This window comes from Corvus moneduloides, chromosome 1 (assembly GCF_009650955.1).
Source record: "Corvus moneduloides isolate bCorMon1 chromosome 1, bCorMon1.pri, whole genome shotgun sequence".
In the NCBI taxonomy this organism is placed as follows: Eukaryota; Metazoa; Chordata; class Aves; order Passeriformes; family Corvidae; genus Corvus; species Corvus moneduloides.
In genome coordinates, this window is record NC_045476.1 from 107,369,136 (window position 1) to 107,503,600 (window position 134,465).

A 134,465-nucleotide genomic window follows, 5' to 3' on the forward strand; every position below is an offset into this window, starting at 1 on the left:
TGGGAAGAAGAATGAAAGATGGAACACCAAAACAAGAGCAAATTTATTTGTCTAGGCAGTCTTGGTGACATGTAACTTCTGTGTAGTAACAAAAATCAGGGTTGTAATTTTTGACCAATTAAACATTTAATTCTAACAGCCTTTGAAAATTTAAATGAGTTGAATTCATACAATCTTTCATCATGAGAATTAGGGGTTTTGTTTTATGTAATCTCTTTTTCTCTAATCTTTTAAACTTCAGTGTTAAAGCCAAAATCATTAGAAATGTGATCCCAGGACCTTTCTTAGAAACATTTTTCTGATTGTGATGACAACATTATTCATGACCATCTCATATCCCTACAGTCATGCATAAGCATTGTCTTCTAAAGCAGATCACTCTTGTCCTTATATTTTCACACTTAAAAAGAAAGTAATCTTCCTTCCACCTTTTACTATCTCTTCTAACATGATTTCATAGGGATTTTTTTCATTTTTACAGTCCTCCTTACGATCTTTTATGGTATCTAATTCAGGTAAATTTCATCATTATCAGCTGAGTAATATTGTATACAATATTTTGAGTAAGATCCTGACAATATGTTACAAAATGGGAGCAATATTTTCCTATCTGTAATGGGAGTTCCTTGTTTGATGCACTCCAGGATATTATTATTATTTTCACAGCCATGTCACAGTCATCTTATTATTTACCAATGTACTCAAATTTTCCTTTCCTTTCTTTCATACAATGAATGTAGTTTACATTTATAGGCTCCAATTCTCATTAATCATAAATTATTTATCTTTTAAATTTTTATTATTTTATTTTATTTCATTTCCATTGCTTTAGCTCCCAAGTTCATCCAACTCTTCCACTTACTGATCAGGTCTGGATAATAATGTCCACTTTCTAACACTTCCACATTTCAGGGTGCCCACTTGCTTCCTGCATAAAATTCTCTAAAGAAAATATTAAACATATTTACCCCAAGAAAAATGACTGAAGGAAATCGTTATCTAATTTCTTCCCAGTCTGATCTGTTCAAGGCAACTTTTGCCACATTCCTGTTGCCTATCTACTCCTAAGTTCTAATGAATATAAGTCCACTCCTCTATAGGGAACTGTATGAAGTGTTTTGTAACTCTAAATAGATTGGAATGACTTGACTACATTGATCTAATAGATCAGCTGTCACAAAATATGCATATATGTTTATTTCCAAAAAATATATATGGAGTGAATCTACTGTGCTAGATAATAATTTTATAACTTACTCAAAGGTCCACAGAGCTGCATGGATGTGGTAATTTTTTTCTCCAAAATATGTTCTAGGCCATTATACATCACTGAGGCCTGTTACATGCATATATCTGATGTACATACAGTGCTGTGTTTTCTTCTCTTCATTCAGAGAGCTTTTCCATTATTCATTCATTCATTCATAGTACTGGACTTTCAATTTCAAATGATGATTCTTTTAAGGACTAGATTCTTCAAGACAGAGACTAAGGGATTATTCTGACTTTTTTATAATTTGAAATCTAAGTTTTGTTTACATTATAGATATTCTTACTTTTGTCATATACTTCTTTTTTTGTCATCGTTTTGTTGGTGTGGGGGTTTTTTATTACCATTGGTTACCATATTTTTTCTGTATAGTAGTTACATTGAAAAAAAGAAAATCTGAGGCAAAACTATTCCTTTGGCAACTGGAATAGATTAACCTTGATCTTTTCTCCTTTCTGAGCATGTATTAGTATCACTTTTCTTCTGTTTCCTATCCCTGCTGACCCTTTTCTATTTTTATCTTTGTCACTGACAGATGTAATTTTCTTTAAAAGACTCAGCTTAACTGTATTTTGACTATTTTCACTTTGTTTCTGTACTTCCTTGCAAATTTGTCATAGGAAAAATTATTGGAGAGTCTTTTTCTATACTTTGTCATTGTTTTCCTAATAATTGTTTGGACATATATTATATTGTTTTGTGTCAGTTTTCTTTTCATTCAGTAAGGCTTGCACTTCTTCCATATGAGTGCCCTCCTGCTCAAATTTGTCCTTTTTACAGAAAATAATTCTTTGCTCATTCCATTCCAATACTTGTGTTCATCATTCAAGCCAATCAACATTGTCAATTAGAAGTAAGAAACTAAAAAGTCAGAGGCTAATTTTTGTCTTACATTTCAATATCTCAGATTACTTTCTGTGGCTAACTCTTTTATAAATATGCTTTCTGATCTAAAAGAATTTATTTCCCTGCTTCATTTCAGTATTTGGTAGAGATATCTGCCCTCTCCATGTGCAAGAATATTTTGTCCCTAAAGTTATTATGATATCTATTTTAAAATATATGCCTAGAAAATTGTAGTGTTTCAGACTTATTTGAATTGTTACTTCCAGAATTTTACTGAGATTGTTACATAAGGAACTTCTGCAATTTCTTGTAAGTGAAAGGGGAAAAAAAAGTGAGGAAAAAGGAAGAATTTGGAACTTTTTCAAGAACTGGATTTAAAGTCTATCTAAACACATATATAATTTAATGATTACTTTTGACCTGATTTGAACATAACTGATAGAAGTTTTGAAAGTTGAGCACCGAAGGATATTAAATATCAGAAAGGTTTTATGACTGACCTTAACTTGAATTATCTTTCCTTAGTCAACAATATTCTTTTGTTTCCAATGCTGTAAGAAAAATGCTGAATTAACAGTCCATTAACATCTAAAGCGTTCTTGTTCTTTCTCTGTGATGGCTAATACAGCTGGTGTCACTTTAAAAAAAGGCCTGAAGGAAACATTTTGTATCCAGATGGACAGCAAAAGGGTATTTTACTCTGCGTGTTGTTTTAGTTCTTTTTGTCTTTATTGAGATTGCTGGAAAAGATGTTAAATTAATGGTCAGCAGTTATGTGAGGACTTACACTCTATGACCTAGTTTCAACTCACAACTCACTTCATATAGGTATGAGGTTTTTCTTCCTGGTTCACTATTAACTTCCTGAGGCATGAAGTACATTGTCTTACTCCATCCTTACTTTATACAGTGCCACAACTTCTTGAAAACTTTTCTTTTAGAATTCATAGAATACACATGCAGAAGAAAAAGACATAAGGCAGTCTATTGGTTTTATGTCTTTTGCCTGCCTTTTATAAAAAGAGGAAATATTCTGACCACATGTAAATAGCAGTAGAGAATTTTGTTGCAGATGGATCTAGAAGGCAGCACTACCAAAAGCACTGATTACAAAATCCATTCCTTCAATCTAGTTTTGCAACTCAAATAGTGAGAGTGCCTGGTATATCTTGACCTTTTAGAGATTGAGATGTTGCATAAAAAAACTGATTTATTAAAGGAGAAAAGAAGTGAAGAGGAATAAGGAGAGGAGAACTAAAAGAAAAAAGTGAAGGAGTAGGTTTTAACAGAAGTCTGTAAAATCATGTGAAAAGTCATTTATTTTTCAAGCTCCCAGTAAGGCTAACCTCCATAATACTGGTGTACTACCACTGCTAATTGACCTTTAAACTTTATGCTAATATTATATTTTATATACCTTTTAGAAATAGAAGGTTAATTTTCTTGCAGACTTAATTTATATATTTATTCTTCCATGTTCAATTACATTTTCTGAAGTGCTTTAAGTTTAATAATTCATACTTAACAGCTCTCTGATGAATACACTCAGTTGTAAACAAGATGTTCTTTTTCCAAGCTGGTTAAAGTTGCATCCTTTTAGTCTAACATCATGTCATCTTGTACACACTCACTCTTCTGCCTGTTAGGTGTAAATAACATGTCTCTGTGTCCTTGGACAATATGTATAACACCCGTTACATTTGCTGTCTGTCTTGTAATGCAGAAATCAGTAGGCTCTTACTTATAGAAAAAGCATTTAAAAAATAAAAAGAATAAGTTGTTTCCGGAGCTATTACAGCTTTATCCTAAGCCCAGGTAATTTGCTAGTCTTCTAAACACAAGATACTCTGATTTATACTGCAGCTCATATTGTCAAAAAATTAGATTTTATAAAAGACTAAATATTAAAAAGAAGAGCCTGATTGATGTATGGTTCTTCATCCAGCATGTGGAGTGCATTGGTTTATGCTGTCTGGATTCCAGGTGCCCACCAAAGCCTCTCTATTACTCACCTCCAAAACTGGACAGAGGAGAGAAAATATAGGAAAAGGTTCATGAGTTAAGGACTGGGATTCGCTCACTGGTTACAGTCGGGCAAAGCAGAATCAGCTTGGGGATATTAATGGAATTTATTACCAACAAAATCAGAGCAGGATAATGAGAAGTAAAACAAATCTTAAACACACCTTTCCCACACACCTCTCTCCTTCCCAGCTCTGCTTCCTCCCACCCAGGGGTGCAGGGAAACAGGGAATGGAGGTTGTGGTCAGTTTATCACATGTTGTTTCTGCCACTGCTTGGGAAGAGGAATTTTTCTCCATAAACTTCTCCAGTGTAAATCCTTCTCACAGGCTACAGTTCTTCATGAACTGATCAGGAGTGAGTCCCTTTCCACAGCCTGCAGGGCAAACTCCAGCACCTGGAGCACCTCCTCCCCCTCTTTCTCCAATGATCTCAGTGTCTACACAGTTGTTCCTCTCACATATTCTCAGCCTGTTCTCCTCTGGCCACAGTTACATCTGCACAATAACTTTTTTCCTTCTAAATATGTTATCACAGAGGCATCACCATTTCTGATTGGCCTTAGGCAGTGGCACATCCATCTTGGGGCCAGCTGGCATTGGCTCTGACGGACATGGAAGAAGCTTCTGGCAGCTTCCCATAGAAGTAACCTCTGTAGGCCCCCTGCTACTAAAACCTGGCCAGGCAAACCCAAAACATAGAGAAGAAAGGCATAGATAATCAGAAATTTTAAAAGACTTCCTTTTTAAATGCCAAAGATTCCCAAGAATAATTAAGGAGACTTTCTAAAGAATTAAGCTTACAGACTTTTAATGGGAATTGTGCAGATAAAGGTTCATACGATGCTTTGGTTATCTGTAGATAAAAGACTGGAAAGATCACTTTCAATACAATAAGAAAACATCGAAAGATGAAACTTATTTATGACTCTTTTTTCTCCTATAGCTAGATTTCCTAAGGTAGAGACTTTTGTCACATTCCACTGTCTGAAGGATGTTGTCCTCAGACATCTGGTCTCTGGGGAATTTGGAAGATGAGGGTACAGCTCTGATCATCACCCTTAAGAGGTCTTTAGCTGCCACACTGTCATTGGTCATGTGCCTAAATACCTCTAAAATCCTGAACTGGCCTCATTCTCAGGCTGAATATGCTAAAAACCGTGCTGTCCTCTGGGTCAGTTCACTGCTGCTCTGGTACAAAATATAGTACCAAATAATTGCCACTATATTGCACAAATTCTGAGCTACTGGAAGACAAATAAAACAACTACTGTAGTTACAAAAACTTTGAACTCATGTCTTATGCTTCTCTGTGTTTTGGTTTTCTTTTTCTCTTAAGCATGTTGAAAGCAAACAGTAGAACACATGTTCCACGAGATCTCATTTAGTTCAGAAAATAATTTTGCTGTCAGAGTATTGGCATCCTTTATAATTCACTCAGAAAAAATATAAGCAGTCCAGATTTATTGGCCTGAATCTTGATGAATTATTTCACACATTAGTTTTGGACAGCATGGTCACTTTTAAATCTAATAATGTTGAAATTTTTTTCTGTATCAATTGGTTTCTATAACTTCCATACACCAACAAATAACAGAGATAAAGTGATAGACAAAAACCGGTTTTTCTACTGAGGTTGATAAAAGCTTACCTGAACTGCCTCCACCTGGGTTTTCTAACAGAGCAGTGATTTTGGTTTTCTAACCTGATGATTCCTTAGACACATGGCAGATTAATCTTAGAGATATCATTTGGCAAGGTAGTCTGTTCAAGGCCATTAGCTTTTCTCACACATTGCTTTGCCAATAAAACTTGTTAGTGAGAGAGCTTTTAATTTCTTTAATTTCTAATTTCCAAAGAAAGGACAGACTTTCAAATTTACAAAGACATTGGGTTTTCTTATGATTGAATGGCAAGAAAGACAAATTGGTTATCCCTCCTCAGATGGAGCTTCGATGTCAATAAAGTTTTTATTTTTTAGTCTCATATTAGTTAAACCATAAGGTTTTAAAGATAGATGTTTTACTTTAGGATTGGGTATTAACAAGCTTCAGCTGTTGAAGTAAGTTAGCTGAGGAGAAAATACATTCTCAAAACCTTTCTGGTTACTTGCAAGTATGTCTTCTTTCACATTAAAACATCAATAAAGTATTTGTCTTTGTCTCCCTGTATATACTCAGTGGAAGGCTAGGAAGCTTCCTTTTACTTCATTACAAAGTATACTAGGCCTCCAAAATATTTGTATGCCACTGTTTCATTGCAGATTTGAGAGAATGCTTACTTCAAAGACAGAATGGCTAAGAAAATTAATTTAATGTCTTTTTCTTTGAAACTATATGAATCATAAAATGTATGAAATTAAAGTATTGGAAGCCATTTTGTGGGTTTTGGCTTTTTTTCCTACAGCATTCCATCACACTGGTATGACTATCACATTTCATTTGTATGCCTTCTTAATGCCAACTAATTTTCAGGACTGCTTGTTGTTTTCTGAAGCTTCCTTGCCTTCTTACATACAGCATTGAAATGACATTGTTGCTGTCATTAGCTAGGGAATAGTTTACTCCAGACTTACGGCAGGAATGAAATAAACTAACAAAAACAAATCAAACTGTTACATGAACATCGCCATATTATTTTCATTCTCCAAAGTATTGTTCCTGTTCCTCTTCAGGTCTTTTTATCAACAGATGACAAAAGTGGATCAATCAGTGCCACAGATCAGATCACTGACAAACCTGGGCAGATAACTTGATATTCTGATTCCAAGACCAACAATGTCTGGTTTTGACAGTGTCACTGTGTTAGTAGTAAGAGTAACATTAGTATTGCTGTTCTGTTTTTAAGGTTTAATCAACATCTGTGATAAGTGGTATGAGTCCAGAGAAAATTCACTAAGTTACAACTCTCCTCCAGGAAATTCCAGCTAGAGAAAGCGATGAGCGGTGGAAGGATGAAGAGTGAGGCAGCAAGACATTGTCATTCATTGTAGGGAAAAGACTGAGGGTTAAAAATAAAGAAAACAGGGAAGTTATAACAGTACAGAAATTATAGGGGGGAAAATGCTGTTCCTTGGATGGAATGTGGTCAACATGCCCGACTTCCCACACACAATATATGCTAAGGGGGGGATGAAGCTGAGTGGAGCAGAGTGGAGAAACAATGACCAAGCTCTGTTGAAATCCTTGCAGAGGAGGGAACTCAGTGATACTTTTTAGCTGATAAGCCACATATTAGCTGCCTACCAAGGGAGATAAAAAGAGCTGTCTTGCTGTTGAACCAGAAACCAGGGAGAAATCACTCTCCTCAGATATAATACTGATGCCCATCCCCATCCCAAGGTTACCTCAGATGTAATACTGATCAACACCTCCATCCCAAAGCTGCCTGCCTCCAAGGTATGGGCACCCTTCTCTGAGTATGCCTAGAGTCACTCAAGCTCTACTAGACACAAGGAAGTATTATTATACAAGTTAAGAATGGGGAGAAGTTAGGGAAGACTCCATGATAACTTCGGGGATCAGTTGACAAGCTTAACATATCTTCCCCCCCATGGGGACATCTATCAGGTAAGAATCATGCTCTATGCACACTGAATTATTATCTCTAGCTAACTTTTGCTAGGGATCAGAGCTTATCCATATATTGCTTTGAATAAGATTTTGCAGTCAGTTACTATCACCAGCAACCTTTGGACCTTAACCTGTCACAATTTTCTATTATACTAATAGTGTTATTCTGCAAATTCTTTGTGTGAGTCCTTCAAGGGCGCTGGCAGTCACCAGCAGTGGGTAACACACTCGACCACACACCTGGGAGGGGGTCTCTCTTACACTATTGCTGTGTGTGCTTGAACAGTTGAACTGCCCTCCATTCCAGTGGACTGCTCCGTGGAGAGTCCCCATAATGGGATACTGGCAAACTGATCAGGCACAAGTGTCTTGGCTTTCCTGAGGTCCTGACACACAAGTCAAGCACAAGGGTTTAAGGAAATCTTCCCTTTCTGACTGTGACATTCTGACTTTGACCAAGATACTGGTGAATAGAAGGAGAAAGTAAAATCCTTGATTTTTTTTCAGTAGTGGTTCAGCCATACCATCAGTCTTATCTATACTGTAGGTGAGGCCAGACTGCCAGACAGCCAGCTGGCCACAGCTTTGGTCTGTATTTGCTTTACCTCTTCATGAATGCAAAATTGACCAGAAGGCAACGTAAACCTTTTCAGTTTCTGCAGTTGTGTTTTGTGTAATACACCAAGCCCAAACTAAAGTAAGACAACTCTTAATAGAGATGACGATAATTGGCTAAATTAGACTGATTAGAAAGAATGCCACTGACATGCCTCCTGTGCTTCTATCCTGCTTTCAGTAGTAGTCAATTGGATTTTCATGCATATTCACTACAGGTGTTAAATTTGAAGAGCTTGCCCTTTTTGTCTTCTCTGAATATATCTATCCGTCCCCAGAAGGACAAGAATTATGGATTGTTGGTTACCTCTGCTTATTTCCAAGGAACAGTGGCTTTTGAATATTCAAATAACTCCACATTTTGTAGTAGCTATTTGAATTTAAATTCCTTCATGGGAGTGCTTTGTGCATGAGCCAAGTTGGCCTACATTAATCTCTGAGTCCCAATAAAGTATATTGACCTGTGCTAAGCTGCAGTAAAAAAAAATATGTCAAACATACTATATTAACCTATTTTTCATGATCAGCTGTTTTGAAGTATCAATTTTTCATATTATTTTATTATGTTATCATATACTAACTTACACTGAAAGATAAATCAAGTCACAAACTACTAGAAACTGAAGGGGAAAAAACATGAACAAATATCCAGACAGAATCAATAGCTGCATCAACAAGCTGTATGTCCTATGAGAGCTCCATTCATGTGTTCCTCACACATAAAACAGGAAAACTTAATGTTTTGACTAACTGAAAATTTCTTATAAAGCTTATCACTTACTTAGGTGTTTAATCTCTCCCCTTAATACCTCTTTCTTTATATTTGAATGAGATGAGGCCAGGCTAAATATTGCAGACTGTTGGAAGATATTGTTCCACAGGGTGGAAATATTATTAGCTCAGAGGAAATTGTATTCAGATAGCATCTGGTAAAACACTATTTTTCACATCATTAGATCATCTATGAAACACTAAAAACACCAGAAAAAGCTTGATACTTTTAACCTCTCTTTTTTTTGATACAGCCCTTTTCTATGTTAACAAAATCTCAAGAATCAACAAGACAACATATTTGAAAACAAGAAGACTATAGTTAATTTGGATTGTACCTACAGTCATAGGAGTCAGTAAAGCTACATATGGTCCCACAGTCTGAGGAAAGTATAAGATATTTAATTTTGATAGCCTGGAAATTCTGTGTGTTTTTTATTTTAAGGAGAAACCGTTGTTTGTGTTTTGCTTTGGTTTTGGCTTCTTCTCCAGGCAGTATTTTACCATTGGTACTTCATCAAATGTAAACATTTCCTAACAGTCTCTCTATTTAGCATGTGAACAGAAATTATCTTTATAAGCAAGGATAATATTCATTACAGCAAGATTATGTGTACTATGCTGATAGTAAGTAGCTTATGCCATTAAAAACATCCTATTAAGCTATTTACATTACCATTAAAAGAAAGAGATTGTGTCTTCCAAAATGGGAAAGTCAGTAGAAGAGATTGTGTAAAAAGAAAAGGTATCCAGCTCAAAGCAACAATCTCCCATCTTGATGATGTAAGTGATCATTTATCTGTCTCCCCTACCAATGTATAAATCTTGACACCTCTTGAAAGCCATAGGGAGATCTGCCAAGTACTTCAACATGAACAAGATTTTGCCTAGCATTTTTTAGGTGAATCAGTAAACACTTCTTTTTCCATAAAATTTCAACACTCTGATGACAATAATAATGAATGTTCTGATCATTAAGGAAATAGAAGGACATTAAAATTCAGACTGAATATTCTTGTTAGACTCAAAGGGTCTAATGTGGCTTGAATATCTGGCTCGAAATCACACTATCTTAATTTATCAGTAGCTAGCCTCAAAGAGAGGAAAAGCTATCAGCATATGAGGAATACTAAGGCAGAGCAGTAATTAAAATGCTGCACTAAATGTCAGTGCACATAGGGGCATTTTGTACTTGGGCTGTTTTACTTCGTAATTTTTCCTTCTTCTGTGCATCAAGATCGTGATATAAATAATAATGATGAAACCTTGACAATTTTAAAATGCGATTTCATAAAATGTATAAAAATTGCTGATAGTAGTACCAGAACATTATAAAGATTTAAAATTAAATCAATGTCTTGATTTGAATGGTGTTAATGGCATCTCAACTATGGAATTTGTGAGCTTGTGTTTCAAGAAAATGACAGATTAGTTTCACTGCAGTCTATTGATCCTATGTTTACCTTTTTCTTCATAGTTTCTTGACACCAAAGAGAGGGAACACCGCAGGACTTTCTATTGTGCTCTTAACAGTACAGAAAAAGGTGGGTTTGGAGTCAAAATAGAGAAAAAGTCAGGATATACATGGCCAGTATGGTTTTGACCAAAGAAAAGGAAACCCAAAAAATTCAATGAAAAAGGTCAGCTCATTCAAACATAAGCAATTCAGCAAGAATACCCATTTTAACATTAACAAAAACATAAACAACCAAACCTCACCCCCACAAAACCCCCAAACCACATCAACTTCACAGGTCTCAGGTAGAATGACCTAGGCAGTCAAGACATTATCAGACAAAAATACTTGAATAGAATGACAAGGTAAATGGTCTTTTAGCCTATGTGAAGAAGAGACAGGATTTAATTTCCTACTGTGTTCAGCTTAGACTCAGAATGATTTTACTTTGGTATACAGTGAAAAGAAATTCTGACTTTGACCAAGATACTGGTGAATAGAAGTAGAAAGTAAAATCCTTGATTTTTTTTCAGTAGTGGTTCAGCATTCAGCTTGCTGTTATGCTGCACAAAAGGTTTATGACCTCAGTTAATCATCCAAATATTAAACTCAACTTTACACCATTTCTAGGAATAGGAATTTCAATTTGATACCATCTCTTAAAAAAATTTATGGAAATCACAGTCCTTGCAACACTTCTAACAGCTTTTAAACTACTTTGGGTCAAAATATGAAACCAATTTGCTTTCATCATGGGGGCAATGTTGAAAGTTTTGCCTGAGCCTTAATTATATTTTTCTACCTCAGTCATTGATGGGGATAAACAAAGTTTTTGAGAGTAGGATTACTTTTTTCCAGATACCCTCTGATTAAAAAAAGGTATTTTAAAAGAAATTGTTTAGGAGTGGAATGTTTAAATGTACATATAATTGTAGAAAATACGTGTTCACATATGAGGACTGTATGCAACACACCACTGTGGCTTCAAAGGAGATTTTCTTCTGATTTCAGAAAATTTTTATGCTGATTTCTTCTTTCATTGTGTTTGATTAGATATATAAGGCTCCATATAAAGATTCCATTACAATCCTGTGTCATATAATGATGAGGTAAATCAAGTTTTTTCAACGAATATATTTCTGTATGCAATTGTGTGGTCTAATGTATGCAGATTTTATGTACCATAGGGAAAGATTTTTTCTTTCTTTTGTGAGAAGATGTAAATTATAGTAACAAAGTATAGCCTATTATATGTAGATCTTTTTTTTCATTACCTTCTAGAAAATAGATCATATTGTATGCTGAGATTCCCCTAGTTCAAAGAACAACAGTTAAGGAAGAAATTTATAAAAATCAGTGAACAATTAAATACATTTTTAGCTGCATTAAAAATGAACTGAGAAAGAATTCTTGGTGTAGAAGAAATCATTCTAGGGTGAAAATATATCTTAGGATGTATCTGGCAAACTTAAATGTAGATCTGGTAAACTTAGGGATGCCATAGTTAAGACAGAAATTTGTAGAGCTCTTGGTGTCTTGTAGACTTTCCCATTTCTGTCAAACAAATAAAGCGACATTTCTATCTTTAGCAATTCACTTTTACAGTCAGAGACCAATAAAAATATAGATGACCCCTTCTGTCACTAATGAGGTGAATACAATGATGTCTCAAAGCAGTATTACTCTACATAGATTCTAAAGTAGACAAAAATTCTATACATAAAAAATTAAAATCAGTTACATGACAGATTGCAATCAAGAATTTAATACTAGATTTGATATAGTTAATTGTGTTCACCTTTCAACTCTTTAAGGATCTTAAAAATCAATGTAATTGTATGCTTTATAGTGTATTTATTTCCTTTTCAGAATGACAAACTATGACTTTCCTTTATATCATACAAGAGTATTTGTCCATAAAAATAAGATGCTGCCATTTTATATTTCATAACGTGCTTTCATGCAGAATGTCTAAAAAGAAAAAAGGACAGGAAATATTTTTACTAATTATTGCTAGCACCTGAAGGGTAAACAGGAAAAATAATTGAGAAGAGACTTTAACTGGAAAGGAACATTGTGATGAATTCTACCACTCCCTTTCAAAACAACAAATAAAAGAAAGAGTAAAAACAAAGTTGGGGTTTTTTCTCTGTTAATTCTTAGAGAGTAGGAGAAGTTTGAGTTGGTAGCATCAAATTTCATGAGTCCTACAGTGATTATATTAAGCATCTATCAGAACTAGAAGGCTTAGTAAGGCCTGTGCTATGTCTTAGTGGGAATATAACCTAGAGTAAGTACACTAAGTTTATTCTTTTGAATAAGAAATGTAAGCCAGAATCTCCATTGTTTGATTCTGTTGAATTCAGTATATTTCATACTGGTCCAAAGAGAGTAAAAAGTCTTTACCTTAAGTGTTCTTCAAACAGCTTAATTTTATGTAGGGGTATTTTAGTAGCACTCTTGAAGCTGAGCATTTTTCAAGATTCTTGGAAATCTCAATTTAAAATAAAACTATTAAACTGGCATATAGTGAAAGGAAAGACGTTATTCCACTGCAAGATGGGAGTGATTGCAATGTTTGATACATTTTTTTATCTAGGATTTATGGCCTCTAGTTAGATACTGAAGCTTTTCAGAAAGTTAAATAAATAAATATGATTGGAAGTCTTTTTAAAGGGCTGTTTTAATTAATTTGCCCAAATAATTTCATTACCTTTCCAGGACAGAGAAAATATTTCTTACATTTAGTCAGTAGAATATACTTTATGCCATCCACCTATGCAACATAAATAAGACTGAGAGAAAGAATTTGAATTAGATTACAAACTGCAAAACTTATAGTCGAGGTAATTTTTGGTGAGCATTATATAGTAAGTGTATTATGCACACCCTTATGCTATAGTAACGTCTGCCATCGAACCTAAGGGAGTTCTACCTTTCCACCTTTCTTTCTTACTGCAAGCAGAAGGCAAGCAGGAGGCAAGCATGTAGAGTGTAACAGCAAACTTCACTAAATTAGAACTGTGCAACAGAAAACATACATATGCAAGAGTTTCTATGGTAGCAGAAAAAAGGATATTTTTTACCACAGAAAGCACACCAAAAAAGCCCCCACCGTAACATAGTTTCCAAATAGTGGAGCTTTTTGGGTTTTTTTACAGATACAGAAGGTGGAAAAGGAGTAATTTGGGCTGTTTACTCTAAACCACATTTAAATCTCCTGCAACTGTTACGTGCTAAAATCAGCATTTTTGACATCTTAATCCAGATGCATGAATTATCTTCCCACAAACAACAAGGAGATTAATGAAAAACTGTTCTCTCAGAACCTTGCTGATTTAATACCTGCTTAAATTCTGCAGCATATCTTGCTCTCATTAAACCGTATACACATGGCTCTTTTTTTTTTTGTATTTTTAAATTTTTTATTGAAAATCTTACATGTATGACTAAAAGTCATGGACGATATCTTTCAGTTCCATTACAAAATCTGTCATATATATATATATATGCCTATATATATATATTTAATACAACTAGAAGCAAATCTACTGAATTATGAAATAATGATTGTCTATTAAAATGTGACTCAAATTAAGTATGTTGTAGATGATTAAAATTATTTTTCTTCTCTGATGGAGCTGAAGGCCACTTTCACATAGTTAATTGATAATGCTGGGCTGCAAAAATTACAAAGCCTTAATGATAATTTCCCATCCCCCAGCCTCACATCAGTCATACACTAGGATTTCAGTACAAGGATCCTTCTCTCAGAACGAAGTACTTTAAGTGTGAGCACCATCCTCTGTGGAGTACCTTCTGTTAACAAACAGTTCTGCAAACAATTCTGTGTACCTCTCAGTAAATGCAGGTAGGTCAAGTCATCTCAAGTTAAATACAAGCAAAAATTTTGCAGGAACAGACTCTAATTTAGAAACTCATCTACATTTTATCTAAAACAAACAAAAAAAAGTCTGAAATAATACTTAAACCCACTATTTTACTTGAATATATGCCTTATTATCTAGTAACAAATCATGAAAGATGAAGTATAAATATTGTCAGAATCATAAAAAAGTTGTCTTATTCTAAGAAATCCTACTTCAAAACCATACAGTATATTAACCAACAATAGTTGTCCTTCTGTTTTGGCACTCCTGAACCAGCATAGAAATTATGTGCAGTGAGTTAACACCTTGGGGAAAAAATACTTATGTGCAGCAAGATCTAAAGACGACTTCTGAAGTTAATAGTACTACATTGCTTAACACAAGAAAGAAATTTAAAAATCTTTTGCTGTGATTCATCAGCAGCAAAAGAGAAGGGGAAGAAGAAAAGCAAGGTGTTTACAGTCTTTGAAGAATACAGCGTGTTTAAACTTGAAAACTAAATCTTGCCTTGAAGACACTCCTAGCTACCTCTGCAGTCTTCTTTCAAAAAATTCAATGTACAAATATTTTCTTTAAATGTCTCAGACTTTGTAATGGCTCAGAAGAACAACTGCACATCCTTGGAGCTGCTCTCCTTTCTGTGGGATGAATGGTGGGTGGCATTGTTTACTGTAATTTCTCCACTTCCATGCTTCATTTCCTACATTTATCTGAGAATGGAGAAAAATCAGCACGTTCTGACAAGTCTAAAACCATAAGGCAGTAAAATGGACCTGAATTTAGTGGAGATTGGAGCTCCAAAATAAATATAATACTTTATGTCAAACAATAATAAAAAAGGATAAATTCTCCTGTACAAATCAGAAGAGAGAATAAAAAAATAGCAAATAGATAGCAACACCTTTTCTATACCTACATGGGCATCACAAAACTTCCCAGGCATAAGACTACACCTCCATATTTCTCATTTTATGTGGATTTTAAGCTACTTCATAAGTTGATGACAAACACTGTGGAATTTCTCAGTACAAACAATAATTTCTCAAAAACTACTCAGAAAATTACAGGCTTCTAATTAAATAGCTCTGAGAACAAACAGAGAAACACAAAAAAAATACTTCCTGGGTTTCTGTTTGTTTTCATCAGTCCTTCTGCTTTTGTTCTAGTAAGCTGTATGCCCACTGTAAAGAAAATTTGCTAAAAAAATCCTTGCATGTGTAAATACCATGTATTGTAATATTGTGTTGAGTTATATACTTGGAAGTTTATTTCTTCTTAAACAAGAGACTCTGTACTCTCAATATAGCAATACTGTGAAGGCATCTACAGAGTATCACCAGCTCGCTGAAGTGACTGCATACTCTTGAAAGTGAGTTGCCTCTGCAGGTATTTGAGGGTTGCTATCTATTTGAACGTGGCTGAGCATTTCATTTTATCAAAAATGCCACCAAATGCTCATATTTTGTGTGGTCAGTGCAGTCCCTAGGACAAGTCTAATGAAGATATGTTCCACCAAGACAAAAAAAAAACAACCTAAAATTTTAAAAATGGAGAAATATTTACAACTTTCCTCAGTCTGTAAGGTTGAGTTTTCTGTTTTAATATTCTTCAGTGCATTTTCAGAGAAAGGTTCCAAGGCTAGGAGTATAAGCAGTCTGGTCCAGTCCCATACATATCTGCAAGCCTTTTAAAACGAGGGCCCCAGTCACTGAGGTAATCGTAGTTCTGGTCAGAGTTTGAGCTGATGGAATCTAAAGAACTGAGCGACTCTGCCACCGAGCCGTTCCCCTCAAACGCGTATGTCTGCAGGGAGTCGTAGGGTGGCGCGCAGGGGTCCACGTCAGCTTCCTTTAGTCTTTCCCAGATAAATTCCCTAAAAATGACATTATCTGGGATACTTTTAAAAGTTGGTCTGCTCAAGAACTGAATCTCAGGTGTCACATCCCTTCTGGTCTTGGTGTCTCGCATGATGTTGAGGTTCCTCAAGGCAGCCATATCAAAAGCCTCTGTGTCTTCTTCTCCACCACCCTCATCATCGTACCTGACAATGTTTTCTCTGATATCTCTCTCTTCATCAAAAATGAGGGGCTCTTTTTTCCGTCGCCTCATGGTGACAATCAGCAAGACAAGAACTGGAACAAAGAAAAGCTAGAGTTTTAGCTGTGCTGAAGTTTTCTCATATTCTTCCTAATATTGGAAGTACTCATTAATTTATATGGCAAATATATATGGAAATAGCAAGAAATTTATGCAGTTTGATGTGAAACCTAGCAGGTTCTGAAATAACTTTTAAACTGTAAGCTTTTTAGACCCTAAAGAATCTATTTCCCTAGTCATTCAGGATTAGCATCTTCATCTCTAATTCTATAACCCACACTGTCTGCTAAACATAAATTTCAATACTGTTTCAGTCTAATTATGACAATCTAACAGCCAAGAAATTATAATAATATTAAAAAAATAAAGACCTTTTCCTGAACTCTTAAATGCCCATGTGAAAAAAGCACATTCGTAAAATAACGGAATAGAATTTAAAAACTATGGTTTGGGAAGTGACTGAATTAAAATGTATGACCAATACCTGCTGAACAAAAATAAAGTTAAAAAATTATAGATTGGAGACAACAAATTGTTAAGCAATGTGTAAAATCAGACTGTTAGTTCATGGAATAAAACCACCCTTATATAAGATCTCTCTTTCCTGAAAAGTGCAAAGTACTACAGATTTATGACTTACATCTAATGAGAACTGCTAGGGCTGGAGTTTACTGGATGAACCAGTACTAGAAATGTAACTGGTTATTTAATTTTAGTCCTTAAAGTTTCTTTCCACTTGAAAGCTAATACTAAACTGCAGTGACAGTCAAAAGTACTGCAAGAAAGTAGCTCAAGGGTCCTCTTGCTCTAATACAGTTTGGTAGAGAAACATCATTGCTGACAGAAAAAATATGGAACCAATGCTATGGATATTGCATCCATCTGTGGGACATGATGGAGTGTGAATCATCCTCCTAGAAAATGTTTAATACTATATTGTAGCATCTGGATAACATTTGCTGAGTTAATGATACTCTTAGGAAATAACAGACATTCAATATGACTGTAAAAATAACAGTACTTTGAAAAGTGACATTCCACATTTAATTAATCTCTTCTGATTTTATGATTATTTTTAATGTTAAGAATATGTGAATATATGCATTCATAAGGTTTTCAATCTTTAATTACAATGCCAATTAAATGTTGTAGAAACATATGGAAAAGCAAAAGCTAAAAGGTGATATAGATAATATTAAGCTTGAGGTTCGCTAGGTAGTCTCAAAAGTGGCCTCCAAAAATTGCATGATGTAGGACTACTTTTCTTGAAAGCCTTTCCTTTCATGGAGGAATCTTACAATCAGTATCAATCTAGCCATTGTGAGGAATGGTTTAATATTAGGATTTCTTGGCTAGAATAAACCATTAATTTGTACATGCAACAAAGCTGTATGTGTCTACAGATATTATGGCACTATTTGGAACCAAATAAAGCAGGACATGCATTTCTGCACAATTGTTATTTCCCTTTGGAGCCACACATGCCTAAAAATAAAACTGCAACTAGGTTTTTTTTCCCCTAAACTTTTTGACAAATATATTAGGCAACAATTCGTTCCTCTTTTCTCAGTAGCTACCAAGCACACATCCAATAATCCATCTACTAATAGATGTCTCATGACTATATTACTTCGTAATCAGCATCACCCTTTCATGTTTTTTGCCCCTGGCATCTACCTGATTCATGCTTTATGTATTGAATTCAGAAGCCATTAGTTTGGGGCATTTTGCTTCGAACAATATTTACATAAGCAGTTTAATAATATGAAATATTGACCTTTAAAGTGACATTTGTGGAATTCCAAAACATTCTGATATTTGTATAATACAAATTAAGCTGTAAATTATACGGCAGAGAACATAAAATTGTCATCAGAGACAACTGCACTCCATTCTTAATGTTTTTCCTCATTGTAAAAGATATTTTAAAGTGAAAGGCAAATTAGCTTGCTGACAATACGAATATATATTTAAACCAAGATTTCTATTGACATAATTTTTTTAACTATTATTTTTAACATTTGCTGCCACATTTTTTTATTGCCATATAAGTAAGCAGATAATCATTTACTTTACTCAAGTGTAAATGCATTTTCACTGTACTGTCCTTTTTAACATACTTCATGTTGAAAGTTAAAGACCTGCTAATAAGTGTAAAATACGAAGCTTAGTAGGAAGGTCTGCCTAAAGGTACAATAAAAATCAAGATACAATGAATGTTTTATATAGTGTTCTTTCTACCTCATACTTGCTTGAAGCCAAGAAAAATATGGAGCCTTTCTAAAGGTTAAATATTTTAGCATTTAGATGACTTTATAAGATTATTAATTTCTAGCCTTTCCAACAGCCATGAACAATAAAGTTTAACCTCTAAATGAACAAAGCTTTAGCTACATTGCAGCTGCAGAGATGAATACAAGCCCTAAACAACTTTCACTGATATCTAAATCAAATGCAAATTATTTCAAAGTTTTTTCATTTCTCATTAAGTCATGGCGGGCTTTTATTTCCTACATTTATGACAAAAGCAGAGATTAAGTCAGTAATTAGGGACTGGCCAAACTTCTAAAAACCTAATTTCATGATTCTTAGAAAAGAAATAATACGGTGGAAAACCTTTAGGCACATATGTATTGCACATTGAGGGCACTAGATTGGCTCCATGCTGATACACCCAACTCATACTAAAGAGATGAAGTGACAATGCAGATTTCATATGTGATGTAACAAATAAAGAAATCAATCGATATTTTAAGCAACTAATTATAAAGACTTTAACAACCAGAATTAACAAAGACAGATTTAAACTAACCTTTTAATTCTTCTGATTCACCTGCATTGTTGGAAACATTGATTTCCTTTAATAGGTACAATAGCCGAGAAAAAAATTTTGTTTGTCTTTATATTAGCTGAGGTAATACACAGTTTAATCCTTGTGTCAGTATAGATTTAACACTAATGTTCATAGTTTCGGTATACCCAAATCAGTCTTTAAACAAACACCTTTGAATGCAAGAGCGGATTTTTGCTTTGCCATTTTGCAGTGCTCTTTCTAGAATTACCAGGAAATTTCCATTTTGGTATGATCTGGTAATAAGTCAGGTTTAGGTCACCTGAACATATTTCCCTGGTTTAGTACTAATTTTTCCTTTTGTACTCAAGGCGATTGCAACATAATTGTAAGGAAGTCATAAAAGTTATGAGACACCCTGAGAGAGAAGACAACATGCAGAGCTATACAGTGAGGCACAGAGCTATACAGTAGGTCACAGAGCTAAATCACAAGCATTACCATGCTTTGTATACACTACACCCCTAAGCCAGGAATTTACTATAGCAATAAGCCACATCAGCTGCAAGCAGATCAGCAGACTGGTTTATGCCTTAGGTGTGTCATGATTCATAAAGCTGATGATTGGAGAACCTCAGCCATCTAAACAGCACGCTAATAGCCTATTTAGTTATACCTTGCAGTTGCCAGTACAGGCAGATAAGTTTTGGGGATTATAGAGGCCAAGACTCAAGAAACTCGAATTTAATTCCCACTTATACGTTCACTTAAACCTGTTGTTTAATCAGTTTGGACTGATATTTGCAAAGTGATGGTGACCTTTAAATGTCCACACTGAGTGACCCTAATCAGGTCCCTAACTTTCAGAAAACAGCTGCTGCATTTCTTATTCAACTACTTTCTGGAAGTGTTGTTAATCCCAGTTAAATGTTTTCCCCCAGTTACACATTTATCACTTTTAAAACTGCAAGGCCAAACTCCACACATATTACATAGTCACATTCTGTACACGTTATACCTATTTAGAGAATTAGATTCTTATAACTTGAACTGTTTCTTCTTGTTTACAAATCACAGTTATGTGTTCTGATTTAATTTGCGTTTTGCAGGTATTGTGATAATGATAACAAATTTGCTGTCTTTCAACTGAAAAAATAATTATTTAAAGCTGTATTTTGAAGTTTTATCAATGTATTACTAATTTGTAAACTCTAGTGCCACACCAATAGGAAGCTTTCTTCAGTCTTTCTAAGAAAATAGGTGACACTAATAGATTACATTCAGAAGCATGAAAGAAAAAAATCATGAGAAAGTATTGTTCCAATCTAACTTTCCATTGAATCAATACAAAGAAAATACTTAAGCTCTCAAATGCAATTAGGTTATCTACAGGTGAATATTCTGTGTGTGTGATTTTATGTAAACATTTTATGCTAAACAGTTGTTACAAAAGCAATTACTGTGTCCGGAAGATGCTAACTGAAAAACAAATTACCTTGAATTAAATTACCATATAATTTTCAGAACAGTTAAAAAATTCCTGCTTACTTTCCTCAAAATTATGTGCAATCCCAAATTAATCCAATTACTACTACTTTTATATGCTTTTTATGATTTTTTTAGATTTTTTTTCTTTCTGTAAAACTTAGCCTTACTGCATAATTGGAAAGCCGTATTGAGTAATTAACAAAGTACTGGAACTTTCATTTGAAATAAAATTTACCATTTAATCTCCATCAGTCAGTATGAAGATAGAAAGAGATTTTGTTTTTAAATGTTTTTAACTTCTAAAATTATTTTAGTTTGAAAAAGAAGTGTATACCATGTTATATGCAATTATCACGAAATAATATGACTTAGTAATGTTCTTCCTTTGTAGGGTCTGTGAAAATATTGTGCTTATCTAAAATTGACTGGTTGCTTAAGTAAAAGTAATAAGAAATCCCACTGAGACAATCTGGGCCTTGGTAGAGACAAATTGTTATATATGAGACACAGGGAGGTATGGGGAAAGAACATAAAGCATATCATACTAACTTTAAGAAAAGGAGAGCTAGTTGAGAATTCAAGACACTGGTGCCAGAATGCATGTATTCATTCAATTTATGCAAATTTCATGCCTTTTCTGCTTTACAACTGGCACCCATATTAAAATGACATTGATCAATGTGACTGCATTTACACTGGGTGGTAATCTTGGGTCAGAAAAAGATATTGATCCACCTCTTTTCACTGATAAAAGTCTTACACAAAAATGTGCATCCCTTGTCCCAGTTCACTTGCCAACAGCTGAAGCCTTTTTTTATGCAGTACTAGTGGATCTTCAGCATTTTTCTCAGGAATTAATGCAAAGAGCAAAAGGGAAAAAGTAAATTCCTAGCAATACCACCATGCAGTTGGGCCCAGAAAATATGTTCGAAGAACAAATGAGAGAAGAAAGGCTCTGGGACCAGACAAGCTGTAACAGTTGGTTGGGGTTCACTGGGCATCAGTGATGCTTAGGTACTTCTTCCTTGTGGACACTGGCATGTGGCTGACAATAAAACAGAATACAGTACTAAAATGCAGCACTCAAAGCCAGGGCTATCATATAAATGCAGTCTAACCTGTTCCTGCAGCTCTGAAATGTACTCAAAAGGAACAGTTTAGACTGGAAGTGATGATGGCCAATACAAATGTCTTTTTGGATAAACAATGTTGATGCCTTCAAACAGATGACTTCGGAAACCCAAAGTCTTTGTCAAATAAAATCAATGGTAATGTGGTAATGTGCAAGATTTTTTTACCAAACCCTTGTTCAGAACACTTTAAAAATGACTGGAATAAAAGCTCAAGTTTCTTGATCTACTGGTTGCATTTGAACCCTGGTGTACTGAGTAGAATAATCAAGTTATTTGGTGCCAACATGCTGTCTCCACTCAATGGTTGACTTGAAATCATACAGCTTCTATTTAAGAAAAGTTTACGGCAAGACCAGGCTGTATGGTACCTACAGCAGTTTCCTGTGTAATCTTCAGAGGCTCCTTTCTCACGTACAACAGAAATGGTGACATTTCATTTTGGGATCAAATGAATTGCTATGGTTACAGAAATTTTGTTCCTAAGTATATTGGACTAAAGTTTAAAACAGGTGTTTTTTCACTGATACTAATGCCAGTTGATATAAGAGAATATTTTTATATCTTTTTGAACTCTAACATTTAGCTTCTTGTCCAGATAAAGTTCACTTGTGTACATTAATTGGCTAGAAATGCTACTAGAAAAATGGTATTTAAAAATGTTCATTAAAACTTTTGGCAATAATTCCCTTTCATTTCATAAACCTAGGCCTACCATGTGTTGAGTGAGAATAAAGGCTTATGGTGTTAGATTTTTTTTATGTCACGGAGATGGAAAACTTTAGAAATGCCACCTCCTATATATATATATAGCTACTGAGTAAGTTGGTTCAGTTCATTGCAGAGGTAATGATTTTTATTACTCTGTAAAAAAAGTATGCAACAGGTTTTTCATTTTGGAGTCCTTTAGAAATATTTTAGCAGAAGGAACATTTCCTTCTAATGGTTTCCAGTGACACGAATCAAGAGTGCTAATGAAGATGTATCTATACATGGTGGAAATATTGTCATGAACAGAAGTTTGGACACAAGTCTCTTGATTTGACCTATCTAAATTACTTTGGCAACAGTGACAGATAAAACATCACTGAGATTATACCAACATAAGAAGACTGTGGCCTTCTACCTTTCCTTAGACTGGTACGTACAGACAGGGAATAGAAAAATCTCTTAATTGATAACAACACTGATGAAAATTCTTGTGTGCTGAACCCCGGGTATCCTTGTTACCATATGAATTTTCAGACAATAGGCAAAACCTCACTTTTGCTCACCTGATCCTTTATCTTTATTTCTTGATTTGACCCTTTACTGTTTAATGACTAGGTATTACATGAGAAATGCTAGGCAAACTAGGATGTTGACACTATTCCACTCTTTTCCACTGCCTTTTATCTAGTTGCAGTTTCACTGCTCAACATAAAATCCAACTGTGTTATCAAAGTAACAAAAGATCACTCTGTAGATTATGTCAATCAATTATGATTCTCATCAGTAAATTACATCTGTTGCATTTTCTGAATATCTTTTGTTCTATGCAAATCAATAGAAGTTTAAAAACACTTATTCCTGTGGAAAAGGAACACGCTGATACTGGTTATATGGTGAGTATGCTAAACCAAATGCTTCCATAAACTGAACTGTCTGTCTTTTAAATATTGAATTTGAGGCAAGTAATATTTTTTTCTTTTACTGTTATTTCTTATATCTGTCTGGAGGCAGTTTAATATAGAAACAAAGTATGCAAATTGATAATCCCAATCTAAAGGTTTTCTTGTGTCATGATACAAAATGCTGCTCTTCCTTGAATACTATCTGTGCGTGTTTACAGAAATTAGGGTGAAGGGGAATGTTGAAGCTTGTATGCATATATCTTCTGCTACTATGTGTTGAATGGAAAATAAGGGTAACAGAAAAAAGACATACCTAGCAGTGTCAAGACACAAGCCAATATTGCTATCAGGGCTCCAGTGCTAAGTCCTGCCGGCAAGATATATGCTTCTGCATTGCACGTCTGAGCAATACCATCTGCATCACAATCACAGACCCTGATGGTGAGAGTATTAGTGCTACTAAGTGAAGGTGATCCACTGTCCACTATGAATATTGGCAAGTAGAAAACAGACTGTTCCTGTCTCCGAAACCCGTTTCTTTTGGTTAATACTGTCGCAGTATTATCTAGATAAAGGAATAAAAAGACAAATTATAAAATGTGACTTTTCTAAAACACAAGTCTATAAATACTATAGCCTTCTACTTAATGACTTCATAAAAGCATTCATATTACTTCAACAAATTTAACTTTCCCAGTCATATATTTTTGAAGTTGCAGAGGTAAGATCAACTGAGAAATCACACCCAACTAAACAAGAAGATTTCTATTTTTAACAAAAGATTATTTCAAAATTGCAGAGGTCCATTTCATTTTAGCTAAACTCACAGTTTCACACTCTTGATAGACAGTTGAAGATGAGATCATTATAAAAAAGAAAAAAAATTACCCGTCAGTGATCAGATTAAGTATCTATATTTCCAGTTAATTTGCAAGCATCTATTTCAATTATTTACAGATACAGGTATCCTATTAATGGAAGCAATGACCATATTAATAGGATAATAGGTTCTGAAGATCAATGAAATATTTTTTGAATGCAAAAATAATCCAGTCAGTGCACAAATGCAGGTAATTGTGCACGCTACAGAGACATGCAGTTGTTTTCAGATTCTTCTGAGATTCAAGATAGCTATTATAATCAGTCTAAGATGTATAGTTTGACAGTGCTCTGAGCTGTGTGACTAAAAAGCCCATGTGTTCAAGAAGATATGGGCAAAACTCACTGTGTTCAATACAGATTGAGAGCTTCTGAGAGGCAGGGAGCTACATCCCCCAGGATGTATAGATAGAAATGTTCATTCAGTTGGTCTGTCTATCTATTTATATGTACTTACCTATCTATTTATAGACAGGTAGTCAGTAAAGTTATCTTATCGTGTCATCTATTATGACCTATCTTATGATAGATTAACCTCTAGATAATAATAGATTAGATCAATAGATTATATCATATTATGATATATCTAGGTCATAATAGACCTATGAGGTTATATCAAGCAAACACCTTGATATAACCTCACATTAAATATGCATAAAATTAACTAATAATCTTGAATGAGGCAACTGCTGCTTCGTCTTGTAACTCCACTGATTTTACAGGCATTACAAAAGTCTGTTATTATTTTTATCACATTGAAAGTTCTTTGGAAGAGGGCCTCTGTTTTCATTATGTACTTTATAGTACTCATGATGTCAGATTTCTGAACAGTCATATTCTAATGCACTTTTATTATTTTGATCATTGCTGCTATTAGAGTCTTCTATATTCTATTAGTTTCAAATTGCAAGCTGTTCATATGAAGAAAATCAAGCTTTTCATTAATTACATGTAAAGTAAGGCAATGAAGACCTGTGTGAAAGACTTTTATTAGGTCACACATTACACTTACTGAATATTATTCAAAGTCTGCCTGTACAAACAGTGGCCTTCAGTGTCCATATGTCTGGTTTTTTGCTTTTCTAATAAGATGACTTTGTAGCTTTGGCTTAGTACAGATCCATAAAAGAGCAACACAGAGCAATACAGTGTCTATTTAGTTCTGTTTGTTTCAACTAATAAATAAACTGCCTGACTCGTGCCCAGCTGCTATACTGTGCAGTGCAACTAATGAGGGCAGTAATTAGAGTGTGTTCTCAGATACTTTAACTAAGAGAAATGTGATGTCAATGGGAGTCTTTGAGGAAAAAGTCATAAGAAGTCTGTACAAATATTATAGGCAGCTTTCATTGTCAAAAGCATTCTTCAAAAGGGGATATACTTAGTTACTGAAAAGATATGTCTTTCTAAAAGAAAAAAAAACAAATTCCTCACAAATCACAAAACATCTCTGTTAACCGTGCACTCATTTTAAATGCCCTGAGTTTATACTAATAAGACATGAATTCCTGGACATTATTCAGTCACTGCCTCAAGGTAAAATCTAATTTAGATAAAAACCTATAAATACAGGGAAAAAATGTGAAGAGTGACTGATGGGAAAAAAAAAAAAGGATTTAAAGATTTGATGCTGCTCTGTTTGGCTCAAGGCTTTAAATGACTCAAACAACAGCTTAATTCCTTTGACAAATAGTCTACAGATAAAAATATTTTGCAGGCTGATTGTAGTTTATGTTCTCACCAGAACAGAAGTTTATGTAGGTCATAATAAGCATGCTGCATTGAAAATGAAAGCTTCTAGTGGTGAATATTTACCAAATCGAAGTTTTCTTACCTTTGTTGTCCTGCAATGTAAAATTGTGGTTATTTGCTGCCTCTGCTGTTAAACTGAAATAGAACTGATGGCCGTTTGGTGGATCATCCTTATCAATTGCACTAATTTTTTGGATCACCTGTTTTGAGATACATCAGGGTTTAATTGAAGCATATGTGCATGTACATTACATAACCTCCCTGTTACCCATCAAAATATCAACACTCCCTTGAGTTCTAATCATCTTGCATTTTGATTTTCTAATCTCCTAAGCATGTAGAGACACTGTTAAAGTGTGACTCAATTCTTTACTTTACCTGTACCAAATTTATTGGCTAAAGCAATGCTTTTCAGTGCCTGGGAGAAAGTTAGGTCCTGTCATTCACAAGAGCTTGGAGTAATAAAGTACATCGCAGTGAAAGAAGTGTATCTTCTGGATGGCTCTTAGTGTAGTTATCAGTGGTTACAAGCAATGTTTTAAACCTTCACAAGGAAACTGTGATGCTTTTGAGCATTGGAATTCATGTTTGGTTTGGTTTGGTTTTTTGGTTTTTTTTTTAATATAATGAAAACCAGAAAGGCACAGCATAAGCATATTAATATTTTCTGGAATTTCATTACTATTTTTTTTAAGTTTCATTTGCTAAAATTCTATCAAAATCTACCTCTAAAGAAAGTGCTTAATATCCACAAAAATTGGAAACTGCAATTCTCTGGTCCTCTTCTGACCAGAGCACAGGGAAAACAGACAGGTGCAATAATAAGCGTATGCCTAGTCTGTGTTTCTCATGAACACAAGCTGATAATCATAGTGGTTTTGTTCAGAATTTAAATTATGAGGTGATTTTGAAATGTGCAGTAAACAAGATCTACCACAGGAATCACAATACACTGGGAGAAGTCACAAAAGTGCAAAGTGTTCCAGGGACTGTGTGGGATCTATGCAGGTGCAACATCTACTAGTTTTCTGGAAGTGGGAAGAGAGACTGATACAAAGTACATGTATTTTGTGAGGTCTTCCACAGAGAGTAAAAGGCCAAATATGATGGACACCAAGGACAAACAACAGGAGATGGATTTAGTTGAGTCTAGGACTACTTGGAAGATATCTGGGTAGTTGAAAATACAGGAATAAAAAATAGGGATATAATCCCCTTGTGAAACTGTGTCCTTAAGGTCCATGCTTCCTAGGGGGAACACTGCATGTTCTGCAGTGCTAGGCCTTTAGTCTCAGAATAACCTTTGTGTTACTCCTTCCCACTTCCCACCACAGTTAGGAGGAAGTATGTATTTTTAGTATTATCCAAAATTAGATGAGTTAAGCAAAATGTATCAGTTATACCAGTAAGAAAGACAGAGACTTTAACACTACTTTCAACTAGTAATTTTTATACCTGCATCTTTCTTACTGTTTGCTTGTACTGTTCACCAAAGCTTCATTTTTACTCTTATGTTTTTTCTTTATCTTAAATCTGGAAGGCTTTCATAAGGAATGATTGCCTATCTGGTAAAAATAAACATAAAACCTATCAAGACATACCTGACCAGGCTGAGCATTTTCACAGACAGTTGTCTCATACTCCACGGCAAACTCAGGGGCATTGTCATTGATGTCAAGGATAGTGATGGCTACATAGCCTCTCCCAATCTGTGCTGGATTCTCTACAGGAAAAAGTCCAACAAAACAATTAAGAGAAGATCCCTGAAAGTTATTCTAAAGGTCATTATCTTTTTCATTTGCATTCTTCTTTTGGATATGCATGTCATATCAATTATAATCCCTCCCTCAAATACATAGGAAGCTCTTGTCTTGATCTTCTGGACCTCCAGCTGCTTCAATTAAACTAAGATTTTACTCTCAGGATAAACTGGAAATCTAACTCACTAATCACAGCATTGAATCACATCACATGGAAGAGCAAGATGATGTAAAATCATCACCAAGCTATCCAGAACATCACTGTTCATACTGGGAATAGCATGGTTATTATGGGTGCAATGTTTGGGGTTTCTTTCTGAAATTCAGATGGGTCTGTCCATTAAAAAGTCAAAACCAGAATTTTATCAGCTGTATATAAGCGAAAAGAAGACTGCACTCTGAAGCAAATCCCAAAGTATTTGAAGTGCACACGCAACTATTTCAATACTGTCATTTGTGGTGGCCAGTGAACATACATTACAAGAGACAGAGAGTTTTCAGGAAGACAAGTCCCTAGTACTACAAGAACCTCCTGAAATTAGGGTGACCAGAAAGGCTTCTCCCAGGATGCCATGTTCTGTTACGGTACTCTATCCCAGTTTGGATTCCCCAGCTGGCTGTCCGCCTCTACCCCTTGTCACTCTCCCAGAGCTTCCCCACTGGTCCCTGTTCCCTAGTCCCGCCTTTTCCCCACCCCCAGATAAAACTATGAGCTTCAGGACCGTATTGGTATTTGTCTCTGCACGCTTTAACAGTGTAGCAGCAATAAATGCTCCTGCCAGAACGCACGCAAATGCCCTCCTCAGCTCTCTGCTACCGACTGTAACACTGAACCCACCCGTGCTTCTGTGGGTGCACACGGGACCTGAGCTGGGCAGGACAGTATTAGTCATTAACATGCTGAACACTTTAAGTATGAATCACATCCTTAAACTGATACTTATCTCTAGCTAAAATATGAGTATGTTCAGGGTCCAAGGGCATAATTTAACCTTAAACAGTAACTGTATTTTGGACTAAGCATAGTAATATCAGTGAGTGCAATACTTATTTTGTTTCTCTTTTGGAGCAGGGAAAAGAGATGTTATAATCCTTTTTTACCCCAAACAGTGATGTTAGTGTTATAGCAGGACAAAATGAAAAACTACAAAACTGCAAATATGTGTCTGTCTTTTTATAGTGTATTGCAACCAAGTTTTAATAAATATTTTAAGCCCCAAAATGTAAATCACAAAGTTTTTTTGGTTTCTTTTTTCATTCCACATGTGAAATACCAGAGAAGTAAGCAATTTTGACACCAAATTTTTCTTTTACCGCACTAAGCCTATTGAAAACCAAGCAGGTATGAACATAAATTAAAGCAGTATAAGGTTTTGCTTATGCTCCTAGACTCTCATTTGTGTCAGGTATGCCCTTTGTCTACCTCATCAGTTTTGTTACTACCCAGGAAAATTTTTGGTTTCCATTTTGGGTTTTTAGACCAATGACTTGTGATAACACAAGATAAATTCATAGAGACACTAAATGATAAATGTTAACATTCAGGTTAAATGTTATATTAAGCTCACAGAAATCAAGAAGTGTTGATTTTTACAACAGCAAGCCAGAGAACTGATAACTCTTTTACTCTCACAGCCCAAAAGAGAAGTATTAAGGATGAAATTTGAAGAAATAAATTCTTCAAATATAAAAGCAAAAATATATTGTTCTTCACAGAACGCATACAAAGCTGAACAAGTTTAGGTTTGAAATGGCATTAGAAGAATTCTTGTACCCTCTTGAAGCATTACATTTTTAAACACTTCATTTTACATTGGAATAAGATACCAAATACAAAATAACTTCTCCAGTGGTACCTTAAAGTCAGGAAAATGAAACCACATTAGCATTCACATCCTCTTTTCTTCATACCTTCTAAGAATGCTGTGGTTGACCAACAGCAATCAACTCTGAGTGCCCTCACTTGGATGGGGTAACCAGTCTCCCCATATCTTCCACATCACTTTTCCTCTATTGACACTTGGTAGGAGACTGCTGACTTAACATATTTCAACTCCCTTTGTACTTGTCTTTCAGAAGACAAAAGAATATGCAAGGTATGAAGCAAATGAAAGAGCAAACACCTAAACTGTTGTATTTTTAAATTTTTATTATATAGATTTTTTTTGCATTAAGTAATAAGTGATTTTTGTCTGCCACGGTTTGCAACTGCCACAATTTCTCTGAATGAAGCTGATCACAACCAAGCCTAAAGCTTTACGCACAAACTGTTGATAAAAATCTTGCTATGGATACTTACGACTTTCCATGGCCAAAACTGTGATATTATGAACAGCATTCGTTTCCCTGTCCAAAGACTTGGCAGTTGTAATGACTCCACTGTTGGCATCAATATTGAAATACCTCTCCAGGTCTGTGTTTCGATCTATCGAATACCTAGGTAAAGGATGAAAGAAAACTTCTCATTTATTACAGCTTGTAAAAATATTTCATTGATTTCTTATTAGAGGGAAAGTGTTTCCACTGTTTCCTTAGTTTGAGCATTGTTCAGTCCAGTTTCCCTGGGGCATTAAGAGACGCAAAGCCACATGCAAAGGTGAGAGAATTACACAGTGACTTGTGCTGACAGTGGTGGGCTCCACTTCCACAGTGTCCTCTTAAGTGAGGTTATAGGTATTCCGCTGTCTTTTCTTTCTTCCTCTCTGCTGTAAGTCAAACTCAGGAATTAATCAAATAGCATCCTCCAGAGAGCCAGCTAAGGAGAAGGTGAGTTGGAATTTGCTACAAGCCAGGCAGTGATCCCATGGGGGCTGGCAGCCTGAGCACAAAGCTTTCTATTACCAGCAGAAGAGCCCCTGAGTCACCCAGAGCTGAAGGGGAAGGGAGAACAAAGGAAGATGATGCAGACTAGGGCCAAGGGATTGCATGTCATCACTGTCAGCTCCTGATGCTTTACTGTCATTAGACAAACACAGGCTCATGCCCTTAACTCTTCGGCTTAACATATCTTTACCTCCCAATTTGTTTTAGGAAGGGGAAATGAGCTTCTTAGCAAACTGCAAATAGAGTAAGAGAAAAGGTCAAAATGCCTGTGGGTGATTTGCTTATATCCCTTTTGAGAGAAAGGGACAGTTGATTAGGCAAATTTAGATTTACAACTGGAATATTCTCAACATTAGATTTATTATTGGGTCAGATTCTTGCACTCTCATTCAGGTCAAGTATGTACTCCAGAGCACTTCCCCGTACTCAGGATGAATTAAAATGTCTGAATCAGATCAAGTGTGATCATTGCAATTACTGTCACACTGATAATATATTAAATTATTGATATAACACAAACCAAATTTCTTGAACAACATAAAAAGAGAGAATTATGGAAGACAATTAAAAAATGGGACTTCCTAGACACAATCTTACCAAACAATTTGTTTGTTCTGTGTTGCAATACACCATCTTCTTCTTTACTGTATTACTGTTTTTTGAACTATCCCTCTTAGCTCTATAATCTAAGTGCAGAGACTTGTTACATAGATAGAATTGTTTTGCTGCATTATGTCACAGCGAGAGAGAGACTAACGAGTTGTAACAACAACAGTAACAGCAGTTTTCATGGATTACTGCTTTCCCTCCTTCACTTTTTCTTTTCTTCTTTCATTTTGTGTTAACTGTAGGCCATTTTTCACTTTATTTCTTGCCAGCACTGATGTTTATTTGGTCAGTGCTCTACAGCTGCTTTGTGGCTGGCAAGTTTCCCCATGAGACGATACCTGTCACCTCTGCTGTGTAGTCAGTCTTGGCAGGCCTCATAGCTAAGATTCAATCTCCTGCCAGATTTCCCTTAGAAATCCTTAGATTTCTAAATTATTAAGACTATCACTATGCAACTTGAAGAGTCAAAGGAGAAGGAGGAGAAAGATAAGGAGAAGGAGAAAGAAAAAGGAGAAGGAGGAGATGGAGAGGTGAGAAAGATGAAAAGGAAGAAAGCAGCAAAGGAGGGAGACAAGGAGGGAGACAGGGAGGGAGGGAGGAAAAGAAAACAAGTTACATAAATTGAATGACAGATTCTTATGAAACAAGGAGAAAAATAATTTTATGCATAGGAAACAAGCAGTTTCCCTTATTTACGAGCATTGTATCCATACTCAAATTCTAAAAGAAAATATTTTAAATACTTTTAATCCTTTAATTCCTCACAGCCATTAATACTTGAAAATCTTTGAGCTGCAGGAGTTTAAATCCTTTATTTAAGCTAGTTCAAACACCAATAGTTCTCTGGACCTTATGAGATAACCTTTTATTTTCAAAACATTTCTATTTTCCCTAGTCAAGGTTTTGTGTCTGATCTTGTAATTTCAACATTTTCTGAATTGTAACAAATCAGTTTTTAGTATCAATATAATCCAATGTTTGGAAGTTGGAATACTTATTATAGATTAATAATTTAAACTTCTTAAACAGATCATGAAAAGTTTTATGCATTAATCCTCCTCACATTCCAATTTTAGGTGAATCTGTCTCTGATGTATCAAAGCATATGCAGAACAGCTTTAAATTATGTGATCTTTCAGTACCTTCGACAATATACATAGCAGGTTCACAAGGATATAGATAAATCCTCACTACTTTTCCTTTTTGCTCTCCCTCAAATTCCAAACAACTTTGAAGCAGAAGGAATCTTCAAGATGTTAGTTGGTGATATAACTAATTTTTATGCTGGAATTGTAAAAATTAACAAGATCAAGGCAAATAAACTCACCTCTATGTTTACACAGGACTCAAAAGTACTATGACCATGGCCTGCATTAATGGAACTGTGTTTAAGCCTAAATGATTCTGCTAAACCAGATACTATACACCAGATGCTAGCATCAGTGCCAGAAAATACTGCCACAGCAAAGAAAGAGCTCAGCAAAGATAAATTTCACAAGTAAATCCATGCCAAACATTCATCCAGGACTTGTTTATACATGATAGGAATCAGCTATTTTGAATATGTTGCAAATATATAACGAAAGAGATAGAACACTTGCATCACCTCTAGGAGTGAAACATATGCTTTACTTTTGCAATATAAGATCACTGCTTTAGAAACACACTATGTTCCCAAGCTCATTTTCAATGCATGAAAGGAAAGACTTAACATCACCAAAACAAATGACATCCGAACAAGTACCTGCAATGGTCTTTCCTATTTATGCCCTAAGTGAGCAATAAAAACAAATGAAACTAAGCACTATGTTTTGTGTATGTGTTCCTCCTCCTGCAGGTGTTTAAATTCACAGAGTTCCTAAGTCATAACCATTACTTGTTAAATTCTTTGCATGTTCATTTGAGAATTAATATTCTGCATAAGAAAAATAACAAGTAGTTCATTACTGGTTTAGCTAAGGTGGTGAGTCTTTGCCATTCAGCTCTAACCTTAGATACAGGCAAACGTGATTGAGAATTTGTGTTCTCTTATGGTTTCTTAAAGATCTTGGACATTATATTGTGGAAGACTTGCCGGTTTTTCAGACACTGAAGACAAAGGAAGAGGGGCTTGACAGCTTATGAATCTCCAGTGATCATATCTCTTCCCATTCAAATGGAAGATATTTGGCTGCAGAAAAATTTACAAAACCAAAAGCCTTTAACCATCCCGACTAGAACAGGATACATCTCAGCCTGTCCGCTTCTATCATGTAAAGAGTTTTACTAATGTTTCCTGCTGTGGGACCTCAGCTCTGGTTTACCATGTGGGGATTTATGTCCTGTTCTATTCTGATTCCTAGTGCACACAGACTGTAAAACATTATTCAAGCATACACATATATTATAATTTTTGATCCTGGTTGATTTAAGAGAACATAACTTGCTATAGATAATAATAGGCTCTTCCTAAGCTTAGAAAGTAATAAACATGAGTGATATTTTTAGGTGATATTTTCTTTTGGGGTTCTGAAACTGTATCTTCTCTTCTTTGTTGCACAAAGATTTCAATATATATTTTTTTTCAGAGGTTCAGGTTATAACAGGTTTTTTCAGAGGTTTTTTCAGAGTTCAGGTTATAAAAGTCAAACCATGCAAACTCATACAACATCTGAATCTCCCCTCTGTAAGGGAATAAAGCTTATTCATTACCTTCAGTGTAACCAAAACCCCTCCCACCACAAGATGAACAACTTCAATGCAAAGGCTGAAAAAATAATTAAGACCTCTTAGAATTACCTGACAGGACTATTTGAGGCATCTGGATCATGGGCGGCTACGGTTCCAATGATAGTGCCAACCTTTGCTGCTTCAGACACCACCATGGAGTACAAACGTGAAGTAAACACAGGTGGCTCATCAACATCTTCTACAATTATCTTCACTGTTGTCATATCACTGAAGGGTCCCAGACTCAGGAAACGAGGGTCAACATGCATATTGGCTGCTTCTATCCTCAAAGTATAGCTTGTCTTAGCTTCAAAATCCAGCTCCTATATGGGCAAGGTTATTAGGAAATTTTATTATTCAGCAACGTTGACGCAAAACTGTTTCGCTTAAAACTTTCAGTAAAAACAAAATTACCTTTGCCATTTGTATACAACCAGCACCTTTGACTGAGAGACCATATTTGATGTTTTTTAGCTTTCTCAAAACACTATTTGCAGTGTCTCACTAGGTGAATATTCTGCAATGACTTTAAAAATAAAGATAGTTCTACTTCGTGAGTGAAACAGATTTATGAGATAATGGCAAAACTTTCTGTAACTTCTGTGAGGACCAAATTCTCACATATTATTTCACCACTGTGAATTAATACTTATTTTTGTCTTATTAATATTTTATCTAAGCTAATGGCAAATACAATGGGACATACTACACAGACATAAGAACTCGATCTTTTCAGGTTACTTATAGGTGAAAACACCTCATTCAGAAAATTGTAGGTGGGATTTTTTTATTTTAAATTTCCTTGGAATTTATTGGTTTTTCATAGTATTTGGATTGACTAAACAATTCTTTCTTCAAGCTTTTATAAAATTGCGTAGAAAATGTGGCAATTGCTTAAATGACACTGCTTATATGGCAATATTTTGTACTGCAATGAAGCCTGGAGATTGTTTTGTATTGTTTTGCTTATTAAGCAAAATGCACATTTTTTTTTATACTTTCCTTCTGCTTTAATTTTCTTTGATGGAAGTACAGTTTCTTTTCAAATAAATACTGCATTAGAATCAAAAATTACCCACCACAATAAATGAGATATCTGTGATCTGGAGGACAGTCCAAAAAGAAGAAAATTATTTTTGAGGGAAAAAAAATCATTTTAGCTCACAGACCATTACTGAAAGAAAGCATCAAGTTAATATTAGAACCATTTACCCTGTATCTATAGTCTTACTTTGTCAGCTTGCACCAAACATCCAGCTAACTATTCCTCTGTAATTCCAAGTTTAATCATCAAAAACAGCAGCAAAATACCCAAGCACTTCTAAAGCTGCAGTCTGGTTACTCAATATCTTCAAACTCTAATTCCAAGTGTATAAAATAGATTAAAAATGTTTTACTGTAGTTCTGCTACTGAATACATCATAGGGATCTGAGAAGTGCTTGCAAATTAATCCTCCAGCATCTGCGAAACATTCCAGTATTCACTCAGAGGAGCAGCAGAGGTGAAACACACATCTGTTGACCTGCAAGGGCCTAAGTTCTCCATCTAGTTACAGTGGGATAAATCCCAAATGAGCATCTTAAAGTCAGCGATTATGCTGATGCTATAATACAGCTGCAAACAGTCTAGATTTAAATATGAAAAATGAACTGCAGCACAGCACACTCAGAAAGGCACTGAACTTTTACAAACTCTGTGTGGCAGCAAAAGGCTTCTCCGACTGGGATTACGTGTGATCCTCACATTATGCAAGCACTTACTTCTTGCATTGAATCAGAGTTGCAGTATCCATAGCTCTAGGAAAACAGATATGCTGAAATAGAAAGGTTGTCTGGATACTTGCCACTCTACTGGATACAACTGGTCAGTATTCATTAGTAAAGCATGTTTATTATTTTTTATTTTCACTTTGGTTTTATATTTAAGTACAATACATGTGTTATGAAACAACCTCACAGCCATAATGCAAATGCAGTGTGATACTGGAAAGATGAAAAATGCCCCAGAAACTTCATTCTGTGGTGATAACAATTAGGCAAGTGATATGACCATGAGCAGCAAGGTTAAAGAGAAGACAAACAAGCACACAAATATCTTAAAGCATCACATTATCTAATAAAAGCAAACTATTAATTTAAAAAATTATAACCTGAAAAATCAGCATACGCAATAAAGAAATGATAACCTGAAAAATGTCAAAGACAAAAGGCTAATATTTGTTGAACTTCAAAAAAAAAAAAACAAACCCAAACCAAAACTCCCCCTCAATAAACAAAAACACTGACCCTTTAGCAAACAGTATATTTTCAGTCAAAATGTACAAAAGTATTTAGTGGAGAAAGGAAAGCTAATTTGTCCCCATTAATGATATCTGTTGAAATAGGGTGACTTAGATTACAGAGATATCAAACACATGGAAATATATCATGAAACTGCAGACAAGATTGCTTCTTCTGCTATATTAATGTCAACAGCACAGTCCTTCTAAGTAGAAAAGATTATGAAATCTCTGATTTAATAGACACAATACATACAGCACAATATATGTAATTGAACAAATTAGATACATTTTAATTTTAATAGACTAGCACAACAAAAAAGAAATACTATTTAAATTAATTTTAAGACACCCTCAAGTTTCTGTATTGATTAAAGAAGACTAAGTTAGAACTTTATTAACTGAAATCATAAAAATGTGGTTTTTCATGTGAATGTTTATCATGAGGGAGTGTTAGACTAGTAGGGAGTTCACCAAAAATACACTTTCATTAGAAAAGTATTTCCTCATAGAAAAGGATGAAAAAATAACAGTGGTGTAGATGCATATTCTAAACAGCCTTACTTACTAAGAGCATGTTCAACCTTCTTTAATGTAGCCATGTACATCTAAGAAAATCACCATATGGTGTTTAGAGTGATTGTAGCAAAATTCTTCCAGGAAAGAAATCAGCTGGTCTAGTTGTGAATGCCTGTTTTTCACCAGTCACTAGTAAGGGAGTCTCAATAACTGAAAGAAGTAAACATCTGCTCTCAGCAACATGAATCCTTCCCTAGGATTCCCTCAGATATCTTTGGGTACCCAATGCTGCTGACAGTATCCAAAATATATAAGGATCCTTGTTAACAAAAAATAAATAAATAAATTTTAAAAATCTAATCTGTGTACAGATACAGTAGAGAAAAGTTGATGTTTAGAAGAGGGTAAGTATGGATTGGCAAAGGGACTTTACAATATCAAGTATTACTGTGTTATGCAGTGGAAGTAATGTTTTATTTAAGCTCTTTCTAGTAGAACCTGGCTCCTGTGGGGTGCAGCAATGCCTACAAAAGCTACAGTCATCGTCCTCAATCTGTTGCTCTACGATACACAACCTTAGCTCCTGTGAGGAATACAGAGGTATCAATCAGGGTTTGAGGCAGAATATAATCTAGGAAAAATGAACGGGATATCTAAGGTATGATCAATATGCAATGACTCTTGACCTGGCGTAAATATTTCAACATTTCTTAGCTAATATAATGAAGAAATTAGATGCTACACACACTAATGAAAGACAGAAAGTGAACTGAAAATATTTTCCTTTTTTTATTTCTTCTTATCTAATTATCACTGGTGTCTGTTATACAGAGAGCATTATTTAAATGGCCTTCGGATTGTGCCTTCGTTATTTCCTGCTATAACAAAAGCACAAGATTCCAGTGATGGAACACCAAGTTAACAGACTGCAAATCACTACATCAGTGGTGAAGGTTAAACGGACAATGTATACTTCAGTCCTTCAGTACAGTGAATAGCGCTTGACAGCTTCATTAATATCTCTGCATTAGTATTATCTGATTAGATCTTGTGCAGGATCCATTAATCTTTCCTTTTTTTGAGGTCTGTCTTTTTTTTTTCTTCTTTTACTTTTAAGGATTAAGAATTTTATCCTCTCTGAAGGAAATTACAAAACAAGTCTTCTATTTTAGAGAGGCTGGATATGAAGTTATAACTCAAGGAAAGCCCATTTTTATAATGTTCATTTTTACTGTATGGTAACTTTGTAATAATGCACTTTTCAGAGGTGAAAATCCCATTTTTAAGCCCAGTTGAGGTTTTATATTGAAAACTGCAGTACATCAAACAAATGCAGACAATCTCTCAAAGGAACCATGGAAGCCTCAAGTTCTTACATTGTAAACTCTGATACAGAATTGAAAGAAAAATTTCTAGCAAAAAAAAAAAAAAAAAAAAAGAAATGTTAACAGTAATGGAAAGATAGCTCTTCACTCAAAAGCTCATGCATAAACCCTCTCCTCCCCCCACCCCCATTTTATAATTGCCAGTATTGCTTTTAGAATGAACTCAGGTTTTAAAATAATCTCTTAGCAGTCAATTTCTATGTGAAAGTGCTTTGCAACATTATTTTTCCTTTGACATTCAAACTGGTTGGTGATATTTGTGTTAGGGCTGCGTATTGAGGGTAGAAATGAAGGCAAAGTGAGCAAGAACTCTACCATGGGAAATCTTAATGCTTGTCACTTTCTGCAGTAAGACATTGCAACCCTAACTCCACAGAGTGTTTAGGGGTTTTTTGGTCTTTTTTTTCCCCCCTTAAGTCAACTAAAATCTCTCCATAGACTTCTGAATGGCTTGAATCACATCTCATAACATTTCAAAAAGTCGCAAAAATAAAAATATACCTTGCAGCCTTTTTTTATTATTAAATTACCACAACTACTTCAAGTAACAAATATTTGATAAAGTGTAGGTGGATACAGAGCATCTGTTTTAATCTTTAGATGTTTTACTACTAAGATATTAATATTACTGAAGTCTAACTTTAGCCTGCAACTTCGTGAATAAAGTGAAATCTGTACTTATATGATGCCTTTTTTAGTACACTATTTCTATGAATAGTGCTTTGGAAACCACAAAAAATAAGGGTTTGTGTATGTATTTTGCTTAGAAAGTGAAGCCAAGTGAAGCCAAGACTCCATTAATATGTATTACAATCAGGATTCTGAATCAAGATGTGAAAAATCAACATGAATTCACTTCAAAAATAGGTTTGCATGGACACTTCAGAATCTGTTGTATTAAATGACTGGATCATCATGCACTTCCATAATTGTTCCTTCAATTCTAAGATTTCTACTGCAGAGAAAAATCTGACACATTTTTTAGAACTCCAATATATGCAAAAAAAATTACACTTTTTCTCCAAACACCCTCACCACTGTGAAATTGAGCTATGCAAATGATCTCAGTCCTTACGAACGGAGCACTGATAGCAGTATGTAAATTACAAATGAAACCACAGGAAGGAATTGATCCTACTCTACAGATGGAGAACTGAGTCACGGTGTGAACGAAGAAAAAATTTTGAAATACGTCTAAGAAATATAAATGCCCAATTCCTTTTCATAAACTCTACAACACTTCTTTTTTTTTCTGAAAAGATCACACAAGATGAATGTTTTCCTAAATCCAGCTTAAACGTAAGTTACACATCTAGTTTAGTTTTACTTTGGAATTGGCAGCCCATGACTTCAACAGGTGCACTCGTCACTGGGTTAAAAACTGGCTGGCTGGCCGGCCAGGCTCAGAGAGTCGGTAGTGAATGGAGTTACACCCAGTTGCCAGCCAGTCACCAGTGGTGTTTCCCAGGGCTCAGTGTTCAGTCCAGTCCTGTTTAATATCTATCAAAAATTTGGATAAGGGGATTGAGTGCACCTCAGTAACTTTGCAGACAACAGTAAGTTGGGTGGGAGTGTTGATCTGTTGGAGGGCAGGAAGGCTCTGCAGTAGCATCTGGAGAGGCTGGATCAACGGGCTGAGGCCAATTGTGTGAGGTTCAACAAGAAAAGTGCAGGGTTCTGCAACTGGATGACAACAACCCCTGCAGGCTGGGGGCAGAGTGGCTGGAAAGCTGCCTATCAGAAAAAGAACCTGGGGGTGCTGATCATGAGCCAGCGTGTGCCCAGGTGCCTCAGAAGGCCCATGGCGTCCTGGCTTGTAGCAAAAGCAGCGTATCTGTAAGGACCAGGGCAGTGACTGCCCCCCTTGTACTTGGCACAGCTGAGACCACACCTTGAGTCCTGTGTCTAGTTTTGGGCTCCCCACTCAGGAGGTGCTGGAGTGTAGAGAGAAGGGCAATGGAGCTCATGAAGGGTCTAGAGACTAAAGTCGTATAAGGAGTGGCTGAAGGAACCGCGGTTGTTTAGCCTGGAGAAAAGGAGGCTCAGAGGGAACTTTATTCTCTAAAGCTACCTAAATGGAGATTGTAGTGAGGTGGGGGTCAGCCTCTTCTCCCAGGTAACTAGGGATAGGACAAGGCAACACTACCACAAGTTGTGCCAGGAAAATGTTCAGGCTGGACATCATGATGACTTTTTCCAGTGAAAGGGTACTTAAGCATTGAAACAGGCAGCACAGGGGATCATCATCCCTGGAAGTGTTCAAGAAATGACTGGATGAGGCACTACAGTCTAATTGACATGGTGGTGTTCAGTCAAAGATTGGACTTGATGAACTTGAAGGTCTCGTCCAACCTTAATGATACTATCCTATCTATTTTAGTATATAGATAGTATTTAAAATACTATCTATTTTATTCTGTTCTGTTCTGTTCTATGATTTACTACAGAGACTGTGCTATGGTGTAGAGATTAGCCAAACTCACATTATTTGCAACATCAGAATTGTAGCATGAACTGCTCTGAACAGGATAAAAATAAAAAAGATCTCTTCTGCTTCATTTGACAAGTGAGAACTTTTCATTTATTTGTTAGTGTTATTTAACAAAAGAGAAAGTAAGTAAATAAAGGAGTGGGAATATTTCCACAGGGACTTGTAGCTACTAGGCAACAAATTGTATGAATATAGTAGGTTACAGGAAAAGACCCTTATTAGCTTTCCTACCAGTTTCCCACCCTCCCTTTAAGCTGAGAATATTACTTATGGGTCTCATTCACGTTTTTTATAACAAATTCTGAAGAAAGAGGAAAAACGAAGAAAAAGAATCAAAGTTTGTCTTCAAGAATTTTTCGTATCCTATTTCACATTATGACATATGAAAATAGCCTAAAAATTACTTACACAGTTTTATATACCATTGTAGATGAATGCGGGATACATTTTTTGCATATGAATTCAGTTAACATATTGCAGAAGAGAGCGATTTTGTTTATTAGTGCCAATAACCAAGTAAATGGTGCAGCACTGTTTTACTAGCTTCTGTCATTAGATGAACTTTTAGCTTCTCTAATCCTACAAAACCCAATACTACCCAGACATAACAGGCTGTTATTATGTGAGCCATAACTCCATGAACAAAATTAGTCCTTGTCCTAAACATTTAAAAAACGTTGTGTGTGGGGTTTTTCATTTATTTGTTTTTGTTTGATTGGTTTGTTTTGGTTTGGGTTTTTTTGGTGGGGGCTGGGGGGTTTTTGTTTAGAATGAAATTAAGCAACTTCCTGTAATACGTGAACTTCACATCTCATTCATTTAATCCTGATTCAAATATCCTAACTGGGACAAAATAAAATAAGGTGTGATGAGTATGTGAAAATCCATATGGCTGCAAAAACTGTACAGTGATACACATGCTTCCTAGTTGTGCTGCATAAGGTAGTACAATCCTACTCTTTACTCTTTCAAAAGATAAAGACCAAGTGGATAGAAACACAGAGAAAGCTTTCTTCTCTTGTCTGATTCCATTTGGTCAAGGAAGTTATTGCAAGAGTCCCAGACTATTGTCAAAATGTTATTTTGAGCTGAGGTTTAGTCTGGTAGCTGATCTACACTGACATTAGGCACTAGGTAGCAACAGTACTAGCATGTTCAGGAACTTGTAATCCCTTGTCTTTCCGTGGCTATAAGAACTATGAGCAGAAATACCACTACTATTCAGAAAACAGCACTGTTCTCTAAATGTTTAGAGAAAAATACATCCTGAATAAACTGTGCAAGCCAAAGAGATATCTGGGTTTATAGCAATGCAGAAGAGCTATAAACAAAGGAAGAATACACTCCATATATTTCAATGAATATCACTGTTAAGAGTAAAACCATAATTTTTTTTTTCCACTGAATTTGGATGTTTTGAAGTCTCTGTGTTACAGGGTGCAGAGAAGAAATATGTTCAAACATGCATGGAAAACAATCCAAAAAAACCAAAAATTAAACACACACAAATCTTATTTGTATCTTATTACAAATATTAGGTGTAATCTTGAGATACACCTAACCATGTAACACTTTTCTCTTTCTAGTATCGTGGTATTTGCTATGTCTCTGTTTCAAACCGGATCATTTTCCTGCGTGTTTTGCTCATCCTTGGGCAATTTCTTTAATACTCCATAAAATGAATATTGTGGAATAAAAGTAAAAAAGAACATAAAAATCTTGCTTTGCTCAGTGAATTCTTAAATCTCACTTCCCACAGTTTTCTTTTCTTTCTTACAAAAACTCTTTCTTTTTTAATTTAATGCTTCTCATGTGTTAAAAGAAGTGTTAGTTTTGAGTGAAGAAGTCAACTTTCAAAATTGTCTTAAAGTATCTTATCCTTCTAAAAACAGAATGCAAAATCCTCAGCTTGTGTGTGGAACTCGGATAACCAGGCGCCAAACTTTCTCCACAACACCCAGCACAAAAATGAATGGAGAAGTGCCTTCAGCTGCTCAGAGTTACTGCCGGTGATTTTCATGCCCAGCCTGCTGAGCTTTATGTACGATTGCAGCAGAAGTATGCAAAACTAAAGCACCCATTTGCATTTAGAACCAAAGTGTGCCTTTTCATAAGTCTTTGCCTTGGCATTTTACTGCCAAGGCGTAGACTGTGTACACAGACATGTCATCTGAGCATATCAATACTCACAAGTTGAAAAGGATAGGCATCCATTTTGAGGCTGAGCTGTTTCTCAATACCTCAGCTGATTTTAGGGCATGAAAAGGAGCAAGGTAATTGCACTCAGAGGAGTACAGAACGTCATGTGCCCAACAGTAAAATGTTTAGGCAGATTCCAAGCTACATACTTATTTTCTTCCCTGATTTCTAACTAACAAGCACACATTAACATGCGGGGATAACCTGACTGATCCAGCAGGTAAGGCTCATGATTGAAGCCACTTAATCTGCATACACAGTTATGAATGAACTTCTATTCAATTTATTATCCAGAAGAAGGTGCATTTGCCTGATAGCCACTGTGGTTCAGCTCTTCACTTCTAGACAATGTTCTCTGCAGGGTTGGCAGGGAGGGTCTTTCAGCACTGAGCAAAGCACATGGTTCCCTGGAATCAAAATGAAAAGCTAAGGACATCTGGAGGTTTGGGAGGTGCCCCTCAGAATGGGGAATCGCCTTTGGGTATGTCAGAGTATGTCAGGTTTGGGTGATGGGCAGTCAGTTTTCTCCGCAGCAGAGCACTGCTGTGCTTTGCATTGGTAGCTGGAAAGGTGTTGACAACACACCAGTTTTATGGCTACTGCCAAGCAGTGCTGGCACAGCATCAGCACTGTCACTCCAACATTCCCCACACTCACCAGTAGGCTGGTGGGCAAGATCTTGGGAGGAGACATAGGCATAACAGCTGATCCAAACTCACCAAAGAGATATTCCATGCCATAGGGTGTCTGCTCAGATATAAAAGCTAAGACAAAGGCACAAGGATGAAGTGAGGGGGTGGACATTCATTATATAAAACCATTGCCTTCTGAAGCAACTGCTACTTGAACTGAAGCCCTGCTTCCCAGGAAGTGGCCAGACACCTCCATAAGGAATAAAATCTTCTGTTTTTTCACTTTGCTTGGTGTGCATGTGACCTTCAGTTTTGCTTTTGTAAACTGCTCTTATCTTTAACCACAAGGTTTTCTCTATCTTATTTTCTCACCCCATCCTGCTGAAGAGGGGATGATAGACTGGCTTGGTGGGCACCTGGCACTAGCCAAGGACTACCTACCATACAGAGGAAAGTCAAAAATAGTAGGAGAATTAGAGAAAAGGTCTACTGCTGCAGAGAAAAATGTCTGAATACTTGTGTCAAAACATGGCAGTATGTAGGTATAAAAATTATTAACAGATTAGACCATTTGATCAGGTCAACAATTTTTAATGTAGTCCAACAGCTATTTCACAGAGCACTTCTTAGGCAAATATTCAGTAGTTAAAAGTCCAGTTCAGTTCCCTAGCTAAAATGATTACAGAAATAATAAATGTCAATTATTTGGTCCACTGTATAGCACTAAAATCAGGATACTCCAGGAGCAAATACCATGACTACAAAACCATACTAAAAATGGAAGTGAACTCACCAGTTCTCAGATAACTAAAGACCTTGACTGATTAAGTATTGCTCATTGTGGTACTCGTAAATGTTCTACCTCTAGGATAGGCACATTTCTCCCACATCTTTGCCCAAAAACTTTAAATGAGCAAACTGAAGGAGCCACACTGAATTTGGCTGTTGAACAAAAAGACTACCAACTTTTCATCACTTGTATTTCAAACATGCTAAGCAGAAGTACATTTTGCAAGAAGCCTAAGATGGGTGTTTTTTCCTTGAAAAGAGATGATTCACATTACACATATCTTTCAAGGGTGAACATACTTCATTTGTTGTGACATCTCTGGATGACTACCAGCTCTCAACAGGTGTTAAGGGCACCAGGGAATTAGCCCATTGCTTTGCAACATCATTCAGTCAACTTCTTTCAAAAGGGAAACAGAACTGAAGCTTTATATTGCTTTAAGAAGAAATCTATGCACCAGAGAAGGGAAAAAAATATCAACACAATAAGACAAAAAAACCCCACCACCAATAGGTGAAGGTTCCAAAGATTCAAGAAAATATAGGGAAGAAAAACCTGTTATGGAATCATATTAAGTATATAGGTCCTTGTTCAGAAACATAGTTACATGTATTCCAAAAATGCCAAGTCATTCCCACATTTTAGGGGTATTAAGCTGTTGAGGAATCCATTCAGTGTAGGTAGCTGGGTGAGCAGCTGCAGTGGGAGCTGCAGATTGGGCTCTGGGTGGGAACTCTAGGCTGTGAAATGATGACCTTTTGCATAACAAAGGTCACAGGGACCTTGCCAAGCATTCACCCATTAAAGAGTAGGAAATAGAGATTTTTCTAATGTGTTGTATGACTATTACTGTTCAAAAAATTTAAATTTCCTTGAAAATTATTTCAGCACATTTTTACTTTTTAAAAGGATAGTCTAAAAATATGTTGCAGCAATGTAAGAAAGCTTAGTTTTAATATTTTTATATAAACATGATTTTTCAATTTCCATAATGTTTTCTAACTGCACACATAGAAAGCTATGAAGAAAAATACTTATTTAAATTTTACATTTTTTTAAAACAATATTTTTAATAATACATGATCTTGTAAACCTACTACTTTTAGTGTTACATAATTTTAACTTAAAAATATGTGCTTTCTGAATAGTACCACCTCAGCCAAAGCCATTTAGATAATTATTTTTAAAATTAATTTCAGGATCCATTTTTTATTTGGAACTTACATTTTTACTGCAAGATATATTTTCACATTTCCTACTATTTAATACAAAGCCAAATGAGACTGAAGTTTAGATTCCTATTCAAACACGGCCCTTTAAAACATCCTCCTCATAACAATACAGGTCTTGTCAAAGAAAATGCAGAATATTTTTCAGCACAAATCATTAAAAACCTCAAAATCACACAATGAAGTCAAGATGAAATATACCAACGGAAACCTTTACAGCAGACAAGGCTCTTAGAAACAAAAGCTCATACTCTCATTACCTGTCCCCATTTTGGAGAGTTCCAAATACAATCAGTGGGTAAAATCAGACTCACCTTCTGAATGGTTATGATTCCCTCCTGGGTGTCTTTGTCAACAGAAATTTTGAATACTCCCAAACCATCACCATCCACAATCTTGTACTCCATTTCTGCATTAGGTCCAACATCTGCATCTGCAGCTTTTATTCTGGCTACCACAGAAGCCACTGGCAAAGACTCTGGGACATTATACTGATACGATCCTGCAAAATTATAAAATTTAATGAATTCAGAGCCTTCTGGGACTGAAAGCCAAAAAAAATAAATCTAGTGCTCTTAAATCTACCTTCCTTTAAGTCATGTGCCTGAGCATTTACTCAGGCTACAAGAATCTATTCTTCATTTTTGAAATAAAATTGCCATTTTTGCTAGGTTTTCTTTGTGATAGACTCTCAGTACAACAGGCATAACTTCTTCATGTGACAAGAGAAGTATAAGGAAAAGATGCAAAAATATAACCCAAAACTTAACTGCAAATCATGATGTGAATCCCTGATAATGCAGAGACTCTTTTACTTTGTTTTTCAGAAAAGAGGAAAGAAAAGCAAGTAAAATAATATTAATATAAACTACTATTATTTTATAGCTGTATATCTTGATTAGGCAGTTCCTAATCTGAATATCACTAAAAACTAATACATATTCATTTAACAGTAAGTGCACCATCTTGAAAATTCTAGCTTTTTTATTCAAGTACAAAATGATATATATGCTGTCAAAAGGATATCAGAGTGCATTCTGTAACCAATAACACCCTCACCTTCAAAAACAGCCTCAGTTATTCTATTATTATTTCAAGCAGTTGGTGGCTTGAAATAACAGGAAATCTATTATGTCCAGATCTATTTTTTCCATCGTTGGAGGTGAGGCTGGAGCTGACATGAATATATACTTCACATTATTTTAATTCTATGTTACCAAGTAATTTTTTTTTTTTATTATTAAGAAAATAGCACCCCAGACAGAATGCTATGAATAAACTGAGCTCTTCAGGTTTGAACATACAGCTGTGTGCTCCTTTCTTTGGTTTGGATGAGAGCCACCTTGGTCAAAGAAATCAAATGGAGGGAAGGTGACTTTCCGGCTCTTTTGTGATTAACTCTTTAGGAAACACTGTAAGCATGTGGAAATGCCAAAGGAATATGAGGGATTAAGGGTCAAGTTAAAGAATCTGGAAGTTGAACTGGCAAGACCTAAGTATCTATTGGGATATATTTTTTTGTCTATTTATTCACAGAGAGGAAGTAAAATACATTAATAAATGTCCCTTCTGTACGCCATTTCATTTCAACTGATCTGGTATGCACGAGGTAATGAAAAACAATGCTTACTAAATAATAATAATAATAATAACTCGCAGTCAGTGTTTACCAAATTACTTAACATGGACAATAAGCACTTTTTGTTTAGAAAAAGCGCAGTGTGTAAAGAAAATAGCAGTGTTTAGGAATAACATTACAAGTCATGTATTTACAAAGTAACTTACTGCGTGGAAAGCGGGGCGGGTTGTCATTAACATCAGTCAGGGTGACAGTCACAGATGTAGTCCCTGACAATCCACCATTCTGCCCAACCATGTCCTTTGCTTGGATAACTAAGAGGTACTGGTCTTTGGCTTCTCTGTCCATATTCGGAAGAGCAGTCTTGATAACACCTGCAGAAAGACAAGGATTGCACAAGCAAAAATACGCTACTGTGAAAGATCAGTTTGCCTTTGAAAGGTAAAAGCAGATCAGTGGTTGCAGCAAGAGTGGAATGAATTAATTCCAACACTAACATCACAGGTTTTGACTAGGAATTGCACTGACATACCATAAGCTTTTTTTAAATAGTCACCAAAACCCACCAATTTTTATTTATTCCTAGATTCACTGGGTAATGCTGTGCATGATTGTTTTCCAAATACCTTCTCCCTGAACTAGACTTCATAGTGTCTTGGGTAACACTCCCTTCCCTGGAAGATGTAATCTTCTCTATTTGTTTTCCTACTCTTTTAGAGCTAGGAAGAACAGAATATTCTGCTCTCATTTTTAAGATTCTAAGATCAAGATTCATTTCACTATCTTTTGAATACACATTCAACACATTAACTCCTACCCATATTGATAACATGCCACACTTTGCAGATATATGAAATTATCTTATTTTACCATATATTGAACAATATCCCCTTCTAAATCATTGGCATAGTTAAAAGGGTTTTTTTGTTTTTTAATGAAATACTTAAATATCTGAAGTAGCTTTTGTTGTGTCCATCTGATGACCTGCATAATTAATTAACTGATGTGAAATGAAAACTAGAAGAAAATTCAGTGTTCCATCCTTTCAGCTATGCTGATATACATCAAAAAATAAATATGCCTTCTCAAAATATGATGATTTTATGAATATTTCATGCTCAGAACATAGTACAGCTGCTAACCCTGATTTCCAGAGAGGCAGCCATTTACTCCACCAGCACGTAGTGTCAGCAGTAAAAGAAACATAAACAAGCTAAATAAAGAAGAGGCACATTGGGACACATATCTCTTCATCTGCTATTTGTTGAATGTTTGCTTAGGGTTTTATTTCTTTTTTCCCTTATGAATGCTGGACTTGCCATTAATCATCTCTGGGTTGAAACATTTATTTCACAGACTGCCTGGCACTATTTCACCCATTTTACAAGACATGTTAAAATACAATACACAATTTCATAGTGTTATTGTTTCTACCTTGTTTTTCTTGGCCTGCTTGTTTTCTGTCATGGTTAAATTACCAGGCAAAGTTATCCAATCATTTGGAAGCAAACTGTCATGCACACAGGAAATTTGAGTATCACATCAAAGTGATGAAAATGTATGCAAACATTTCAGTCTGAATTCTTAAAGATTTTGATTTAGCAGAAACTACCATATAGTTCAAGGGCTGTCTGCAGTCATTATGACAACATACATGGTACATAAACACACATGGAAAGGGAGAAAGAGAAACAGAGAGAAAACCACTATAAATCATACTCATTGGAGGGAAAAGTGCTATATATCCCTGCTGAGCATGGATCTGTTGCAATATGAAGAGAATTATAGAACTTATTTCTGCAAATTTTGATGTTGCTAAACATCTGTTCACAGCATTGGGACTCAGTTCTGATTCACATCACAGATTTTATACCATAAAAAGGTTAAATATATTTTTTCTCTTTTGTCTCAGCTTGGCTATATCCAAAATGAAAATTATAACTGTTCTCCTTGTAGGTGTAAGTGAAGGCTCAAGCACTAAACTGAAATGAGCAGAGCAAGAACCTACTTTCCTGCTTTATGGAATGATACAGCAGAATGGGAAATATTTATTAAACCAACAGAGGATTAAAGGTTGCATTTGATTGTGGCTTAAAAATATTCACAAAATTTCAAGAGAATTGTAAAAACAAAGTTTCACCAGTAATACGCCTTGAAAGTGGCAGCAAAATGCTACATCTGATAAGCATGGAAGCACAGTGTTTTCTTCTTCAAATTAATAAAGAAAAGTATTCATTTCCCACAAAAAAACTTCAGTTTGAAAAGTAGAATGGAGAGTAATTGTGCTTTAAATATATTCTTATGGAATCTCTCTATGTGACATATAGATATTTCTGAAATCTGCAAAAAAATGCTCAAAGTATTTTGAAATTTTAACTGATAAGAGAGGTAACAACAGATAGCAGACCAAGCAGCTGGTAGATTAAAAAGACAAGAATTTCTGTTCCAGCAAAGTCTGTTTATTACATAGCTCAGATGTGTGGTTTTCATAATGTATTCTAAAGAATAAGAGATTAAAAGACCAACAAAACTCAAATATATTCAATTAACTGAGAGGTCACATTAATAAGTCCCTAGCAAGTTTTAATGCACATTTTCCTTTTTTTCTTAGCATTACTGCAAAGGGTTTATGTAAAGTTACCTGTTTTGGGCTCCACAGAGAAGTAAGGCTGTCCTTGCAATATGCTGTAAACCACTCGAGCACTGTTGCCATAAGTAGGATCATCCGCATCAGTGGCTGTCACTTGAACCACAGAAGTACCTGTAAAATGTTTGAGGCACTATTGTACATGAAAGACACAAAAATCTGAACTACACTTGCTCAAGATGCTGTGCCAGTATGTATCTGGAACAGTGTGAGGCGGCTTTTTCACAGGCATTCATCATTTCCATGCTGACTCTGTTTAGAGTATCAGGTTCTACTTGTAAAAACTGGTATTATCAGCTGTTACAGAATTCTGTCTTCCCAAATACTCACAGGCTTTGACTCACAGCAGTAAAAACCATCTCACTCAGTAGCTCCTACTCTCTATCTCTGCCTTTGCTTGATGAAGGATATGTGCGCAAAATTTCTGTAATGATGGTGAAGCCTGAAATCTGTTTAAGTACAAAAAATAGTAGTAGTATTTCTTTTAAGAGAAGTCTGCATGCTGAAATTGTAATGACTCATTAGAAATTTGAACATACATACATATATAGGTTTTACAAATTTTCATAAACCTACACAGAATTATTGTTAGCCTATAAAATTATTTACTGCTTCATAAAAGACATGGCTGACGAGTTTCTTTTTCAGCTCAGAGAAAACCTGGTGAAAGCTGTCTCCATATTCCTTTAAAAAGTACTAATTTCCTTCAATAATCCGCAATATCAGTTGTGGTAATCTATTTCATAAAGATTCCTTGATCAAGAAATGTCTCTATGTTGACAGGAATAAGAAAGCAAAACTTCTAACTGGCTAGCAAGAAGGGTATATTTTGTGAGGAGCTCATTCTGCATCCAGCTCCTATTCATTATGTCCTCCATGTCAGTTCCCATTTGTTTGGTTCTATACAACAGCTTCCATGGTGCGTGCTGGGAGCAGAATAAAATAACACTCAAGGGCCAGGGCCTTGGCCATGGTCACCACCCTTTGACAGAGAGAAAGGATTATTTTTTCTCACTGGCAGATTGTCTGGAACATTCAGACCTTCCATTCAGCTGCCCAGGGATCCATTTGGAGGTGAGATTGCAAATTAATATTGCAGCAATTTGGCAGATGCCCAGTAAAGGTCTTCAAAAGAGAGGATCAGACTGCTTGACAGACTGGATTTAGACACATGATTAGAGAAAAGCATTTGTTAAACACAGTGTTCATTTTCTGAAAGAACACGTTTTTGACATGTGAAAATAAGACCAGCAAGTCTTGAAAACACTTCTTAAGAACAAACTGCAATAGCAAGTGTCCAGGGTGAACATAACATCAATCGTATTCTGGTCAGTTTTGCTTGTATTTTTCAGGAAATGAGAGAAAGTTCTGAAATTCTTTCTATCTGAAATACTACATCTCCCATCCATTTTCCTCATCTTTTCCATTCTCAGTTAAGTAGAACATCATAAATGGAGCCTGGAACTAGGATGAAGGTTTGGAGAGAAGATTAAGTGCAGCCCTCCACAAAATGGAACAGATTGCAAAGGATGGGTCCTGCTTGTAAGAATTCTGACCAGATATGATCATTCATAAGATAAATTTATTCACTTAGGTTACGGCCTAGCTAGCCCACATTCCTGATCTCTATTCCTGAAGTATCCATGGCAAAGTAGTATGATTGCAATTCTATTTAAATGCAATTTTTCGCTCTTTGTGACCTGTCTAATATTTCTGGGGAGGGAAAAGGTTCTTTCCAACCTGAAATTTCACATGCAACTATTAAGTAGATGGAAAGTTTAAAAAGAAAATTGGTAGTTAATCCACGAAGTCATTTATCAGTTATGGGACTTACAATACATCCATTTTCTGTTCACCAGTAACTAAGAGCTTTGATTCAGTATGTCAAACTGATTTTACAGATTACTCTATAATATAGTATCATACAGGGACCTATTTTAGACTTGCCAAAGTCTATCTAGCTTTTGAGAACAAGGGTATCAAAATGATTGTTTGACATCCTGTGTTCTTTGTGAAAGCCAGGATTACCACATTTACAAAGTCACTAAGCCCTGCCAATGAAGCTTACAATGTCTGCAAATATTGGCAAGAGCGCTTATAAACCTCACACACAGTTACGTCTTTGCCCCCTGCTCTTGCTGCTTTCAAGGGCTCCAGACCAATACAAGATCAAAGAAATTACAAGCTCTGCAATCGTAGCACAGTCATTTTCAAAATGCTGCAAGTTTAGAAGTGCTTGTTTGCTGTAAAAATCTATTGATGTAACAAACAAACCCTCTACATTCCATGAGATGAATAAAGTCATTATCTGAATCTAATTGTCTCTCTCCTGAAACACACAGATCTTTCAGAAAAGGATGGGTTTTAAGTAGAAATTCTAACATCAAATCTTTCTGCGATAATCCCATTTAAATGTAATCAGTAACTAAAAAACAATGATACTTTTCCAGTCCCTCTGTGCTAATCAACTTCTTCTAAACATCAACGGGGGAAAGATCTGAAACCCCTGCTATTGTCATTATTTCTTTACTAATTGCACACAAAAAATATTGAGCTTCTGAAGTCCCATGCTAAAAGGGAGATTTCTGTACAACTTTTTTTAAGAATATGGAAGATAACAGAAGGTATTCTAACTATGTGAAAAGTCCTATGTGTAGGAAATCTGTTCCAAGGAAACATAATGTACAGAAAGATCTGTATTTGAGGATTTCCAGAGATTTTTCCAGAAGAAGCAGATTGCTCTTGAAGAACAGGTATTCCTTCAGAGTATGATAATTGCCGCATATTGCTGTCCTAATCTTTCTGCAATGGATTGATGTCAAATTAAAATATGTAACTCCTTTTAAAAAAAACCCCAAAACATAAACCTGTTGGGATACTCATGGATAGCAAATAAATCTAAAGGGTGAGGAAAAATGGTTAGTTGCATCATAGTTCCAAGTACATCATCTTAGCAGAATTTGTGTTCCTGCACTGAAACTAAGTCTTCCTTGTATTCCTAAAAGCTCTGCCTTACCTTCTGATACAGACAGTCAGCTGTCATACAAGCATCCAAGATTAGGACTTACAGGTGACATGGACAATCAACAAATGGTACCACACCTTTACTCCATCCAACAAAATGAGTGTTCCAATAAATCCTGTTTAGTCGCCATTGTTCAGAGCCCGGGAGCACAAGTGTAGACAGGACACTGACCCTACCCCAAACTTTCATTAGTGACTTTATATAAACTGCAGCTTCACAACTACAACTTGAAATATTTCTTCCAGTTTGTGTATTTGATATGCGTTGAAAAAATAAGTATGGGTTATTTATTTAAAAAATATCTTTCTCTTTTAGATATGGATTCATCTACAATTATTTTTCTCTACAGTCATGTCTTTTTAACAAAGTTTGGATATCAATTCATTTAAAAGAATTCTACAGGTAGGAATTTCATATACTTTTTCAGCAATTGTAGCAAGTACTGAGAAAAAATCTGTGCTGCTTATCAAAGTGTTCCACGTATTTCTTTTTTTGGTAGTAGTTAGTAACAGCCTTAATTCTGTGTGATTGGCACAGATTTCTGGTTTTATTTTCCAGAAAGTTTAAGATAATTTTTAACATAATCTTTAATATATATTGGTAGAGATTACAAAATTACAGTAATCTTAGAACTTGACCTATTTATACTGATATTAATGTAAAAGGATGGGAGGATCTTTGCAGAGAAGACCTTGAATTTAGAATGTTATTTGTACTTAAATTTATCCAAGTCAAGACTCAACAATGTTCCTGACATGCTGTAGAGATTAACCTTTTCTGTGATAGGAAGAGAAAAAGTTAAACTGGTTGCTGAAATTTATTTTGATTTTATTTTGAAGGGATCCATTTTGAATCTCCCAGTGTATTATTTTAGAAACCTCTACAGAGATTTTTAGAAAGCTTGCTCGTAACTTGCAGTATATTTTACCCAAATTCTGAAATAATGTTTTATGAGAAATGATTCTGTGACTTCTGTTTTAATATTGGTGAGATCATTCAAAAGAAAACTGGTTTCTAAAACCAGATTAATGTAACAAATGCCTGATTTTGAAAATGCACAAACTCGTATCAGTTGAATTTCAGCCAAATTAACAAATTAAAAATAGAGTTTTAAGGCAGTCAGTTATTAAAATTATTAATTGACATCAGTTAACAATGGGTACTATGTCTAACACACAAAACAAATCCATGATGGCATCACATTTCTACATGGTGTCAGCTGCTGTGAAAAACGTTAAAACACCTTTGCTATCAAGTTGGCCATAATTCCTGCTTAATCCTTATGAGCAAAAATCCAGACTAGTTCTGCTCAGAACCATCTGGTATTTCTGTGCTTCTGCCACTGGCCCTTACCCACAGCAATGCCTCCACAGCCTTTCCCCTCCAGGAGTGTGAAGGGGGAGAGTCAGAAGCCTCTTCACCTTCTCCCTCCCCTCCCACAGCCTCGTTATGTTGCCTTCACTTGGGGACAAAACTCAAGACTGGTCCCAGCTAAGCAGCAAGGTCAGATAAAGGGAAGCAGATGCGGCTTGTGCCTGGAGAGGGACACTTCCCCTTCATTCAGGTTCTCAAAACCGACTACACACTGTATCAAAGATTTAAGCATGATACAATGCTTTTGCTTTCTTTTCTTTGTTATAGAATCCAGATATTTCTATCCATCTCAACCAGGGGTAATAAACATGGCAAGAGAGATATTTGTTGTGGTGGGTAACAACCAAAGCTGTTGATATGGCTAGAGATCAGAGAAGATTAAAAAACCAATACTGTGTTGGGCATTGGAATTCTCATTCTCACTCCCTTGGCTATGACTCAAACAGACCAGTATGTTTTTATTTGAAATATAATTCTACTCAATTTTTTAAGTACCAGACATACTTTAAAAAAATATGACAAAAACAAACCCTTATGATTTTCAGATAAGCCATATCTTTGGGGGTTTTGCCATGAATAGATTTACAAGCCATCAAGATATTTACCCTGTTCAGGATAATCAATATAATTGGGCCTGACCCAAATATAATTTGAACCTGACCCGAAGTCATTTCAAATAAAAGAAGAGATTGACCTCAATTAGCCTTAGATAATGTCCAAAAATATTTGTCAAATAAAATACAGAACCATTATACTTGCATAACCAGCCTGTAGGTTAAAGGTTATAGTTTTTCTAGCCTTATAGTTAATTTGGATTTATAATCCTATGATCTCTTTCATTTCTTTTAATATCCAATTAAAAATCCTTGTCATGGATATAATTTTAAACAAAATAGGAGAGAGATACTTTGTATCTCCTTAATATTTCATGGAAGCTCCAGCTGATTAATTAAAAATTATGTTATATGAATAAAGTATGAATTGCTGTAACTATGTAAGACAAAGTGCGACAAAGTGTGACAAAGGAATTTCATGGTAATCCTTAACTCTGTAACAATGCAGTAGGTGTGTGATACTAACCATGAAGACATTTAAAATGTGCAGTTTCAGGAAGTTCATTAATCTGAAACCACCCTTAGTTGACACAAACCTCAGAGAGTGCACAAGTCTCAGTTAATAATTTTGCATAATACTTCACCTGATTTGAAAATACATTTGGTGTTGTATGGTCCATATGGGAGAGAATTTCTTTTACTCATTCATGATGTAAAGATTCAACACAATATGCAAAAGCAGCTAATTTTGAAAAACAGTCCTTGTATTCTCCACTGCACACATTGCACTCCCCCCACAGATTGATTTCCAATATATTTTTGGAACAAATGGAGCAGAGGTAGGAGTAGAGGCATGGATTTGTAAGTGTAGGTAAACCTCATATATCTGTAGTAGTTGTCTGTACATCAATATGCCAGTGCAAGAAAAGACAGAGGTAATAAATGCAAAAGAGAAATATGGAGACAATTTCTTTTCAGTTCATAGGCAAAAGTGAAAAAAACCCCTCATAGTTGCTGCAAGCTACATCTTACTTAAATAATCTTATTCTAAAACAAAAGGGCAACTTAATTTAAAAAAATATATATTTTAACACAACGTATTTTTTGAAGTGGATGATTTAGGTTTTATAGTTTTAGATTATCTGTTGTCTAGATTTTTTCAAAGTTTGGAAGTAATACATTCTCAGCAATGTATCACAACTTCATCTCCTTCCTGTTACTCCACAAAAGCTGTGGTGTCTGTCTTTCTTCCAAGGCTAATATTGCCTCCTCAGTCATCCACATAGTGCTTGAGTGACAATAAGCAAATGCCAAGTATCAATGAGAAATAGTGTCTATGCCCACTGCTTAGTAAAATAAATGTATAGAAAATGCATTAGCAATGTTTTTACTTATCTTCTATTGACTCCTAAGCTGAGTTTCAACTATATAAGCAATGCTTACTACTCATTGCTGCAGGGCACTTAGGTAGGGAAGATTCTTTTTCTCTCTCTAGCTCCAGTTTAGATGCATTGTTTAACATTCAAAAACACAGGAAATCATATTGAGGAAACTATAGCAAATTTTATGTGCAGTCTTACTCTAAGAGTACCACATTTTAATATGGTTTAAAATCAGTCAAGCAAAGATAATATTTATTTCAATGACCAGAGAACTCTCTCAAGCTGAAGTGAGCCTTCCCATATACATATTTCTAGTAAATTAAATTAAGTTCTTGTGCTTTTTTTTTTTTTTTGTTTGCATTTATAATTTCATCTTAGATAACATTTACCAAAACATCTCTGGGCAAAGTCTTAATTTGGTCTGAAAGAGTCAGCTATCAAAGGAACAGAAGCACCTGACAATGGATGAGCATTTTGTCTCTTTAAAATGAGGAGATAGTGGATTCGATTTTGAAATTCTTCCCTAATTCAAACTCAGGAAAAATAAGCATTTCTTCGTTTCCAACAAAGGGTCTGAAGCCTCTAAAATCCATTCTTCTCTGATTCCACTAGAACTATGAGCTATGTCAAATTGTATCCCAGTTCCTGCTGCTTGCATATATTCCACAGAAAATGGGATTTCAGTGTTTGAAAAAATATCCAATGAACTATTACTAAAATGTGCAAAAGTTAGAAACAAAAATATGCTATTCACTAGCAAGAAATTTGAAGAGTTTTTTGTGAACGGACGCTATCTGAATGGAATTATAAATTATCACCTCTGAGTACCATAACATAGGTGTGAAACTTATTACTGTTAATGGGAATTATAAAACAAAGCCTCTGGGCACTAGAATGAGAAATACACCATGAAATGGTTATCTGAATTCTTGCATAGCTATTTGAGTTTCACAACATTTTTGAAAGGGTAAATATTTAATCTAGCATGTTATTTCCAGTTAAGTCTTGAAATATCTAACTGTTGCAGGTGCCTCATAGATAATTAAGTAGCTTAGTGTGAAACAGTAAAAAATAATGAAACTTTTAAAAAGGCAATAGGAACAAATTTCCCACAACACCCACAGTGTATTTTTCACTTACCCACAGGAGACATCTCAGGAACTCCAGCAGTGTAGGGACCATCCAGAAATTTTGGCTCATTGTCATTGATGTCCTGAATCTTAATGACGAACTCAGACTCTGGCTCCACCGGTTTATTAGTCAGCCTATCTAGTGCTTGTGCTCGGAGCGTGTAGTAGGCCTGCTCTTCTCGATCCAGCCTCTTTGTAGCATGAATATCCCCCGTGTTCTCATCAATAATGAAAATGGAACTCGCCCCTTCGCCTGACAAGATGTATTTGATGGAACCATCGCCTTTATCAACATCAGAGTGAAGCTGGTGAAAAATTGATGAGAGATGAGATTAACTTACAAGAGAGTCAGTGGCATGGAGATATGTAAAAATAATTCCTATGTTGAGCAGGAGTATATGAAATTTTATTGTTCCTGGAAAGATAAGCTGAATGTTTATCACACACAGCATGTGAGGGACCATTCAAATCTGTAAACTTGCTCCTTTAAGCAAGAAAACTTCATTCTTTCCTGCAAACAATCTCACTCTTCTCATGCTAGATTTTTACATAGGCAAACACATGTACCCATATGATCATAACCGTCACTTTATTCCTACCTGAATTTAACTACATTGTTCACTTCACCTTATCATCCTACTGAAGGGTGAGACTTCAAACAAATGTCAGGATAAACTTAATATCAGTGTGCATTTGCTCCTGTGTGTATTCACATATTTTCTCAGTGTTTACCGTGGAGAGAAGTAAAACAGTCAAATGTTCCTCATGAGGGAAGGTAGCAGGGCAGATACTGATCTCTTCACTCTCATGACTAGCGACAGCATTCAAGAGAATGCCATGAAGCTGAGTCAGGGGATGTTTAGGTTGGATATCAGGAAAGTTTTTCACCCAGAGGGTGGTTGGGCACTGGAACAGGCTCCCCAGGGAAGTGGTCACAGCACCAAGATTGACAGAGCTCAAGAAGCATTTAGACGAAGCTCTCAGGCACTCTTGGGGTTTCCTGTGCAGGGCCAGGGGTTGGATGTGATTATCCTGATGGGTCCCTTCCAGCTCAGCATATCCTATGATTCTACAAAATGAGGTAAAACGTACTGGTTGATAAATTGCTCAGTACTATCTGATGGACCTGTAACTTCAATTCTTCACTTCCATATCTTGCTTTTCATTATCTAATTCCAGAAAAATTCCGACTCTGAGAAAGATCAAGGTGTCCTGGCAATTTTGGAAGTACACAGCATTGAAAGCCAGGGCCAGTTTCCCTGGGACTACTTGTAGCAGGCACACAAGAAACATACTTTGGTAGGTCCAAATGTGTCTTCCATTAGAATGGCAAGATAGATTTACAGAAAAAAAGCTTTTTCCTTGCCACTCAAGCTATTTTAACTTACAGAGCAAGATTCCACATGTTTTCTAGCTCTTTTATGTCCTTCGAGTATCATATTCCTGTTACAGAACACAAACACCCCTTACATACTTCTCAAACTTGTATCAAGAATGTAATTGATATGGATATCATGTTATAGTAACACATACATGTAATATATTTAATACTGTACAAGTGGGAAGAGTATCAGTAAAATTTAAAGTACTTTCTTGTTTGTTAAAAGTGGATTCATACCTGTAAATAGCTGAAGACAATGTTAAATATGCTTGGATTTTTCTATCTCATATCTTCTTTGTAGCTGTCCTAACTCCATGTCATCCCGAGTTTGGAGGTAAGTCCACTGCCATCAATATCATCACAATTTCCATCACTAACTGCTTTTTCTCTCTGTTAGAAGTATCACTGTGATAGTATTCACTTCCAGAATACATGCAGAAAATTGTTATCTTGGGCATAACTTAGCACAGCTGCAAAATCCTTTCCCATTTCAGTAGGGAAGTATTCATGCTCAGTTTTGAATTTTTCAGCTGGATAAAAGGCTGCCTATTTCTTACACATTATTTCACTTACACTGTTTGGATATCTCATACTTATGCAATTACAGTGCACTCCTCTCTTTTAAGACAGAAATGGCATCTGGAGCTTTGGGCTGGATTAGAAAAACAGAACTAGGGTATCTAAATCAGATTAGCTAAATTATTTCAAATTATTTCAAAATATGGTTTATCCTTATTCTGCTGCTACCTAAATCCAGAGACACCTAAACAAGCCTGAGATTTCTTTGGTGGAGTTCCCTGAATATTTAAAGCTCTACTTCTCTGCATACTCAGGCATAAACAACGCTGACACTGTGAGCAGGTAAAAATGTATCTCACATTTGGGCTCGTTCAAGATCCACAGCACTGCGTATTCCTCAGTCCCAATAGCTGGGCTTTATGAAACCAACCATACCTCTGTTTAACTCACACATCTGGCAGCTGGGACTCTCAATGCTTTGTCAAACTTGACTAGAAGAAGTATCCATCTTCCCTACAGAGGAGCAGTTGACTGTGCAAGCAATAATCTGTTTAACTTGTCCTTGATTTTGTTTCATGTTTTTTTTTTTCCTCTTTTCTTTCTCTAATACCTACTTCGGGGTGCATAAGTCTCCTGTGTGCCACAGAGGCACTGTGTGGGTTTCCCTACATAGCCAGAATCCTATAGTCTAGACTGAAATGCTGAACACCACTACACAAGAACTGAGGTTATGGGATACAGAGATTCCATGCCTTCGTCTTTCTTAAGTGATTCTGTTTTCTCCATAGCTCATATTCCAGCTGGTCTTTCTGTGGTGGCTGAGACTCTCACATTCTCCCTGTAAAGGCTGTTCCACCTCTTCTGGCATACTTAAGGACATGCTGGGTGAGAGAAAAGCAGAGGACACTATCATACTGAGCAGTTCATCGGGCAGAGCAGTTTTCTGAATGTTAGAGATTTACAAGTAGATCTCTTCAAGCAGAGGAAGGAAATTTTCCATATCTCAATTGCTGAGAGCAGCAGAGCACTGCCCATGGAGGATGGAGCTGAGCCCATCAGCACATACAGTGGTCTCAAGCTGCAGGGCTGCACAGCCTACCTTTCACCTTGTATCCACATCCAGCCCTATCCTGAGTAACTAACCAGCACTGTTTTGAGAAAAAAGTAGACCTTCAGGGAAGAGGCCAGTAAATCCTTGAAGATGCACTGAACAAGGCTTTCACATCGCAGGGAAAGAAGAAATTCTGTAACTTCAGCATTTCCCATTTGCTCATTCAGTGGCTTGCTGATTAACAACACATTGTTCATTAAGGAGTTCCACTCTGAGGTCCATAAATCTCCTCACGGATTACACTACAGTGGCTGGTGACCTGCAGTGAAATGCTGAACAGAAGCTACTTTTTGGAACGATGCCTTGGTAAGAAAACTGCTACTGCATGGATTAGTAAAGTGATTAGTGAGGACCTTTGTTATTCCAAGGTTAAGGCTCTGGAACTGCAAACTTCTTTGTATCTTTTATTAAAACTTTGTTCTACTAAGCATTTAAAAACTGTTCTGGCCCATGCTCAAATTACTAATGCATCATTCTCTACCTACTTAACCCCAGGAAGGTGATATAGCTCAATATCTAGTTTATCTTTGGCACTATAGAACAATCAATTCAGTGGGAAGCACTCTAAAGAGCTTTTTGAACATTTTCATATGCATTTTAGAGGAGATCTGAGAAAACTTAAAAGTACAGTACAAGAGAACAATGCAAAAAAAAAGTACCTTGCTGAAAATATTGAGAAGTTTGGTACAGTTTTCATGTCACCTCTGTTCCAGTTTCACACAATATAATTCTTCCATACAGTGATCTTCAAAATCTTCAACATCATTAATGAAGTGGCATCAATGCTTTGCAACTATGAACAAAATTTTTGAATGTCCTGTACCATATTCACAGCTCTGCCACTACCAAACATGACTGCAAGCTGCCTGTGCTTCCAGCTATTTAATTTAACATCATCGGAAGTGAGAAGTACAATTTTCCATATAATGTTGGCTTTGGAAAACACTTTGCACATTTTTTGTCGTTGTTGGGTTTTCTTGTTTGGTTTTGTTGTTGTTTTGGGGGTTCTTTTGCCCCCTTTTTACTAGAAGAAATGCATTAAGTAATAAGACCTGAGATATTTATTTGTTCTTGTTATTAATTTGGCAACAATTATATAGAATTATATTAGTCCTCAGGACAGTTGTACTTTACAGGAAGGTTCCAGAAAGCATCTATGATAGTACCATCTGCTAGCTAGTGTTTCACTCCTCCCACTTTCTACAGGGCCATTCATGTAGGAGACAGAACTGCAGCTCAGTCTGTAGTTGCCCATGGGGACTATGACTTTAGAAGTAGAGAAGATCAAGGCAAAGTTAGTCTCAAATTCTTGTTTCAAGAGACATGGAGGATTCAAGGATTCACTGGGTAAATCTCATCTCATTCCATTCTGAGTCATTCCAGACAATTTTTCTTTCTGAATCAGTTTGCCACAGATACTGTAAATAAAAACCTGTGTTTTCAGAAAGAGGAATGATAGAGACAGTTTTATGTTTCCAATTACTTTCATCCATTGTCATCTCCACACAATATCCATGATGGTGACTCTCCCATTTCCTTGGCTATCAATTAGGCTTGTTTAAAGTATAAGATTCATGATCCAGTTCTTATATACTGACCCTATAGCTTTTTTGTTACATTCCACATACATTTAACATGAAGATTCTGAGAGTTCTGGATTTGGGTAATCCCTGCATGTACAAGAGTACACAAGAACAGGAAAGTGAAGCAACAATCCTCTAGAGAGATGATGCTTTTTTTACCAGGAGGATAACTCTTGATGTGCTAGGAAAATTAGCAGACAGTAAACAGATCTAACAATAAAAGCTACATAAGCCTTGTTGAGGCAGAGGGACAATGTACATAAGAAGTGCACTTTTTTTTTGTTTTTTAGAAGATAATTTATTGAGTGGCCTCTGTTGACTGTGAACTCAACCTAAAAAAGAGGGCACTTAATCTTTTTAGGCTTTCAGTTTGAGAAAATACCTGTTTGTATGTATGTAAGAGAAGGAAGCAATCAGCTTCACTAAATAGCAAAGGTGTTATTACCCTAACTCTTCTAATAAACCCAATTTTTTTCTCATATTTTTTTGGCCCTACAGCAAAATAGCTTAATCTAGGGTCTCCCCTAACTCATTTATGTCTATGTGGACCTTTAGGGTGGTGATTATCTAGGGAAACCTAAATAAAACATTTCTAAATTCCCAATACTCAATAGTTTCTGGATATTGCCTATTTGTACCTTAAGATCTGTACAACCAAAGATGACATCATTTTGTATCACTTACCATTAAAGTATGCTAACATGGTATTCCAATAGAGAAGGACACTTATTTTTCTCAGTAAGGAGAGATACTGCACTGCATTAATAAAAGCATTTAGAATATTAAAAGCAAATTATCTGGCCACTACTGATCTCTTATATGTCTGAATGGGAGGTTTGGTCTTTTTCTGATTTTCAGTTCAGGCTCCTTTAAAGCAGGCAGAGTGTTCATATGCCTCTCTTCTCTGATTTCTCTTTCTTAAAGACCTATCTTTGCTTTTGTTTTTCCCTATGCCAGCATAGTTAATGATTCATTGCAGAGTTTATAGACTATTGGTGAAGAAGCAAATTGAAGGGAGAACATGAGGAGCTGATGGTTTTTTGACACCAGCAGGATCACAGAAGTAATGGAGAGAAAGCGATGTACAGGGAAAACATTAGATGCTTCAATACAATCTAGCTTCATAGCTCCCTGAGCCCATAGGAAATGTGCCCTCCTTTGCAGAACAACTGAAAAGTTTTCTCAAGGAGCAGTTGCTTTGTCTGCATCCCTTCCTTTCTCTCTACAAAAGTAACTAGAAAGGGAGAAGAGGAATGAAAACTGCCTCCTCCTCACGCCCTGTGCAGGCGTCCATAGTTATTGGTGATATGGAACCTTTATTCCTGCCTCCTTACAAAAAGCAAGGAGGCACTAAGAATCAAAAACAACCACAAAAAAAGAAAAAAATAACTCCAAGCCAGAAGCAATCTTCTTGTCCATTTTATAACTACAATTTACTATCACAAAACAACTGAGAACAGATTGTGGGAAGAAGACACTCTTTTCTTCATGCCACCTTCTCCCCCTCCTACTTTCTGGGAAGACTTAAAAAGTGTATATAAACATGCAATTTCTAAAAGATTAAAGAAAGCTGGTGATTTGAAGCAAAAATGCAGTTTGGCCATTTCTATTAAATTTTGGTTGTCAAAACAGCCAGGTTTTTAACATTACTATTCTTGGATTTTCTTGGAGTCAATATTTACTATGGTACTGTGGTTGCACATACAAAGTTTTAAAATCCCCTTTCTCCTTAGATTATCACTGTATGTGTTTTGTGATGACTTAAAAAGTACTAGAGATTTATAGGGGTTTTTTCTACTTTTTTTTTTTCATATTTTTTATTTTTAAACAACTACATTTCTCAACTATCAGGATAACTAAGTGTTCAGTGCTGATGATTTGAAACAATTTCAATGCAAATAATAACTAGTATTTAAAATTCAACATAGACAAAGGAGTTAAAATTTCAGTAAAATCTAATGTGCGCACATCCCACATTTCTGCAATGTCTAAGGGTTTCACAAACACATTAGCTACTAATAGGATCATTGTTTTCAGAGGGAGCCATGAAATTATCATTCTTGTAAACTGAAACCATATTTCAGTATCAACAGCCAAAGACATCTTTTTAAATTTATCTTTCAGTCTCATTACAGAAGTCATGTGGGAAAGAAAAAGATTCCTCAACATTTTATTGATGTCAGCAAAGGCTTGTGATTCATATAATTGACTTCATACCCAGGCACCAGTGAAAGTATTATTCAGCAGGTAATGATTTTCTTATAAAAGTCTATTCTCCAAGAAATGTTGAGAAAGTGATAAAGGAGCTCCTGAAGGGCTTTTGTTTGCTTTTGGTTTTATTAATTTATGTAAAACTATAGTACAGGCCTAGGCTCAGAAGAAATAGACTGGTCTACATTCTGCGCTTTCAGAATAACAGGTAATACCAAGGACAAGAGATCAAGTCAATATAAACGGCCAAGACTTTTAATTAGAGTTTGAACAGAAGGAATATGCTTGTAATGCTGCCAGAGTTTCCTTGTCTCAGCAGTGTTGTCAGTATAGTAGGGAACCAGTCACTGTGGGCACAATTTGCCATGTTGACGTACTGGCAGTTTCATGTACTGTTTTGTTGCCTTCAGACTTGCTCTTTGTCAGGCAAGTGCAGAGATAGTCATGTGGGAATACAACAAGGTCTCATGCTGCAGACCACAGTATAACCACGTTATATTTACCTAACACAAGCAGTTGGTGAGCAGGGTTACTAAAAAGCAGGGTTACTAAAAATGCAGCCAGCCTAGACAAGACTTCTCTTCTGTGCTGATTTAAAATATCCAAAACAGTTTCTGGAGTGCTCAGAGCTGACCAAAGACCTAAGAGCTTCTGAGACAATTGAGGTCCAGGACATTTCAGAGATCTCTTCACATTCAGCACTGACCTTACAGGCTGCCTGAACTCAGACTGCCTCTGAATCATATTTTGTTTTGACACAGGTAATACTAGAGCCCTACGAATGACCACAAGGCAGATATATATCTGCCCAGGATCACCGCAAATGCGATGAGGTAATCAGAAGTTACCTATCAAATGAGCGCATTTCACATTCAAGGTAAACCAACGCACATCCCTTTGGGAGTATCAGTTGTCATGCCACAGATTGTCCTTAATAATCCTCCTGCAGTCAAATGTATGACATTTGGTGTAATTTGAACCTCCAAGACCTTCATATTCAACAGCATAAAGCCAGTGAGAATAAAGCTCCATCTACAATCAAGGTATTCAGGCATTATTAAGAAAGCATAGGATGAGGTAAAATAAATAATTTTTTTTTTTAACAAAGAAGAGAAGAAAAACATTAAAAAAAAAAAAGTTAGTAAAAATATTAACAAACCAAAAGCCAAAGTGAATGAGAACATGGATAGCTCTGAAGTGCAAGAATAGTACTTGAGAGTAATGTTGTATAACTTTATCAGCCTGTTTTTTTCATACTATGCTTAATGCAACAGGAATTTAAAAAGATGATTACCTGAATCTGGTCAAGTGTCATTTTACTGAGGGTGTGTAATACTACTACTCCAAGTGTACCAAAAAAAAACCAACCTACTCTGGAGGTGGAAAAAAAAAAAAAAGACATTGCAATTTAAATTGCCATTGATTTTAAAGTCCTGAAACCAGAGGAGCAAACAAAATAAACATGACTAATGGGCAGGGAGAGTAGCGTAACTGTCAGCTTACTTTGAATGAACTAGGCATTTTTCTTTAAAAAAATCCCTGTTAATGCAGTTTTTGAACTCCTTCTTTTCTGTTAAAGAATGCGTGTTTCTGCACCTAAAAAATTAAAATAGTAAGAATCTTTATTATTTACTTATTCTCTCCCATCACCAAACTTGGAATAAGAAGTTAGGTCTTACTATTCACTCTTTCCTCAGTGTTGTTTCCCCAATAAAATGCTAAGAAATATTGGTGGAAGAGTTTAGTGAAAGCCTTTATGCAGCCCTTATACTTTTGAGTGGTGCATCAGTGCTTCAGAAGGATAATAACCTTATCACCTCAGCCACATGAAGTGAAGTGAATATTTAATTTTGCCAACCTTTTGAAAATGGGGGTTAAACAGGAAAGAGAACAGTGAAACTTTTTTATTTCCTTGATGGTTATTATTCAAACAAAATTCAAATTAGAAGTACTAAAATTCTAAAACTTTCACTTCATAATATTCCAGTTAGTATCTAAGTAAGCCCTCAAGGCTTCTAGGTTGAAGACAAAGTTCAGATGAAAAGTTCCTCTAGGAATAACTGATACTGTCTTCTAAAGGCTAGTGAGTTGAATAATTAATAAGAAATACTGAAAACTTGGTGCGATAAAAGCATCCATGCCACATTTTGATGATCTTTTTTCCCTTTTAATAATACTTAATATTGTCTGTAGTGTTCTCTCTTCCTGTTTACTTATATAATGTAGGTCTTTATAGAGACAGTGATTTTATACATACATATAGATTTAAGTGCACACATACATGTGTGCGCGCACACACACACGTGTACCCTTCCTTTTCTGTCCTCTTCTTTTCCAGTCTCTGCAGCTGCTTTACTCACAAATCTGTGCCTTCTCCACTCCCCAGTTTTAACAAGAACACAAAATGCCCTGTGGCGACAGGGAATTGTGCAGCCAGCCCATTAAGTTTACTGCAGCTATAGGAGGAACTCAGAAGCAGCTGCTGCTGTGGATGGAGCTGAGTGGGCATATGTAGCTGGCTGAGTATTCTTGAGGAGTTTTAATGGGCCATCATCATGACATGTCACTCTCCAAAATGACTATTTGTCACTCACTCTCTTAAAAAGACAGTTTGGCAGCTTTGGGAGGTAAAAACCATCTGTATACTGTGCCTCATCATGTACTAATTGCGTAATATTTATGGGGGGTGGGGGGACAGCAATACTGTATTGTAGCACCACCAAGAGCCTATAGACAATATAACATGTTCATAACAGGAACTGGAAAAAAAGAGACCTGCTTCCCCCCCAGGCACAGACTTCAAACTTTTCAGAAATCAGCTTCCTATAATGGAAACAGACCACACTCTTTGCAAACACACACATTGGAATGCTTATAGAGCTTTTCAATATTCAGCTTTGCGTGGGGTTTTTCGGTTGTTTTTTGGGGTTTTTTTTGGTGGTGGTGTGGTTTGTTTTTTTCCCCACACTACTGTCAGTCTATCAGTGTCTATTACTTAGAGTACTCATTCTGAGTATCTCAGTAACAAAATAGCATCGACAAACCAAGACATAGAACAGATTTTCCATCTGACTTTTTATACAAAAACTGCTTGTTTTTACTCAAATAGATTTCATTTTTGATTAAAGAAGCCAGTGACTCAAACTCCATTTATAGAAGTTCAAAAAACAATTAAATCATGTGAAAATACCACTGCAGTGAAACTCTATTTACAAATTCCTGAATGTTTATTCTTACTAGCTCTATTTTGGGTCTTACTTCTTCTCCAGGAAAGGGCCTAAGTTCCCTTCCAGACATGCCAACAGCATTTCACATGATCCATATCTATTCATAATGCACCATACAACTTGGCATTATATACTAAACCAACGTATTTGCTGGTCCAGTGGCTTGATTTATTCTGTTGCCAAGAATCACTGAAGCTGTAAGACAAAATTCTCTTAAAGACACTACACTCTATTTCAGCAGCACAATAAACTTGTGTTAAGGATGCTTTCTCCCTGCATTCCCCACATATGGCTTCTACAAAAGTGTTCAGGCTTAAAAAATGTAGCATGGCAAACAACCACACCTCAGACCCCAGCATACTTCATAGAAGAATATCTCTGAGCTAGCAGATGTCCACGAGCTTGAAAAGTTTATGTATGTGTAGCAGCTCACAGAAACAGAACCTTCAAGAAACTTCACTCATTCTTCTTCTCAAATTACTTCATCATTACACATGAAACAATCTCTGCTTGCACAATATTAACACACATACAATAAAGAACTGTTCCTTGAGCATGTATTTTTCTTGAATGAAACACATACACAGATGTGCAAATATATATATCTATAGTAATATGATTTTTTTCTTCTTATACCACTGTATATACTTCTATTAATTGTTATTTCAGTATAGCTAGTTTATTTTTTAGTTAGTTATTATGACCAGACAATGCATGAATGCACTATCCCTTTTATCACAGAAAGAAGGGAAAGAGGGTAAATGAAACAAGGAAAGCAGTAACAGAATTTATATACCTTCAATAATGAAAAATTAATGCTTTTACTTTTTTATCTGTTCTTGAAAACAGAAATAAGAAATTAGAATACAAATACGGTGATTGGAAAGTTGTTTCTCCCATAATGCTTTTTCTACTCAGCCATAATAATTTGGGCCTAGGATTTCAACCATGGAAAATGAGAGCACATTAGAGGATCTATTTTTTCATCTCTAACTCTGTAATCTATAGAATTGTCTGTAACAGCACTGCACAGGAAAAATAATCATGCACATTTCTTGTTTGACTACCATATCAATAATACCAAATTTACGAACAAAAATGAATTTGGTATTAAAGTATTTTCTGATATAAGATACATACTTATATTGAATGTATTTGTTTTAGATTGGAAATTATACCTCTCATATTGTCTCTTCTTTGTCAAACTACTGATCTATAGTTTAGAGTGATTATCCTCTTTCTGCTTCAACTATCCAAAATAGCTTTCAGCATTGCTTGGCTGATAATGATTTTTCTCATAGGAACCTGCTTCCAAAGAACATTAGTACCAAGGAATAGACACCCAGAGGGTGTAGAGCTTTTTTCGTATGTTTTTGTTTTAGTTTTATGTTGTATCAATTCCTCACATTTAATTTGCTTTTGAAAGTTTACTGCTACCAGAGATCAAGTCATAATCTTACCTTGTGTGTTAGTGGGAAGTGCTGAAACCTGACAGACTGGAAGACAATGGTAAAATACTTAACTGTAAAGCAGTGTTAGTAATTAGGGTTATGTGTTCATAGAAGCTTATAAAGTACTGGACTACAGAAGAGAGCGTGATCTGATCATTTTAATGATTAAAGATTTGCAATACAGAAAAAATGCAGTTAACTGGGTCCACATACTCACTAACCTATTATTTCCTGAAAACAATAATGGACTTGTTAATTAATATTTACAAAAATGTCGGAACAAAACAGAATTCACATGTTGTTCTAAATACTAATTTTAATTTTTAACAAAAATGATAATACAGATGTCAGGATAACAGTGTTATTGTGTTTTGCTTCTTAAAAACTAAATTACTATTGTCTTTGTCTATAAAATTCTATATGTTTTAAAAAATGCAATACTTGATGCTGATTTTCGTGAAAGATATATAGCAAACTTTAAATTTTCCACATGAAAAAATTGGTTATATGTTATAAAATATTTCACACCACTCAGGTATTTCCCAAAGCATTTTCAAAAATCTAATCCCATAAGTCTTCTCACCAAGATCAGTGAGACTACTCCTATACCTAAAGTGCAAAATGAGGATTTTGATACAATGCCCACATCAGACATAACTAGTACCTCGGAAGGCATGTGGTAGAGAAAGTCACAACTGCCCAGAGCTGACAGTGAGTCATGGAAATAAGTCAAGAACAGAGAATTTGAACACAAAATTTTACTATAGCATTTTGAAATGAGTAATTTATTTCATATGAAAAGGGCAGCAATGAATATCTATAGTAAAGCATTATAGTTTCATTGCTACTATGACCAAATAAAGTGGAGTATTAGATACCTTCCTGTAGACATTTATCTCGTGTCTTAAAACGAGTTCAGGTAAAAAAGAGCAAAAGAATCCCTTGGTTAATTTATTAACATAAAACACAGGTTAGTGTTGCTAGTGTGTTTACATTTCATTTAGAATCTCTTAGAGTCTGGGCTTGATCAAACACCCTAACATTTCTGTAGTGCTTTCCCTTAACTACTATGACCCCTTTCTAACACTGCAGTAAAGGTGAAAATAAAGTTAAAACACTGAATGACAAATAACACACCCTTTTTTTCAGTAGACTATAGGACAATTTTTATTTTCTTTCCCCTACTATTATATATTTCACTGAAGGTAGTTTATCATATTGATTTTTACCCAAAAGTGTTTCTCAAGTCCATCCATCCACCCATATATATCGGCTAGTTAATCCACAGCCCATTGTTCAAAATTCACTTCAAAACCTAGGGAAATTTGACCCGGTGCTACATCAAATTATACCTGTTTTAGAATTTCCTAACTAGGAAATCATCCTTATCCATGTGCATCGTGTCAGGACTTTCTTAACAGTCATGAAAGCTGGTACTAAGCATATGCCTAAGTACCTTCCTGAAATAAAGCCTTAACCCCTGTTCAAAGAGGAAGATTGCTTTAATGAACGTGTGCCACATATGCCTAATTATAAGAAGCAGCATTGAAAGATTAAGTGATATCATTACATAAATTCACACTGTAGCTGTTCAGTATTCAGAACAAGCTGAAGCAGGGTACACACAGTTAGTATGGACACTTGAAAGTCTGCTTGAAATTGTTTAGATCATTTAAAGTGATCCTTTGTCAATAGATATGTTAAGAGGTTTGATTTCTCCCTAGGTTTTTTTTTTAACCATTCAAACTTGCAGGCCTGCAAGGACTTTCTGATATAACCAGGTTGATCTCAAGATAGTAATTCATATCTTGATAGGCATTTAAACTCCATAGGATTAAGGTCTGGGAAATAAATGTGTTTAATGCCCATGTTTTCTGCTTGTTTTCAGAAAATATTTGAGGGGGAGGATAATCCATATTTCAAACCCATAAAAAACTGCCTTAACATGAACAATACTAGGTTAATTGTAAATTCTCCCACCTTAGAAGGATTTTAACAGTTCTGCGTAAAGGGCAGTGCTCTCTTAGTGCCTTTTTCTATGATGGTGGGTTTCATTTAACAAAGAAAATCTCATCAAATTCCTATGCAATCATTATACCTTGTTTCCTTAAATCATATTTTGACATTTCAAATGATGTGAGAAGATATTTATGAGTTAAGATTGAAATTCACTTGTATTTAAAAAAAAAACCCAGCATAGATATGAGATTTGCCATGTACAATGCTGATGCCAATCCAAGATTTTTGCATCTGTTATTCATGTTTTCACCCTATTTTTGTTGTATTTATTACTCATTGCCATTGAATGATGGTGATACAGTCAATGCATGTGCCATTGATAAACAAATTTTGAGAAAATAGTGAAATGGAAGGTATTATTTTACACTGGTCATGTATACTTACTGAATCGACATTAAAATTCAAATTGTGCATACCTGTTTCTAATTCTGTAAGCTATCTGGATTCTACTGAAAATTTTAATGTCTTCTTTCAAAACTTATTTCTGAAGGTTGCAGTACTTCACATATATTGAGAAATTTCAATTTCCAAAGAGACCCCTCTGATTATCTGAAACAACAAGTCCTTTTGACACTATAAAGGACAGTGAAAAGGATACATAATTTAAATTCTTAGGTGGTCTCTGATGAAATTACACCACTCTTACCTAATGACCATTTTCTTGTTGAACCCCTTAGTGAGCTTTGGTTCAATGAAAATAGTGCACACAGTGAGCTACTTATGAGAACACTCCCTGCTTCTGAAACATTGTGGTGAACATGAAGGCACAGGAGTTACTAGAATTGTGCATTCTGTAAGCTGCGAACAAGATCAGTCATCTGAATTTAATCTACCTCAAATGTTCCAACTTAAACGACTGCTACTAATTTGTCTGTCATACTTCTGGTGTATCATCAAACATCTCCTTAAGGGATCTTTTATTATAGTATCTGATTGTTTTATTATAGCATCTGATCCATTTTATAACTAAATCTGAAAACAATGAATTACTTTTGGAGATTAGAGTTTAAATCACTGTAATACTTGCCCCCAGCATCCAAGACTGATCTTTGCTAAGTTTCACTTGACACAGCATGTAAACTTCTCTACCAGATTGTCTGAGCACTCTCAAAGCTTAATTGATCCAATTTGCATGTCACATCCTGGCAGAATTGTGCATCATTTCTATCCTCTTGGACTAAGTGATCACCATCTAATCACTTTGTATACAAAGCAGATGGAAAGTTTCCAGCTCCTTTGCTATCCCCTTGCATGCATCCATATTAAAGCAATTCTAATTCAACAAACAATCTGATCTTTCTGTATTTTTATAGGATTACTCTCTCATTGATAGGCCTTCTGTCACCAATTGTAATGTTCAGAACATTATACTCAAGGCATTTTCACTTTTGTCTCGCACCTTCTGTGTGGTCCCTTAAAATGATCATTTCATTTAACAAAGTCCCCTTAGGGAAGTTCTATGCAGCTTGGTGTAAATCAGCACAACTCTGTGCACTGAAAGAAAGGTACAATTTCTAATTATTCAGGATCCTGTAGTTCTAAGGGAAAACAAATAATTAATTATATCCCTATTCGTAAAGCTCTGAGGCTTGTACATTAATAGACAGTGCCAAAACTTTTATATCTGTTAAAAGGAAAATGTATCTTTAAATTCAGTAAATATTTTTCTGACAGTAACTGCTTCTGCACATGAAACTAAAATCTCTTATTTATGTTATTTTGCTGTACATTTTCCCTACAAAATTGTGCAAGCTGTCATTTAAACACAATGACAGTTTAGTAAATAGTTATGTTGTTCACAAATACATAAAAGCTACCTTGTTAAAATAACACAAATAGGAAATTCTGCAAAGAAAAGTCACAAGCAGATTAGTCAAATTAATGAAGGATCTACACATTTCAAATCACTAAATTCAAACTTTATGAAGTGAACAGAAGGTTCTACTTCCTAATCTCACTAGTGATTCACTGATGGAATTTATATTCTCCACCTATCTCTAGTTTATAAACATCTTCAAACGTTGTTATGTGTCTTCAGCCATACTCTTTCCACACATTCCTACCTGTTGAATCCATTGTCCAATAGTGCCTCTGCTCTTCTGGGAGTTTGTGGCTGGCTTATTTTTTTCCTACATACATCCTTTTCATCACTTCTTCCACTTTTGTTCTCTCCATTAATCTCTATTCATATTTGCTCAATAAAATTTATGAGAAGGCAAAGAAATTGTTCAGGGATTTTTGAAATTTGTTTTCAGTGAAGAATACATGAGAAACTCTAAAGTGTGTTGTTCACAGAAGTCATCAATCACTGGTGGTCAGTGTTCATGACAGCTCAAGATAAGGGATACCCTTCAGTTTGCTCTGCAGCTACTTTTAAAACTTGTGGAAGATTCGAAGGTAAAACCAGTGCATACATAAGAGAGTAAAGGAACCAGAATACACTATTAAATTGTGAAATAATTTTTGCCAAAGGTAAAGTATGCCAGTTCACTTATAAAACCATGCTTTTGTGTCCATATATACACAAAATAGTGTCACAAATGGAAGGATAGTAGTCGTTCAATGGCAAACCTAGCAAATTCAATGTTAACAGGTAAAGAAGAAAATTAATTAACCAAGTAAGCCAATTTAATCATAAAAATATGCATTAGGACAGTAAATAGACTTTCTATTAGTATGCAGCACAATGAAAAGTGGTAGCATAAAACCAGCAATGCTTTTCTTTGACTTGTACTTCAGACTCAGTGGACAAGTCATATGTAAGCTGTTCACAGTGTAACCCTGGTTGAGTCTTATGCCTCTGGTTACACAAGCAAGTAAAACCCCTGATATCTTCAGATTCTGTTCTCATTTTAAAAATGCAGAGTCCCATAGCTTACAATGGGGTTTTGCAGGTGTAAGTCAGTGGAACATAACAAACAAATCTGTGGGTGACACTCAGTTTGCTGTCTCACAGCTGAGCTGTGTTAGCTCAGCAGGACTAATGGCAATAATGTGGGGGAAAAAATTATCACCGGTACAGGCAGGTGTGACTCACACATAGAATTCATCTACTGAGCAACACAGTATAATTTTATACAGTCACTTTTAAGAGCAAATTTTCTGCTAGTCTGTAAACAATCAGACACCTATTAAACCATCATATTGTTTTTAATGAAGATGCCCAGAGTTTCTAAGCCAATGTGAAGACTCAGGGTCCTGAGAGGCCTTTCCCATGTGACAACCTGCTGCTTCTTCTGACACTCCATCCTGAAGGTATTTAAATATCGAGATAAAAAATTTAACAGTATTAAATGCTTTTGTTGAGCCCAAACTTACAGGGCTCAACAAAAGGGAAGGTCTTTTGATTACTGAGACACACAACTTCAGGAATATATACATAAAAACTCTTTAACTTGCCTTGCAAGACATCATTTATAAAGTAATTTTATCCTCTGCCAAACATTATTAAATAGTGCCTTGATGTTTACGAAAATCTACCTTAAGTTCTTGCACTACTTCTCTTGCCACCAGCGAAACCAAAGATGCACTTTGATTTTGAGAATACTCTGAATATAGCATTCATCCTCAGTTGTATCCATATTTTCACCAGATACAAGTTACTTTGGAAGCAAAAAAAAAATCTGGTTTCACTCCATGATTCTCTACAATGGCACTCCTATTAATTTCTGTTGAAATTGTCTTATCGGTAAAGGTTATTTGCAGGTACAGGAATGTTTGACTCCAGGAAAATTTGAGATATTGAAAATCATTTTGTTCACTGCAATAAACGTAGCTCTTCTAACCTTGATGGTGAATCTGCAGCGTGTCTCCCCTTTAGCTTGCTAATTATTTTACAAAGTAATTTTCCAAAAATTTAATCTGAGACACAAATTGTTAGCACATCCTGCTACAGCCCCAAACTGTGTTCCAAAATGATATTTGCATTTTAAGTATAGAATAAAGCATGCATTAAATGATCAGAACTGGAAGGTGGCTCACTATCTAAAACACAGATAATAACATAATTTCACAAGCAAAGGTAAATATCTTCCATTTCTAATATAGTATACAGATACAGACCCTTATATCTTTAAATCAGAAGGATCTGTCATCAAGGTGGATATCTTAATTTTTCCATCTTCCTCACAGTCTCATTTTCTGCCTGGCAGGTATTTTGGAAGCCTGACAAGGCACCTGGGCCCTCAGTCTGTATCATCCCACACGAAAAGCAGCCATTGACTTCACTTTGTGCTACTAGAAGTAAAATTGCCAAAAAAAAAAAAAATCCAGAAAGATGATTTTGTCATCAGACTAGAAGAAAGGACCATCATCGTCTACCCATCTCTGCTTACTAAAATAATAGATTAATGGTAATTGTTGAATGTGATACTGTGACTTATATAGTATGGAACAGCATCTAATTTTGACAGGACATTGAAATTAGTCTGCATGAAAAAATTCTCACGCAGCCTAGAAACAGATGGGAGGAAATATAGTTACATGAAATGATCAATGTCAAAATACCAGTCTAGAAAGAAAGGTGTCTACTAAAGTTCTGAAAACCATGGGTGTTATTATTTCATCCCTTTAACTCCCAAGAAAAATTTGCTTTGTAAGGTGCAAGCTACCTTCTTTAGTGGTAGACCGGAGAACTCATCATTTCGATTTTTGGCTCTTAATTTGGAAACAGTCTGGACACAGTCCAGTTACTCCCCTGACAGTTACACATATTTGAATCCTTCCATCCATCTGCTGAGACCTCGGACTTGCTTGGACTCCTCCAGATCTTCATGTTGTGTTTTTACTTATCCACACTTTTTCTTGACCCAGTAATTCTTGGAACCTCTGTATGGAACACTAGTCTCTCTTGTCCTGTGTTGTTTGGCACTCTGTTGCTCAAGTTTTAGGCTTATTGAACAAATTCCAAATTCTCTAGCCCTATCCAGTAATGTTTTATAAGAAATATTTACATCTTTCATTTTCTATTCATTGCTTCTTTACTCTCATTAAAGAAGCATAAAACCTAGTTCTACTAGTTTTTGTCTTGATGGTATTTGCTTTTGATGTCTTGTGTCACAAATCACCTTGCTGCACATGGCATTTTCCTCTTTTGATTAAAAATGAACTTTACCTACCTTTTTGTCTCTTTCAAATGCATCTGCTAGTTAACAGACCTACTCCCCTGCATATTTCTCAAACCTGGATGTTACTGGATCTGTGGTTACCTGCCCTCCTTTTCCATCTGTGCTAGTCAGGCCTTCTTTCCAGAACCTGTGCGGTGGATTGATGCCACATAAACCAATGTGTGACCCATATAGACGCATATAGCTTCTTTAGCAAAGAGTGTGGGGAATCAAGACCCATACATTGAGCCTCGCCTCAATCCCTGGCCTCATTAAAAAGATCATTTCTAACCATGTGGATGATGAGAAGATGATCAGGAGTAGTAAGCATGGATTCACTAATGGTAAATCACATTGGACCAACCTGATTGTCTTCTGCGATAAAACAGCTATCAGGATGGATGACAGCAGCAGATAGTATCAACTTTGACTTCAGCAAGGCTTTCAACACTGTCTCTCACAACATCTTCATAGGCAAATTCAGGAAGTGTGGGTTGAATGAGTGGACAGTGAGGTGGATTGAGACCTGGCTGAACCAGAAGGTTGTAATCAGTGGCACAGGGTGTAGTTGGAGGCTTATTACTAGTGGTGTTTCCCAAGGTTCAAAACTGCATCCAGTATTTAACTTATTCATCAGTGACTTGGATGAAAAGGCAGATGCCTCCTCAGCAAGTTCCCTGATGATACAAAGCTGGGAGGAGTGGCCAATATCCCAGAAGGCTGGGCACCCCTTCTGAGGGACCTCAAAAGGTTGAAGAGATGGATAGAGAGAAACTGTCTGAAATTCAACAAAGGCAATTGCAGGGTTCTGCCCCTGAGGAAGAATAACCCCATGGACCAGGACAGACCAGATGTGACCTTCTGGAAAGCAGCTCTTTGGAGAAGGACCTGGAGGTCCTGGCAGAAAACAAGCTGTGCATGGGCCAGTGTGTTCTTGTGGCCAAGAAGGCCAGTGGTATCCTGGCCTGCATTAGGAATAGCACTGCCAGCAGGTCAAGGGAGATGATCCTGCCCATATACTCAGCCCAGGTGAGGCCACATCTGGAGTGCTCTGTCCAGTTCTGGACTCCTCAGTACAAGAGAGAGATCCTGGAGCTCCATGGAGCTCCTGAAACAGGTCAAAGAGAAGACAACAAAGATGACTAGGGGATTAGAGCATCTCTCTTACAAGGACAGCCTGAGGGAGCTGAGTCTATTCAGCCTCGAGAAGAGACGACTAAAAGGGGACCTCACCTTTGCCTGTAAGTGTCTCAAGGGAGGTTGCCAAGAAGATGGAGCCAGACTCTTCAAAGTGGTGCCAAGCAATATAACAAGAGGCAACAGGCAGAGACTGATGTACAGGAAGTTACACCTGAACACAAGGAAGAATGTTTTTATTGTGCAGGTGACCATATACTGGAACAGGCTACCCAGAGAAGTTGTGGAGTCTCCCTCACTGAAAATATTCAAGAGCTGTCTGGACACAATCCTACGCCAAATGCTCTGGGATGACTCTGCTTGAACAGGGAGGTTGGACCAGACAACCCACTGTGGTTCCTTCTAACCTGACCCATTCTGTGATTAGATTGTTATACCTTAATCTAAATTTATTTTCTCATTGTTTGCTTTGGTATGTTGCTTTCAGTTTTACATCAGGCTCCAGAGTGAGTAAAACAAAGCAAAATGCTTTATCATGTTCCTCCCCTTCTCACACTTACTCTTTGGGATACTTTTTCTTCCCTTTAACTTTTTCAATCTCAATTTTCCTGAACTAAAACCATTAAGACTAGAATTTTCACATTTTCTTTGAATCTTATGATAAATCTGACTTAAAAAAATGTGTCAGTACAAGCAGGAATTATTCCTCAATGTGAGGTCCCTCCATTATTTCCTAGACTTATATACAGATTTGTGTATATGCTTCATCACTGCTATCATTCTAATTCCTGCATGTTTGCTCCATAAAACCTTGTTTTACATGGCTTCACTTGGTTGGTCAGTCAAATAAATGGAAACAACATTTCAAACAACTAATATTTCCTTTGATTTGGAACTGATATGCACTCAGAAGTGCACTTGATTCAGCATAAAGAAAAAAACCAGAAAAGCAGTAATGCTTTAAGATCCTCAGCATGGTGGCGGACATGAACTTGCAAAGAAAGAAACAAACATGAATAGTGGAATTTGAATCTTAAAATGAGAAAGGAAGTAACAGTTTCACTTGGCTTATTTCCTGTTTAGATGAAGCTACAATAGAGTGCTTTTGTTCATGGCTTTTCACTGTCAAGAAGATATTCAAAAAAAGGAGAGGATGAATAAAAGAGCAGTATGGATGAAGACAGGACTACAGTGCTGACTCAAAAGGAAAACCTTTTAAAAGTATTGCTTGGCTAAGCAACAGTAAAGTGGTAAAGGGTGAAAGATGGGTGGGAAGGATAACAGTCTACATATGCATGAAGATTACAAACATCCAGGAGCACGTGGAATTATTTAAACAGTTTTTAATATATAGACTATGTAGCACTATAGCCCTGCCAGTTAAAAAAGAAACATAAAAATACGCCAAGTACTTTTCCAAATGCCTACTCTGCCCATAGAGTGTGTATAAATTGTGTAAGAAAGACAAGTTAAGTATTTTGCTAATTTATGGCATTACGTTTATACCATGATTATGGAAACTTAAGAAATGACCATCTGCTTTTCCCAGCTGTGTCTGAAAACTTTTCATTATTACAGGATAACAAGCTAAACTTTGCCTAATACAGCACCTGCCTACCTTGTAAGGAAAATCAATTGCCTGATTGCCTCGTCAGCAGGGTTACAATTTGGTACCTCAGTATGAAGTGTTTAAGCAGCTTATCATCCTTACACATGTACCATCCAAGTACCAGATTTTCCATATTTTGGAAGCATTTCAAATGAAAAAAATTTTTTTGCGTTCAATTCTTCTCACACATACTCCACAGCAACAGAATTGCATGTCTTTCTAATCCTTGAGGTAATTTCTTATGATTTACAGAAACAGGAAAACTAAATGAAACAGTATGACTCTGGCAACATTTTGTGGAATTCATGCAGCAAAATCTCCTTATATCACCTGGAAAATGACCTTAAATTTCTTTCTTTCTATTCAGAGGCGGCCTAAGAATTTGATGTAGGTAGAATATTATGTCAGACAGTCCTTAGCTGTTCTTAGTATACACCCTTTCATCCACATGATAAGCCACAATGCAGCCCTTCGGTGCTTTAGGAATATTAAAGGACTATATGAAAGGAAGGCACTGTTTCTTCACCGTCAAAATGTGGAACATGTTGATATCTGTTGCAAATCAGACCTCACTATTCCTCTTTTACTAATCTACAGAATAAAATATCAGTTAAAAATTCAATTTTGAAATGACCAGACAATTGTATTGCAACATTAATATTCTCAAGTGGTCTCCTAGGGTCAATAAAACTGATCTGAAGATTCTGGACTAAATCTTCAGTTATTCTATGAACAGCGTAACTTAATTATCAAAACATACTAAAAAACTTTTTGCCTTCTTCTTGAATGTTTAGAATTATCTTCTTCTCCCAGGGGAGAATTCTGAAAAAGACAGCTTGAGACTAAGTCAGTAAGGCATATTTTTTGTTTGCTGGTACATGAGTAATTGCACGTGAACTACTGTATGCAGAAGAGCTACGTTTGTCTCAGTATTCCTATTTATCTGAAGAAAAAACAACGCTTATTCTTTGCTACATTTATGACTTGTAGAGTGCTACTACCATACTATGTGCCTTACACCTACATAAACAAAAATATTACTTTTGCAAGAGCACAGGGCTGTAACATCAGCAAATATTTGTATATTGACAGAACTGTTAATGGTAGCAGTTTTTTTCAAGGACATCTGCAAGAAATAATCCTAAATATGTTCCTCGATTTTATGAACCTATTTATTGATTTTGGTGATCAGTGTCTATTGTCAATGAGCTTCCTCACTGGCTAAGCTTTACACTTGCCAGGGAAGGTTAGAGGGGTTCCTGTTTATACACTGAGTTCAAGAGATGTATGGTTTGGTGTTCACAACGTTTATTTATATTAATAAATATAAATCTGTTTATTTATTTATATTTTATTTATATATTTTTAACTGGCTAATCCTCCTTCTTATAACCTTGAAATGATGAAAGATTAAGCATTATGACATCCTCAAACTTCTGCTCTTGGTATAGGCTGGTACTCGTACCATGACCATGGTTTGGACAGTTGGGACAGAATTAGAGTTCTCCTAGAGCACACACTCCACAGCCTTTTCTAAGAGTTACTTGTCTCTAATTTACATGACAGTAAGTGTCTCTTCCAGTGGAAAAGTGACAGAGAAAATGCTGGTAGCATAAGGTAGCTAATAGTTATCCTAAAAGAACAGAGCAACCTAATGTATTAACATCTTTCTTCTCTCAGCAGTTCCACCATTAGCACTTAGCTCAGCTATCTCCTCCAAGGAAATGCATAATGTTGAGAGAAAAAGATTATACTGAAGAGATTTTCCAGTACTTATCACCAGTATATTTATGTAAAAGCCAGCTTTTGCACACAAAGGAACAATTCTCCGATTTTTTTCATGATCTTTAAATATGTTTTCCCATGTCCTCTCTTTAACTGGTTAAAGTTAGCACTGAAACATTGACATATGTACAGGGGTGCTATTTTATTAAGTGATTACTGAAAAAAAGAAAAGGACAAAGGAATTTCAGAAATCCAGTATAATATTTAAAAACAAATGTAGAGCAAAGAAGAAATTCAGCAGAATAATTATGACAAGGCAGCAACAGTCCTGGCAGCACTTTTAGACTGTGACACATGGAAAATACTTAATACATGAAATGAATGCCCAATGAGTCTGTAGACAGACACTTATGGCTAACAGAAGATGTATAAGAAAAAAAAGGCAACATGAAAAAGGTAGTGTGACAGCAGGCTACAAGATGTAAAACTATAAAGCATATGCAGTTTGATATTTTGAAAGCAATTGGAAAACATCCTTTATCTTTACAGGTCTGAAAGAAGATGTAGCCTTGTACTAACATGGATATTAAATAGGTCTGCAGTTAGTTTCAACCAGCTAGTCATCCATAAATGCTGGGAAGGCAGGAAAGAACTTTCTATTATATGTTCATAATGTTTTAACATGTTGCATGATTCTCATTTTCAGAAAAAATAATATTCTATCTTCATAGCAAACAACACTAGTGACCCACTGTTCTCAAACTATTTTCAGATGTTGACTAACACTATATTCCTCTGAATTCTGTCATTGCCTCTTAGTCTGCTATTGCTTCTTGCCTAATAAGACCACTGCCTCAGAGCAGGGGCTGTATTTGCTTGCATTTTGGCTAGCCCAATAATTCATGAATGGACCTCCTTAGTCTTAGAATAATGCAAATACTCAAAGTTCCTGATAGCCAAAGTTTTACAATGCTGTATTTCCAATGCCATTAACACAGAATTGTGAGATAAGAGGATGGACATAAAACTGGATGCTGGATGACAGCCAAACAAGAACTAAGGGACCAAGAACAACCTCAGAAGATGAAAAGGAGAAGGAATGTCAGAACATCACAAAAAATGTCAGTTGGAAGCAGCATCAGCTTGACTGACATCAGAACTTTAATTCTCATGTTCTCCTGAAAATAAGGCATTTTCTGATAACCAGCCAAGCATACAGGAGCCTCTCATCTACATATATTGCAAAATCAACTTTTACTCTTGCTTTTCTATTTTTTCAGAGACTCATACAATTTAGTTTTAAACAATGCCCAAAAGACATTCAGAGCAGAGCACTGCAGGTAGAGACTCAGTCTCATGAAATACAGAACTGGTATTACAGGATTACATAAATAGCATGGCTGTGCCATTGAATATGAGGGCTGCTTAATTTACTGATATTGTCATCACCTTCACTAACCTTCCTCTTCTGTAATGGCACATGTTAAGGATCAATGTTCTATATTATACTGAGAGATCAAAAAGCTACATGTTCTGATTCAGTATCCAACCATAAGTCTCTCAACTCTATTATCACTTCTAATAATGAAATGACATACAAATTGTCTTTTAGTGCTTGGGCATGTGAAATTGTCATCACTTTAAATCCCTGGCATAAAACCTTCTCCTGTATCCATTCAGCTATGAGAGAAGAAGACTTCCTGTAAAGAGAGAAAGAGGAAATTACACTATATCTGTGCAGGCTGATGAAATCAACCAGGAAAAGGCAGTAGATTTTAGGTTATTCTTTAGGATAATTCCTCCTGTGTGTCTCAATCTCACCCTTCTCCCCAGAGACACTTTCGTCCCGCACACTAAGGAGGAAACATTTGGAATGTCAGTCAGATCTCAGTTATTCAGGGTAATCCACGTAAAGTATAGCATGGAATAACACAAAGCCCACAGTGACTATCCAGTGAAGAAAAATGTGTGATACTGGGACTGGATAGAACAAGTTGAGATGGTAAAGTCATACCTGTGCAGTACAACTGAAGCATCGTTTCCCCAAGACCTATTCAATACATAAAGCAAGGAAGCAGGACTCAACTATTTTGTCTGTTCACTTGTTTCATTTGCAGCATTTGTGGTAGGAAAATACTTGACAGGAATGGCATGTCCCATTTTACTTAAAAGGTCAACTGTTATCAATTTTCATAGCACAGAAAAGCAAAGAGTTCCTGAGATGGATAAATATCAGAAATACAGCAGATTTGCTTTTTCCTTTTTATAAATGGCCTGCTGGGAGTATATAAAACAACAGTGCTTCAAAGATTATGATAAAAGTAAAGATAACACAAATAGAAAAGGAGAAAAAGATGTAACAGAGGGGAAGATGTAACAGAGGGGAAGTTTCTTTCTGAGTTATTATGCCATCTTTGTTTTCCACATAGAGGCCACAAAGACAGATGAAAAATAGTTGGTCTGAGTTTGGTTTGTTTGAATGTTTTTTTCCAAAACTACTTGTGGTAGAAAATGAAGAAAAATCTGCAGAGCTGTGGGTACTCTCAGGCAGGAGCTTACTTGCAGAGCAGACATGAACATTTACCTTGCACAGGATGCTTGGAGGGAAAAAAACCCATACGGAAGCTGAGCAGAGAGCCCTAGTCCCTGTGGGTGCCTCTAGAAGCAGTAGGAGGATCAGATCCCTGCAGGGAATTGCACCTGACTCACCTCCTTCTTCACTATGTGCAAGTGAGGTAGCCCAGTCCTTTTTACCTATATTTAGCCTTTGTAATATCACCCCATCTCCTCTCCATTTCCCAAAATGCCAGTAATATTCCCACAGCTCTGTCTGAATTTGACTGAGTGGCCAGCACTTCCAGAGTACTCACTGCCTTAAAGTATTTTAGCAAAGACACTCATTATCCAAGTCAGTCAAAATTCATCAGCCACATCTGAAATTGTCAGGCTGTGATTCTATGAAAAGAGCCCCAGTGCTGACTGGATCTGTATGGCTTGACACAAGGTCACATCACAGATAAATACAGTATGTGAATAATTCTGTCACCTTATGGAAACATTCACCAACACCTTTGAAAAACAAAGCATTAACTCAAAACCCCAGTATCCTCCCCTATCCTGCCTCCTTCCCTCCAAAATGAGGAGACTGGAAAAAAACTACCCACTCTCTATGCTAATAATAACATAAACTTGTTATCTGGCTGCTGTAAAAACCCTTTCCTCACCCTGCCTGTAAGTTCTCTTAAAACTTGTAAAACCAGCAAATTCTCTTAAATGACCTAATTTTATGGGAAAAGCAGCTTGTTTGCTGCATTTTTTTCATGTTTCCCTCATTCTGCACTACTCCAGAAAATAATAATGCAAATATTAGCACTTATGCACTTTCGTCCACATTTGAAAATTGAATACAACAGGTTAATTCATCTAAAACAGTCAGAAGAAAAATAAAAAGGCAGGTAAAATTGTATTGGAAGGCAATGAATCTGAGCTCTAGGAAAATATTTGCTCTTAGTTCACTTATTTAACCTTTTTTCTTGATTTTAAAATGCAGGTTAGGACTTACACTTGTTCTTACATTATAAATAAAAACAACACTCAGAGTATCTTACGAGTTCCAAGTGTTATTTTGAGAATTACCAGTGAGCCTTTCAAAGTTACATATGACCTTCTTGGGTTCGTGCTCAGTCATAAGTCCCTGTCTTTTATTTTCAGTCCTTCACATGTTAGTGAGATCTCAAGGGAAAAGAAGAGTTCAACTCAGCAAAAAGCTTGAAATTGTCCTGTAAATATACTTAAATTCAGAGCCATTGGAAAAGGAGAGTTGGTTTGGATTCAAAAGAAAACATTGAAGCTAGCCATCAATCAGCATCTTACATGGAGTTCACAGACTTCACTTCTTCAGGTTTCTTTGTGTTTTCTTTTGTTTGTTTGTTTTTTTAAACTTTTAAATAAGAAAAATGAAAGTATTACTGGCAGAGATTTTGTGTCATTATAATGCTTTTGATGTGACTGACACTCTTGCAGCAGAAGACATTAAAAGACATTAAAAAAAAAAAAAAAAAACAAACCACCACACCAAAAAAAACCCAAATCCTGGATGTCAGATAGTTATGTGACAAAACAAAAAAAGTATCAACAAAATGTTCAAGTTCTACTTCAACTGCATTCTCCTTTGCCAATGTGTACCCATGGAAACTTCAATTACAAGACCATAAACAGCTTTTCAAATACTCAACATAATAGCATATACTTTTTCCTAATTTTAGGTGTTTACATTTCGTATAATTTAAAATTGCTCTAGACTATTATTTTTTCCACCCAAATAGATTCCATTAACATCATTTATATGGAAAATACAGAGTAAGGCATTTCACAAAAACATATTACCAAGCAATAGTAAACATTTTCCAGAAAACAGAAGCCAACTATGCTTCTAGCTCAGTTAGCATCACAGTTAGCTGCCTCATCTCCTGCATGGCATGTCTGGAAGAGAACAGTGTCTATCCAAACAGTTTCATGGGTTAAACAGTTAAATGCTTCAGCCCTCCAAGTGAACATAACACATGCTGTGCTGACCGACAGAAGAGAATCGTATATGGTTCAGTCCACAATCTGATTACATATTAAGCACTTCCCAAGAGGTGCTCAGAATTACATCCAAGATGATTAAAATTCATACCACAAAGAGGAAAAACCTACATTAAAAAAAAAAACGAGAATAAAAAAAGGCACCAAACTTCTGTCACCTCTGACTCATATTAGAGTAAAACTAATGGAACTGCTCCAGAGGTTTCTCTAGAGTCACATGAGAAACAGGCCCTGCTGCATTAAAAAAAAAAATACACATGCATTTAGGAAAACAAGAAAAGGACGTCCAGAAGGAAGGCTGCAGTATACCTCAGGTATAGATCTGAAACCCCATTAAACAAACACGGAAACACTGAAAAATTAAGGAAAATACTTGTTTTACTCAGGTGAATAGGAATCCTGCTACATTATTTACAAGGAATAGGATTTTACCCTGCATGATCATGCAATTAAAGTGTCAGAATGCAGACACCCAGGAGGACAGAGCTAGTGCTGAACATGAAATTAACATTGGTATTTCACGACTCTTGAATGATTTGCCATGTAACCCTAACAACCCCCAAATGCTGCCTTACAACCAGAATTGCCCAGGGCTTAGTAAAATTGAATAGTGGCGGGGAGACAGTATTCCCCATTGCAGCTCCATTTGCTCGAGTGTTTCTGAAGCCTTTTTATCTCACAGCCCTTAAAAGCTGGAGGAAGGTCCCTCCTTCCTGGATGTGCAGTTAGATTGGCACCCTGCAAACCATCCTGAATGCAAGGCAATGCAGGACTGGCCTCCCCAGAAGCAGAGCACTCAGCAAAGTCTGGTTGGTACTTTCACTTCATTTGATGAGAAAAATGAATTATGCCAGCTTTTTGCTTGCTGTAGCTTCCTCACCAAGGGGGGAAAAAAAAAAAGAAGAAGAAAAGAGAGAAAAAAACCCAACCTTCCTTTCCAAATCTTGGTCTTCTCTGTCCCTACCTGCCTGCAAAGGATTTGAAACAAGAACCACAATGTTTCTAAGGGAAGAAGAGGGGAAGGAAGGTGACTGCTGCTCACTTCAGAGTGGTGCTGCACATAATATGTTAAGACACAGAAAGAAAATCACTTCTTCACCTTTTTGCTCCGCTGCGTGGGAATGCAGCTTTGGTCATGATTGCACCTCAGGAGCCACACAGTGAACAGCCTCTGCAGTGAGAAGGTTAGGAGCTGGGCACGTCGTATCTTACAACATGCTCAGCAAGGACTCTGTTTCCAGGAAGATGGCCTTCCTTTTGTACATGAAAAATTTTATCTGCTTTTCCTACAAAATGGATTGCTGGCACAAATTCCTGAGCCAACAATTCATACTGCTGATACAAAAGCAGGATGGGCACAGACTGTTTCAGAAAAAGAAAAGGTTGTGTTTTGGAAGATATCTGCTTGTGAATGCTAGGACTCTTGTAAAGGACAGGAAAGAGCAGACTGTGAAGCTAAAAATAACCACATACATGCAAATATCATGTACTATACCGCTACCACAGTATTTTTGGCCATAATATAGCAATCGGCTGAATATGAGAATTACTATGAATCAAAACTAGTCTTCACTCGAGTATTTCAAGACGCTTCTTTTCCAGGAGAGAAATTCAAATTCGCAAGCCACACTTCTTTTTTTATCAGCAGGAAAGAATGCCAAATAGGCCATTTCCAGAGGCACAAGAGAAACTCCAGCCTGGGAACAAATTTGCCTAAAAGACAAACTCACACAGACAACCAACTGCTGCATGGCATCAGAATGGATACTGCTACATAACATCAAACTTCACCAAAACTTTCAAGACCACTGTGATAGAAGATGACATTTCTGATTCTAGCATACCTTTCTTAAGGGTTCAATTATGCAAAGTACCAGTCCCAATTCAGAAAAGCACCTAAACACAACCATAGCTGCAATCATGAAAGCAGTTCCCTATTTAACTTGATTATTCAGTTGGCATGATTAAATTCTAAGTGCTTAACTGTATTAACACAAACATCAAGGTTTTGCCTCAGTAGGATAAATTAAGTAAGCTGAAATTCATTGCACTGGTATATCTGAAGCAGTGGATTTCAGATTACTTCATCTCTTTTTCTGTAAGCATGCTGTTGTGCTAAAAGCTGTCACTCCCTTGTTTTCTATGCATTTGCTGTATTTTAATGAGAAACTCTATTTATTGATTCTGATATTACTGAGAAAATGGGTTTTCCTTTCAATAAGATGATTACACATAAATGTTACAGAGAAACACAAGAGGGGGTTTTGTTTTGTGGGCTTTTTTTTCCCTTCATAATTGCTGAAGGCAGCGTATTACCCACTAGCACAAGGCAGTAAATGAGCTAAGTCCCGGATTCACAGCTGTGCTCAGCGTGCTCCATGTGCAGTGATGGGCATGCAGAACGAACCATTTGGGATGCCCTGATGTAAAAGGGCTGGCTCTGTACTGGACCTGTGCCCATCGCAGGCGAGGTAAAGCCACAAAGCTGTGCTGTGCATGGAGGACAGCGAGGCCCCCAGGTGCCAATCTGCCAGCCAGGCAATGTCAAAGAAAAGCAGTAATGCAGACATGCCCTCCTTTCCATTCATCACACCCACAGATGCCTGATTCTTTCTCTCTTGCTTTCAGTAGTGCTGAGTTTTAGGGAGCAAACAATGTAATACAAGACTTCTTTTTTTCTGGGACTAGCTGTTAACTCTTAAAAAAAAAAATTCATCATTATGTTCCCCTATTTTAAAATCTAGTGTAAGCAATTAATATTTCCTTTCTATCAATGGTGGCAAAACACTTTTACTGTTCTGCATTAAACAAGCAGTGCTAATATGTAGAGCTCTTGAAGAAAATTACAACAGGAACCTTGCATTCTTACAAGAAATGTGTTGCTGATCTGAAGTACTAAAGATTATTTCCTTTTCAAACTATGCAACTTTGTTCACTTAAGTCAACTAGGCTGACCGAATTACAGTTTTTAGGTTGCACCATATGAACAGATGAAAAAGCAAGCATCTGCACCCTCCAAAGTTTATTTAAATCCCCTACCTTTCCTACGTAGAGTGGGTCTGTACCCATGTATTCTTCCAGCACAAAGAATTGATTCCACACCCAGCTGCGTTTGGTTCTCGTCCTCCCTGATTGAAAATAGGGCTTTGACCTGGACCTTGTGAGCTCTGCTTGATTCATCCCAGAAAGACACAGGAAAAGAGCTAGTATCTGAAGAAAATGGCAAAACTCCACTTTGCCCAACTTCATCTTTTCTGGGTTTTTTTCCTCCGTGAAAGAAAAAACCTTGACCAAAGCAGGCACAATTCCAGTTGTCTCAGTAGCTCTAGCCTCCGGCAGGGTGTCAGCTGGGAGTCCAGAGATAATAATTTGCAGAGTGGTCAATTGGAAGATGTCAGCACTGCTGAATAGCCTTCACCAAAGAAATGGTGTAATGGGTACCTATCCGGGAAAAAGAAAAGAATCGTTGTCAGAATTTTAATTTTTTTTAAAGAATGCAAATTCTTTGCAGCTTTCACATCATGCATCAAAACTATTTATTTATTAATTTTCTCCTCATCAATACCAATGAGTTTACATAAATCTCTGAGAGTTTATAGCAAACTCCTTGCATGGCATTACTACTGCTGATACAACTGTATTTATAGTCATAAAGTTTTCTCCTGACTGTTCTACTAATACACCATTTTTTCCAGTAAAAATGAGACAATTGTTTCTCTTTAAAATAATCAGAGTAAGTGTAGTTATTTTCAGTAATTTGGTTTGATTTTTTCTCTTCTGTCTGTTATGGTCTGCTTTAGTTGCCATTATTATGATATAATTACCAGCCAGCTACAGGAAGAAAGTTGTATTAATGGCAGGGACATACCCTAGCTTAACTCTCTCCCATATAACTCAGAACTAAAATGAAGGAGCATAAGATGAATCAGAACAATTTGATTGATTCTTAGTCACAGTACACCAGATGCTATGATTTGTTCTGATCTGAACCTGACCTGGTAAAAAGCCCTGAGTCTCCCCACTCAATTTCACTACATTCCTAAAGCAAATGTCAGGCACCATAAGAAACATGTTAGACTACTTTATATATTTATACAGAAATATGCCCAGAAAGATCAGAAGATGATGTCATTTTGTGTTTTCAATGAAACCTTGATTTAATAACAAATGATTTTTCAGCACTAACACATACAAATTTTATCTTTTTGTGTATCTGTTTTTATTTCAAAATTTAATCATTTAATAACTCATAGAAGTAACTAAAAAAATTATTTTTTTTAGAAACACAAACTTCAATACTTGAACAAGACTCTTTTTCTGCCTTTTACTACTGTGAGCCTTCTCTGCCCATGTAAAAATGCATACTTAGTATAATGTTTTTAAAAGTATAAATTCTGTCAGTCAGAACCGAACATAGCTTTGCCTTTTGGGGGAATCACCAGGTAAGCAAAGCTGTCTCTTAAATAGATATCCTCCTTGTCTGAGTGAGCACTGAGGCACAGGAGCATTTATGAAGTGCCAAACATGAAGTGGAAACAAGGGTGAAATTAAAATAGATAACAGGGCATTAATTTGGAGTGAACTGCTGCTACTTAGGAAGCCATGGTAGAAAGAAGATTTCATCCTTTCTACATTTAATTAATCTAAAAAGGCTAGACATTAAATCACGTACACATTAAACACTCTGGACTGATTATCATATTCCTACCCATCACTACTAAAACTGAGTGAAATGTGATATCCACTATCTGTTTTCAGTATGTCAGGCTCTTTCAGCAGCAGAATGCCTATGCATTGTGCTGCCAAAGGTACCTAGAGGGCAGAAACATGAAACAAATAAAAAGCTCTTCTGATTACAGACTGTATTTAAAGCCTTTTTGTAGTAATCCCTTCTGTGGTACTGCCCTGCACCAGAAAGGCTTTGCTTAGAGGCTGGTGGGATAAAACCACAAACCCACTGAGCATGTTTGCTAAGCAGCAGCAATTTGAAAGCTTCCATATGGGAAAATCCAGTGTCTCCCTACAGGCAAAATGAAGAGAATAGGCAAGTCTTACCCAAAGACCCTAATTTTGTAAACATGATGCTACAGTTATAAAAGATATCACTACAACATGGACCAAAATTCTTCTCACGGCGGGATTAACAAGCAGGTGTCATCCTCGTTAGAAGAGGATAGTTTGAAATGATTAATCCCAACTAGTCATAGCTCAGTTTTGATCTGGTCCTTTGAGTGAATCATGACCATATGACAGTAATTACTGACAGGGCTGCCAATGAGTGTTAAGGAAGTAGCTGTGCTTTCCCTGTGATATGTTGACTTCCTACTGCTCTGTTCAACTACGGTAAGTGCTGTTTGTAGTACAGGCTGTTTATGCATCCTTGATTTCCCTCTCTGTGTCTAAGTTACATCATGTTAAAGACATCTGATATTGATAAACTGTCAGTTTATTTCAAAGAGGCAGCAGATTGTTATTTAACGGAGATAAAAATACAAAATGGATTTTCTTAAGAAATGTCAGTAAAACATTTACAATATGTTAGAGTCTTTTCACTAAGCAGTTTGAAATGTCTTGTTCTTGCTCTGAACAGACATTTCAAACCTAGAATTGCTCTAACCTTTATCTCGAACAGTGTTCTCTTATATCCTTTCTTTTACACCTGCAGGAAAGTATGAAAGCCACCATATGGAGTGCCATGGTCCCCAGCCACACGCCACAGCACAGAACTGAAAAATGCACCCAAAATACCAACTGAAAAACAGTCCATATGCTAGACAGCACAATCTGATGAAAAGCAGAATACTCACACCTCCTGGAAAAAAAAAACGTTGTTGTGGTTTACTCATTCTCAAATACTTTCACCACACAGACCCAAAATTCCAATTATTTTTATTCAGCTGTGTGGCAACACTTTCTGCTCAGAAACACTCTTCCCTCCCTTTTTCCTCTTCTTTGGGATAAGTCTTCCTATTCCTCTTAGGGCCCTTTTTTTAGGTTTCTATTTATAGTTCTTCCAGCATACTGCCTTTTATATGTGATACCTCCAAAAGCAGAAGTCTCTGGTATTTAAAAATCACTTTTGTTTTGATAATAATTCTTTATTAAATTGCATTTCATTACCTTTCTTACTGAGATAGATAGATAGATACATTTTTACAGATTTTTTTTATTAATTTTGTCCAAGCATAACTAGCACTTCAACATCACCTGTTCTATGAAGTCTGTAAGTGTCAAGTCCATAAGCAATGTCACAGCATTCATAAAACTGAAAACTAAGAGATAGTGTTGATGGTTTTTTCCTCATTAAGGCATAACTTGAGTGTTCAGGGTTGCATTTGCAACAGTAGATAAAACTAACCCTGACAGCAACAGAGGGTATTCAGTGCTCTGATTCCAGTGTCTTCACTGTCATCTGTGTTTACTGACTTGAGTGTGATGGCAAAACTGACCTGCAACCATTTTGTACTTTTTGTTTAAAGATGCTCTTTTATAAAATGCTATCTTTTCTGCACAAACAAGATTCAGAGTATACAAAACTGAGAACTATTTACACTTGTAATTGATACCGTTAACTACCTAGAACAAAAGTGAATCTTTACATCTTGTTTCTGACCTCCAAAATGCTACTCCCCTCCTCAAAAAGGGGCAAAACACAATCATATCTCCTCATTCACAGTTTGCCAACATAAAAAGTAACTTAGGCCTTTAAAAACAAAATTGTCTACTAGTTTATTTAAAGCATTAAGCTCTAGCTTTCACATCTAAGCTTGTATTCCCTATTTGCTTTATGAGTAGTCCTGGCAATCACAAATATGAAAAATACAAAGTAAAAGAACCGGTGTGTAATTTGGAGAGTGTTATGTGATCTGGACAGTGCACATAGCATGTCTTAGCTGAGCATTAACATGCTGTCCAAGTGAACAGCTGTAAGAATCAGAAAAAAAGCAAACCCAAAACCCAAAGAAAGGAAACATAAAAAATATCCACTAGATATCCAAACTCGCATGCTTATGTCCTTAAATAGCTGGCTGATACATAAAATCTCAGACTGAAGAATATACATTTGAAAAAAATAATAACCACTTCATTCAATATACATGATAAACCTTATATTTTCTCCCATCTGCTGTACAAAAATTAAACTATATTTAAGTCACAGTGTTCTGGTGTACAGTGCTAATCTGAAAAATGTTACTACTCTACTTCGCCGAAACAATCTGCCAGTGTCAAAAAGACACTATTATGCACTGTCTCCAAGGGGCAATCTTGATTTGTTGAAAACATTCAGATCGTGAATAAGATCCTCAGCTTAAAAGTCCCCCTCACTGAAAGCAATTAAGGGTAATTTACACCCACTGAAAATCTCTCTGAATATTTTGCTTCACTCCATAATTTCTAAAACAACCCATCAAGTCTAGTGTTTGCTGTTTGTGTGTCACAATGAGCAACAGTAGATAAGGACAAGTTTTCAGTCTCAGAGATACCGTCCTGGAAGCCCTCCTTCTCCATGCCTGAGATTTCCCCAGCCCTGTAGGGCAGTTTGCTGAAAGCTCTTGAGATCAGCTTTGCACCACCTAACCTTTGCAGCCAAAATGCAAATTCCTGCAGACTTCTGCTCACACATTGCTACCAGTGTCACAGTGCCAGCTTAATCTATGAACCATATCATTTTCCTGTCAACCTCTTCAACCCAACAAAGAATTTTGTCCTTCAGCATATTTTGTCCTAAAGTGTTTCTAATGCGTAAAATGCTTCAGGAAGAAGTGGAAACCCAAACCCTTTTCCATTACTAAACTCCACCAGTCTGGACTACATTACTTTAGTTTGAAATCTCGCTGCCAGCCACTCACTGAAGTTGTATCTGAAGAGTTTACCACTCCTATTTTATTGTCTTCTCTTCCCTCATCTTCCCCCCTGCCCCATTATTCTCCTCTCACCAAACTGCTTCCATTTTTGATAGTATTGCAAACACTAGTACTGCACAAATATGGACCTCACTGACTCTGAGCAGCCGCCACCTGCTAGTAAATCTTGTTTTAGCTTGGCCAACAATGCACAGTTATCCCATGCTTGTTTTGTTTTTTCTCTACTTTAGTCATTCAGTAAACTCAGACACAGGGTATTGAAATAATTCCAAGGGTGACTATTGCACTGGATCTTGAACCATGATCCCTTAAACAAAGTAGAACCAGCAGGTGAGCCCCCTGACAGCGGGACTGCCCTCACTGAAATATTTATGCTTTGACATTCAATTTTACAATGCCCATTGGAAAGGGTGTTACCTTTAGTGGCAGAGAAAATTCTCCTTGGCTACAAGCCTGCAGCTCCTCTATGTCATACATCCTAAGTATTACAGGAGACTCCTTCACAGGCACAGGCACAGGCACAGGCACAGGCACAGGCACAGGAATGTGATCCTTGAGACAAAAAGGTTTTGAGAAGATAACATGTCTAATTATGGTGTCAATTGCAATGTCTGGTTATCACTCTTTTCATGGAGAGAAAAAAATAAAGGAGTGTGCCTTGGAGCAAGTGAGGTGGGGACCCTGCGATGAAATGAAGCTCTATGAGTCAAGGCAGTACGATGAAACCTATTAACTCCCTGTGCCAGATGACATTACAACTACAGACCACAACCTCCTGCCGCTAACTGGCCTAAATATTCACATGGGAGATCCGTAAATGTAGTGCACATCCTGCAGTCTGCATCTGGTTATCAAGCAAAAAACTATCACTGCTCCAAACATATGGCACTGTTACACTAAACTGGCTCAAATACCCTCTGACTCAGGTGAAAGGACCTGATGAGATGACAAAAAAAATTAGGCACACTGCAATAAATTATATGGCTTAAAAAATGCATAAAGAAAACCAGGCAACAGCTTTTGGTCTTTTACACTGCTCTGCAGTTGCTCATAAGATTGCACATGTCTAGAGTGCTAAATTTTTTGGGTTGTTGGTAGGTTTGTTTTGTTCCCCAAGCAAAATTAACAAAAGAAAGAATTTTTTTTTTTTCCTAATATCATTTTCTCCATGTGAAAGAGCTGTATTGGTTTTTCACCTTGCCATGGTGCATTTGAAAGATCTAAGTTGCTGGGAAGGATTATGCTAATTTGATCAGTTATTGAAAAGAAACACCAGCAGTATTTGTAGATCTGGGACCAATCAAGGCAAATATTTAAATTTCCACAAGCTCAATTTCTGCAGCCTCATTTCAGCTGAAGAACGTCACATAATGCCTAGGGATGACTTTCTTGCAGAACTGCTGAATTCCCAGAGGAGGCACTCCTGCATTACTGCTTAGAGTTAAGCCTGGTTTGACAGGAAGAACCGAAGTAACCATCTATTTTATGCACCCTTCCTCAGCTAGAATTTAATGATTTTCATTGCCACAGGAAAACAATACCCAGAAGTAGCATGAAAGCATACATGAAAAAAAAGTGTGCGATAAACTAAAGGAAAAGGAATGGCTCAAGAAAGGCCTCCATTGAAGAACCGCTGAACACATCAGACACTGAAGCCAATAGACTAAAAACACACACAAAAACTTACTAGACAGCCCATCACTAGGACTGACTCCCAAGCAGTATATTCATCTGTAAACCATTTGAAGTTTAAAATATTTTCGATTTTCATCACATATCGGACTCAATTTGTGAGCTGAATCCCTTTGAGAAAAGGCTTAGCCAGGTTTATAGCAAAGTAGGAATTTAAGCTGGAGTAGAACCATATAAGGTCTTGCATTAGTAATGATTTTCTTCAGTCAAGTCTCTGACTGCTGAAGAAACACAGAAAAATGTGGGCACAACGTGTATGCACACACAGTCATATGTGAAAAGGATAGGCGAAAATCTACATGGATACTGTATACATTCTTCTCATCAGAAAATTCACAGTCAATCTGCAGTTGTACAAATGCTGCACAATTACCCTTTTACATGAAAAAATAAGAATACTTTGCTATTAAATCAATAGCAAATAATCAATAGTACTTTGCTATTAAATCAATGAAAGTAGACTTAAGAGAGTTGTGAGGCTGTCATCTGACTTTTAACACAATTCTAATGACCTACATCAGCCTTTAATTACAGTAAAGTCTCCCATTATAAGGGTGAAATGTTCCTTGATTAAACCTGCAATCTTTAATGGCTTTTTGCAAGAAAATAGGCTATATTACTGAAGTTTGTATTTTCACTCACACTAACTGACACGCATTTCTAACATGCAGTGGTAGCTCAGATTATTACCTTTGATATTTTCCTAATATTCCTGTTAGTTTTAAATCTTTATCAAGTACTCAAACCCTAGATATTGCACATACTTAATATCAAAAGCTGTCAGAGCTAGGCCTTCCCTTACAGTGGATTTTATTTCAATTGTTTTTAAATCTTACTTAGCCTTTCTTCATGACCCTGAAAAAAAAGTGTGTCTAGATGTCTAGATTAGATCCCCTGGTAGTTGCAGGCTGAAAAGCTATAAAATTGTGTACAAGGACTTTAAAAAGGATAGCACATTTGGTCCCTGGATAGTTTTTTGTGTTTGTTAAGTGGGTTTTGTGTTCTTTTTTTCCTCCAAAGATGGTAACACACCCGTTGCACTGAACTAGCTCTAATGAGGCAAAATCGTACGGTTTCCAAACATCCTCACTTCACCTCTGCATCGTTAAAACTGTTATTATATTGCTGAAAGAAAATCAGCATCACTTTACAACTGATCTTTATCTGTTGACCTGTTGTACCTTCAGAAGCTGCATGGTAAGCAAACTTAATTTAGTTATGCAACTTTCATGCTACTGCCCATCTGAACAGCTCTGCACCTGAGATTGCGTAGACCGACCTTTCTCAGAAACAGAGTAAGTACCTAGCTTTCACCAGTAACAATTCCCTGCAAACTCAAATAATGGAACAGACAAACAATTAGTAGATATAATAAAGGTAGGAAAGTAAAGTCATGCATTAGTGCCAAGAAGAGACTGTTTCAGAAACTGGCATGCTCAAGAGTTTGGCTCTTCTATGTATTTATTTATTTGTCCTGGAAAAGCAATTTATTTTCTGCAAAGCTGCACCATCACCTATGTTTCAGCTGAAAAATGGCAAGTCAGTATGTCTTGTTAGAGAGACTATGAAGTATACTCTGCCCTTTAAAGTCTCTGGTTTGACTTGAGCAAGTTATCTATCAGAACGTAAGATTTTATCCTTGCAATGGGAAAAGATTAAAGTATCAGCATTTCAGTTCCCAGAATCAGAGCATATCACTAGTATCCATCTCCCATCCTTTCCTAAATCCCAGGGAAGACATCGTTTGTAGAATCTTGGCTCACCTGAACTACTTCACCTTTTGAAAGCAGTATAAGGCTAAATCGTATCTCAAAAAGGGATATTTTTTTCCTCCATTAGCAACTAGAAGCCTGAGGATCCAGATGACAAACCTCTTGCTACTGGTGTACACAGCCTATTGCAGGAAAGCAGGACATGCCCGTGCGTGGATATGTGGATGGATTGGGGGACAGGGCAGAGGGGGAAGGGTCAGTATCAGCCAAGCACTGCAGAGCTAGCCTTACCAGCTGAATACTAATCAAAGAAATAGCTCCCATAATTTCAATGTTTGCAAACTCTAGAACATCCTTGACACAGAAGGACGAAAGCTCTGGGAAATAACTCAGGAAATTTCCTTGTCTCTAATCTTTTCCACTGTAGCATCACTGCAAGACTTCGAGCCCAAGCAAGACAGCCGCTTTGGCTTGGCAGAAAGGACTGAGACAGGACTTTGGGCTGCCTGCATTTTGCACAAGTCTGTGGTCCTCCCTTCCCCCACCCCACTTCTCCGCTTGTCTGTGAGACTTCTCCAAAGAGTCAAGAGTGATGCTATTGTTCTCGTATTTCTCAGAAGGTGCACAAGCGCCTACAGTCCCAGTGCTCTCACTTTCCACGGTTTCCCCACCACACCTGGTGCTGGGTGCTCCCGCGGCCGGTCCCAGCCGCGCTGCCCGGGCCGTCTCCAGCCCGAGGAACGGGAAACTTAACGGCCGCGGCCGCACCGCCTCCGGCGGCTCCGCAGAGCTGCGGCCCCGCTCCGGGCAGGAGCCGCTCCAGAGCGAGCGGGTGCGGGGGAACAGCACACAACCCTCTCCTGCAACTGCTCCGACCGCCCTCTGCCTACATGGGAGGGGAGGGGGAAGGAAGGCAAGGAAAGGCACAGGTGCAGCCAGCACTTACCTGCTCCCCCTCTCCCTCGGCTGCCAGCGCGGTGAGTGTTTTAATCCCAAGGGCCGACGGTGCCTCCGCGGCGAAGTGCTGGCGGGATGCTCCCCGGCGGGGGGGGGGCGGGCTGCAGGCGGCGGGGCGCCCACCGGGCATGGGGGCTGTGCGCCCGCCCGCGCACTCGCCCGCACCCGCGGAGATGGGAGCGCTGCCGCTGCTCCGCTCCTCCTCCTCCACGGCACGGCGCGGCACAGCACCGCCAGCCGCTGGGCACACGATGGGAGAAGTGGGTGCCGGTGCCAAGCCCAGCTCCGACTGGGTGCGGATCGTGGCTGCGGGAGGAGGAGGAGGAAGAGGAGGGAGGGAAGGAGCGCGGAGGGAGGGAGAAGGCAGAGGAGGTGGAGATGCTGCTCTGGGCAGGGGATATCACGGCTCGGTGGCTGGAGCCGGCTGCCAGCTCCGTCCGAGGGCGCGCGGAGGCGGCACAGGGACTCTTTGTACCTCCCGAAGACCCAGCGGTGGCTATTGAAGAGGGATCCAGGGAGCAGGCAGCCTGCCCGGCCCCACTACCCCCCCGCCTCTTCTCCTCCTCCTCCTCCTTGACAGGATATACAGATGGAGTCCTTTGGATAAAAATCAGGAGCCGGGCTAGGGGGTGGGGCGGGAACCAATCTCTCTCCCTATTTGCATTTGAAATGGTGAGTTGAAGGAGAGACTTCAAGATTTTTTTTTTAAATTTTTTTTTATCTATTTTTTTATTTCTCCCCCCACAACCCACCACGCAATTTGTCCTACAAGCTGCGACTGAGGTTTCGAGGCGTAAAGACAAAGTCACTAAACTGAACTTGCGGAGTCCCCGCTTTAAAGCTTTGCCCTTTCAGCCTGCCCACCCTGCCACTTGTGAAACCCACACTCCCTGCCCCGGCCCGTCCGCCTGCCTGGCTCGGAGCAGCCGCGGACACCGACCCGGGCTGGGCCGGGGTCCCCTCTCCTGGTCCCTGGGCAGGGCACGGAGCCACCACCGACCTTCTCAGGGGAGTTAAACCTCGCAGCCCTGCTGCCCTCTGTCTCCCTAGAGCTGCTGTCACGCCTCCCCGACCACTGTTTATACCGCGGGGTGGTGGTGAGCGGGGAGAAGAGGATTAAAGAAATAAAAAATACGCTGAATAACTAAACCAGGTGCTTTCACAGAATAAAGCGTGGAGAGAGCGGAGTGTGAGCACCGGCAGCGGGAGAAGGCTCAGTGTCGCGCTGGGGCTGGTGCCCGGCAGCACCCACGCACAGCCCCGCAACCCCGGAGCTGCTCGGGGCAGCCGCTCAAGGAAATGAGTACCTGCTTTGTCTGGACCTGGTCCAGCTGGGAAAGCGGCAGCACAAACTTTCTGCCTCATTTCAGCACTGCTGAAGCCGTTTCGGTCTCCAGAACGAAACAGATCTACAACTGAAACGTGATCAGCCAGGAGTCAGCACACCTCCTGAAAAAAAAAAGAAAAGAGGCAGAGGTTCCAAATGTTGACAGAGCTGCTGAACTGACATTTTCCATGGACAAAAATATTTTTAACACGTACTGTTTTTAGAACAATGGACTGTACCAAGGTCAACTGTAAGATGTGCACCTTGGCCAATGTCTTTTGATTTATATTTACCAGAAAAGCACTTTCAACATGATACAAACAAACTAATAATGTGCATATATAATTAATTTTCATTCCTACTATACATTATACTATAAAGTGTGTTGTCAACGCTAATAAAGTAATGTGTGGATAAAGTCACTTCATAAGAAAGAAACAGCAACAAAACAATTGGTTTGGTTCACAAAGGTCTTCTTAAAAATAATTTTAATTTCTGAATTTGTTTGTAGCCTTTGAATACACAAATGCAGCATCCATGACCATTTTAATAAATGTAATATGTAACTGCTATGTGTTCTTTGTCTTTAAGCTTCACTTTCAGACGTGTGATTTCCAATGTCACCCTTCTAATCAGAGGGAGGCAATTCAACATCATGGCATTTGTGAACTGAAGAAGTGGTTTAAAGAGAGCAACTAGAAGCAATCTTCATTCTCCAAGTGGAGTGTCTGAGTGCATGGTTACATCTTAAGATGTATTCAGGCAAGAAAATCCTGAAACATGATTGCACACAGTTGCTTAAGATTGTAATTAAGGATTCGCTTTTCCTTTGTTCTCCTTCCCCCAATCCCTAATTCATCTTTTACAAGTTAATCAAAATAAGACTCTTTGCACTGATCCTTAGAGGACAAGGTTCAAGGACAGATAATCTTTTTTTTCATAATGACATATCGCAAACACCTCTGCTTTATCTTCTTTCAAATTCATTCAGATATGTTACCATGAAAATTTATCTTTTACTACTTAATTCAGTAGCTATGACTTCAATGATGAAAATAGAACAGTTAAAAACAGAGAAAAAAACCTTTTTTGCAAATAGGATGATATAAAAAAAGAATCTACAAGAGGTCATGAGCTTCATAAACTTCAGCTAAGATCCTCAAAATTTTTCTTTGCTCTTCAGGTTCAAAATAGGGACTAAATAGTCAGTTAAATCATTATAAAGGAAGGACTTTTTCTTATTAATTTTGATTCTGATCCAAATATTACTAATGGAGAAATGGAATAGTCAATTATCACCCAATTAAAAAGCTTTTATGTGTAGACCTTCACAGAGTATTTCATGATGTTCTTCCTAGCTTAACAGACCTCTCTCAAGGATGTGCTTTATGTTCCAAAAATCTAGTCTCTCAAGCAAAACCTTTCATTAAACCATGTGTCAGTGAAAACATTGGAACTTATTTTTACTCTGTTGAAAATAGGATAGATATTTTTGTCTTATTATTTTTCTAAATGCTTATGTTGTCGTATCAAAATAAAATGTATGAAACCCTTTGACTTTCATGGGAGAGAAACAGTGACTCCAAGCAAAATGTGTGACTAAGCAGACCAATTTAATTTCATTGCACAGGCAGAATAAAATATAAAGAAGTAATTATTCTTAGTCACTTTTGGCAATCTACCATGTTTAGTAACATAAGAAAATGTATATTTTTTTAATACAATTTGTTCTTGACTATCTTGATTGTGGGTTCTTGCCAATGAGTCAGTCCTTTCCAATGCATTGACTGGATCATTTTGGCAGGAATTCATACCTACAGCACTGCTGTATTTCTTTCTAATATGTTTTGTAGTGCATTTACTCATCCTGAGAGGTACAAGTGTACCACTTCCGGAGGAAAGTCTATGGTTTATACAAACAAACCTTGGACCATGCTAGATTCTCTCTTATGTAGGTGCTGTGGAGGCATAACTGCAGGCATCAGAGTGCATTGGTTCTGCCACCTTTCCCATCTTTTGACTTCTGAAACTGTCAGGGATGCCTCTTCACAGTACAAGTTACATTGCTGTTCTATATAGTGGATCCATAGGTAGATTTAGGACCACAAAACCTGAAACCACATTTCCTGAAGCATGCTATTAAATGCTTCTTAGACAATGAGAGCTTTAGTGGCCACCGCTTATGGAGGATTTTGAGCTGAAGCGCAAAATGAAAATGTTTAATGGTTGTATTCAGTCCCCTGAGCCTCTGTCTCTCGATATTAACATTTCTGTCTGTACACTCATACACATTCTGAAAAAGAGCAATGTCAGGTAACTGCTACCTGGGTCCCGGTAATTCACTGTGTAGGAAGAAACAACTTCCATTATGCGCTCAGCAATAGCTTGTAGAGCTCCTTCAATATGAAAATGTCTTATGCTCAGAGGCAAAATGCTAACTTTTCTTAAAAATGTATGTGGATATCAGTCTTTCATAAAGCAAGCAGTTTAGTATCTTTTTTAAAGAAAAACACTTCTCAACACCATTATCACATGGTTTCCCTATAAAGGTACTAATGGCTCTGCATGTTACTCTTAGCCAGGGGCTTCAGCTGTCCAGAAATAATTCTTACAAGTGGCTACAATTCTGATGTGAATACCTTACTTTCTGTATCACAGGGAAAGTCACTGTCCTTTGCTGTGGTTACACTAGCTCTGATTCCAGTCTAGAACTGAGCATTGTTTTTCTTCAGTCTTCTTTTTTTCTCATTTCTACAAATAGCAGAAGGCAAAAAAAAAAGCCTATTGAAATTGAAGACATTCACAGACTTTAACAAGATACTCAGAAGAGGGATGGCTCTGCCTTTCTGTGTCCTCACAGTTATGGTTTAATTCCCTATTTAAACTTTGAGATTTTTGAGACAGTTACATTGTTGTCTATATTCCAAGAGTTTTTTTCACCCAGTGTAGAACCACAGTAATTATGGGCACCTGCCTAACAATAACAAGTTCAACAACCTATTCTTTAGAATATATTTTGCAGAATATCCTCTAAAGATATGTCAGCCAAAATTACATAATATATGAACTAAATTATAATAGTGGTGATTCAGTTGGGGAATTTATGAGGTCTCTTCATGTATACACAACCACCCATTCTGCTTAGGAAGTGTTACCTTATCAATTCAACATTACCACCATGGCTCCGCTCCATCTGTCCCTCTTTGGTTCCTCTGTATCTTCCCTTGAGTTTCCACAATCTTTTGATGACATATTTGGTCCACATAAACTGGCAAATCTGAGTAACTGATATATTTGCAAGAGTGGTATTCTTCAAAAGTAAATCTAGTTAATCCATGGCAATGTAACTCTAAAAGTAATAAGAAGTTACAGTGCCTGAGGTAATAAAAGTGAATGCAGTTAAAAATGGAGTTTATGTTGTCAGGAAGAACAGAGAAAAGCGACAGAGGGAGTTGTAGAAAAGGAACTTGTAAAGTTAAGGAACTTTAAATTGAAAGTGGGCTTGTTTAATCATAAAGAAGCTGCAAAATTAAAAGATTCTACCATTGAGGGTAATTTATTAGTCACACACCAGTAAGAACAGCACAAGAATAAATCAACTGAAAAACAACAACACAGAAAGAATTTTGAAAATGTCAGAGGACGATGGTGGCAAATGGAAGGTAGGCTGTCAGAAGACTGAAAAGAGAAATGGAGAATTTCATTATGGCCACATAGGAATGGGCTATTTGTACAAGCAAGGATAGATGGCTTAAGAAATCCTTAAGACCAGAATGGAGGCTGTGTGGCTAGGCTCCAGATGCTATTCATCATATTATAAGTGGATGTACCAAGCTGGCCAGCACTGAGATATAATAGAGAGTGACAAAGCTGGCAGTGTGGTGCAGTGAGTGCTCTGCAAGAAGTATGGATTACCAATAAAGGAATAAAAAATAATCAGCAGCAGACCAAAAACAATGCTGATAATAAAAATATTGAAATTATTTTACAACATTAGAATTAAATTTAAAAAAAGGAGGCCTAGGAATAAGAGATAGGAAATGAGATATTATAAGAGGATTAAAAGGGAGGCAGAATCATTAAAAAACCTCTTTTTTCTGTTTCATTCAAGAATGTTGTCTAAACAAAAAATGATCAAAAATGCAGTCAGGGAAGGAGCACAGGAGAATCCAGTTTCTGAGAAGAGCATGCAAAATGCCAACTACTTATATATCCTTGGACCTGCACTAACATTGCAATGGTGCTAAGTCAAACAGTAACTCTCTATCAGATGTCACATAGCTGCTTTTATGAGCATCTCTTGATGAACACAATCATTCAGATTGTGTTCGAAAAAGCACGTGGGTCTTAGATTGATGCTTCATGCCAGCAAGATCTTGCTGGTGGAGAAGAAGCATCACTGTCATAATCAGCAATCCTCTTTTTTGATGTATGCTAAAAAAAAAAAAAAAAAGAGTTTAGATGCATTTCTGCTGAATATTAAGATAAATTCTGCCAGACATTCATACTGTGGCATAAGTGATGTAATTTTTTCAGAGGAACTGTGATAGAGAATGAAAACATTTGTCTGATCCAATGAAAAGCTATACACAGGAAGTCCAATTGACTTCAGGGTGTTTTGCACGCTTCAGGGAGAATGCCACTGTGTAGCATCCGCCCGAAAATCTGCAGCTACGTTACTCGTGAAAAATGGCAACTTATACACAGTCAAACCAGTAACTGCCCATACGTAGCAGGATGTCTATCTTCAGATCAGACCCTAAATTCTGCATCAACTACACAAAATTAATATGAATAACACCTCCACTGACCTCTAAACCCAAACCAGATTTCATTGTTCCAGTGTAATTTGTCAAGACAAGCTTGAACATTTGCACAAACAAAATCGGCGATTACAGCTGCAATTTTAGAAGTCTTTTCTGAATAAATGGTCCAAATTATGTATACTTCTGCATCATAACTGGTATTCAAGATGCTTATAACCTTCCCTGTGTGAAAACTTAATTAAGTAAGCAACTTTCTTATTATCATTTGTAGGTTTTTCCCGACCACAGCAAAAATTAGACAAGCACTCTCTCTTTCAGAAAACCCCCCCCAAAACTGAAGACAAAAGCAAGGCAAAAAATCCCCAACAATCCCAAAACACATTTTCAAAATGTACAATCTGAGTATTATAAACACAAGGAACACTACAAGCAAGGAGCACGCTGGTGACCCTTCCTTTTCCCCTTCAAGCAATCCAACTTTCCAAGTCTCAATGTTAAACAAAATGCTAATCTCCTATACCTGAATATTTATGGAGAAAGAATTCTACACCAGCATGTAAGCAGTTGTATACGAAGCAAATGGAAATGTCTTCTAAGTGAGTTAGAGAAAAAATGTCACTATCTTCATCATCCTGAACTGCCCACTCTCAAAATTATCTGGTGTGAGTGCTGAAGGAGACATAATTTCATATGTCAATTTCCCACCCAGCCAATGTATCCATCAAATTTTTTATTCCTTAGGAATGACAACTTAGACATTACTTTTATAGTTAAAATATTAAAAACCTTATAAATCCCTTAATCCTATCCAGCTTCTACCTCTTCTTGGGGTAGAGTCTGCATTCATTAAAATCAGTGGGAAAACATTGTTTAGTCAATGAGAAAAAAATAAGTTTTATGAAAAACCTAAGTTATTGTTGGTTTGAAAACTAGCTCAGAACATGGAGCACAGCATTTTGTCCCACTCCTACAGAAGGTGATGGAAATCTTTGCAACTCCCAAATGGTGGAAATGAAGATGCAAGTCCCAACACATTACACCAATCGTTATGCTGCAAGAATAAAACCAGAGCTTGAGCAGTCCTTATTTCCTTGTACTTCTACCCATGGCTGTATGTATAAGGGAAAAAAAGGGGCTGAGGGCAGATGAAAGAAAACAGCAGCTCTGTGGAACTGGCTTCCTCCCACACTTAGCAGGTTAATAATGCCCTAGCACCAGAAGTAATTCATTCAATCTCCTTCACTCTTTTATTGTATTTCCTCCAATCTGGCGTTTGGAGACATCGGCGCTGGTCACTGGAATGTTGTGTCTAATCACTCATCAACACTGGCCTTGATGTTACCAACCCTGCAAGCCTTGGTTTTTCAAAAGTACGGCTTTTGTTTTCCTCTGACTCACTGAAGTTTGTCATTTCTGTTGGGAACTTTCTGGGACAAGGGGGTTTTTAGGTCAATCATGGGACACAGAGCACAAGCACCCTGCTCTCAGTGTGAAGTACTACCATACAGATATATACTAATAATTTACTACACATGTGAATATAACACACAATCAGTCAGTTACTTTAAGGCATCCCATGTCAGGAAGCTTGTGGTCATCCATAGATATTCATCTTGCTTTGAACTTAATGATTGTGGTCTGATCAAAACAAAATTCAGTAAAACTGGAGGTTCCACAGGATCTGTTCTTGAGGATTCTAGCAATATCTTTTGTGCCTACAGATGTATACTTTTATCAAGCTTTATTGCTAATATATGTAATTCAATAACTCTACTACACTTCCTCTGAGTAGCTTTTATTTAATTTACTGTGATTATCCTCAAAATAGGGGAAGGCTGATAAGAATGACTCCATGTATGGGATGCAATATACATCCTCTGTCTCAAGGCCAACAAAAGAATAGGTGCCTTTTGAGCAGCAGATGCCTGCAGGAGGATAATATACCCACCAGTTACTCAGCTGCTTCATCTGTCATTTTTATGAAGGCATGTCATGGTTGGACAGAGCAAAATTGCCTGTGAAAAGCTATGTGAGGAAAAAAGGGAGAGAGAAACAGGTAACTGCCTCTTCCTAAGTGCTGGATGAAATTAATGTTTATGGGGGAGGGGGGGAGAGCACACAGGAAAACAAACATAAGAAATAAGTTTGTAAAATATATCTTCGTACAATATCAGTCATCTCAATAGTGCTAAAGTGCTGCAGTTGCTCCACTGCTATTACTAGTTAACTTAAAAAGATAAACTGATGTGAAAATTAGAAAGTAACAGATGTAAAGCAGTCTTAAGCATAAATTCCTTCACACTTCTTATTAACTGTGGTTAAGATTTTAGTTGTCAAAAACCCTTTCTTTCAGACAATAAAAGCAAAGAAAGGAAAATTTGACTGTTCTTCAGTGTTGTAAGCCCACTGAACTCTAATTTGCTGAAGATTTGTTTTCTGACACTTTCACCAGAAAAGGCGAGAGTGGGGGAGGGAGTGGAGAAGTATTTCTCCAAAAGCATTCTGACCCACAAAAAGACCCAACTGTATGTGTTGGGAAACATGTCCAAACACTTCTCTATTTAAGTCTTTCTTCTCTTTCAGTAAAGTGTCAGTAGTTCTTTGAATAGCTATTGGCCTTGGCCAAGACCCTAGTGAAAGGCAACAGATGTTGCTAAGATTGTACCCAGGCTATCCTCTATCCTGTTTCATTTCTGAAAGAGAAAAAGAGAGAAAGGGAGAAGAAAACTTGCTTTAAATCACTGGACCATTTTGTACTTCAGCAAATCTGTTTGCACATGCTCGACTGGCCTCACAGAAAAGGCTGAGCCTTTTGCATTCAGCCTGAGGTCAGTCCTAATGCTCTCTTCAGTGGTCCACACTCCTTTCACATGGAGCAGCTGCCTCTGATTGCTAGAACAAATTGAGGTGATTCAGGCCACCAGCAGGGCCACGGTACAAGGGCTTTTCACCAGAAAGGGAGGGAAAGCCTTAGAACAGGACCAACTGGGGCTGCCCACAATAAACCGTAGGATTAATTTGATACAGTCAATATTAAGACATGCTCTTGCTGAAAAGTGGGCCATAGTGACATAAACTACAAGACAGTTGGATTGAAAGAAGAGGGAAGAAAGTGGTGTTTGAACATTTATTAAGTTACACCTAATTATTTAATTGGGAGACATTTAAAATGGTAACACTGACAGTTCAGGCTTGGGAACATCTTGCTGTTTAATATGTTAATGGCAGAATATTCTTGATGTAAGTAGGATTCAAGATCAGTTGGATCATCATCCCCCTCACAATATTGTTTGAAACATTGACTGCAAATTCCCTAAACTATTTCTGTGATCAGTTTATAGAGAAGAATAATCAACAGCACCATTTCCTACCATATTTATCAACCTGTTTCAGTGACTGGAAGTGGCTACATAACTGTTACCCAAGAAAAAAAAAGGAAAAAAAAAAAAGGGAAAAAAATAAAGATTTGGTATTTACTTCTTTTTAAATTTCTTCCCATCTATGAAAAGAGATAAGAGCACAGAGCAGGCACTAGAAGGGAAAAATGAAGTAAAAACTCTCCCCCTTTCCCTGGTGCAGCCAAGCTCCAGCATTACTTGCTTCAGTCCCAGCTATCAGATCACAGCATTTTCTGCTGTGTGAAGGATCAGGCCAACAGCTTTATGAGTCTGAGGCTGAACAAAACAATACAGTACTGCATTAAGGCACGATACCAAGCACTTACCACTTCAAAAGGAAGAACGCTTTGATGCCTCTGAAAGGAAAGCAAAATCTCTACAGATAGATAGGTAATTTTACCAGACTGGTCAAAAAATGAGTGCTAATATTAATTCATAAAACTGGATTTAAGGTCAGGGGAAATTAGGAATTACAGCATTTAGTCTGGCTCTGCATTTAGATGGAATGGCTGAGTATAACACATGGCCTTTGAAGTAGAGTTATCCAAGAGGTAGCTTAGTAAGCTGAAGAAGAAAGGAGAAAGATCCTTCTATTTACTGAATTAGCAGGTATGGAAACAGAATTTAAGGGAAAATGTACACGAAAACCTGCCTGTTAACTCAGAAAAACTGAGATGTAGAAAAGTGTCCAAATAGTATCCTAGAATCTGTGATACATGACTTCACAAAAACAAAAATAAAAATATCTTTTAACTCCTTGAATTATGGACAGTAAACTGAAGTACATCTCAGTCTTCCTTTTTTAGCATTTCATCCTATACTTGCCACTGTTTTAACATAGAAGAATAGAAAAAAATAAAAGCTGCATATTCAAAGAAAAGTTTTAAAAGAAGACCAGGAGGTATTACAGCTGGTGGTGGGGTCCAAGGCTGTGACCCAGGAAGAGGTGACCGGTCCGGGGAGATGGTCCCGAAAGGAATCGCCTTCCCGGGGTCCGGTGTCTTCCTCTCAGCTGCTGGCAGAGAAGCCCTTGCAGAAGCTGTCAGCTCTTTAGTGATATCAGCTCGTGATTTCAGCTCAGCTCTGCAGGGCAGCCTCCAGGCCAAACCAGACCAGAGAGAGAGACGAGAAGACCCGTATGGCTGGTTCTGCACGAAGGTAGCTTTATTGTAGGTTCCCTCCGGCGAAGGGATGGCCAGGGACGAGATCTCTCTACAGAGGCGAACTGGTCTTCTTTTATAGGGATACAGGGGATCAGCAAGGGGACCAATGGATTACAGAGGGTCTGGGATAGACCAATGGGTTACAGAATGATCTGCATAGGGTCTCCCAAAGGATTGTGGGTCTACTTTTCCTCACCATGACTCAAAAGTCCTTTCCAGGGAGTCCTGCTGGGTGGTTGCGAAATCTCTTATCTCAGCAGACATCCCTCCAGGGCAGTGGCTGGGCATATCCCACAGCTCCCCCTTCTGTATTTATTAAAAAAGCATTCCCAGCAGCCTTTCTGCAGCAACGTAGGAGGCAAGAGAACATAAGTAACACAGTAATAATTACAATGAATACCCACAAAGCTCCCTTAATCAAAGATGCAATCCATCCCGTTATTCCCCATCATCCAAAAAGGTCATTGACTACTTTTAGGTCATCAAGGCTGTGGTGAGGACAGCATCAACGTAGACACATTTCATCTTTGGGTAGGGATGGGGCTTCTGAGAGGGAATACAAGCAAGATTTGTTAGCTTCATGGTGAGAGGGGAGGTTTTGGGGTTTAGGGAAGTTTGACAAGGGTTGAGGGAAGGGGATATTTTGGGGTAACAAGGGGTGATAACATATAAACTAGGGATCAGTTTTTCCAGGCTGTGTCTGGCCTACGGCTTGACTTTTGCTGTAGCTTCTTGTTCAGCATTCTGTTTCGTCTGCTGCCGTGTGGTGGGACGATCCTTTTCCTGGTTGGTGGGCATCCGGCGACGTTTTCGTCTCCATGCTGAGCTGGTCTGGTTTTGGGGAGGTCCTGTATTTGTCTCAGGAGAGTTCTTGGTGTTTGTGGTAGCAGTGTTTGTAGGGCCTAAGTATGGTTTAATACTTTTTCCTGGGAACCACTTCGGGCCAGATGGTAGCTGGACACAGGTGTAACCTCTCCCCCAGGTAATCAATTGGAAAGGCCCAGAGACCTGGTGTGTTTCAGGGTCCTTCACCAGCACTGGTGGCTTCTCAGTGAGCTTAGCTTGGGTTGAATTTGAGAAGTGGCGGAGTATTGGGGGGTCAGGCTCTGATGATGTACCATTTAGGAAGTTAATGACATAGAGAGCCTTACAGAGTCTTTCAACAGGAGACAAAATTTCTGTTTCTCTCCGTTGCTGGTTGAGGACTCTTTTGAGGGTTTGGTGGGTCCTTTCTACGATGGATTGTCCTGTGGGATTGCTAGGTATGCCTGTTTTGTGTTTTATTCCCCATTGGTTGAAGAAATCTTTTAACTTATGAGAGGTGTAGGCGGGCCCATTATCTGTTTTGATTTCTTCAGGGACTCCCAGGGTGGCGAAGGCAAGGAAAAAATGCTTGATGACGTGGATGGCACTTTCTCCTGCATGGGCTGATGCAAACACTGCCCCAGAAAATGTGTCAACTGACACGTGCATGTATTTGGATCTCCCAAAGGATGGGAAGTGGGTTACATCAGTTTGCCACAATTGGCAGCTGTTCAGACCACAGGGGTTTACTCCGGTACCCATAGATGGTATTTGGTAGTTCTGGCAATTCGGGCACGTTGCAATGATAGCTTTTGCTTGACCTTTTGAGAGCTTGAACATTCTGACGAGTGCAGGAATGTTTTGGTGAAAAAATGCATGTGACAACTTTGCCTGGGCAAAGATGTCAGGGACGTTTGCAGTCTCTGCTGGCATGGCCAGTGCACCTGCTCTCCTGTTCCCTTCGGCAATGGGACCAGGGAGGTCAGTGTGTGACCTCACATGCATAATGTAGTACGGCTGTTTTCTGTGCGAGATTAAATGGATTAATGTAGAAACCAATTGGTATAGTTTTTGGTTGGAGACCTCCTTTAGAAAAGCATGTTCAGCCCTCATAGCTATACCAGCGACATAAGCCGAATCTGTGACCAGATTAAAAGGTTCATCTTTAAACTTCTCAAAAGCTCTGACAACAGCTGCTAACTCAGCAATCTGTGGAGATCCCTCTACTACTTGGATATCAGATTCCCATTTCTGGGTATTGGGTTGTCTCCATGTCATGACAGACCGATGTGACGAACCATCAGTAAAGACGGTCAGAGCTTTAAGAGGTTTTCTACTTTGGATTAATATTGGAATCAATTTAAAAGCTGCTTCACGGTAGAAAAGTCTATGTTTTGGCATGTGAACGGAAATTTGGCCTGTGTAGCTATCTAGGGCTAACTGGAGGCTCTCATTGGTCTGGAGCAACAGCCTCAGATCTTCAGTGGTCAATGGCAAGTATATGCATGTGAACTCACACCCTGCAAGAGAGCGGAGACGAGTTCTGGCCTTTTTTATTAAATGAGCCATTACTTCTTGGAAGGTGGTTAATCTCTTTGTAGGTTGATGGCTTGTGAAGACCCATTCAAGTATCAGCAAAGGGTCTCTGAGTTTAGGGTCCCATTGGAAGATCAGTCCATGGAAACAGGGAGCTTTACCCAAAACTGCAAACTGAAGAGGCAGGCTGGGTTCAATGCGATGGGCTTGGCGTGAAGACAGGGCTTCCTGGACTTTAGTGATGGTATCTCGGGCTTCAGGTGTGAGGACACATGGAGAGTCCAAGTCTTTGCTGCCGTGGAGGAGGTTGAAGAGGGGATCGAGGTCTTTATTTGCGACTCCCAGTAGAGGGCGTATCCAATTTATGGATCCACACAGGCTGTGTAAGTCCCTTAGGGTTTTAGGGTCCTTTTTGATGGCGAGTTGCTGGGGTACGATGGTTCTCTCACGGATCTGGAGGCCGAGGTAAGTCCATGGCCTGGAGTGCTGCACTTTGTCTTCACGAATCTCGAACCCTGCTTCTTCTATGGCTTCAATTGTCTTTTTAAGAGTTCTGTCCAAGTAAGTTTTTTCTGATGCACAGATTAGGATGTCATCCATATAGTGGTAAATGATTGCTTCTGGAAACAGGCTCCTGATGGGGGATAGAATGTGGGCGACGTACCACTGGCAGATGGTCGGGCTGTTCTTCATGCCTTGTGGGAGGACGAGCCAATGGTATCTTCTGAGTGGGGCTTCATTGTTAAGAGAGGGGATGGAGAAGGCGAACCGTGGTGCATCCTGGGGATGGAACGGGATGTTAAAGAAACAGTCTTTAATGTCTATGATGGCCAGCAGCCAGTCTCAGGGCAGCATCGATGGTGATGGCAGGCCGGGTTGGAGGGGGCCCATGTCTTCAATGACCTCATTGATCTTTCGTAGGTCATGGAGTAGTCTCCATTTGTTTGTGCTGGGCTTTTTCAGTACAAAGACAGGGGAATTCCAAGGACTTGTAGTCTCAGTGATATGACCTTTGGCAAGTTGCTCTTCCACTAGGGCTTCTTTATCAAGGGGCCACTGCCTTGTCCATTTTGGGTTGTCAGTCTTCCAGGTGAGCGGGGGAGTAGATGGCAGCGCACGTTTTTCAGTGGCCCCAGTCAGAAATCCTGGCTGGGAATGGTAAGAGTGGCACCCCACTGGGATAGAAGGTCTCTGCCCCATAAGGTGATGGGGGCTCTTACCACAAATGGTCGGGTGGTCGCTATCTTGCCCTCAGGTCCTTCAATGACAACATTTCGTTTGCTCCTCATGGATACTGCAACTCCACCAATCCCGGAGATCATGCCTGCCACTGGCTCCAGTTCCCAATTCCCTGGCCACTCGGAGCGGGCGATGATGGTCACGTCTGCTCCGGTGTTCAGCATCCCTGGGCGGTAGACCCTCTCTCCTTTACAGAACAAGCTGCACTCGATGGTCGGTTTGTTTGAGCCCACGATCTCTATCCACATTGCTGTAGGATTGAGAGGAAGCTGTTCTGGGCGGTTCTGTGGAAGTAAAAAAGCTTGAGCAATCGGTGTTCCCTGTGGGAGAAAGAAAGGTGTGTCCGTGCAGCAAAGCTGGACAAGAATCTCTTGTCCAGGGTGCACTGTTTGTATCTCAGGTAATACAAAGAGTTGTTCTGGACCGTGGAGGGTATCGCTTAGGATAAGAATGTCCCATGGGCCGTCATGCGGTCCATACTTTCCTGTGGGAATACAATAAAAACGCTTGTCAACAAAGTTAACTGGCAGTGATGTTACCAGTTGGCGTCTCGTTCCGATCAGTAGCGCTCCGTGTGTTGGATCCTTCTCATGTGTTCTGGGATCGCCTGGGATGATGGTGCCAGGCGAGGTCCAGCTGTCTGCTCTCGGTGGTCTGATGTGGAGTCCACAGCTGCAGTGGGGTAGTATGGCCTTTGATTTGTTGTCTGGGCGCGGGGCCTTGACACCGCGCTCCGATAGAAGTTTTTTGGACGCTGCTGGTGCTGTTGCTGTCTCTGGTGCCTTTGGCAGGCGGCACAATGGTCCTGGGTGGGTGACCTTTGTGGGCAGTCTTTTATAAAGTGTCCAAGTTCGCCACAATAGAAACAGCGGGCATTCTCCTTAGAGACTGCTGCAGCAAATGCACCGGAAACTCCCTCTGTGATGCCCTTTACAACTGCTTGGGTCATTGTGTTCTCTGTGGATGTGTGTCTAGTACAGGTCTCTATCATTTGTTCTATTGTGGGTTCTGTGTCCATGGGTAGGGCCCTCAAGATGTTCTTACATTGTTCGTTAGCATTTACCATGGCAAGTTTGCCCAAAAGTTCCTTTCGTCCATCCGGACTTCCTATCTGTTTCTCTAAGCTAGCTTTCAAACGATCAACAAACTGAATGAAGCTTTCATTTGCTGACTGTTTGATGTTAGAGAAATATTGTGTAGGAACAGAATCATCAGGGGTAAGAAACAGCGATGTCTTAGCTGCAATAGCTATGTCTTGTAATGCTACTTCAGGTAAGGTTGTAGCTTGATCTAAGGGTTTTTGGAGGTCACCTTCTCCAGCCAGTTGTTCTATTGTCCAATCTGTCTGATTTGCATCTTTAGCATAAGTGTCAGACAGTGTTTTAAAGTGTCTTTTCCAATGCCTTTCCCATAACATATATTCGGCAGGGGAAAGGATGCAGTTAATAATGTTTTTAATATCATGTGATACTAATGTATAGGCAGAGAAAGTGGCTTCCAATAAGTTTCTAAAGAAATGTGACCCTCTCCCATGGTCTTTTGCTGCCTTGCTAAGCTCTTTGATTTCTCGGGATAGGTTCCCATGTTTTTGTAGATGGACCACCCCTCCTCCCTCTCCCTATAATGACTGGAAAAGCTGAAATTTTCTGAGCCAACTCCCAATCCCCCTCCCGGTTCGCTTCCCTGCGTGTCTGTGCCCATCGATCTTCAGATTCAGAGTCTGAGCTGCTGCTACTGTTATCTGAACAGGAGGGATAGGCTGTGGCAGGGCGGGGCTGAGGTACAGGGGGCGTTGCGCGGCGTTTTTGAAATGCCGGCTCTGGCGGGAATGGCGGGGGGTCGGGGGTTGTTTGAGGGGTGGGAAGGGGTCCTGTTATGGCAGCATGTGGGTGGAGAGGTTGTACAGCAGCAGGTCATTTGTGGGGGGTTACAGGTAGTGCCGGTTTCGCAATTCCATGTGGAGTCGGGGTGGGCAAGAGGAGGGTGTGGGGGGGCAGTAGGCTCTAGCGCAGCAGCGGGGGGAATGGGGATTGCGCAAGAACCCGGAGTGGGGGGGGGGGGGGGGGGTGCAGGGAGAGGGGGAACATCAGCAGGGATTGCGCAAGAAGCAGCTGGGAGGGGGGAGAGCGGGTGTGCCGGCACCTGCCAGGATGTCAGGGCCATTTGCGGTGGGGGAAGGGGGGAGGGAGATTCCGTTCTATGGGCGATAGCCTGAGGCGTGCTGATAGCTGCGTTCCGCCAGCGGCGAGAGGGGCAGACGCTGGCGGGGGACGTGACGCTTGTTCCGTGCCCCACGATGTGTGCACGGAGCTCTGCGGGACCGGTCCCGGTCCCGTGTTGTACCATGGCTGCTCCGTGGGTGCGGGGGGGGGCAGCGGCGGCGGGGCGGCTTGCTGGGACGGGGCCGCCGCGCCGGGGTGTGGGGGGGGCAGGGCCGCGTGGAGCTGGGACGCAGCAGGAGACTGGGACGTGGTGGGGTGGGGGGGGTCGGAGGCACCGCGGGTCGGTGCGAGAGGGGGAAGGGTGGTGTCGTGCGGGGAGGGTTGCGGGATACCAGGGGCACAGGGAGACGCGACTGGGAGGGGCTCATCCATCCCGGGGAGGGGGGATGGGTCTGGGATGGGTGCCGCGTGCGCTGCCTGGGGGGTGACAGCGGAACCGGGGGGGCGAGCAGGGGGGGCCGGACAGGGGAGGACCGTCGGGAACAGGGGATCGGGGAAGGGAAGTGAGGGGGGCCGGCGCCCCTGCCGGGCCAGGGCCGGGGCAGCTGGCGGGGTCCGCGCTCTGGCTGGCCATTGCCGGAGGCGGAGAGGGGGGGTGGGAGCAGGGAAGGACAGAGAAGGGGTTTGGCTGAGGGGGGGTTTTCGCACGACACGTTTTAACCAGTAAATGAAATAAAGGAGTGAATTTTGAAACTGAGAGGTTTCCCGAGGCTTGAGAGGAATACAGTTTGTTCCCCACACTGTCCCAGAACGAATCAGAAAGAACAGAATCGATGGTAGCTTCAGGGAAATTTAGAGATACCCAGTTACTGAAAGATTTAAGATTTTTCTGAGAAAGAACACCTTTACGGAATTTCAAGTCAGATTTTAAGAGAAGAGTCAGAAGAAAGGGGTATAGGTCTCTCTCAGATTGGGAAAAGCTGGGTTTAGCTTGCCTATGTCCCATCTTAGTTCCTCCCTCAGCAGAAAAAAGAGAAAAAAAACCAAAATAACTTAAAATGCGCGCAAGAGGAGAGCAGAGCCCCAAGTTTAAACTTACAAATCCCGTTTTCTGGGGCTGGCTCCTGGAAAGGTCTGCTGGGGGGATGGTCTGGCAGTTCGATCCTCAGGGACTTTGTCCTAGGTGGGAGATGAGGGACTCGAACTGTCCCCATCCGAAAGGCCTGCTAAAACGTAGGTCTGTCTTCAGAGGAGCAGCACATGAACAGCTGGTTCTGTCTTGGCGGTCAAGACGCAGCTCGGGCCAGGTCGAGGTTCCAGGATCCAAGGCTGTTCGGGCGCCAGTTATCACAGCTGGTGGTGGGGTCCGAGGCTGTGACCCAGGAAGAGGTGACCGGTCCGGGGAGATGGTCCCGAAAGGAATCGCCTTCCCGGGGTCCGGTGTCTTCCTCTCAGCTGCTGGCAGAGGAGCCCTTGCAGAAGCTGTCAGCTCTTTAGTGATATCAGCTCGTGATTTCAGCTCACCTCTGCAGGGCAGCCAGGAGCAGTTGCATTTTCAACAGAAAATTCACTTTTTTATTCTCCTTAAAAACAATAAGTAAGTAAATATACAGATCATGTAAATATACAATCATGAAATCTTCATACCACTTCTTAAAACTTTCTTTTCTTTAAGACATTGCATATAATAAGTGTATGAGTTTGAATAGCTGCATCTGAAAACTCACTCCTAATTATAATATGTGGTTTTCATCTAGATAAGGGTTGGAATTGTTTGTTTCAGTGCCACTCACAACAAAGCCAGCTGAGACATTCCTCTTCTCCTTCCTTCCTACCCCCAGGGCTGGCACTCACTCTCTGTTTAGCTGGGGTAGCATCCCATGTGTGAGTGTACATTGTGAAATAGATCAGTTCAATGATTCAAGTTAAATCAAGCAATAAGAAAAGAGAAGTTTTCAATTAATTTTGTTTAACACGTATTGCTTTCCTGATCAACTTCACAGCATGAGTCCATATGTAACTATACCGAACAAAGAGTAGGGATGAGAGGGCAGAAGCAAGCAAATTAAACTTACACTTTCAGTTTCCTTCAAAAACTTTCCCTTCTTTGGGACGCTTAATGTGAAAGGTATTTGGGCATATCTTCTGTTCCACTACCTGGATTTTATCTCATTCTGCAAGTTGGGTATATGCTCTTCTGGTCTTCTCTTCTGGTCTTTCTCCAAGTCTCTGCTAAGTCGTAGTTTCCTGAAGTACAGATATCGAATGAGAAAGGGGAAGGAACTGAACCTTACTAAGGCCTTCAGTGGCAAGTTCTGGAGATGGAAATGGAGCCTTCTGGGATTAATCTGACAAGAAAGATCAGAGTCACTTCAGTATGCTTCTGCCTACACTTGCCAGATTTATACAGCATGTAAGCAGGAATGTATGACTGACAGTGTCAAACACTGCTGAGGAGAACAGTAGAAAGAGCATGGGCATTAGTTGTCAGTCTGACGTGATACAGGCTTTAATAAGATAAGCACCAAGGTATAGAAATGGACTGAATTCATGTTTGGTAGAAGCAAATTATTATTTGGGCTTCTACACAGTTTCTTCTTGTGCATAGAAGAAAATAAAATAATAGTAAGTGTGCAACAGCTTGTGCCTTGCTGGATAGCACATCCTATTTTAAAAAATAACATCAGTTCCCATACATTCATTTTGAGGGTACAGGGCTCAATATATGGGTGTGCACATTGTTTTGGTGATATAAAAAAAAAAAATTATATATATATGTGTGCGTATGTATATGCTTCTGCAGAATGTAGCCTAAACCCCACATACTCAAGGCCTCAGAATTTAAGCAGATAAGCTACTAGAGAAGAGAAATTTTAAAAACCTTCTCATTAGAGAGAATTCATGGATGCTTATTGCTATGCCACGTTTTAATAAAGGTGCCATCCATATCATATTACTTGTGCTCCAGGCACTTTCAATACTAAAAGGAACAGGCAAGAACCCTACAGATCTAAGTCTGAGCTCCAGTATGCATATGCCTCCTAATTGGTAGCACTGACCAAAGGTCTATAAGAATCTCTGATGAGTACAACATGAAAAGGAAAAAAACTACAAAGCTTATTGTTACAGAGATTTTTACATTCTTAAAGCGTTAGTACAACTTGGGGTAGTTAACAAAATACATAATAGAAGCAGGCAATATAACTGATTTAGAATTTCAAGAGCCTTTTGAAAGATTTCTTCTTTTAAGGATATTAAGCAATGAGAGGGGATGATGCACAGTCATGTCATGGATTAAAAACTAATTAGGAGACAGAACACAGAGTAGGAATGTATTCCAGCTCACAACCCAGAAGTGAGTGATTGTTTTTACACAGCAGTGCCAGAGCAAGCCTTATTTGCACAAAACTGCACTCATTGCTCTCCAGTATCCTTACATATTAAAGAAAAAGTAAATTAAAACACTATTTCAAAATTTCTTCCTTTCCTTTTTCACTAAAACTGGTATAGAGTGATCTTCAACATCCAAAGGATACCATGAATTTTAGTTTTGTTCTTGACTAGTTACCTGGAAGAAAGAAGTAATAAGGAAATTTCAAGATTAGCATAGCATTTCTTTGTCTACCTGAAGCAAGCAGATGAAAACTGAAGGGGAGTTTTGAGCTCTGAAGTGGCTTCTTTCTCTGCAGAGAACTACAACTGTGGTAGTTGGTATGCAGGATGATCACCTGAATAATTTCTTGTTTACATGAGGTACCTACATTTGGCATGTTGGCACTTCCAGGATTGCCAAGAAGACTAGACAGCAATTCAGAGACTTAGCCCACTAGGGATCCACAGGAACACTTCAGGGCAAATTATGCCCATTTTATCCCTTTCTAGTCCTTCATGGAGCTCCCTTCAGCAATGATTATTTGCTAACCAGGACCTCTGGCACCCATTAGCATATGGACATGCTGAAGGGATGGGTGATCCTCGTAACGCCACACTGGCTGCAGGGGGTACCCCAGTGAGAACTCATTATCTCAGTTTAGTTCACAAACCTCACTCTGGTCCTCGAGGCCACAAACTGCAGATAGTCTCCTAATGAAGTTAGGAGCCTTAGGTAAGGAACTTCTCTACAAAGTAAAAAGCTTTTTACTGCACAGGGATCTGCTATCCTCCTTTTTAAAACTGAACAGAACCTGATAAGAGATATAGTGAATATAGACAAAAATGCTAACAAATTAGGAATGTAATCAAGGATTTACTGTCGACTTCAGGCATGTTTTCACTAAAAAGGGACTTCGCTTACTCCCGCTTGTGCAGTATCATTGTAGTCTTTGGCCAGTATCTTTAAGTTCTATCAAAAATTATCCAAATGAAAGACAAACCAAAAGATTATGAAGGATTTTGATCTTGATTTAGTTTTAAACCCAGAACAAAGAAATGATTTATGGGTGAGAGGATTAGCATATACAGAAAGTTACACTGCACTATAATCCCCTGATAGAGAAATAAAACATCAGAGAAGTAGAATCAGAACATGGATGCAAAAAATTTGACTGAAAATGAGATCATGGATAACAGAGGCAATGAAGGTTTTAGGAGATGAAAAGGAGCTAAGGGTTGGAGTTTCTTTGCACGCAGCATTTTTCTTTGAGAAACTCTTGCACAATTGTAAGAGTTAGGGCAGCCCACTGGTTCACTCAATTGCTTCCCTGTAAAACTGCCAAAAACTTTTCTTCACCCACATCTACTTGGAGAACTTTGCTTTTTTTGCACACAATACATAAAGTACTACATTTTTGTACATAGAGACATATTGAAGTGCTTCATGATTCAGGGTTGAATCTGGTTGCAACCAAAAAAATATCAAAAGTGGAGGCAGACTATGTGATATCAAGTGCCTGTGGAGAGGCCTCCACGACTTCAATGCATCTGACATTGGCCACTTTCTCAGACAGTGATCCTGCTCAGGATAGACTTTGGATCTGAATCAATATCACAATTCCTGTGTAATAATAGCATTCTGTGGTCACAGAACTAGTCACAATTCTGCAGGAACACTTCTAAGTAAATAGTGTGAAGACAGCTTCCCATCTTTACCTTTCTAGAACAATTCAATGATGTGCTCTTTCACATAAGTTTTACCCAAGAAGGAAGGCTGTATCTATTAGTGAACAGATTTAAATGATGTATCGTGAAAGTGGGAAATAGCTAAAAGAGTTGCATGATATTATGGTAAAAATAAGTCTTCCTTTATGTAATGCCCTGCTTCCTCAAAGCACTTTATAACCATGAACTAACTAATACTTATTACTAGAGTAAACATTAACATTATTACATTATTTTTCATTTAGGAATTACCCTTAACTATTTTACTTGAACAGACAAGAAAACGCAATGCTAATAATTTCTCATAAAACCCTCTTAATGTCTTCACCTTCCTTTTTGCTGGAATTAAATCACCAGCATCTTGAAATAAAAGCATTTCACTGTTGTTGAATTTAAATATAATTCTTACTTGGCAGCCAAAATAGTACCCTCACCAGTTCTAAAATCTGGCAGTCATGTTATTTTTAATTTTTTCGTTATCCTTCTTCTTTCTTATTTATCATATATTGCGATTTGCCTAATCCATACTTACAGTTCCATATGTACGGTTTTGCATCTATGTGTATATGTGCATGTGTGTGTACATATATATAATAGTTCCTTCACTACTTCATCAGACAAAGCTCTCACTGAAGTAAAAAATAATTTTATTTGCCATACAGTGAAGATTTAGGATTCAGATTTCTCCCCAAGACAAAGTGTTCCATAAAGTAATATTCCTCAACTCCTCCAGGCTACATAGGCTTGAAAGTACATCAATGAGTTGAATATCACAAAAAAACCTCCCAAGAACGAGCTCCTTTCCAGTCCAGAAGTTTTCATTAATACACTAATTTACATTCAGTATATTTTCACTTCCCTCCATACCTTATGAAGTACCTTTTGGTACTTCGTTTGGTGTTGTTCAGGTAAAAAAAAAAAAAAAAGGGAGTAAGTAACAAAAACCCCATAACAAGCTGTAGGATAATGTGAGACTAAGTCATCCCAAGAGAACACACTTCTTAAAATACTTGAACTGTTGTTTTGGACTTCTTTTGCTATTTTCAGTTCAGAGTAAAACACTGTTCTCAGTTTGACCAGACTTAAAGTGTAATTTGGATGTTTTTCTATTAGGAGGCAATTACAAAGGTGATATAATTACAAGCTTAGAAGCCTCCAAACCATTTTATGCTCTTACCTAGGATATACAAAAGTGTTTGAATGTTGTTTCAAATGAAAAATTTATAAAGAAATTCCACTTTAAAAGACAACTCCCAAAAAAACCTCTACAGTACAAGGTATATGAAATATTATGTTAATTAATTAATATATCAGCTACTCTGATTTTAAAAAAAAAAGGATAAAATTTTTCACTTTCGAATTTTGCCACTGTAGAATAGCTGAGGGTCATACAGGTTAACTGACCTTATCATCAGACACAGTGACAACACTCACAGAGTAACTGCAGAAGAAATCTGCTATAGATTCCTATCCAAATATATTCAGCCCTTAGCAGTTCAATTATTTTGTCCAGCAGCAGTCCTTATATTTTGGGGGGGAAAAAAAAAAAGAAGAACAGGAATAAGTCATAATTTAATTATGCTACAGTCTGTTAAAAGTCTTAAAATATAAAGCATAAGCCATGAAAACTTGCATATCCAATTAAATACATTTAGAGTGAGTTTTGGGTTTCTTTTCCTGAAACTGAATTCTGAATTTAGCTTTGGCCACCCAATTAATATTTATGAACATCCTGAAATCTTTACACAGAGAGAGTTTAAGAAGATTTATTTGTATGAAATGGAGGCAGAGATATAAAATATTTTCACAGTTTTTTAACTTCAGTTGTTATTTTCAATTGATAAAAAAAATCCCCCTTAAAGAACCTAAACAGTGTATTTCTAGTTATTTTATGTTCAGTAAATACAGCAGTCTTAACACAGAAATGGACCCAAAGAGCATACCAACTAAATTTATTCTTAAGAAATATCCTGGCTACACAGAGTCACTTTGTCCCAAGTATGATCTGTAATTAGAGAGATTATAGCAAAGGGCATTCCACTAGTGCTTGCTACAAGGCCCTACAAAAAAATAAATATTTTAAAAGTGCATTTATTCTCAAATGAAAAGAAGAATGATGCAAAAAAACCTGATGTCTGGTGAGGTTACTGCTTTCTTAGAGGCATGAAGGAATTGAACTGCATATCAAATACTTTCTATGCTTCCAAAAATCATAGTCATTTATCAGACACTGAAATGTATAAAAAACAATTAAAGCACTAATCTATTTTACTGTAATGTGGTATGAAGAAACCATGAGTAAAAATCCATAGTACTACCTTTAAGAGATAAAAGAATATTTTAATGCAGTATACAAACAGCCAAAAGAAATCTGTGTTTGTAAGAAGAAAAACATTGATTTAAAAAAAAAAGACAGAAAGAAAAGGCAATCTGAAGGAATGATTCTCTATTTATTATGTAGAAATAAAGCCCTTTAATATCTACTGTGAATTTTTAACTCCCTGGATATAAAGTAATAATCATTGTAAACAGTGAATATGTAGACCTCTCAGCCTCATGGCTGGCTGGAATGAGCATTACAGCTGAAAATGTGGGCTACAACCATGATTTCTAAAACTAATTTTAACTATGTGGAACACTGGACTGATTTGTTAAACCTGGACATAACTCTATCCCAGCAAAGCTGTTCATACTTAGAAGAGATCACTGACAGTAAGAATGTCAACACTGTAAGATTTACAGGTTCATGAAGATGTAGATGGTACTTCATTTCTTAAAAATACTTTGTCCATTCTACATTTAGTTCTTACAGTAGATTCTATATATCTGGGGAATATATTGAGAACATTGCTACGAGAGTCTGGAATGTAAATACACACTGAAAATTAGGAGCGTAAGAATATGAAAAATTCAGTTAGTTGCTTGGTTCATCACCAGTAGTTCTGAGATGTAATCAGATGATAAAATGTAAAGTCACTTTTCAAGTCAATTTACTTAGTTTAGAAGAAAAAATGCATCAAACTGCTCTGCTGGGATGTTACAAGTTAAATCAATAACCCTACACTTCAGAATTAATGTAGATGCTGAATCAACACAAGGCCTATTAAAATGAGTGAAAAAGGGTTAAATTGCAATTCACTGTATATATCTAAATGCATTCACTAGTCTACACATATAGCTTCTCAAATGAATGAGTGGTATGCAATTTGTATACTGAAACAACTCTGCAAATAATGCAAGTCCTCTGAAATCATACTATTTTTAATTGTAGGGCATCTAAATTTAGACACTGAATGTTTCAAATTTCTTTTTATATTTTGAAACACTAGCTTCTCTTTCCTGTCTAGAGAGACCCTCTACTTCACTCTGGGTAGTTGTTCGTATAACTGATGAACAATCTCTCAAAACATAAAATGTTCTTCTGGGCAGAGATCCCAGGTAAGGAATCACAGGAACTGAAGGATCCAATGACTAATAGAACTGTGTTTCAAGTCATCCATGAGGTCAGTTGTCTGTGGCACAGTACCGAAGATTGATACGAATAAAATGTATTCTCCACTCAGCTCTCATTTGCTTGAGCCTGAGAATCAGGATTTCAGCTCCATAAATTTATTGAATCTCCTCTTCAAAAAGAATTACATAAGCTGCATTTAACCTGGCCTTGGTTTTCTTCAGAGATTGCTCAATAACTGATTTGCCTTCCACTTTTGTTTTGACCTCTATTTCATGTTGATTTGGGGGCATTCTGCTGACAAATTCACAGCAACACTTTCTTTGCAGCAGCTTGCCCTGCAGCTGAACTCTGTGGAGTGACAGAACAAGGTATAGGGCTGATATTCTTGCTCTTTTAAAGTGCATGTAAATGGCTTTGAAATAGATGTAAAACCCTTGCCACAATTTCTTGGACACCTTAACCAGGACCACCCTTGCTTTATGTGAAATATCAATGGCAACAAAAAGAAGTGTCAAAAAACGGAACATTTGCCCTCCAAAAAGTGACAAGAAAATCTCCCCAAGAAATATTAGCTTGGGTTGAATGTTACTTACCTTAGTTTCCACTATACCCTCAAAAGAGATTCCTGGAGCAAGAGATGTTGCATCACTGGGCACAACGCAGGCGTATTGGGTTTGAATGGCCAGGTTTTGGTAGTGGGGGGCCACAGGGTGGCATCTGTGAGAAGCTGCCAGAAGCTTTTCCTCCATGTCCAGCAGGGGCAATGCCAGCCGGCTTCAAGATGGATGTGCCACTGGCCAAGGCTGGGACAATTAGAAATTACGGTAATGCCTCCATGATAACAGATTTCAGAAAAAGAAAAGAATAAAAAAGTTATTGTGCAGCTCTAACTGTGGCCAGAGAAGAGCGGAGTAAGAATATGTGAAAGGAACAACTGTGTAGACACCAAGGTTGGTGTAGAAGGAAGGGCAGGAGCTGAGATTCCCCTGCAGCTTGTGTGACAGACCATGGTGAAGCAGCTGAGCCCCTGCAGCCCATGGAGGACCATGGGGATGCAGAGATCCACTTGTAGTCCCTGAAGGAGACCCATGCCGGAGCAGTGGAAGCCTGAGAGGAGGCTGTGAATCCGTGGGAGGCCTGTGTTGGAGCAGGCTCCTGGCAGGGACCTGCAGACCCATGGAAAGAGAGAAGAGCCCACACTGGAGAAGGTTTCCTGATAGTAATTGTGACCCTCTGGAGGACCCACACTGGATCAGGTTGTGCCTGAAGGACTGAACTCCATGGAAGAGTGACTTACATTGCAGCAGTTCAGGAAGAACTCTTGCCCATGGAATAAAATCATGTTGGAATTCATGGAAAACTATATCCCATGGGAGGGACCCCACGCTGGAGCAGTGGAAAGATTCCTCTCACTGAGCAGAGGCAGAAACTATGTCTCACGAACTGACTATAATTCCCATTTCCTGTCTCCCTCCACTGCTGGGGGAAGAGATAGAGCTGGGAAGAAAGGAGGGGTGGGGGAAAGGTGGTTTTAAGGTCTTATTTTACTTCTCATTAGCTTGCTCTGATTTTGTTAGTAATAAATTCAATTAATATCTCTAATTTGAGTCTGTTTTGCCCATGGTATTTGGTGAGTGATCTCTCCCAGTTCTTATCTCAATCTCTGAGCCCTCTGTTAAATTTCCTCTCTCCTCTCCACTTACAGAGGGGAATGATAGAGAAAGTTCGGTGGATGCCTGGCATTCAGCCAGGGTGAACCCCCTGCAGCAGGGAAAGCCCAACTGTGTGTCAATAGTTATTTCTGAAGTTCATGATGTTCCTCTGGTTTGTTATGCCTTTAGACCAGTCTGGCTGTCGTTTAGGTCTCGTTTTCTTGAAAGTTTTACCAAAGAAAAGTTTTAGGAAATAATATCTAAAGAAGCCTGAGCAACTTTCTCCACATCATCAAAATCGAATCGGTTTTACTGTGTTGGTCTAGGAATGAGATATTGATGCAATCCTTTATTCCAGAGAAAAAATTTCAACCTAGAAAATGTCCTTCATCTAAAGTTTGTATTTTAGCAAGTTTGTTTAAAATCAAGAGTATACCTGAGGGTTTGTCTTCTCTGGGCTGTCAAACATGTTGTTACATTTCTCCCTTAAAAACATTTTTTATTGAATATGTGATCAAACCTAGAAACTTCAGTCAGTGTCTCTCTAAGTCATCTAAATATTAAAAGGATGACTACCCTTTTTTCCACAAGTGTTCTTTTTGAGATACAGTGGCTACAGTCTTGTCAGAGGGGACCCTCTTTAAGAGTGATCATTAGTCATTTAACAAAATACTTGAAAATCAGTACTGATTTAAAAACCAAAAAAAGCTGTGCTTAATATTAATTATGAATATTAACATGATTTCATTAAGTAATTCCTCCCACATAAAAATTTCTAGAATTCAATTAGCTGTACTTGAAGAACACAACTTTCTCAATAGAATTTGTCTTATGTAGGACCATGTGAACTAGAAATGCTTTTCACAAGCTTGCTCTGAGCTGCAGAATCATTTATAGACTTCAGCAAATAAAAAGGTGCTTTCCACTTGTGTGAAACTTTCTACGTGAGGCTCAGAAACTGCTTCCTGACACTTTTGTTTCACAGTACTTTCAATACAGAATAGCACCATTATAATCCTACAAATAGGGAAATTTAGAAAAAAAAAATCTCAGATGACTTATATGCTAGAAGTCCTTAGCAGAAATATACACTGGAAAATGGAGTAGATTATTAATATATATATAAGATAGGTGGCCATGCAAGTAGATTTCCATGTAGTTATTAACAAAACTTACAGGTTTTTTATGCTTGTCAGAAAAATTTAGAAATATCTTTGAGCATACAAAAAATACTTGTCTAATACATCCTGGACCCAGTGTTACAGCTAATATTACACAATATTTCTCTCTTCATTTTCCCAGACAGAGACACAGCAACCAGGGCAGGGTCCCAGGAGGGCCAGTGGTCATCTCCTGGGAGTTCCCACTTATTTTGGATCCAAGAAATGGCTAGCTAGTGCATTGACCGCTTAGTTGTCAACTCTTGTTGTTTAGAGCATGTTGTGGTCAAGCTGTGCTGAAGCTTAGTAAGAAACCAGAGAAGGAAAAGATATCTCAGGCTGCATTTTCACTTATTGTGTTCAGAGGATTGCATGCTGAGCCATAGTGGATCAGAGCAGGCTAACATGCGTGGCATGATCCAGACACCTAGTTGCGTGGGTTAAAATGTAAATTTGGACGTTATTTTGAAACACGTGTCCTAGATCGATGGATTAACAGATTGTGAAATGTTTTCTTTATTTTGCCTCAAGGAAGAAAAATACTGCAGTGAAGGCATACCAAAGGAGGGAACTTTGTGCTAACATAAGATTTCAAACATGTTGGTGTCTATTCAGGAAAATTCCAGTGAAGTCAATAACATTATCCAGCTTTCATACAATCTAATTGAATCCAATGTTATTCTTGAATTTCTCTGGTATCACCCCAAACAAAACAAAGCTGAAAATATTTGGCAGTGTTCTTTAAGGGAAATATATACTACAATGTATTTTCCCTACTACAGAAAGGACTAATTCACATGCAATGCACCAGCACGCTATATTTCACATTCCCACTCAGAAATATACACATGTACTCACTCTCACAAGAGTATACAGTAGCTGCAGTCAGATTTATGTCTCTGTGGAGCAATTTGAAAGAGTGTGATCCAGAAACTAAGCTGAACATTAAGCCTGGAGGAGCTGTTAAGCAACAAGGCTTTGCTGATTAAAACATGAACTTTATTTTAGTTTATTTAATTCGTTTTGCATTCGGCTGTTTTATGTTAATTAACTCTTATGCAATTTTTATTAAATTTACTTTAGGCCCTAAATGAATATTTCAAGTTGCTATTGATAATTGTTTATGGACTATGGAGCCCACATTTAATGTATTGCCACATTTAATTCCCAACACATTTGTGAAAAAGAAGGGTTTCTCAGTGGTCAAAGACAAGGATAGAAATTCAGGCGGTATAAATATAAATGGAAATCTGCAGTGTACTCTCTGGTAGGCTGGAAAGCTACAACTACTTTAGACAGGGATGATGACTGATTTTTGGAAGAGTAGCAAGTCATAACCTTTCAATGCTTGGAAGAAGATACCTTGGAAGACCTAGTTAGAGTATGCTCAAGCCAATAGTAGGCCCCCAAAATAAAATAATTTGAAAGACTCTGCTTTGCAGTGTAGTGGAGGATAGGGAGAGTTACCTGGAGGAAAAGCCAAAACTTGTATTTCAATCTCCTCCTTTGTATTTGGTCATGGTTGCCTGCATGTTTGAAGTGCTTCAAATGTTATAATGCCTTACAAAACAGATTCAGTTCTGGTATAAGCAGATACAGTTTGACTGGCAGTTGTACTACAACACTGGGTAATCTTTTAAGTAATAAGTACTATCAGTAATGACATTATTAAAAAGCGTTACTATCTTAGCTTTGCAGTGAAAGGCAGAGTGGAAAGATGATAGTGTTGTTACAGGACAGAAGTTATGAGTTCGATATCCAATATCCAGGTTTATTATACACTTGCTTAGCAAGCCAGGGGTAGTGTCTTCACATTTCAGTAAATGCCCTTTCTGCAAAACTACATAAATTGTTGAGATAATTTTTTTTCTGTTTCTATGTTTAGCACCCCAACAGGACAATTAAAAGGTATTCTGAGACATTAGCAGAGGTTTTTTGCTTGCCCTGAGATAGTCTAAGATATCTCTGAGATAGTCTAAGCAGTTTAAGCAGTGTTATCTATGACTATGCTTGCTTTCCCTCAAGTTATTTTTTAGTATTTTGAAAAATGTCAAGCTGGCAACAATGGACAATAAAATTCATTTATCCACAGGCCAGGAACCTTAAGAAAGTGATGTGCATTAGACCCTTTCACATGTGGAAATTTCTGCAAGGTAGTTCAGCTCTTCAGTGTCTTCTTAACATCTGCTCTAATGGTTTTTGCTGATTGGTATGGTTGATGAACAGGAAATGGGCTGAAATCAGCTGTTTGTTTGTAGGCCAAGCACTGCAAGTAGAAATACGCCAGGCAGTCAGCTTCTCTAAAAAGAATCAGGTGAAATGGTCCTCTCCAGGGGCAGAAGGACTTGCAGCCCCAGCAGATGGCTGCTTTACTCACAGGAAGTAGCTCTAATTGGGATGTTTGTAGAAAGATGTGAGCTCAATGAAAAATGGTGCCAGCCATTGAGTTAAATGACTGAGGATGTATAATGGCTTTTATCGCCTTGCTTCAGTCCTTTTGCTAAAAATAAGAGATGGTGTTCTTTTCTCCCTGCAGAAAATGGTACTGTATTATAAGCTGTCCTGTCCACTGACCCTATGATAACAGTTGATAACAGTTACTGAGTTCATAAATGTGAGAGTTATAGATGGATACAGCCATGAAAATGTAGGAACATAAAAAGGAAAAAAAATAAATGTGTTTTTATGGCCTTCTCTACAGACATCCAATATTCCATCTTGGAGTCAGTGCTTCAACATCTACATGTGGAACAGTTCTTTTGGCTAATTTAGAAAATGGCAGTAGTGTTACAAAGACAATGGGGATTCTTTTGTTATTTGTTTTCTGACCACTCTTCAGGAACACACCTGGGAAAAAATTTTTTAAAAAGTCTGTAATACTTCCTCCCTTCTTCCTTATGTCTTCCTTTTTAGGGGCTTGCTGAAATCAAGCCAACAGTTTTGCTTCCAACAGAAAAATATGAAAAGAATAGTAGCACTACAGGAAGAAACCTCTTCAAGGACCTTTAGCAGAGCAATTACATTATGGCAGAAAACAGATGGCAGATCTGAGTACTGGTAAAAGGATATACAAGAAGTTAAGCTCATACACAGTGTGATTTTTTTCACTCAGCTACTGGCTTCTCTCCTGTGTTTCTGGTACACTGCCTGAACATGGGTGACTGATGACATGGATAACCTGAGTTCCCTTCCCTCATTAGTGTTGCTAACTGCAAGAGGAAAAAATGCTGGTTTGTGCTAAAATCATGTTAATCATTAAAAATTTGTAAATTTTTTTAATATGATCTCAAGCTATTAAACTGAGAAATAAGACACATGCAATTTGTTAAAGTATCACACTCAGTGAAAAATAGTGCTAAATTCCTACTTAACATTATTATCTGAAAAGGTTTCCTCATTTGACTATGCCGCACAAAGGCAAAAGATAAACATCATGTACTTTAGATGCTTGCATCTTTCTCTGGAAGAAAGGGCCTTTGCTATTATACAGTAGGGCTTTAAATGTTTATTTTATGTGTGAGTGTAAATCCCCCCTGGAAAAAGCACTGGGGATGATGGAAGATTATAGGGTGCGATTTACTCACATCCATATCCTGAGAGACAAAATGCCTTGAAATGGTCCCCCGTGTAATCTGATGTAAATTATCATGGAAGTAATAAAGCAATGAAGAATATGTAGTTTCATATGTAGAGACTGTGAGTTCGCATATTTGAGAACCTACTGGCAAAAAAAACCCGTGTTTTGATTGCACTGTTATTTCCGACCAATCATCCACGGGTTTTTTGTTTTGGTTTGGGGTTTTTCTGTTGTTGCTTTTTGTTTGTTTGTTTTTAATGATGTGCACTTTTGCCCCACCCAGTGGCCTTTACCTAAATTGCCAGCTCGGCTTGTTTTTTAGAGGTGTTTTCTCCCCTCCGCCCCAGTTTGCAGGGTGGATCTGCCACTGAAAACTGAACAAAAGCAGCATCTGTCCCCTGTTGCTACCCTGAGTATATTAGGCTATCATTATCTGCAATGACACTACCATCTGTAATGTGCTCTGGGGCAAACACAGGCACTGCCAGTAGCTTCAGCACCACAGGCAGATGCTTCATCATGCAAGAAGACACATGAAGCCAAAATATGCTGTACATGAATTCAAGTACTTGAAAAGAGAGAGAGAGAAGGAGAGGAAAGCCAGGAAATAAATGCTCTTCATGTGTCTCATCAACAAAAACAGAAAAAAGGAAGCATAGGTTAGGCCAGGTACATTACTCAATCTAAAGAAATAACAGGTATAAAAAAGAGACTCATTTTATTGCACTAGGAAATCTGAGAGTCTATAACTTTTTATGGACTTTCATGTCTTCCCCTTTTTCACAAAGAACTTACCAAAAATTGGTTTCAAATTTAAGTAATAAATAGAAGTTTGGGGGTTTTTTCCTCAAAATTCCTGCCTTCACTCATCTGCAACAGAAAACAAAACACACATATTGAGATACAAAATAAAGACACAGAAAGGACTTTCTCTGGTTTTTTTTTTCTTGTATTTTTGTGATTTTCTTCTCTCTAAATCTCAGAACTTTTATGTAGGACTCCATCTTCCTCTCTCTGAACCAATGATTCTGTCATTGAGTTCTCAAGGAAACAACTCTCTCCCTGGACCTCGTCACATATGAAGGCACAAGTGCTAAACAGAGAAAAATAAATCTTTTCAGAAGCCACAAACATTCTGGCCAATACTCTTTTATACTGTCTTTTTAGACTGGAATGCAAAACCATGTATTTGAACCAATCTCCTGATTTGTCTACCTGCAAGACAAACATTCAAAGAACACAGTTCTCTTTTGGTTATAAACTAGATGCTTACTGAATATGTGCATTGTATGTCTATTACAACACTTGCTAGGTCTCTTGGCCAATACTTTGCCTTCAGCATCATCTATCTTGTATTCATACAGCAAAAGAGACTCACTATCAATAAAAAATGCACTTTCCTTCCAGAATGAAATGCCTCTATAAAAGCTACTCCAGTACTCTGTAAAGATGTTAACAAAATCAATTTCCAGAAGTCCTCTAATACATGAGGAGCATCAGATCTGCATTTTGGTATCATTTTGTTCCTCCCTCTCTGTCTCCCTTCCCCCATGTGTGGTCTCAGGAATTTACTCTGGACATTCCAGAAATGGTCTGCATTGCTGCAGGCAAAAATCCATCTCCTGAAATATGCAAAGTGCACACACTCTTACATGACTGTACACAGCACATATATAAATCAGCAATGTTTTCCCCACTATTTCATCTGCTCCATTAAAAAAAAAAAAATTAGTCATTAAGGGCTGCACTATTTTCACAGAAGTAGAGAAAAATATTTTTCTATTAATATGTTGAATTACACAACCACCTTTAATCACAGTTAGGTATGGAAGAGAGGATTGTGATAATTCAGTGTTGAACAGTAAAAAAAGCCTGAAGGATTCTGGCTTCCTAATCCACAGATTGTTGTACATCACCCTCCAGTCACTGTTTTATTGAAGCACAAGGACACCGTCTCGTTGCGGGAGGGAAGGTATGAAACGTTGCCTTTGTATGAGGTGGTCCAGTGCTGCCTCTATCAAGATTAAGTAGGTCATTTATAAGAGCCCAAGCACACACCGTATTTTGCAGTAGGAGTTTGGAGTTTAACAGACATGCAGCCATCCAGGCAGTAGCAGTGATCACATTGTATATGAGACAATATTTTTTCTCAGAGGCTCTGCTTCCAAATGAGAACGAAGTATCTTTAACATGTCTAGACGGAAGATGGTGCTTTCACTATGTTTTCTCCTATGCTAAATGTTCTGTAGGCACTGTTTACACATCATCACAAGAAATCTATTTTCTGGGCATTTTTACAGGCTTGTTATAGTATTCCACACATTGTTGTTTCTTTTCTAAAAAGACCCTATGTAAAAATACAGTCCTAAAGAGTTAAACCAATTGAAGCTATTCTAAACTTGCCACATTTGTCTAGGGGAAGTTTCAGGGGGTTCGTCAGTTTTAATTAGAAATGGCAAATGATTGTGCACAATGCAGCAGATTATCAGGGCTACTTGTTAAATTATAAAAGGCTGGCTAAGCTTCAGAGTGAAGCTAGTGTCCAAATTAGCAAATCTGATAGTTTATAGTTTATGCTCACAAAAATAATTGCTTTTTCCTCCTTTCTTCTGTAGATTGTGTTCTTTGAGAAAAAAAACAAGCTTATAGATCTCTAGCCAATTTCTGTGAATTAAACCTGTGTTCACAACAATAAAACCAAGTAAAATGCCATGCCCTTTCATAAGCCCTATCTGTTTTTACATTTCTTATTTTTTATGTTAAACCCATAACACACTCTTTGCTGGAGTGTAGCATTTTTTCACCTCAGAAGGTCATTTATTGTGAATTCTGGAAACACATTGAACTAAAAAAACCCCAAAACTCTATGTCTAAGAGATGATATGCAAGTATGGAAAGAGAGTGAGGAATAGTACACCACACACCTTTTCTGTTAGGACTGTCTTACATGAAAGACAGCTCCTCCTGCTCCAACACTGAGGCAGAAGCCATGTCTTCCTCTACCAATGCGGCCTGAAGAAAACTAACCTGGCACTGGGCACACACAGAGTTGAAACTTGGGCTTCTGCATCATCCCCCATCATCCCTGGATGATTTGCAGTGTTGTTTGCACTTGACTTGTGGGACAATTGTAATTTCATCCCCAGGGTAATAGGCTGATTTTCTTTCCTGCAGAGCTAACTCTGGAGACAATACAAAGTCATGAAAGTTAACAAAAAGAAAGATAGGGATCAAATTCTCCAATTATAAAAGTCTCAAATGTTAATCCATGACACACCAGCCATTTAATACCACTGCTGGTGGTCACTGGAAAGTTATAAGACAGTTCTTCTTTTAATCTTCAAGCATCAGCTTATGTTCAAACACACTTAAGAAAACACTGGGTAGGAAGTAAACTATATTTGCAAATAAACCAAAACAGATTTCAGGGAAATCTATCAGAAACGTATGATCTGAAGCTTGACTAGAAGTAGTTCTTAGGTGTTGTAAGCAGTTATAACTATCCAAAATCTTGGATTCATTAATTTATTTTTTGTTGCTTATGAAACAAAGGTTTTCTTCATTGCATAATTGCATGTAACCTCAAGCTCAATAGATAGTGATCTATTAAAAAAAAACCATGAAAGAAGTTCCAAGTCCAATACTCTGAAAAGACAAGTGAACCAACGACACTCTGATTCTGAAAAAAAAAAAAAAAAAAATTCTCAAGGATAAAATGGGAACAGGAGCTAAAGTCCAATTTCTCTGTATCGAGTCCAGCCTCTCTGCTGATTATCTGAGTTCATTGACACCTGAAGGGCACAATAAGACAGCTCAAAAATGTACCAACCATACATCTTCCCTCTTTGCAATCACATAGTCATCTTCCCTCTATCACATGATCAACAACCAGATGGTTTGCTGAGGTCAAATGATTCCCAGGACATGTCAAGGGGGTCAGAGAAAGGTGTGGTGAAGACCTCCTTTTTAATTCTCTCCCTGTTTTCCTCCCTCCCTCCTTCCTGCCTTCTTTTCTCCTGCTCTCTCTCTTTCTCATAGAGTGTGCTGACTGTCAAAACAGCATACCTGCACTAATATATTCCATCTAGAAATAATCTCTTACAAAGTACCTTATTAAAGAGTAAACCCATATAATGATTAATTTCATTAAGCAACATTCTTCCCTGAAGGCTCCTGTTTGTAATGAAATCTTCAGACAATCACCACCTAGGGAAGCAATATGTCTGCTAAGAGCATTGCAAAATAATTATCAAACAACAAAATATGACATACCAACCTTTTTAGATGATTGAGTAATAATACTCTAAAGAACACCACCCCACCTCCTCACCCTCCTTTTTTTTATCTACATTCAAGCTGTTTACACTGCATAGTGCAAAATGACTGCTAACTTAACTAAAACTTTACAATACCAAACCTCTCTCACTACAGCACACTGACAACATGCAGAACAAACACAGTGAACTAGAGAATCCTTTATTTTAAAATATTGCCACACATTGTATATCCCAGAACTGAGTATGTTCAGTGGGGATATTTATTTACTGTATTTCTATATGTCACAGTAATTTAATGAAAACCTGAACTTTTTGCTTAAAGATTTTTACCAAATGTAAGAAATATGAAAACTGCTCAACACACACAAAAAACAGGATTTTCTTAAAGCCATAATTTAGAGACCTGATTAAAGCTCTTTGTGGAATCTGTAATAAGGAGTTTGTTTATACATATTTATTGAATGAAAACATCTTGATGCCAAGACTATAGAAATACTTGTTTCAAATTAGAATAAGCTTCATTTTGGAGCAAGAGATTAAGTTTACAGTGGACAACGTGTTTTTCCTTTTCTCTACACAGACAGCTATCTTGCATTGACAATGAGCTATACTGAAGAGGCCTCGCTCTGAAGGAATAAAGAATATCTGTAGTGTGCACACATTCTTGTGCTGAATATTTACATTTGCCTACAAGAGTTTAGACTCCAGTAAATAAGGATTATGCAGTGGATCTGCCCTTACAAAGGTTTGCTTACTGTGTGAAAAAGCTAGCTTCCTCTATTGCTCCCTTTATTGCTGATTTTCTTTTCAGTCCTCAAGAATTCAGAGATAAAACATGTTTTGAACCCTTTTTCGATAAAGTTGCCTCATGCACAATTCACCCTGTATCTCAACCTCTGCATTTTGCTAGTTTGCTCTAATTTATTTAAATGTAAGCGTCTTTCAGCAAAGCTTTGTTCTGTTCTATATTAAAATGATTGCGAAGATATTAAATTTTCAGAATAGTGTATTAGCTCAGACTACAGAATAGGCATTCTAGTAGAAAAATTCTGATTATTCAGCAATGCAACTCATACTTTTAGTGTTCTGCACAGAACAGATGATGTAATCCCAATTGCCTTACTGTTGCAACTATCTGAGCTAGGAGTTGAAGAAAAGGAAGAAGATAAGCAGGAGGAAAGTGTGTCTATCATGATATGTTTTTTTCCAATTATCTTGTTTCATGTTTTAAATAAAATTATCAACTTCAGGAAAGCACTAGTTTTCATTATTTTTTCATGGTTTTGAGAAAACAGAATTCTTTTTTCTTAGTAGATAGCAGGTTTTTGTGGGAGTGTGTTTTGTTTGGTTCAGTCCGGGTCTCCCCTTTGGGTTTCGTATTACTGTACCATCCCAGTTTATACCCCCCTGGTTTCGTGTTCATAACCCTGCTTTCTCTATTTGTCTCCTCCCAGACCCCTGCCAATCGCTCCCGCACCCCTCCCAAGCTTCTGGAAAGTTCTGGCAGGGGCGTCGAGTGATTGGTCTTGGGGGGAGGATCCCTCCCTTCCTTTCCCAAGATAGGTTCCCTTGTGTGTCCCTCATCCCGCAGACCCGTCCCTCTCCTTCCCTGATTCGATGCCATTGTCATCCCTCCCCTGTCGCCACCCCGCAAT

The 134,465-nt window shown here is 37.7% G+C and overlaps 1 protein-coding gene across 2 annotated transcripts; it reads right to left on the reverse strand.

Moving 5' to 3' along the window:
- Nucleotides 1-5,956: 5,956 nt before the first annotated feature.
- LOC116449627 (cadherin-7) lies at nt 5,957-98,641 on the reverse strand. Of its 2 annotated transcripts, none has more exons than XM_032121338.1 (12): nt 98,506-98,641; nt 88,012-88,413; nt 57,318-57,612; nt 49,837-49,956; nt 47,402-47,569; nt 45,931-46,118; nt 34,162-34,415; nt 30,251-30,387; nt 27,793-27,914; nt 26,274-26,391; nt 23,874-24,125; nt 5,957-16,573 (listed from the first exon to the last, which is right to left on the reverse strand). In XM_032121338.1, exons 2-12 carry the CDS (start codon nt 88,219-88,221, stop codon nt 16,080-16,082), a joined length of 2,358 nt encoding a protein of 785 aa, XP_031977229.1. In that variant the 5' UTR covers nt 88,222-88,413; nt 98,506-98,641; the 3' UTR covers nt 5,957-16,079. The 2 variants fall into 2 exon arrangements, with proteins under 2 accessions (XP_031977229.1, XP_031977219.1); XM_032121328.1 differs by lacking the exon at nt 98,506-98,641 and adding an exon at nt 97,188-97,484.
- Nucleotides 98,642-134,465: the final 35,824 nt, after the last annotated feature.

Excerpts from the sequence above, each read along its gene's own strand:
- LOC116449627 (XM_032121338.1), bottom strand. The coding sequence starts at position 88,221 with ATGAAGTTGGGCAAAGTGGAGTTTTGCCATTTTCTTCAGATACTAGCT. Across the intron at positions 30,388-34,161 it reads GCCTCAAATAGTCCTGTCAG|GTATTCGATAGATCGAAACA; the intron begins GTAATTCTAAGA and ends TCCTTTACCTAG. Across the intron at positions 26,392-27,792 it reads AAAATGCTCAGCCTGGTCAG|GTGATCCAAAAAATTAGTGC; the intron begins GTATGTCTTGAT and ends ATCTCAAAACAG.